The sequence below is a fragment of the Salvelinus fontinalis genome, chromosome 24 (assembly GCF_029448725.1).
Source record: "Salvelinus fontinalis isolate EN_2023a chromosome 24, ASM2944872v1, whole genome shotgun sequence".
NCBI lineage: Eukaryota > Metazoa > Chordata > Actinopteri > Salmoniformes > Salmonidae > Salvelinus > Salvelinus fontinalis.
Window position 1 is genome coordinate 24,924,785 of NC_074688.1, and position 144,179 is coordinate 25,068,963.

A 144,179-nucleotide genomic window follows, 5' to 3' on the forward strand; every position below is an offset into this window, starting at 1 on the left:
TAGCATGGATCATGATGCAGCTGTAGTAGGCTGGATCATGAGGCAGCTGTAGTAGGATGGATCATGAGGCAGCTGTAGTAGGATGGATCATGAGGCAGCTGTAGTAGGATGGATCATGAGGCAGCTGTAGTAGGATGGATTATGATGCAGCTGTAGTAGGATGGATCATGATGCAGCTGTAGTAGGATGGATCATGAGGCAGCTGTAGTAGGATGGATCATGAGGCAGCTGTAGTAGGATGGATCATGAGGCAGCTGTAGTAGGATGGATCATGATGCAGCTGTAGTAGGATGGATCATGATGCAGCTGTAGTAGCATGGATCATGATGCAGCTGTAGTAGGATGGATCTTGATGCAGCTGTAGTAGGATGGATCATGATGCAGCTGTAGCAGCATGGATCATGATGCAGCTGTAGTAGGATGTATCATGATGCAGCTGTAGTAGGATGGATCATGATGCAGCTGTAGTAGGATGGATCATGATGCAGCTGTAGTAGCATGGATCATGATGCAGCTGTAGTAGGATGGATCATGATGCAGCTGTAGTAGCATGGATCATGATGCAGCTGTAGTAGGATGGATCATGATGCAGCTGTAGAAGGATGGATCATGATGCAGCTGTAGTAGCATGGATCATGATGCAGCTGTAGTAGGATGGATAATGATGCAGCTGTAGTAGGATGGATCATGATGCAGCTGTAGTAGGATGGATCATGAGGCAGCTGTAGTAGGATGGATCATGATGCAGCTGTAGTAGGATGGATCATGAGGCAGCTGTAGTAGGATGGACCATAATGCAGCTGTAGTAGGATGGATCATGAGGCAGCTGTAGTAGGATGGATCATGAGGCAGCTGTAGTAGGATGGATCATGAGGCAGCTGTAGTAGGATGGATCATGAGGCAGCTGTAGTAGGATGGATTATGATGCAGCTGTAGTAGGATGGATCATGATGCAGCTGTAGTAGGATGGATCATGAGGCAGCTGTAGTAGGATGGATCATGAGGCAGCTGTAGTAGGATGGATCATGATGCAGCTGTAGTAGCATGGATCATGATGCAGCTGTAGTAGGATGGATCAAGATGCAGCTGTAGAAGGATGGATCATGATGCAGCTGTAGTAGCATGGATCATGATGCAGCTGTAGTAGGATGGATAATGATGCAGCTGTAGTAGGATGGATCATGATGCAGCTGTAGAAGGATGGATCATGATGCAGCTGTAGTAGCATGGATCATGATGCAGCTGTAGTAGGATGGATCATGATGCAGCTGTAGTAGGATGGATCATGATGCAGCTGTAGTAGGATGGATCATGAGGCAGCTGTAGTAGGATGGATCATGATGCAGCTGTAGTAGGATGGATCATGAGGCAGCTGTAGTAGGATGGATCATGAGGCAGCTGTAGTAGGATGGATCATGAGGCAGCTGTAGTAGGATTGATCATGAGGCAGCTGTAGTAGGATGGATCATGAGGCAGCTGTAGTAGGATGGATCATGAGGCAGCTGTAGTAGGATGGATTATGATGCAGCTGTAGTAGGATGGATCATGATGCAGCTGTAGTAGGATGGATCATGAGGCAGCTGTAGTAGGATGGATCATGAGGCAGCTGTAGTAGGATGGATCATGAGGCAGCTGTAGTAGGATGGATCATGAGGCAGCTGTAGTAGGATGGATCATGAGGCAGCTGTAGTAGGATGGATCATGATGCAGCTGTAGTAGCATGGATCATGATGCAGCTGTAGTAGGATGGATCATGATGCAGCTGTTGAAGGATGGATCATGATGCAGCTGTAGTAGCATGGATCATGATGCAGCTGTAGTAGGATGGATAATGATGCAGCTGTAGTAGGATGGATCATGATGCAGCTGTAGAAGGATGGATCATGATGCAGCTGTAGTAGCATGGATCATGATGCAGCTGTAGTAGGATGGATCATGATGCAGTTGTAGAAGGATGGATCATGATGCAGCTGTAGTAGCATGGATCATGATGCAGCTGTAGTAGGATGGATAATGATGCAGCTGTAGTAGGATGGATCATGATGCAGCTGTAGAAGGATGGATCATGATGCAGCTGTAGTAGCATGGATCATGATGCAGCTGTAGTAGGATGGATCATGATGCAGCTGTAGTAGGATGGATCATGATGCAGCTGTAGTAGTATGGATCATGAGGCAGCTGTAGTAGGATGGATCATGATGCAGCTGTAGTAGGATGGATCATGAGGCAGCTGTAGTAGGATGGATCATGATGCAGCTGTAGTAGGATGGATCATGAGGCAGCTGTAGTAGGATGGATCATGAGGCAGCTGTAGTAGGATGGATCATGAGGCAGCTGTAGTAGGATGGATCATGAGGCAGCTGTAGTAGGATGGATTATGATGCAGCTGTAGTAGGATGGATCATGATGCAGCTGTAGTAGGATGGATCATGAGGCAGCTGTAGTAGGATGGATCATGAGGCAGCTGTAGTAGGATGGATCATGAGGCAGCTGTAGTAGGATGGGTCATGAGGCAGCTGTAGTAGGATGGATCATGAGGCAGCTGTAGTGGGATGGATTATGATGCAGCTGTAGTAGCATGGATCTTGATGTATGCCAAGTTGTTGTTTTTCTGTTAGTTTTTTGTTGTGCAATTATTTTGTTCCCTCTCTCAAAGAGACTCTCTCACTTAAATATGCATATCCAAAAACATTATGGATTACATTGTTTAACCAACCAGGGCATTATGAGGATATGACATAGTTTCCAAATGTATTCCCAATCACATGCAGTATATATCTATCTACCCTGCTCTCTCCAGTCATGTCTATATCTAAACCTGATGGGCTGAATGGCTTCTTTCCAGTTAGACACCACACTGCTTGTTTGCATCTAAGCCGTTGGGGAATCCTCATAGAGGTGTTAGATACTGGTTAATCTGACCACCATACAGGAGACAGAAAGCAAGCACCTCTCACGGCCTTCAATCCACCGGACTGTCAGTGAGGCGTGGGAGGGAAGGCCTGAGCTGGATGTCCTTTATCCCTAATGTTTGCCATTGACCACCCAGTACCCGGAGCAGACTAGGAGCAGGTGACCTAGTTCCTGACCTCTGTACGTATGCGCTGCTTTTGTACAGAGGGCAAGTGAGAGGACAAAACTTTAGTAATCCGTTTTAGTGTTTCCAACTGGGGCAAGAACAGAGGTAAGTTCTAACATAAGTTTCAAGTTTTAACAGTTTTGTGTAAGGTCGGGAGGACAAGTAATATATGTGAGATGCTTACACATTGACTTCCACCCAGCCTTGCCCCGCACATTTTGCCCCTATGGCTGTTAATGCAGATATTTGCAAAGTACAAGGGGATTTAGAATGAGTCCAAAAAACATGTTCCACCCATGAATGAAGAGTATCATTCACCGCTTTATGCACATAAAAACACAAACAAATGCTTTTTAAAATCCTAATCACACACTGCACCCACTGCATGTGTATTTTCACAAATCCCTCATCTAATCTGTCATGCAGACCCAAACCTCAAAACACAATTTGCAGTGTATTGATTAAAATCAGGAGGGAGTGGGAGGTAGGGAGTGGGAGGCCTCAGATCTCTCCCCTCCCTCTCACAGCCTCCTCTCCCAGCCCCATCCCCAATGGGTAAAGAGGGTCAGTCATTGATCCAGGCAGGCATTGCTGAGAGGAGAGGCCGTCAGGGAGGCCCTGGGATGTGTCCCGAATGGCACCCTATTCCCTATTTAGTGCACTACTTTTGACAAAAGAATGCCATTTGGGATGCACACGTGGCCTCTGGTTCCAGGTCACTGCCTCTGATCCTGCTCGGGTGGATGTTGAGAGGTAGAAAATAGCAGGTCAACCACTCAATGGCTGGATGTATCGCAGTCTGCCTAGGGAGATCAATACATCAGAGGCAACAGGCTACCGTTCCCAACTCCCACGTTCGGACAGAGGGCTTTAAATGATTTACCATCTACAGGCAGACTCCCAGGGGGAAGAATCCCTGTCATGCCTTCTTCACAACTAAACGCGTGGACCATTTTAAGTCCTTACTGATTTGGACACAGAGGAACTTGAAGCTCTCGACCTGCTCCACTGCAGCCCCATCAATGTGGATGGGGGCGTGCTCGACACCCCCATTTCCTGTAGTCCATGATCAGCTCCTTGATCTTACTGACGTTGACAGAGAGGTTGTTGTTCCGGCACCTCCTCCCTGTAGATTGTCTTGTCGTTGCTGGTGATCAGCCCTACCACCATCGGGTCATAAGCAAACTTGATGATGATGCTGGAGTCATGCGTAGCCACACAGTGATGGGTGAACAGAGAGTACAGGAGGGGACTAAGCACACACCCCTGTGGGGCACCCGTGTTGAGGGCCAGCGTAGCAGTGGTGATGTTGCCTACCCTTACCACCTGGGGTCGGCCTGTCAGGAAGTCCAGGGTCCAGTTGCAGAGGGAGATGTTCAGACCCAGGTTCCTATGCTTGGTGACAAGCTTGAAGGGGACACTGGTGTTGTATGCTGAGCTGTAGTCATCGAACAGCATTCTCACATAAGTATTCCTCTTATCTAGGTGGGTGAGGGCAGTGTGGTGTGCAATTGAGATTGTGTCATCTATGGATCCGTTGGGGCGGTATGCAATTTGGAGTGGTTCAAGGGTGTCTGGGATGATGGAGTTGATGTGTGCCATGACCAGCCTTTCAAGCACTTCATGATTACAGATGTGACTGCTACAGGGGGGTAGTCATTGTGGGATGAAGCCTTAGAGTTCTTGGGAACAGGAATGATGGTGGTCATCTTAAAACATGTGGGGATTACAGAATGGGTCAAGGAGAGGTTGAAATTTACCGTGAATATGCCTGCCAGCTGTTCTACGCATGCTCTGAGGAATACTGTCAGGCCCTTCAGCCTTGCGAGTGACCTAATTAAAGACCTTAATCATATTTTCTTCAGAGAGCGAGATCACTCAGTCCTCTGGTCGGTGGGGGCCCTCACACCTGGCAAGGTGTTATTGTTGAAGCGTGCATAATATGAGAGGCATTGTTGGGCAGATCACGTTTGTAATCTGTAATGGACTGTAGCTCCTGACACGTGATGGGTGTCGGAACCTGTGTAATATGATTCTACCTTATTCCTATATTGTCCCTTTGCTCGTTTTATGACTCTGCAGAGGTCATAGCGGGACTTCTTGTATTTGTTCCTGTCTTCAGCCGTAGCCTTAGGGTTGTCTGCGATAGCTCTGTGTGCAGTAGCCCTCTCCTTTAGCTTAAAACCTCTTAAGGATGACACTCTTTTTTACAATTTTCACCTAAAATGACATACCCAAATCTAACTGCCTGTAGCTCGGGACCTGAAGCAAGCATATGCATAATCTTGATACCATTTGAAAGGAAACACTTTGACGTTTGTGGAAATGTGAAATTAATGTAGGAGAATATAACACATTAGATCAGGTAAAAGATAATACAAACAAAAAAACTATGCGGTTTTTATTTTTTTGTTTTGTTCCATCATCTTTGAAGTGCAGGAGAAAGGCCTTACATTAACATAGGATCCTAGGTAGAATTGAGATTTTATCCACAAGATGGCAGCAGTGCGTGTGCAAAGTTTCAGACTGATCCAGTGAAGACTTACCTCACTACATGATATTTTGCATCAAGTCTGCCAGGAGTTTGCCCAAATGTGCCGAATTGGTAAATGTATACATTTTCAAGTACATAACTATAGAGAACATACAAAATTGCTATGGTAATAAAAAATTATAGTTTCTACACTCCCAGGAATGTCATACATGATGGATCATTAGCTTCCCTACAGAAAATACACTAACCTCCACACATCTAGATGGTTGGGGGGGGGACCCAGCTCCTACATTTGAATATAAAAATAGATTTTATCAAACAAAGCTATGCTACATTTTATCTCTGGGACCCTCAGGATGACAAGTCAGAGCACGATTACTGAATGTAATATTATTTACCTTCAGAGGTGAATGTATCAAACCAGTTGGCATGATAAAAGTGTTTTGTTGTTGTGCACTATTCTCAAACAATAGCATGGTATTTTGTTTCTGCAATAGCTACTGTAAATTGGACACTGAAGTTAGATTAGCTTTCTGCCCATATAAGACATGTCTATGTCCCGGAAAGTTGGCTGTTGTATACAACGTTTTCTAGTCACATTATCGCATATTGAGCAACAAACCCTGCTGTAGCATAATCTCTGATTCTGATGACCATTTCTCAATGGCGCGAGTCACGGGTACTTCCTGCCACAAGAAAAGCAGCCTATGGATGTAAGGTTTGCTGCCTGTTTATAGCCTCATACAGTTCATTGAGTGCCAGCTTGTTATTTTTCTTGTCCTGAGGTGGAATGTATACAGCAGTCATGATAACAGCTGAAAACTCCCATTGGGAGGTAGAAGGGGCAGCATTTGAGCATCAGGTATTCCAAGAGGGGTGAACAATGGGTTGAGACTTCCACTGACCTGAGCCTAAGGCAGATGAGTCGAAGTTGAAGCCGGAATTGGGGTAACTGTTCTTGTCGGTTATAAGAAATGATAACGGGTACATTTTGTGAAAATAAAGTAAATACAAACGTCAGAAGAATCACAAAATGCCAAAGTTGAGTCAAAGCTTGCAAAAAGGTGGCCATCCAGTATGGCGGCATGAGGCATGACCATTGACCATGGTTGTTATCAGTTTGGTCAGTGTGGTTTGTGGCCCTTTACCATGTCTTTGGACACTGTGTTAACTAACCTCCAGACGAGCTTCAATGCCACACAACTCTCCTTCCGTGGCCTCTAACTGCTCTTAAATGCAAGTAAAACTAAATGCTTGCTCTTCAACCGATCGCTGCCCGCACCTGACCGCCCGTCCAGCATCACTACTCTGGACGGTTCTGACTTAGAATACGTGGACAACTACAAATACCTAGGGGTCTGGTTAGACTGTAAACTCTCCTTCCAGACTCACATTAAGCATCTCCAATCCAAAATTAAATCTAGAATTGGTTTCCTATTTCGCAACAAAGCATCCTTCACTCATGCTGCCAAACATACCCTCGTAAAACTGACTATCCTACCAATCCTTGACTTCGGCAATGCCATTTACAAAATAGCCTCCAACACTCTACTCAGAAATTGGATGCAGTCTATCACAGTGCCATCCGTTTTGTCACCAAAGCCCCATATACTACCCACCACTGTGTCCTGTATGCTCTCGTTGGCTGGCCCTCGCTTCCTATTCGTCGCCAAACCCACTGGCTCCAGGTCATCTATAAGTCTTTGCTAGGTAAAGCCCCGCCTTATCTCAGCTCACTGGTCACCATAGCAGCACCCACCCGTAAGCGTGCGCTCCAGCAGGTATATTTCACTGGTCACCCCCGATGCCAATTCCTCCTTTGGCCGCCTTTCCTTCCAGTTCTCTGCTGCCAATGACTGAAAGGAATTGCAAAAATCACTTAAGCTGGAGACTCATATCTCCCTCCCTAACTTTAAGCATCAGCTGTCAGCGCAGCTTTGAGATCATTGCACCTGTACATAGCCCAACTGTAAATTGCCCACCCAACTACCTCATCCCCATTTTCTTTTCTCCTTTGCACCCCAGTATCTCTACTTGCACATTCATCTTCTGCACATCTATCACTCCAGTGTTTAATTGCTAAATTGTAATTACTTCGCCACTACGGCCTATTTATAGCCTTACCTCCATAATCTTACTTCATTTGCACACACTATATACACTTTTCTATTGTGTTATTGACTGTCTGTTTGTTTATTCCATGTGTAACTCTGTGTTGTTGTTTGTGTCTCAATGCTTTGCTTTATCTTGGCCAGGTCGCAGTTGTAAATGAGAACTTGTTCTCAACAGGCCTACCTGGTTAAATAAAGGTGAAACAAAATTGTAAAAAATCCATTGTAGATAAACATCATGTCGTCTGGTTTGTTTGGGATCATGCGCAACGTTGAGTGAAAGCACCTGGATGGTTATCAATATCCCCATCTCTCATCGTAGTTTGACTATTTCACATTGAAGTAAGGAGAGCAGCAACAATTGTGGTTGTCTTGAAATAAATATATATATACGACTGAGCAACAACAGTAGAGCTGTATGAAACAAGAAGATATTGCAGTTTCAATTGAATAACTCCCTGAATCAAAGCAGTGTCTGTCCCGAGGTCTCTGGTCTTGGGAGCGCTGCTCAGCTACAGTATGAGAGTGAGAGGGCTGCTCTCTGTGCACCTGGGGCAGTTATCTGATCTACCTGAAAGCTGCAACTGAAAAAGAGCCAATGTGCTAATGAGGACAGTCAGCTACAACACTGAACATCACAGATTTGACATGTGGGACAGAGGAGGAAAGAATCAATTTAGGTCAAAGTGAATGAATTGCTGTATGCATATTTTCAGTTAAGTGGCATGATATCCACAATCAGATTGTTTTAAATGACCAGCACCAGCACTTGACATTGTGGGTATAGTACAGTACTGTATATAAAAACAGTTGAAAAACCTCTGTTGGATCAGCTAGGTCTTCAACCATATTGCCTGTAGCCAAGGAGCAAGGCATCTGTCAGACAGAGTTCTGAGGAGACCACTGTGGTGCTGGGCTGTTTCCTCAGCTTCTCAGTTAAGATGTTGATCAGTCAGGGGATGTGTTTTCTCACGGCTGAAGGACACAGCTGGGCCGAGCCACCCACCACTCCACTTAAACCTCTATCCTGCTCCACACCAGTCATTGTTTAACTTCAACATGAGGGAGACGACAGCATGGCATCGCTACACAAACCCACACCACAACTCTTTGATGTGTTTTATGGCAGAGGAAAGCCTTATGGGCTGTGCTGAGTCCTCCCTCTTTACTCAGCCTTTCAACCCAACCTGCTCTGACACTCCACTCATGTTCCTCACGTTGACGTTGACCAAAGACTGGGTGAGCTAACCTATAGGGAACAACACTGTAGTGTGAGAGCTTGGGTGTAGGCTACCCGAGGGCTCATTTACCAGGCGAAAAGTCACATGAGAGAGAGAAGCCAAAGGACAGTACTGTATAGTACATTGAGCAGTGGCTGCATAACACGTGACTACTCTGCTCCACTACTGTCGACATGGGAAACATGAAGCTAACATGTAATCAGCCTTTTCTATTTTAATGCTGCTGTACAGCCCCAGAGCAGCACGAGCTAGGCTGTTGTTTGAACTCCCAGCGCCAGGAAAGTTTGAGGCCGTCAGTATGGCTTTTGGTTATTATGCTTAACTTTGTATAAGGCAGCTCATAATGAAGCCATTCTCTCTGTGGAAAGCCATTAGTCTGGGGACAGACAGAGGGGATTGTCCTACCCAGAGAACCCCTTGTGGTGAAATTCATACCACTGAAAACATTGGCCACAGCAGGGAAACATATTTTGTCATGGGAACAATTTCCCCATAATGATAAATAAGTAGCCATTTAAAGAGAAATGTAAGTAGGACTATGCCCAAATATCCTGGATAATTGACAGTGTATGTGCCATTCCACATCACCCTTTGTGTACCTTCATAAATTTTACTTTGGAGAAAAGAGTTCCCCAAACTATTCTAAAACAAGTGAAGAAAGCGTTTCCTTCCTAAGGGATATTTGAGTTAATGGAGGTAAAAGCTCATTTTCCCCTTCCCTAAACTCCACATTCAACATCATTCAAGCTGAGAGCTACAACAAACTCCTGGCATCACATCAAAGCAGGGCAAGCGTCTGCCTCGCTTCCTCTCTCTCTGCCCCCTTTCCTCCGTTCCCTCCATCTCTGGATGTGTTGGACCAGAGAGGGAGGGAGGGAATCGACCAGGGGGAGGGCTTTATGTGTTGTAATCAGATGGGGCCTGATCCTCAGACAACACTACTGTGGAAATTCAATTCAGACTAGATGCTTGGAGTGGGTGCTCAGTATTGGACTAACTAAAACAAGTGAAACACAGTGGGACAAGAGATTTTATTGATAAACTTGAAGTGCTGAAAAAGGCAGGAATTTCAGACAGAAATTGCACCTTTTCATCAAGGAAGCAAGAGTTAAGGTAACATTTGCTGTAGTTTAAGACAAGTTGTCTGCCTACGAGACAGCTGAGCCAGGCACTGTATCTAGTGTGGTTTACTGTATGTGTTACAAGAGGAGCAGAATCAATGTGATCAGTAAAACATTTTCTGGTGGGGCAAGGCTCAGCTGAGAGGCCACACTGCCTGACAATATTCATGTAGATGAAAGCTGAGAAGTCAGTAGGTGATTCAAACACTCAGACATACTGTACAACGACATAAAGAGTAAATTAGCAGCATAGTGAAGCAAGATGTAATAGATAGTATTTTATTTTAAAAGAGAAATTGAGAAGCACTCAACATATTAAAACATTTTTGCCATCTAGTCAATCAAGCTTACGTGATGCTCCTTAAAATAATACATTTTAAAGACAAAGTAATACAGACAGAATATGAGATCCAAACCAAACAAAACAATTATTCAGATTCAGAAGATACTTAACTTTAAAAAAGTGTCCATAAAATTCCTAAGCTCAACCCCGACTCGCCAACAAAAAGTTGTATAAAACATTTAAGTACTTTGCAAAATACATAACCTTACAAAATGTTTTTTTTTTTTTAACTTCTTTAAAATCACTGTAAAATATTGGCTGGTATTATAGCAAGAAACCAGGAATATTAATGTAGAATAAAAACGACAGAATGGGCTTCTGCATTTTTTACATCAGTATTATTCACATATGTCATGAATGTTTGATCAAGTCCTCTACTGCAGGTGTTACTGGCTTGATGGAGCCTCTGACTGGTGTATTGCACATGGCTGCTCCTCTTCAACCTCTCTTCGTGACCAGCTTATGTGCTGAGGTGAAGATGCACACTGGTGGCCATGGTAACCAGCAGCGCCACACCATTGAGATGCAGTCTGTCCTGAGGCACCCACACGTCATTCTCAGGTGGAAACCAAGGCATAAACCATATTTTAAACAGCCCCCATTTCCACCTGGGCCGACTTAAAAACAATGCACTTCAGTTCACAGACCTCCGCTAAGCTAATTCACTCCAATGTCTTTCTGTCTATGACATAATATCAACAAATGTTGCTCACATTTTGCAAATATAAAAAGAATTTGGTTCCATTTAACAGGTCCTCCACTGCAAAAAAGCCCCCAGTATCGGGGGAGAAGATTTCAAGAATACAGGTTACAGTACAAAAATGTGATCCACGTTGACTCGCATTGAAACATGCATGTTCTTCTGTTGATGTCTTCGAGCTCATCTCTCCCCTACCTACCTGCCTACCTGCCTACCTGCCTGCCTACCTGCCTACCTACCTGCCTACCTGCCTGCCTACCTGCCTACCTACCTGCCTACCTACCTGCCTACCTGCCTACCTACCTGCCTACCTACCAACTAAGACCCAGCCCTCATGGCTTTCCCTTCACACTTAAGTACAAATGTACCATTTCACCTCTTGAAAAGACTGAGTGGATTCGATTCAGTTCTACACATTCAAAGACCGTCATACATTAGCACCTTTGACCAACAACGCACAGGAACCCATCTACTGTATCTATCTTCTCAGGACCCCACAGGAGATGTCTTTCAGAGGCCTATAAATCTGCCTGTTACAAATGATTGTTGTTTTTTGTCTAAAGATCATGATCCTCTCATTCTAAGCATTATAGAATGTCCAAATGACGAACTCTAGACAGTGAGTGATGGAACAATGACAAGAAGAAACAAACTTAATTCACAGCTGTAATATTGTTTGCTGACTATAAGCTTAACAGCAATCTCAAATTCGCTAACCAAGAGCTTTGCATTTGTTAAGGTATCAGTGGGAGATATTGTTAGAGCATGTAAACAGAAGGCAGTTGGGTTTGAGAGTGTGATGAGCTCCTTCCAATAGCCTGAGGTTTGCTCTATTCTTTAGACCGCTCGTGATCAGATACGATGGTTCAAACCAGAGCCGAACACACAAGGCTTAAGGACGCTTTCCACCTCCAGAACGTCGCTCTATCCATCCTTAATATTTACCTGTGCTACAGAAAAACAACAAAATACAACTTAAAATAAACTCTAGGCACTGTTGATTTCCAAGGCTTTTTGTTGCAGATAGAGAGGAAAAATGTTAGAAAACAAACACTTCAAAATAAGAATCAGAGAGTGATGGTTTCTGCAGACCAAACACTTAGAATTCTCCTCCATTTAAACATAGCGGGGTCCTCCAGTCCAGTCCTCCAACACAACCCAGCAGATTAGCAGCTCTAAGTCCTGCAGTGGAGCGGCTGTATGGATTTGGACAGTTAGTCAGTGTCTAAAGGATAAGTGTGGTGAAGTTCTCAAGGTAAGTGTCATATCAGTCTCAAGCCTGCCTTTCACCCTGCCTTCCCTTCCAATAAACCAAAACCAGCTCTCCCTCAGGCCATAATTTTCTGGGGGATCTCTATGGAAGCCTTGAGGAAAATGGAGTTGTCTCTGACATAGTTCCTCTTCTTGATCTCTTCGTGGGAGATGAACTTGGGGTAGCCAAAGCCCAGGGTGCTCTCGTCCAGCGAGTTGCGGGTGCTGCATGGTTTCTGGAAGTTCTTCCAGTTGGGGTCAGGGTTGAAGGTCTCTGTAATGTGTTGGGACTTGGACAGCGACGGGTCGCTCTGGTCCATGATGGAGAAGGTCACCTTGTAGGAGAAGGGCCACTCAAGCAGGTTGTCGTACTCCCCTGGCAGTACCCGGATGTAGATGGACAGGTGCGAGCCCTCCCCACTGCCATTACCATTGAGAAACGCAGAAACCTGCAACTTGTAGCCATAGCGATGGGTATAGAAGGGCGGGCTGAAGAACTCATGGTTGTTCCGGAGCTTGGCCTCCTGGAGTTTCCGGGAGTAGTCGCTGAGCTTCCAGATGAGCACTCCATCGTTGCTGACTGACAGCTCCTCCATCTCCCTCCGCAGCTCCAGGATCTCCTGCCGCTGGCGCCCCACCAGGCTGCACATCATGGTCAGGTGGGACTTGGTCGTGTCCTCCAGGTGACGACCGATCGCTAGTTTTGGGCACTGCAAGGAGAGAGGAGAGACTGGTTAGGGAGAGGTCATTGTGTGTAGCAAGGAGGGTGAAACTCTATATAGTACAAACTCTGTATAGAAATGTGTTGTGTTCAATCATGTGGGACAGTATGCACATCACACTAGATTGTTTTGTCTGGTTGAGTTTCACATTCAAGCCTCTTACTGTAAGTGAATGTTTTCTGTCTGCTGATCAGCTGCTCTTTTTGGAGCCCTGCCATACACATTTGTGTTTGGTGTACTGAACATTTGCACTCTTGGTTGTACTCTCTCGCCTGATGCCTTCGTGGTCAGGGAGAGAGTCATTTATGCATTTGTCAGACCATGTGCATTGCTTTGCACTGAGCTTTCCAAACTTGCTCCCATTTCAAACTGAAGGACAGAAGCTGACAACACAGCATGAAGCCTGTTTTCTCTGTCTCTGGGAGCTCTCCACATTTTCTCAGATTGACGTCAGTTTCAAAAATAGACTAAAATATGCTGTCAGAGCGGAGGAGAAGTGTGACTCATTAAAATAGAGCCTAGAGGCACGGACGGGCAGACAGTGATGTATGTTGGAGACAATCATCGCTTTGGACATAAGTTACTGGGTTTCAATGCCACCAGAGCATGAAGCATAATAATCCAAATATAATTTTGGAAACATGCACAAAAAACAACCCGAGAGTGGAAAAATGATGAAACCTGACGTCAAAGCAGTGGGCAGTAATGAAAAATCTAACTACGCCTCTTGCAAGAAGCTAGAATCAAAGTTCTTCTCTTTGAGGGTCTGAAGTAATAAAAAGCAGCTAGATCGCAGCAGGTCAGCCTTACCCTGTGTTTGCAGCCAGCATCTTTGAAGGGGCAGAGGATGAGGGCACTGCCACAGTTCTCCTTCACATGATTGGCCAAGTCCTCCCGGGCAATGTTAGGGGTCCCACACTGGTTTGGGCACGCAACTGGAAACCGAGGGCAGTGGTACTGATGGTTCTGTAGGGCAGAAAAAAAGATATATTTATTATTTAATTTATTACATTATGTACTTTACACAGCAGAATCACTGTGAGTGATTACAAATTGTTGTGTATCATATTGAACAAATGACTGTCTATTAAAATGTATGAATGGGATAAACAAGTTGATTATGGAGCTGATGTCTGCATCATAAAGCATGTCCTCTGAGAGGGAGACATGATGAATAAACTGTGGGTATGAGAGAAGAGGAGAGTGGGAGTGGCTGGCCGGCCGCTGGGCCTGAGGACAGGATGTGTGCAGAGACAGGTGCTGCCGGGGGTGGGCGCAGCCAGCACAAACAGCAGCGGCACACACTGCGGGCTGGCACAGAAGTGAGCACCATGAAAGCCAGTGTTCATGCAGCCATGGGCCCAGTGCCATCCTGCTCTACAGAGACTGAGAACCCTCCTTCATCCACGACAGACTGCACTGTTCTTTCATCACACACAGTCAAATAGGGGAAGGACTCATAACAACCCTCCAGAATATACCTTCAAAACACTTCATTCTCACAGGTCTGAGTTTGGGCACTAATTTAATTCTAGCCTTCCAATACAAATACTACATTAATGGGTACATTTGCTTTCCCATCAATCACGTGATGACAAATGTGATTGTAAAACAAGACACACAGGAGAATGTAGGGAAGGAAGAAGTCCTAGAGCTTGTTCGGTCAGAGGAGGTGTGTTGGTGTTGACTAACCTGGATGGTGTCGAAGACAAACTCCTTGCCACAGTACTTGCAGGGCTGCGTGCGTTTGGGACACTCAGCCAGACTGTGCTGGGACAGGAGCCGACGCATCATCCGCGCACCACACTTATTCTCACAGTACACACTCTCCTGGGGACAAATACCCTGGTGGTTCTGGGAGAAAAGACAGGACACACAAACAGGTCACAACACAGCAGTGACATCACAACCCGCAAAACTACCAGCAAAACTACCAAGCTTTCAGCGCAGTTCATCATAATTGTGACTCGTTTCAAGAAGCTAGGTGTATGTCGCACGTCCCTACTTCACAAGAGAGGCATTTTAATGTATTTTGAAACATTTTATGAAAATGTATTTTATTGGCAGAAATGCCTTCTGGAACATGTGAACTTTCATGTGCCTTAATAACAAACTTGTATGCCATCTGTAAATATTAAATTACGAGCCTAGTTGGTTTAGCCACAGAAAAAGTCATGAACCTTCCTGCTAGCCATGATTAGCTGAGATAATGGATGGGCTGGACATGCCGAGAGATTAGTTTGTATTGGTCTGCCATGTAGCATGCTTCTGTCTATAACATGAGCTGCTCAGTATGTGTAGATAATCCTTGATACTGTGGATTTTTTAAAAGATATCATGGAGAACTGCAAAAGTGTTGCTACTGCTCTCAATATTGCTTCCCTGAATTTAACAGGAGCTATCGACAAAGATCAGTGGGAAGAAGTTGTGATGGACTACTTTCTGGAGAACGATCATGCCATGCTGACTCTCTCTGATGATGAGGAAATCCCTGATTTTGGTAAAACATTTTTCATTAAACCAGACATTACAGAGTCTTCTGATGACAGTGATGGAGAAGAAACGGTGATCAACAGTGTTGTTGTCACGGAAGAAATTGACCGAGTTTTGAAATCAGTGTAATGCCCGATGGAAGCAGAGTACTGTAGGATTGCAAGCTAGCTAACATTGAACCTAGTTGGTTAGCTGTAGCTACCTGCAGATTCATACATGGTGGCCAGCTATGAGTGGGGCTAAGGCTTAAGAGGGTGTAAACGATGCTGAATGGGTGTAGACAAAAAAGAGCTCTCCAGTAGGTGTCCCAAAACATTCAAGGGCCATTTTCTATAAAAGTGGTGTTACAAGTTAATCAACTTTCAAAGCAGAATTACTTTCCTATTGTTCCTCAACTGCAGTGTATGATATACCATTTACTAGTTCGCAGTGTCTACTTTTATACAATGTAAAAAACTAAATTCAAATTTTGCTACATAAGACCGAATCGAGGTGGTGGGTCACAATTGGTCAGATAAAAAAAAGTAATTGGTATGCATCAATTTTATGATCCCATTGCCACTGAAAATTAACAAATAATTATCCTATAAAAAGCTTGAGCCATAGTGGAAAGGCCACATTGGGCCTGTATAAAACAGAAAGAACACATTGGGCCTGTATAAAACAGAAAGAACACATTGGGCCTGTATAAAACAGAAAGAACACATTGGGCCTGTATAAAACAGAAAGAACACATTGGGCCTGTATAAAACAGAAAGAACACATTGGGCCTGTATAAAACAGAAAGGCCACATTGGGCCTGTATAAAACAGAAAGAACACATTGGGCCTGTATAAAACAGAAAGAACACATTGGGCCTGTATAAAACAGAAAGGCCACATTGGGCCTGTATAAAACAGAAAGGCCACATTGGGCCTGTATAAAACAGAAAGGCCACATTGGGCCTGTAGAAAACAGAAAGAACACATTGGGCCTGTAGAAAACAGAAAGGCCACATTGGGCCTGTATAAAACAGAAAGAACACATTGGGCCTGTATAAAACAGAAAGAACACATTGGGCCTGTATAAACAGAGGAGGGTCAGCCTGTAAACAATAACAGAGGTGTTAGTTAGAGGGAGAGAGGCTAACTTTAACCCTGAGGCACTACCTCTCCTGGACTGAGAGAAAAACACACGGTATGAAATGTGCACAGTTCTACCTCTCTCCCCTCACGCCAACACACATTCTTTCTGAATACACTGCCACCTTCGAAAGCGAGCGTAATTTACATACTGGGCATTCTGGTGTAGACACTACAAAGATTGCTATTCACCAGGTTGTTTATTTGTAAGTGCTACCCTGTAAAAATATACATAAAAAAAAAAGTAAGTCTCTGCTTATTGTTGTTGTTTACCTCATAGGCCTCCCCGGTGAACTCGCTGCCGCAGAACTCGCACTTGACCTTGCGCTTGGGGCAGTCGTGCTGCAGGTGGTCGGGCAGGTCACGGCGCGTCAGCTTGATGGAGCAGCGGTTCGGGCAGGGGATCACATTGAAGGCGCAGGTGGAGAAGTGGCCCTGAGGGTGACGGAGGGAGGGGGGAGAGAGGAATGTGTCAGCAGCCAGACACGCTGCATTTAGCATTTAGCCAGGCTTCAGCTAGCAGATAACACAACACGACACACTGGAGGCAGGAGACACAGGGCTCTGGTCACAAAGGAGGTGGCTTAGACAGGAGGAGCAAGGGAGAGGATGAGATACTGTAGAGAGATAGAAAGGTAAAACAAACAAAAAAAAGGTTAGAAAGCCGAGCAGGCAGCTACTGACCTGGAGCTGCATCATCTGTCCGGTCCAGCGACAGCCCTCCTCACTGTGGATGCAGCGGATGGGCAGAGCCAGGATCTGCTGCTCTAGCTCTGGGTCAGGGTAGATCTGTAGCCATGACAAAAACCATGAGGACATGATCAGCAGTGGCTCACACTGGGATAGATACGTCTTGTCCAGCCTATCTCCTGTTTCTGTAGCATGAGGCAGGTTGATGTACAAGTACACCCCCTGGACAGGAAGCTAGTCTGTCGCTGGGCCCCAATACATCTCCTTAATGCTGATTGCAAATCAGAGGCATCTGGTCACACTGGGTTAACTGCAGTATAAACCCTGGATGGTGTGGTTATGCTATGGGGACAGAGTGGGGGAATAGTGGCCGCACCGATGGCAACACCCAAACTAATATAGTGTGGGACCGAGTAAGACAAAGGGTGTTTCCAGCAGTCTAGTAATGATTATCATGTTGATGCCCAACTAAGTGTATTACTAATACAATGAAGCCTTGACAAAGAGGGTCAGAGTGACCAGCAGCCAAACAGCAGAAGAGGATGTTCAAAGTACTAGTCATGAACATGTGACATGAATGACAAATGAATCAGTCCCACAGGAATATTAGGAATAACAATTAAACTTCTGTGAACACAAGAATTTATACTGCAATGTTTATGGAATTATAGTTCATGAAATGTTGAAAACATCAGAGAGAGAATTAGAGTGAGGGAGAGAGAGAGAACACCCCATAGTCACTGATCAAGAAGGATGAGGTCCTTCTCTATCCAATCAAGCCAAATCCGCTCCCTACAGGACAGTATCCTCTGGATTTACATATTTAGGCCACACACAACCCATGTGAGGCAGCACTGCATGCATCTCCGTCCCTATGGTGCCCAGGCTGCCTTTGTCACATGAGGAGAAAAGGAACTTCCTCAAAATGTCAAAGCTGTCCCTAAAACAAATAACAGCTCAACTGTACTCACACAAGAGGCGGTCTCTTTCTCTATAGGCTATGAATCAAAACATTGAGATACTATGGTTACCATAGCCTAAATGTGATTTATACATAAATAAGTACACTGTAAATGTTTATGGTCTTGGTACCCTATTAGAACTGTAAAAGTCAGAATTGTAAAAGGTAAATGTGCAGTGGAATTAAAAAGGGTCCAGTGAATAATACTATAACGACCCTGGGTTTATAAGCACGGAAATCGACTCTGCCACTTGAGCATGCTTTTGCGGCACAGTCGATAGCGCGCCGGACCTCGGGCTAGGGGGTCGAGGGTTCCAGACCTGCTCCCTGCCGTTTCATTACATTGGTGTCAGAAGTGATCGGGCCTTGCATCCACGACAGCGTGTGTGCTTGGCCGTTGAGCGCGTTCCTGTAAGACGTAGAGCCGCAAGCTAGCGCGAGGACGCGCTCTTTGAAAGGAGGGAGTAGTGTAACGACCCTGGGTTTATAAGCGCGGAAATCGACTCTACCGCACAAGCATGCTTTTGCGGCACAGTCGATAGCGCGCCGGACCTCGGGCTAGAAGGTCGAGGGTTCGAGACCTGCTCCCTGCTGTTTCATTACAATACATTAGAACCAAAAGTAGATCTGAGGTAAAACTTTTCACTCTGACTTGGCAGCCTTTATTGGTCCATTAACTTCCATTAACTGTTATGTCATCGCAAATAAAAGCTGTGTGCTACAGTAGTTTAACTAGTGAGGATGAACTATATATTACATTAACCATGCTGTAATGAACACTGCCTTCAAATCCCCAAAATACATAGCAGAGAAGAGTCTTGCCATCTGAAAAGAGCACATTACTATGGCAGATAATTGGTGTGTGTGTTGGTGTGTGAGCAGCCTGTGATGTGTGTGTTGTGTTTCAGGTTGGGTACTATGACAGCAACAAATAAATAATGGGCTATCTGTGCAAATGGACCAATAAAGCAACTATTGTGCTACAGAACAGCACTGTCTCTTACAAATCTACTGCAGCATGTACCGCAGCATAATAATGCATGGTGAGTGATTGAAGCAGATAACCACAATACTATTTCCTACTGGAAATCACATGTGCTGAGCCAAGATGACAAAGAAACCAAATCCTCTAAAGTAAACCTTAACGTTCCCTCATTGTTCCTGCCTGGGAGTCTGCGGGGGACTGCAATAAAGACCTTTTAATAACATAGGCCCTGGCGGATCAGGGAACTAAAGCTCTTTGGAGTGCTAACTTCGACTCTGTCTGTCTGCGTTTTGGAAGAGTCAGTCAGCTGCAGTCTCAGCAGAACCCATCCCTTTACATTACTGACATTCTGCTTCCTCTCTGACAACAGGGACATATTTGAATGAGATGTTGCACTGCCTGGGTGAAATGAGAGCATTATTATAATTGAGCTATGTTCAGGGGAGGGCAAGGACAGGGAAATAGCGTAATGAGCTGTACCCAGGGAGCTGGACTTTGTCCCAAATGGCACCCTATTCCCTATATACTGCACTAGTTTTGATCAGGGCTCACAGGGTTCTGGTCAACAGAAGTGCACTATATAGGGAGTAGGGTGCCAATTGGGATGTATCCCTAGTCACCTGCAGGGGGTAATTTACAGGTGACTGGAAGGCTATGAAGGCATCAGTAAATAACAGTGTCTGACAGATGTACAATGAGCACGTCCTCACCGTGGGGACCCATGTACTGCTTCTCTGTCGTGACTACAGTCTCCTTAAGTGCTTCACTAGCAGTCGCAGCTCCGCACCCACTGACCTCACACTCACCACCTCACTGGATTGCTGCCTCTGAACTCCTAACACACTTTAGCATGCTAATGTTCTAGTATTGAGCAGGATGGGCCTACTGTATGAGCAATTATTGTATTCATGGGAAAACTAGCCAGTGAGACTGTACAGTAACTGAGATGATGAATTAGTGACCAATGGTGTTTTTATTGCTTTGTTAAGTGTTAAGCTTGGGGTCATCTCATGCACAGAGCAGAATTAAGTCCTTATCCTTTCGCTACACACTGTGGCAAAATGGAGAAATCAAGTTGATAAGAGAGTGATTCTTTCATTATGAATAGAGACTGCCACCATCTTTTCCCCTCAGTACAATCTGATTAAATGCTTAAAAGAAAAGATGGAGTAAGAAGCCAAAAGTTGAATAAAAGAGATTTAGATGTGGTATTCTTTCAGTGGAACCCGGATGAAGAGGTTTAGGAGAGCTAATGTTTTAGTGATTTGAAGGTTTTTGCCTCCCTTTTCTAACAGATCAACCCAATACCCTGCTTTTCTCAAGCAATGCAATACTTAAAACATTTAAACACAACCTTTGACTTTGGCTGCTAGGCTGGAGAGTGTTTTTACCACTCCCCAGCCGCTCTCTGGTTGTGTAATAATGTCTGCTCATCTGTTTTTCATGGGTACTGTATTAAACTCTAATACTTCCATGTCGACAGTAGTGTGCGAGAGTTTTGTGCATTGAGAAACGGACCGCCATCAAACCTGACATTCCAAGGGGAATGAGTAGCCTGTGGTCCTTAATTAGCACAATTAGTGGGCCTATACTAGGATGACTAGCTAGCTGCCTGAGCCCTCTGTCTGTCTGTTGGTCTAAGGGTCTGGGGCAAGGGACATGGTGACTCACGTGTCCATGCGGTGTCTCAAATGGGACCCTATTCCCTATATAGTCCACTACTTTTGGTCTAAATAGTGCACTATATAGGGAATATAGTACCATTTGGGTCCCTTCAGATTCACATTTAAAATAAGGCCTCATCTCAGCCTGACCAGGACATTCATAATCAGTGTGTTGTATGGGTAAGTTACTGGGTAGCCCAGAGACATCAGAAAGTGAGGGTGAATTATGTTGATTGGGGCATGGTTGTAGGCTTAACTATGGTTGTAGGCTAAAGTATTGCTTAACTGGAACACAGATCGTATTCAAACTTGAATACGCATGTGAGAAAGTGGGTAAGAGGGTTTTAACCGTACCTTGGCATAGTCCAGGGGCAGCTGGTCCTCTGGGCACTTGAAGACCCCCTCACTGTAAGACACAAGAAGGAAAAGACACGTTAGTTGCCTTCAAAAGGATCACCACCCCCATCTCTGCTCTCACACACCCATCCCAACCACACTGCACTGTACAATAAAGGCAGATGAGTTTCTGAGCCACTGGCTTTTATGTAGTTGCCCTTTCATCTTCCCTCCCTCTAGGGATTTATTTCCACAAATTCAGTTGTATTACTGGAGAGGAAAAGAGAACACATTAGAACCTGAACTGTCTATCCATAATACATTAAGGGCTTCTCTCGCTCGCCCCCGCCCCTCTCATGTCAAAGGTGTTCATTTTTACCCCTATTTTTGAAGGCAGGGGGATGACAAACTGAGCATGTGTGAAGCGGCTGAAGAGGGCGGTAAAGCCTGGTCTTTGTACACTCACTGGTTTGCCAGTGAGGCTGGTGGCTTGTCTGGGCGACTAGCTGCTGCCTCTCTTTGTTCCTCCCTTCCTCCCTCCCTCCAGCGGCAATAAAACCCAAAATAAGATCTCTGGGTTTATCACACAGGCAGTGCCACAAAAAAACTCATTCCCTGCCCTGATTTAGAGGCCTTTTACCAAGGGGCCAGATGAGATGGGTGGCGGTGGCCCTCAGGTAACAACGCAGCACGTCCCCAGTCCTGATGTCACCATGAAATATTCACTCTGGTAAATAACGGAGATGACGTCACTGTAGTACTATAGGCAGTCAGGCAGGCAGTGGGCTCACTGCGTGCTGAGCCCATAGATCTACTGTACAGCAAAGCCAGTCAATCAGTGACACAAGAGCAACTTTAAAAAGGCCATCAGTGGCTGATCCTCTGAGATGCATTAGGGCTCGAACATACCAATAGCGTTTGCCTGCCGAGAGTACTCGCAAACTGACTGCAAACTAATTTTACATGTAGAATCGCATGACAATGTCGCCAGTCAGATGTCAACAGCGCGCTGAACGATCGATAGGCGAACGGGAAATCCACATTCGGTGCGATGTGTGCACCCTTTAAAGAGATGTGTCGGTAGTGTAGTGGTGGGCTGCTTGGCTGCAGGCCCCCTGCTGAGCCATAGGGGTGTCTGGGATCAAGAGGGTCAGTCAGTCAGTGACATGAGGATGTACATCCCTTTCCCTGTGGCCCAGTGCACATACATGAGATCGCAATGTCATTATCATAGGCCACAGCCAGACAGACATCTTGTTGCAACAATGGCCATATTGATAGAGGTACTGTAACACGAATGGTGAAATGCTCCTTTGCTTTGCATACATTTTCATTTCCCACAGGTGTGAGAGAGACTAAAATAACCTCAGTGTTTTGGGTTAAAGCAACAAGGCCCTGAAGCTCCATCTGTCCTACTACCATGTACGAGGTAAACAACAGAAAGACATCTTTTAATGAACAAACTTCTCCTGACCTCTCCATTCTCTAAAGTAAATTAATAGATTAATGGGAAAACAAACAGCCCGAAGGGGGCAGGGAGGGCAGTGGTCTCTGCTCCCAGGGTCCTACAATGGGTTCTTCCCAAATTGCACCCTATCCCCTATGTAGTGCACTACTTTTGCACTATTTAGGGAATAGGTTGCCATTTGGGATGCATACAATGTGCCTAATGACCAGGGCCCTTGTTACCCTGTAGTCTAGTTGGCCTCAATGTCACCTGACAGAGCCTGAGGCCAATGGGAGTGGACCAGAGACCCAGGGCCATGTGATGTTGGGACACATGATCAATGATCACCCTGCACTTTGCCCTGGCTGGAATGCCTGGCCTGTCTCCCCAGCTGCTGTGGAATCAGCTGCACACAGAACAACAGACCAGAGGGATGACGGGGAGATAGAGGTGAGTTTAATGCATTACGTGACAGCAGTAATTCCAGTCCATTAGGGTCACTCTGTCAGCAGGGAGCCGGAGAGCAATTAATAAACAACAATGCGGCTTAAAAAAAAACATTATTGATCACCAGGGGAGAGAGCCCAGTCAGCAGAACATCTCCTATGTACTGTGAAATCATTTACTCATCTCCGTCATTCGAGCCTCATCTATTTGATGTTGATAAGTTTTAGAGCCACAGGGTCAGACTGCATGACGCAGAGCTGTGGGCTACATCCCAAACAACACCCTACATACTGCACTATTTTTTACCAGGGCCCACAGAAGTAGTGCACTGTATAGGGAATAGGCGGCCATTTGGGACGTGGGGATGTGTAGTAACTGTTTCCCCGTAAAGAGGAAGGAAATAGGAACAGAGAGAAAGGTGCTCCTTGCTGGACTAGACAGGGGAGATGTAATCAGTGCAGGAAAGCAGGGTTTACAGCTAAAGGACCTACCCAGCCGCCTCCTCTGCTCTACCTGACACAGAGGCAGACAGGCGAAAAGAGCATCGTCACAGGCTGTCAGGATGATTCCCTCCCTGCTTCACAGAGAAAGACCTGCAGCCACACATTCATCTGCTTGGCCCGCTGTTCATAATGTTACCCGACTCTCCAGCCAGCTTGTTTGTGGAGCTCACTGCCGCTTTGTAAATGCACATTAGCAGAGAGAGGTGGGGGCATTGGAATAATAATAGCTTCTATACAAGTCTTCCCCTTCTCTTGACAAACCATTTCTATGACTACTTGAAGGCCTCCTTACAGTGGAGTAAGATTGCACTAATTACCGTTCAATGCCCTTGACTACTTCAATGCCCACCTCCAATCACTCAGCACTGTGTGGCTGTTAGAGGATTAACAATATTGTAACACTGAAAAAAGAGAAAAGTCCTTTGCATACATACAGTACAGCCCGGTCACCCGCAGGGTCCTTGCACCCTGTCCACTTGACTCACAAACCAACAACACTACTGATACCAACAGCTTCACTACAACTAGGACACAGTTTCATGGGTGAAAAATATTTTTCCTTACTAGGATACACAGGGCAGAGATAACAGTGCCTGTCTTGTACAAGTCAATGATTATACAGGGTGAGAGGCTGATTAACAACAAACTAACCAATCACTCATGTTGGGAAAGTACTGAAGACAGAAAAGCTCAGTAACCACATACATGGAACTCTATTCCACATCAAGTAACTCATGCAAGCAGTAAAATTAGAATTAAAAAAAATAGATACACACACACAATATAATACACCTCTTTAAACACTTGTACAGATGGATTTTGTGTTGTAGATACAGTGGGGCAAAAAAGTATTTAGTCAGCCACCAATTGTGCAAGTTCTCCCACTTAAAAAGATGAGGCCTGTAATTTTCATCATAGGTACACTTCAACTATGACAGACAAAATGAGAGAAAAAAATCCAGAAAATCACATTGTAGGATTTTTTATCAATTTATTTGCAAATTATGGTGGAAAATAAGTATTTGGTCAATAACAAAAGTTTATCTCAATACTTTGTTAAATAGCCTTTGTTGGCAATGACAGAGGTCAAACAATTTCTGTAAGTCTTCACAAGGTTTTCACACACTGTTGCTGGTATTTTGGCCCATTCCTCCATGCAGATATACTCTAGAGCAGTGATGTTTTGGGGCTGTTGCTGGGCAACACGGACTTTCAACTCCCTCCAAAGATTTTCTATGGGGTTGAGATCTGGAGACTGGCTAGGCCACTCCAGGACCTTGAAATGCTTGTTACGAAGCCACTCCTTGGTTGCCCGGGCGGTGTGTTTGGGATCATTGTCATGCTGAAAGACCCAGCCACATTTCATCTTCAATGCCCTTGCTGATGGAAGGAGATTTTCACTCAAAATCTCACGATACATGGCCACATTCATTCTTTCCTTTACACGGATCAGTCGTACTGGCCCCTTTGCAGAAAAACAGCCCCAAAGCATGATGTTTCCACCCCCAGGTCTGTCATAGTTGAAGTGTACCTATGATGAAAATTACAGGCCTCGCTCATCTTTTTAAGTGGGAGAACTTGCACAATTGGTGGCTGACTAAATACTTTTTTGCCCCACTGTATGTGGTAGTGGAGTAGGAGCCTGAGGGCACACACTTAGTGTTGTAATGCTTTTAGAATTGTATAACTGCCTTCATTTTGCTGGACCCCATAATAAATACAAATAGCGTGTTTAATATAATCAGCACATTAAAATGTCAATGGGTTCCCATCCTTCCCCTGTCTCTCATACTGTGAGAGTAGCCTAGGCTCCACAGCTGTTGTGCTGCAGCACAGGGAGGCCAACATCAGATCCAGCAGGCCCCTGGACCAAAACAGCAGAAGGCCAGATGAGTATGCCCCACAGCTAATTACATGTTCAAAATCACCCCACTTATCTGGTTAGACAACAGCCTTCTCCCCAGCTCTAATTAGGGGCATTTCCCAATTCCCGTCCATGTGTGAAAGTCCCCCCCCAGCATCACCCTAGTATTTCCCTGGACCATCCCCCACTCCTCAGACCCTAATTGCACCCCCTCTCTTGCCCTCAAAATCCCTTGTAGGCCCTGAGAGCAGATTAAACAGCCATCCATTGAGCCCAGTGATAGTGATGAGGACTGAAGGTCACCCTCCATATGCCTCCTGATAGGCAGACGGCCACTGAGAAAAACAAGACAAAGCCCCCAGGTTTGGTTGGCCTGCAGAAGACTGCAAACGGCCTGTCAGGGACAGTACAGTACAGCCATCACACACAGAGAAAGAGGAGATGGCTCCTGATGGCTGCTACCTCACCGACTGAGGCCTAAGAATGACCCTGAAGCCTGATCTCTTGACTACCAGGGAGACCCCTGACCCTATGTTTACAATAATAGAGGGCATGGCTGTGGAGAGCTAAACAAACGCCTCTCAGAGGAGTTTCTGAGAGTTCTGGAAAGCAGGACGTCTATGACACATTAACGTCCAAAAGAGTTTTACTATTACCATGAGAGGTTGTATGCATCCCAAATGGTACATTAGTAACTAAATAGTGCACTACTTTTGACCAGGACCCATAGGTCATTTGGGACTCAGAAGGTCTTTTCAAACTCAAAGATCTCATCAAGAAAATTTACTGGGTCTTCTGGCTAGTAACTGTATCAGGCCTGGCTTGCTGGTCTTCCCTGGAAGCTTACTCTGAGGTTTTATGTTCATCTTCATGCCAAATCATTTTCTTTTCAAGTAAAGAAGTAGATTAACTATGCTACACAAACAAGATCTTAAAATGCCATCAGTTCCCTTTATTCAGGCTTCCTGGTTTCCAGTCTCCCAGCTGATCCCAATTCCATGCTTCTGCTGCCAGAATGTTGGGAGAAAACAGGACTCTTTCATCTCAGCAGGAGTCCCCTAATCTCCCAAATCCAACAGTTGTTTGTATGTGTATATGAATGTGTATATGTGTGTTACAACTCACATCAAATTATCAGCCTGTAGTTTCCAACAGTAATGAGATTGTCATTATAACTGCCCTTTATAAGCCCGTTGACAGACTAGCCTCCTGTCTAGGTGTACTTGTACATCAAGCTGCCTCACGCTACAGAAACACAACCCTAAAGGCCATTCTGTCTTGGACAATATAATATATACACAATAAACCTATCCTATGCAATGCTGAAGGGGAGAACATTTTAACACTTGCCAGTTAAATGAAATGACCGGTCGTCAACTACATGTTCTGTTGTTTATACGATGCCCAGTAGTAGCATTTAGAGATAATTAAAGGACTCTCATGCAAAGAAAAAGAGCCTCCAACACATTTGACTAAATATAATATATTTTTATTTATAGAAGAGGCAAATGAGATTAGAGAAGTGATCCGAAGTACAGTCCATATCCACATGAGTGAAGAGGTTTGTAGGACAGTGGAGGGAGAGTCATTAGGCAGTGACCGGGTGAAGGAATGCCCCCTAGCCAAAGAAGAGTCAGAATGTGCTTCCCAAATGGCACCCTATTCCCTATAGTGCACTATTTTTGGCTAGTTATTCCCGTTAGTGTCCTATTTGTGGCTAGAGGCCTATAAACCCTGGTCAAAATAAAGTGCACGATATAGGGCAAAGGGTGCAATTTGTTTTGACGCAATCAGAGGGATCTCCTGGATGAGGAAGGAGGTGGGGGACACGGGGTGAAGCAGGTGTTTCTGTCTATGGAACCCGATACGATGGGAGGGTAATGTTCCCTGCTCCCGCTAAATGCTGACTCAGTTTACAGCCTGGACAAAGGCAGGGGTTGCATCCCAAATGGCTGCCTATTCCCTACATAGTGCACTACTTTTGACCTGGACCCATATGGGAATAGGGTGCCACTTGGGACACAGCGAGGCTCACATCAGCCTTCTTCTTTGTCCCTGGGAGGAGAAGGAACTACCTCCACTTTCTCTATGCATGAATGACATCACCGGTTAACTCCTCACTACCTGACTGGTTCAGAGAATTCCGGAGTTTAGTTTACTGTAGCATGACGACTTGTGGGAAATTTCACACTGCTGAAAATGAATCAGAGAGGAGTTAAACAGAGTTCAATTGGATTATGTTGTGCAGAAACCAATTTTTTTATTTATTTTTTATTTCACCTTTATTTAACCAGGTAGGCTAGTTGAGAACAAGTTCTCATTTGCAACTGCGACCTGGCCAAGATAAAGCATAGCAGTGTGAACAGACAACAACACAGAGTTACACATGGAGTAAACAATAAACAAGTCAATAACATGGTAGAAAAAAGAGAATCTATATACAATGTGTGCAAAAGGCATGAGGTAGGCAATAAATCGAGTAATTACAATTTAGCAGATTAACACTGGAGTGATAAATCATCAGATGATCATGTGCAAGAAGAGATACTGGTGTGCAAAAGAGCAGAAAAGTAAATAAATAAAAGCAGTATGGGGGGTGAGGTAGGTAAATTGGGTGGGTAGTTTACAGATGGACTATGTACAGCTGCAGCGATCGGTTAGCTGCTCGGATAGCAGATTTTTAAAGTTGTTGAGGGAGATAAAAGTCTCCAACTTCAGAGATTTTTGCAATTCGTTCCAGTCGCAGGCAGCAGAGAACTGGAAGGAAAGGCGTCCAAATGAGGTGTTGGCTTTAGGGATGATCAGTGAGATACACCTGCTGGAGCGCGTGCTACGGGTGGGTGTAGCCATCGTGACCAGTGAACTGAGATAAGGCGGCACTTTACCTAGCATAGCCTTGTAGATGACCTGGAGCCAGTGGGTCTGACGACGAACATGTAGCGAGGGCCAGCCGACTAGGGCATACAGGTCGCAGTGGTGGGTCGTATAAGGTGCTTTAGTAACAAAACGGATGGCACTGTGATAAACTGCATCCAGTTTGCTGAGTAGAGTATTGGAAGCTATTTTGTAGATGACATCGCCGAAGTCGAGGATCGGTAGGATAGTCAGTTTTACTAGGGTAAGTTTGGCGGCGTGAGTGAAGGAGGCTTTGTTGCGGAATAGAAAGCCGACTCTAGATATGATTTTGGATTGGAGATGTTTGATATGAGTCTGGAAGGAGAGTTTGCAGTCTAGCCAGACACCTAGGGACTTATAGATGTCCACATATTCTAGGTCGGAACCGTCCAGGGTGGTGATGCTAGTCGGGCGTGCGGGTGCAGGCAGCGAACGGTTGAAAAGCATGCATTTGGTTTTACTAGCGTTTAAGAGCAGTTGGAGGCCACGGAAGGAGTGTTGTATGGCATTGAAGCTCGTTTGGAGGTTAGATAGCACAGTGTCCAAGGAAGGGCCGGAAGTGTACAGAATGGTGTCGTCTGCATATAGGTGGATCAGGGAATCGCCCGCAGCAAGAGCAACATCATTGATGTATACAGAGAAAAGAGTCGGCCCGAGAATTGAACCCTGTGGTACCCCCATAGAGACTGCCAGAGGACCAGACAACATGCCCTCCGATTTGACACACTGAACTCTGTCTGCAAAGTAGTTGGTGAACCAGGCAAGGCAGTCATTAGAAAAACCGAGGCTACTGAGTCTGCCGATAAGAATAGGGTGATTGACAGAGTCGAAAGCCTTGGCCAGGTCGATGAAGACGGCTGCACAGTAATGTCTTTTGTCGATGGCGGTTATGACATCGTTTAGTACCTTGAGCGTGGCTGAGGTGCACCCGTGACCGGCTCGGAAACCGGATTGCACAGCGGAGAAGGTACGGTGGGATTCGAGATGGTCAGTGATCTGTTTGTTGACTTGGCTTTCGAAGACCTTAGATAGGCAGGGCAGGATGGATATAGGTCTGTAACAGTTTGGGTCCAGGGTGTCTCCCCCTTTGAAGAGGGGGATGACCGCGGCAGCTTTCCAATCCTTGGGGATCTCAGATGATACGAAGGAGAGGTTGAACAGGCTGGTAATAGGGGGTGCGACAATGGCGGCGGACAGTTTCAGAAATAGGGGGTCCAGATTGTCAAGCCCAGCTGATTTGTATGGGTCCAGGTTTTCCAGCTCTTTCAGAACATTTGCTATCTGGATATGGGTAAAGGAGAAGCTGGGGAGGCTTGGGCGAGTAGCAGCGGGGGGGTAGGGGCTGTTGGCCAAGGTTGGAGTCGCCAGGAGGAAGGCATGGCCAGCCATTGAGAAATGTTTGTTGAAGTTTTCGATTATCATGGACTTATCAGTGGTGACCGTGTTACCTAGCCTCAGTGAAGTGGGCAGCTGGGAGGAGGTGCTCTTGTTTTCCATGGACTTTACAGTATCCTAGAACTTTTTGGAGTTAGAGCTACAGGATGCAAATTTCTGCTTGAAAAAGCTGGCCTTTGCTTTCCTGACTGACTGCGTGTATTGGTTCCTGACTTCCCTGAACAGTTGCATATCGCGGGGGCTCTTCGATGCTATTGCAGTTCGCCACAGGATGTTTTTGTGCTGGTCGAGGGCAGTCAGGTCTGGAGTGAACCAAGGGCTATATCTGTTCTTGGTTCTGCATTTTTTGAACGGAGCATGCTTGTCTAATATGGTGAGGAAGTAACTTTTAAAGAATGACCAGGCATCCTCAACTGACGGGATGAGGTCAATATCCTTCCAGGGTACCCGGGCCAGGTCGATTAGAAAGGCCTGCTCGCAGAAGTGTTTTAGGGAGCGTTTGACAGTGATGAGGGGTGGTCGTTTGGCCGCGGACCCGTGGCGGATACAGGCAATGAGGCAGTGATCGCTGAGATCTTGATTGAAGACAGCAGAGGTGTATTTGGAGGGCAAGTTGGTCAGGATAATGTCTATTAGGGTGCCCATGTTTACGGATTTAGGGTTGTACCTGGTGGATTCCTTGATGATTTGTGTGAGATTGAGGGCATCAAGCTTAGATTGTAGGACTGCCGGGGTGTTAAGCATATCCCAGTTTAGGTCACCTAACAGAACAAACTCTGAAGCTAGATGGGGAGCGATCAATTCACAGATGGTGTCCAGGGCACAGCTGGGAGCTGAGGGGGGTCGGTAGCAGGCGGCAACAGTGAGAGACTTATTTCTGGAGAGATTAATTTTTAAAATTAGAAGTTCGAACTGTTTGGGCATAGACCTGGAAAGTATGACAGAACTTTGCAGGCTATCTCTGCAGTAGATTGCAACTCCTCCCCCTTTGGCAGTTCTATCTTGACGGAAAGTGTTATAGTTGGGTATGGAAATCTCAGAATTTTTGGTGGCCTTCCTAAGCCAGGATTCGGACACGGCGAGGACATCAGGGTTGGCAGAGTGTGCTAAAGCGGTGAGTAAGGCAAACTTAGGGAGGAGGCTTCTGATGTTGACATGCATGAGGCCAAGGCTTTTTCGATCACAGAAGTCAACAAATGAGGGTGACTGGGGACATGCAGGGCCTGGGTTTACCTCCACATCACCCGAGGAACAGAGGAGTAGCAGGATGAGGGTGCGGCTAAAGGCTATCAAAACTGGTCGCCTAGAGCGTTGGGGACAAGGAATAAAAGGAGCAGATTTATGGGCGTGGTAGAATAGATTCTGGGCATAATGTGCAGACCAGGGTATGGTGGGGCACGGGTACAGCGGAGGCAAGCCCAGGCACTGGGTGATGATAAGAGAGGTTGTATCTCTGGACATGCTGGTCTCAATGGGTGAGGTCACCGCATGTGTGGGGGGTGGGACAAAGGAGGTATCAGAGGTACGGAGAGTGGAACTACGGGGTCCATTGCAAACCAAAACAATGATAACTAGCCTGAACAACAGTATGCAAGGCATATTGATATTTGAGGGAGACATGCAGTAAGGCGTAAAGTGATTGCAGGTCTTGATTGGGAGAGCTAGCTAAAACAACAGGTGATATAACAGCAGCTAGTCAGAGCTAGCTAAAACAACAGGTGATATAACAGCAGCTAGTCAGCTAACACAGCAACAGTAGGTAAAAATGGCGACGGCTAGGCAGAGAGGGTCGGATTAACTACACACAGATCCTGAGTTAAAGCACAGAGCCGACAGATAAAACACAAATAAACGGAATGGAGTACCGTGAATTAATGGACAGTCAAGCAGGCATCAGCTATGTAGCCAAGTGATCATAGTGTCCAGGGGGCAGCCGTAGATGGGGCAGTGAGGCCTCCACTAAACTAGCCCGCGGCGTTTAAAGTTAGTAGCCTGGGGGGAGGTCTGCTCAGACGGAGGGGGTCTGCTCAGACGGAGGCCGGTTGAGGGCACAGCGGATGGGCTATTCGTCTGCAGACCAGACGTGGTCGTGTCGACAGAGAATCCAAGCCGGATGGCGATGGCGAAAGAGAGGTTGTCTGTTCAGATAGCTGTCTTGAGCATATCGGCTGCTAACGATTAGCGTGCCGCAGTTAGCATATGGGCGTTCAGGTTACGTCGCGATGGAGGGGCCAGTTGAATAACTCCCTCGGGCAGATAACGTCGGTATCCCAGTCGTGAAGGCCCGGTGGGGCTCCACATCGGCAGTAAACGGGTCCGGATAGGTGATTGTAGCCCAGGAGTGGCTGATGGAACTCTTCAGCTGGCTAGCTCCGGGATAATTGGTGTTTGCTCCGGAATTGATGTTAGCCAATAGTCACTCGGATAGCAGCTGGTTAGCTGCAAGATCCAGGTGTAAATGTCCAGAGCTTGCGGTAAAAATCCGGGGATATGGAGAGAAAAAAGGTCTGGTATGCTCTGGTCTGAGTCGCGTTGTACAAAACTGGCAATAGTTTTCCGAGCTAAAGGATAGCTGATGAGCGCTAGCTGTGGTTAGCTGAACTACCAACGTTAGCTTGTGAGCTGGCTAACTTCTGGTTAGCTTCTGTTGTTGATTTCGGATACGAGGTGAATAATACCTTTGAGGAAAAAAAACTGATCCGCACCACATTTGGCGAGGTGGGTTGCAGGAGAGTGTTTTGAAGTTGAGTTTTTAAGAAGAAAAAAATATATATAAAAAGAAATGCGAAGAAAAATCTATAAAATATATATACACGGGACAGGACGAGGACAAAGGACATCTGACTGCTACGCCATCTTGGATTGGATTCAATGACCTTTGATAGGCCAATCATATCCTTAGAGTTTTGGGGATAAATCCAAACACACAGTAGGCTACAGTACTTCACGTGCAGCAAGGAAGCATGTTTGAATCAACATGCTGCGAAGTTTATTTTGGTTTCATTTAGTTGAGTACATACATCTGGTTATGTTTGGACTTTCTTTAATCAGGGTTTGATTGACTGATGCATAGAGGACATGCTTGTACAGCAAATGTAATTTGTAAAATCATATCTGACTCACATCATTGGTGTTTGCAATGTCTATGTCCAGTCAGTGACAGCTTAATTTGAACTGACCATGTCTGTATATCTGAAGGTCACGGACATCAACAAGAGTTGGTTCAGCCTTATAGGTATTAGGCCTAGTTCCTCAAGATCCAGTTTGGATCCACACACTACGTTTTCTGTATCTACTCTAAAAACAGACAGACACTCTTAAGACATTTTCATGAGTCTTTCTACTGTTGTTCTTAGCAACAATAGCACAAATGATGCAAGTGGAGGAAAGCCAACTAGGCCTCATACTACAACGACAAATGTGTGGGTAGTTGTCTGGTAACGTTTCCATGGCTCTCTTGCTCCTCCTGCTCTCCCTTCAACATACTGTATGTGTCCCAAATGACACCCTATTCCCAACTGACACCCTATTCCCTATATAGTGCACAGAGCTCTATGGGCCCTGTGCACTATAAAGGAGATTGGTTGTGTCACAAACGGCACCCTCTCTCCTCACTAGGATGAAAGGCGTTGACTAAGGTAGAAGAAACCCATAGGGAAAACGACTGATTAAATAGCCAACAGACAGACATAGCATTCAGACAGTGAGCATCCCCACCCAAGAGATGAGCTAGGCCTATACCAAGGCAGTTCTTTATTCCACACAAGGTGGATGTGTCTCAGAAATATACAATACTTTGATTCATAAACAGTATTGGTAAGGATACAATGTTGTGTTTAATGAAAGCTTCCCATTTCAGACACAGCGAGGCTTACCTCAGCCCGCTTCTTTGTCCCTGGAAGAAGAAACTACCTCCACTTTCTCTATGCATGTGTGTCAGTGATGTCGGTGATGTTATTCATGCATAGAGAAAGTGGAGGTAGTTTCTTCTCCCAGGGACAAAGAAGCGGGCTGAGGTAAGCCTCGCTGTGTCTGAAATGGCACCCTATTCCCATATAGAGCGTTACAGGCCCTGGTCAAAAGTATACCACTATATATGGGAAATGGTGCCATTTCAGACGCAGGTATTGATCATGGGACAGCTCTGTAGAAAAATGCACAAAGATGGAAGTTGTTTAGATGCAAGTGACGGCACGAGTTCACACCGCTTACGTAACGACATTCATTTTTCTTTGCAGTTCTCCAAACACTCAGTGTGCTGACATTTGTGAGCACAAGTCATCTGTCAGCTAATTCACACAGTCCTGGCACGTTCAAAGGTTAGCAAAATATCAATTTGTTTTTCAAATGCCAACTTTGTTTAGCAGCACTAACGCAGGCAGTTGTTCAAGGGTAATACTGTGTTAAGGTATATTTTTCAAGGGTTTAAGAATTGTAATATTGTCATAATCAAGCTTTTGGATCCTGCTGTGAATTGCATGCATGGCAGCAGCTCTTTTCCCCGAGTAGAGCTTAGGGGAACAAGCTAGCACTTCAAAACTGAAAACAAAAATGGGCAAAGCTATGTTCGCTGACATCCTTGTAAGAAAAGGAACAGACGGCAGGTTCTTTGACTTTTATGACATCAGAAGTCTGTTCTGAGCCACAGGCAGTTCCCCGAGAATACATAATGGAATAGGATCTGCACACTGTTCAGAGGGGGATTTGAGGTGGCTGATCGGTTTGAATCCAGGAGCGTCTGCTCTACGCCGTTAGGATACACTGTGACTCATAGTGGCACAGCTCTGATGCAAGTCGACTGTGTTCCGGCGTAACAGAAAACACTGACTCCCAAAAGCATCCGGCCACCTGCCAGAGCACAGATCAGAGGGGGAACGGAAGGAGGGAGGGCGAGAGGGAGGGAGTGATGCAGCCATCTGCAAATTGGGCTCAAGTCTCTGAGACGCCATAATCCATGGTTAAGTCTGAGAGGAGGGGAGACGAAGTTTACACTCCCTCACAATCCCTGTTGCCATCTCCTTCCATCAATGTGACTGCGCTATAGACATGGGGTCTTCATCAGGGGAACCAGGGCCTCAGAATCTTCACGTAGCCACAACTGCCAACCCAGCACTTCTCAGCAGACCTCGCGATACGAAACCCTTTCTTGTCGACTTTGTATTTTTGTAATAATCAATCGTTTGAAAATACTGTCAACTGATTTGTTTGATGATTTCCTTGAACTGGCTAACCTTGACTCGGGATCTATAGCTCAGCTGGCAGGGTTATGTGCTTCATTGGGTTTGTAATGAATCGTCTTCCAATGGGAAGGACTGCATACTGCATGTAATGTATTCAGGGCTCTAAAAAAAAAAAAGTCATTGCTACCAACTTAACAATGTTAGGAGCACCACATGAAATTTAGGAGCAACAGAAAAACATCTATTTTTTTTTACATTGATTGAGATACAGGATATATTGGGCCTGTATGAATTCTAGCTACTTTTGAAGCACATGTTGTGCCCTAGAAACTAATATGTAACACTGCAAACACAGTTTATTATAAAAGCTAAAATGTTGATACAAATACCTGTCATTGAAATTACAAAGTCATTTGTGGAATATTAGATTTCTACATTGTGAAAAAGCACTATTTTCCCATTGAGATGCATTACATTGAAAATTGTACACTGTCTCTTTAAAAACGTCAGGTTTTTGATGATGACATGCAAGAGAACTGTCATTAATTTATTGCCATGATCAAAGATGATGGATATACTAATAAGATACATGTCTCTCCACCCTAACAATGGGAGTCGTTGTCCACAAAGCGGCATGGCGGTCTGTCTAGCTCCTGCCTATCCTTTCTTTTGATTGGTGGATCCATCTCATTATTGTAATAATTGTTTGAATATTCGATGAGGGTTTTTGACGTGAACCACCTGTATTCAATGGAGAGATGCTATGCTACTAGCCTTATGCCATGAATATGCATAGCCATCTCGTAGTACTGAGCGGTTAGTGCGTATTGAGGTCGGTTCAATTATTTAAAAAATAATCATGGTAACACAGAATAAAACAATGAATAAAAGTCCCCTGATGGTAGTGACTGCCCATTACTGCTTATCACTTAACATAACTTTAATAAAATATTTCAGTTGTGTATATTACATTTGTTTTATTTGATGACTTTATTATTTCATTTCAAGTCATCATCTCATCTCTGTAGAGCTGCTACCTATGCTCTGACAAAATCACTATTTTAGTAGTTCTTCAAAGTAAATATGGCATACTTTTATGACTGCTGAATACCAACTCCCTACTACATTGTACAGTTCAGGCTGGATCTGATATATCTCTAGAGATGAGCTCACAGAAAGAAAAAAAAACGAAATGAAATTCTAATAATTGAACCGACGTTGGTCAACAAAAAATTACCTAAATTAAATCGCTCAGCACTACCATCTTGAGACAACTCTGATATAAAGTGTTTTTTCTCAAAGATGCCGGGATGTTATGTGTCCTACCGTACTTATATCAGTACACTCGTAACAACTTAAGCATTACGAAACTTCTATTAGATCAAATAAACCTCACGTCGCAAAAGACTTGCTTGGTGTGCAAAACAATGAAAATAAACAGCACATGCTGGCGGTAGACCGATTTTTTGCCGAGTTGGGCCTCTTTCTTCCTCCACTTTTCTGCTATGATCATAGAGCTTGCCAGTTTGTAGTCGTAAAACCCGGAAATTAGTTACCTCTGGATCGTTCAGCCATCCCTATGGAAAAAATGGATAGGGAAAGAATAGGGTTTTGGAATAAATGTCAAAAATAAGGTCTGAGGTCAACACAGACTTAGGAGATATTATATGTTCTATGAGATAATATCAGTCAGGTAACATGACCTTTATGAATTATGAAGCCTTTGTGTTTTATATGGGTTTTTTTATTACATAAATTCTTCAAAATAAGTGACATTAGATGATGAAGATTATCTCATAGAACAAAACGTATAAGATCTCCCAAGCCTGTGTTTACCACAGACCTCATCTTCGGCGTCTATCCAAAAACTCCAGTCATTTTCCCCATAGGCTTTGTCCAACGAACCATGGCAGAGTTGGTGCCAACAAAAAGACGCCATTACTATTTCGCTCTATTGAATTCCTGAAGAAGCAATCCCTTTTCCTTTCTTTCTGGGGCCCCAAATGTTTGGATATAGTGGTAAAGTTACGAGATAGTTAGCCAGCCAATGCGGTAACATGACTGAACAAAGTGTAAACAAATGGTTAATGACACACAAGTAGTTGTAGGATGACCCACGACATGGTTAATGAATGTAAAGTTTTGTCCCAGCGATCCGCTATAGCAGGGTTTCCCAAACTCGGTCCTGGGGCCCTCCCCCTGGGTGCACATTTTGGTCACAGATAGAACATTGAGACAGATATTTCACTGGATGTATAAATGTGAAGCATCTGGTTGGCATGTCCACTCACTAGCAAATAATAGCCTACTAGCGGGCAGTGGGAGAAAATGGAACGAGATGGATTTTGGCAGACATTCTGCAAATTGTGTCATTGATTAAACAATTGATCTCAATACAGTTTTTGGTTCCCAAAACTAAAAATATGTTGTGAACAGAGTGGACTAAGTTTTGTAGACTTTACCCTTTGCAAAAGCTTTTTTTAAATAACGCTGTTTAGGAGCGCAATGGCGAATTTAGTTATTGCACATGCACACAACAGAGTAGTAGGCATTTCCTAACGGAAAAATGCAGATGTATACCAGAACGCGCCAATAGGATATTGCTAACGTGTGCTTGGCTCTTCCCACCTCCTTGCTTGTTCTGACCACTATGACTCATTTGTTCCCATTGGAAACGTCAAGCTGTGGTCTATCTTGGTTTATCTTTGTTTTGTTTTTGCCCTAGCACTACACACCTGATTCATAACCAACTCATCTCAATCAGCTATGTAAAAACATGCACCCAGGGGGGTCCCCAGGAACGAGTTTGGGAAACCCTGCACTATAGGAAGATAAACATTTTGTGCCGGTAATATGGGTCAGATCTTTTGACATGGTTGGGTTAGAAGCATGCTGTTTTCTCTGTAGTAAGAGTGCAACCATGACGTTAAAGAATCTGCACTCGCTTGTTTCTCTGGGGCACTCAAACAATGGTGCAGCAAAGCCTTATCATTAGGGGTCGACCGATTAAATCGGAATGGCCGATTTCAAGTTTTCATAACAATCGGAAATCGGTATTTTTGGGCGCCAATTTGCCGTTTTTTTTTTTTTTTTTTACACCTTTATTTAATCTTTATTTAACTAGGCAAGTCAGTTAAGAACACATTCTTATTTTCAATAACGGCCTAGGAACGTTCTGCCTTGTTCTGCAGAACGACAGATTTTTAACCTTGTCGGCTCGGGGGATCCAATCTTGCAACATTACAGTTAACTAGTCCAATGCTCTAACACCTGATTACAGTGCACTCCACGAGGAGCCTGCCTGTTACGCGAATGCAGAAAGCTAAAGTAAATTGCAAGCTAGCATTAAACTTATCTTCTAAAAAACAATCAATCAATGACTGTCATTGCTCCAATGTGTACTTAACCATAAACATCAATGCCTTTCTTAAAATCAATACACAAGTATATATTTTTTAACTTGCATATTTTGCTAAAAGAAATCCAGGTTAGCAGGCAATATTAACCAGGTGAAATTGTGTCATTTCTCTTGCGTTAATTGAACGCAGAGTCAGGGTATATGCAACAGTTTGGGCCGCCTGGCTCTTTGCGAACTAATTTGCCAGAATTTTACGTAATTATGACATAATATTGAAGGTTGTGCAATGTAACAGGAATATTTAGACCCATGGATGCCACCCGTTAGATAAAATACGGAACGGAATAAACGTTTTGTTTTCGAGGTGATAGTTTCCGGATTAGTCAAAGGTATATGGTTTAGAGAGAAATAGTCGACGCGTTATAATTCCTGTAATAACTTGCGGCTGAACTTGAAAGGGGTTCCTTCGTTATTTTACCGTTCATGTCTTCCATAGAGAATGTCTTGATCTACTTCAAATAAGGTCTGTGTTTCGTGCAGGCTTAAACCGCCTCGACGTTTTGATACCCGTGTAAATCTCACTAGGATAAGGTAACGTTTGTCAACATATTTTCATAAATCCACTCTACAATTTTTTTTATCTTCGCTTATATTTAGCCAATATTGATCAGAGTTAACTTGTCCTATGGATATCTACACAGTTATAAAATTGGCAAGGTGGTGTAAGCCTACACGAAACACAGACCTTATTTTAAGTGAATCTAAAATATCCTATGGAATAAATGAAGGAACCGCTTTTCAGATTGTGCTAGAAGGTGTCATGGGAATTATGACTCACACTTTGGTCGTCAATTCTTACCATGCCCATTATTAAAATAGGATTTCCTGCATATAGAAATGACAGTTTTTGTTTTCAACATTCATCACAGGTAACTTAAACTCTATTTTTATTCAAACAGTTGAGAGTATTTGTCTCCTAAGCAGACTCTTCAGTATCATTGTCACTTCAGAGCTGTGTGTGTGTGTGTGTGTGTATTTATGTATTATATTAAGTTAAAATAAGTGTTCATTGTTCATTCAGTATTGTTGCAATTTTCATTATTACAAAAATATGTGTGTGTGTGTGTGTGTGTGTGTATGACATATATATATATATATAAAATAAAAAAAATAAAAAAAATCGTCCGATTAACCTGTTTGGGCTGCAGGGGCAGTATTGAGTAGCCAGATAAAAGGTGCCCATTTCAAATGGCCTCGTACTCAATTCTTGCTCGTACAATATGCATATTATTATTACTATTGGATAGAAAACACTCTCTAGTTTCTAAAACCGTTTGAATTATATCTGTGAGTCAAACAGAACTCATTTGGCACAAACTTCCTGACCAGGAAGTGGAAAGTCTAAAATCGAGGCTCTGTTCTACTTCCTGCCTATAAATGGGGATGATACGTACTAGTATACATGCACTTCATAGACCTTCCCCTGGATGTCAAGAGGCGGAGAGAGAAGAAATTGAGTGTTTATCTTGGTCTGAAGTGGAATACAAGCTCTTTGTATGACGTGTCCCCCATTTCCTGTTTTCTGGAGAGCGCGAGGAGGTACCTGGATCTGCCTTCTGTTTAGCTGCCGTTATGGACGACTAATATCTCCGGCTTTGATTTTATTTGATACATGTGACCATATCATCGTAAAGTATGTTTTTTCAATATAGTTTAATCAGATTATTGAAATTATTTCGGGAGTTTTGTTCTCTGAGTTTGTTGACGATGGAGAGATTCGCGCCACTTGGCTAGTGTGCTTGCTAAATCGAGAGGGAAAATGGACGTTCTAAATCCAAACAACGATTGTTCTTGACAAAGGATCCCTTGTCCAACAGTCTGATGAAAGATCAGCAAAAGTAAGAAACATTTTATGATGCTATTTCATATATCTGTCGTACATGTGAACTAGTCGTCGGCGCCCAACTTTTGGGTACTCTAGCTATACCGAAGCTGGATGTCGTAATGAAGTTATTTTTTAGAATTCTAACACGGCGATTTCATTAAGAACTAATGGATCTATCATTTCCTATACAACATGTATTTTTTAGTTATGTTTATGAATAGCGATTTGGTCAGAATATGTGTGTCAGAAAAAGTGTCAGAAAAATATCCGGACATTGTGGAAAAAGTAGCTACGATAGCACAATGTATAACCACTGATTTCAGCTCTAAATATGCACCTTTTCGAACAAAACATAAGTGTATGTATAACCTGATGTTATAGGACTGTCATCTGATGAAGAATATCAAGGTTAGTCAAAAATTATATATCTTTTACTGGTTTGTTACGATCGCTAACCTTTTGCTACTGGGAAATGGCTTGTGTTTCTGGCTATTGTGGTAAGCTAATATAACGCTATATTGTGTTTTCGCTGTAAAACACTTAAGAAATCGGAAATATTGGCTGGAATCACAAGATGCCTGTCTTTCATTTGCTGTACCCTATGTATTTTTCAGAAATGTTTTATGATGAGTATTTAGGTAATTGACGTTGGTGTCTGTAATTATTATGGCTGCTTTCGGTGCAATTTCTGATTGTAGCTGCAATGTAAACTATGATTTATACCTGAAATATGCACATTTTCCGAACAAAACATAGATTTATTGTATAACATGTTATAAGACTGTCATCTGATGAAGTTGTTTGTTGGTTAGTTTGGTTGGTTCTTGGTTAGTTAGGTTGGCTTTGTGCATGCTACCTGTGCTGTGAAAAATGTCTGTCCTTTTTTGTATTTGGTGGTGAGCTAACATAAATATACGTGCTGTTTTCGCTGTAAAACATTTAAAAAAATCGGACATGTTGGCTGGATTCACAAGATGTGTACCTTTCATTTGCTGTATTGGACTTGTTAATGTGCGAAAGTTAAATATTTAAAAAAATATATATTTTGAATTTCGCGCCCTGCACTTGAGCTGGCTGTTGTCATATTGTGGGCGGCCTCGGGCTTGCAGCCAGAAGAAGTTAATCAGTATCAGCTTTTTTTGTCCTCCAATAAATCGGTATTGGCATCGGCGTTGAAAAATCATAAAATCGGTCAACCTCTACTTATCATTACAACAATTACTATCTGAGAAATGTTTTTCATAGTCTCACAGTTGTCCCAAAATATAACTCCTGGTCGCACAGGAAAATATTTGGTTGGATATGCGGCCAAATTGGTCAAACTTTAGAGCCTTGAATGCCTTCCCAGATCATTTCCCCACCCGAATTCTTCCCAGGATTATATGCTGCCTGCATGCAAGAGGTACAAGGAAATCAATTCAATTTCATTAACTCCTGCTGATCTGGGTCCAGGGTGGGGGTTGAGATGGAGAACGGTCCCATCAATCCTACTGAGAGCTAGCTGGGCTCTGGCTGCACACCACGCATGACTGCAGCCGCCCTCATACTCAACACACTCACAGCATAGACAAAGTATACACAGCCAAGAAACCCCTTAGAGACACACACTGTACACACACCACCATGCAGGACCAGCAGTATCACTGCTCTGAAGCAGTTCAGTTGAGTCAATGAGAACCCATCTAAGAATGGGGGCTTGATGAGGGCATACAAATTAGAGGCTTGTCTTTGATCTTGAGTTTGAGTTGCATCCCAAATGGCACCCTATTCCCAATATAGTACACTACATTTGACCAGAGCCCTATGGGCCCTATATAGGGAATAGGGTAACATTTGAGATGCACCCAGGGTGTAGAGGTAGTGGAGTGGGGTGGGCTGAGCTTCTCACAGGGCTTGGCTACCACCAGGGGCCAATGAAGGTCCTGGGTTTGGCATGGCACACATGTGAGAAGGAGCCACTAGCCTCTGAAGAAGTGCTAAGAGCTCCTATCAAGGTATTAGAGGTGTGAAACACCACACTCTAGTCAGTACTGTCTGTTCCTGCTCTCTTTACTACCCTCACAACTTTGGTAAACCAGGGCACTAGAAGAAAGAGTGGAATCTTCAGTTTACACATATTGGACTCAAATTAGGGTACACGCACAGTAAATTAATTTCCTCACACATGCAAATTTGAGCCGTTTTGATGACAGATTTAATTGTAGCTTTGCTTCAGGGGGCAGATGTCTGCTGTGGGGGTGATCTGCAATGAGCGAGGCCTGCTGTTGTGGTGCCGCCACAGTAATCCTGAAGAATGCTAACCAACGCTGGGCAGAGGGGCTCAGAGACTGGTTTATGACTAGCCCGGGTGCTGACTGGCTTATTAAAAGAGGCACTTCATCTTATCACACACACATAGCATAGGACTGAGAGACTGTCCTGCCATCACTCCTCAAACACTGAGGATGTGTCCCAATTGGCATTCTATTCCTTATGTAGTGCACTACTTTTGACCAGGGCCCAACCTGAGTCCACTACTGGAGCCTGAAAGTAAAGCAACACAGTAAATCTGAGAGGTAAAGGTGACACCCTTCCCCCCTCTCAAACTCACAGGAGGTATTCAGACTCCTCTTACAAACGCTTCACTAATCTCAGGTATTCACTGTCAGGATATCCGGCAAATGAGAAGAGTGCAGATTTGGTGTTAATCCTGAGGGATGAGAGAAACAGAAGACTACTATTCCATCCCTGGAGGATAAAGGACTGCTTCTTAAAGCACTGCCTGTGATTAGCTGGAGGTATCAGCTCCTTAAATGCAGAGGTGAAATGGTTCCTCGTTGGGAAATGAAGTATATTTGAGACCTCATGGGACAGCCTACTTTAGGGAAAAAGACTACAGCATCCCTGAGAGAGTAAGTCAATCCACTGCACATTCTAACAAAGGCAAAAAGCTGTAAGACTGCCCAAGATTAAAATGGAACTTTCCACTACTTACCACAAAAGTTGCCTTGATACTTATGACCAAAACTGAAGTATGATGTAATAAGCAGACACATACAGTATACCGTAGAGGTTTCCCCCAGAAGGCATCCCACCACCAAACAACACAGCAAGAGTACTGTGAGTAGAGCATCTATCAACCTCCAGAAATGAGTGTTTGGCAAAATACAAAGCCTTGAGTCCATAGCTATAAACCAGGCCCAGAGATAATACAGCAGGGACACAGAGTACTGAGAGTGATGAATAAGCCCATGGCTAGTTAGTTTCCTCCATCAGCATGTATCCCCAAAGAGTAGTCTTTCCCCTGAGCACTTGTGAACAGTTTTAAAACCACACTGAGATCGGTTACTCCCAAGCCGAGACAAAAGGTGCTCTCCATAAAGTATTACTGGCGGCTGTCCAACTACAGGTAAAATATCTATCACAAGCCACTTAGCGGTTTAGTTTCTAAATTAGGCATCCTTGAAAATGTTCCTAGTCCAAGGCTCTACACTACAGTCAGTGCCACTTGTGACAAGTGACGGTTCATCGACCCTCCAGCCCAGTTCATCTTGATTTACCTGCTCCCTGACATGACAGAGCACATTATACTGTCATTTAGTCATTCTGTTGGTTGAGCACACTCCTTAGTGACCATTATTCTATGCTCACTGACTCGCATAGGGCGAGTCAGGCAGTCAGGCAGGCAGAGCCCCTTTGATTGCCTGGACAGCCAAGCCATCTACTCCATGGTGTAGTAGAAACCAGTGCTTCGTCCATCACTGAAATAAAGCACTCGTAACAGTGACTGTTGTTCCTACTCCTCGCACAGAGCAAGGATGAGTCATAAACAAATGAAAAATAAAAATTGCACTTCTCTTTTTCTACTAGCACAGACTTTGCTGTTAGCTACTTTGAGGAAAACTTTACTTACACCGACTGTGATATGTGGTTGTCTCCCCTAGCTATCTTAAGATGAACACACTAACTGTAAGTCACTCTTGATAAGAGTGTCTGCTAAATGACTAAAATGTAAATGTAATGAGGTCCTACAGAAAGAGAGAGACTACAAAGAGGAAAGCAGACAACATAATCTGAAGTGTCCTGACCCTCTAATCCCGTGTCAACTGCTTTTGTCACACTGGTCCATTGAAAAGTTTAGGCAATGACAAAAAACGGACACAAATTATGGAGAACAACAATGGCCTGCCTACAGGATCACATGGTGGCAGGCCAACATTAGCATTGTGCTAATCCAGGGAGCTGGTGGCTAAAGGCGGATTACCTCACAAACTCCATACTGCTTCTACCCAGCACACTGCCCCAGGGACAGCAGGTGGGCTGGACACATAATCCCTCCCTGCTGCCAATAATATCTTATGGACTACAGATCTTTTGATTAGTCTGCATCTGCTCTCAAGCCTGCACAGAGACATGCAACATGTAGCAATATGCTAGCGTTGGCTAAAGATGGCACTGGTGAGACTTATTTTTGTATAATAACCTTTCATCACCACTCAGTGCCTTCAAAACATTCACTGTGTGAGATATCAGCAGAATGCAGTAAAATGCTTTAAAAATGTTTTACCTTTATTTAACTAGGCAAGTCAGCTAAGAACAAATTCTTGTTTACAATGACGGCCTACGTGGGTTAACTGCCTTGTTCAGGGGCATAACGACAGATTTTTACCTTAACAGCTTGGGGATTCAATCTAGCAACCTTTCGGTTACTGGCCCAATTCTCTAACAACTGGGCTACCTGCTGCCCCTTCGGTGACAAGGCATGCAGTGAATTAATTAACATCAAGCTATTTATACCTTGCTTCTATGGCACATCAATAGATGAGGAGTAAGTTAGACAAATAAGATAAAATTGAGGACTGATGAAAGCAAACATTTTTCTGTGTCTAACCTATCTGACCTGTGATTCACCACTGTGCTCTTGTTTCATACTCAATGCCCACAACAAACATAAAGCCATTCGTTGGTTGTTAAGACCAGAGTGGTTCATTGCAGGCTGTATTTGTGTCTGGAGAGAACAATGGAGAAAAGGAATGTCCTTCTTGTCACCTTTTAGGAGCTGCTGATACAAAAAGGAACAGCACCAATTTCAAGTTCCAAGTTGCTCTCCTTTCTTCACCTTGATAGGGTTGACATAGAATATAGGTGAACTACTGTGCTTAGTGCTTTATCCATAGAGATTGGTCTATTATTTATGGATTTACCAACAGTGAGATCAGAGGGTTTGTTCTCTGTCCCTTGATCTCACTTTCTGAATGTACAGTAAGCCTATGTGGGTGAGTGAGATACCAGGATGTGTGTGTACACTACTTTCATCTGTGCCGTGTGGTGTCTCGGAGCTTAATTTAGCTCAATCCCAACGGAACATCTGTGGAAAAATTCTGCCACGCCTTTAGTGTTGTTGAACCCATTCATTAGCAGGTTGGGTAAGAGAAGGAGAGACGTTTCAAATCAGGAAAACAACAAAGATTCCCCATGAGAAATAAATAAACAAAACTATAAACACCAATTGCTGAACCTTAAGTCCTAACGTGCCTTCAAGGTATAACTTGTAGATAAGTAAACACCATGTTATCAGTTCTGTTCAACTCCTCCACAGAAGTAAAGCTGTGAGGAACTTGTGTGAGGGCGTGGTCATCTGAGGAGGAGTGCAAGGTGGAGAAGTTAATGATTGTGGATTCACCCTGTGCCTGCCTGCCTGGCAGTGTGACCTGCCTCTGCATGAGTAATAGTCTGAGTCCCAAATGGCACCTTATTCCCTACATAGCGCACTACTTTTGACCAGAGCCCATAGGCCCCTGTCAAAAGTAGTGGCCTATGAAGGGCATGAGGTGCCATTTGGGATATACAAAGTCATCATTGCGGCGGATGGCAGAGAACTCAACCACGCGTCTTCTCTTCCCTCGTCTGTCATGAGTCACTCATCACAGGCTTCCTCCTCGCTCACAGCCACAAAACTGGCCAAACTTTCTTCCTCGCCTTCTTCAAACTCCCTCACTAAATGCTGCTTGCTTTCAAAAGGTGATCAAAAGCACGCCTTACCCTGGCACTTTTCTATGGTGACACTTCAGAGCAAAAACAGCCTTACATAATAATAATTTATATCTGCTCTACCTGCATTTCCATTTATCTGACATTTAGGAAAAAGCTATTTTTCTTGTTTTGTCAGTAAGCCAATTCATTTCAAGTCAGTGTGTCTGAGCTGTGCACCTCACTGCTGGTGACAGTTTGAGAGGGCCCTGTGCTGGCTGTGGCCATGGTAACAGTGAGGGAAGGTGAGGCTCTTTGTGTGAGAGAGAGCTCAGTAAGCAGACAGGGGGCTGCTGTCTGTGGTCTAGCCGGCTACACACACACACACACACGATAAGGCCAGAAAGCTTGTCTCCGGACATGCTGTGGCTCCTGTTTCCCTTATCAGCCTGAATCTGAAGCCCACAAACATTCAGACAGAGACAAAAACAACCTGCCAGATAAATCTCTTTCACTCTGTTCCCTTTTCCTTGAGCCATACATGTTTGAAACCAGCATTCAGCTGCAGCTCAAGCTGCTGTCCACTCCTCTTTTCGAGGATGTATTTTCTTTGTTTAGCCAGGCGAGGCAGTGACGTCAAAAATACTCCTTTGTGTCGAAACGCCTAGAAAGCAGTGCTTCTGTTGTATGCATTCTTTAAGCTGCTCCTGTTGCCAGGAATGACAACATTGAGGCATTTTCTTTTGGAATCAGAGACAGAGTGCGACGAGGGAGAACAATTAGCCATGTGAATTTGACTAAACATAAACAAAGCACAATGGCCCAGTTTAGTGTTACACTATTTGTGTACATAAGTCTGTCCCTGCTTTCTATGACTGTAGAGAGGGAGAGAGAGATAAAGGTAGCAAGAGAGAGTGCTAAAGGTAGCGAGAGAGAGAGAGAAATTTCAGCAGGTTTCTCTTGTTCAACGGTATTGATTTACAGGTCCGGATGATGACTGAAAGGAGCGACACTGAACAAAAGCCAAAATGAAATGGGAAATTAATTGAGAAATGAACGAGACGAGAGGCTGCAATGAGACAAATGCTCTCTCATCCCAAACAGAGCGGTAGTGAATGATGCATCTGGCCACGAACGTGAGCTGGTCACTTACTCCGCTCGGCTCTTTCATAGGATCAATAGCCCATCTGTGCAGGGGGAGGAGAAGGGAGGATTGGAGGAGGCTGTGCATTGTGCCTTGTTGACATATCTGAAATTAGCTGTGAGAGAGAAGGGAGGATGCCACACAGACAGAGAGTGGTGGTGGTGGATGGTCATTGGGGTTTTAGTTAGTTGTCCAACACAGTAAGTACAGCTAGCTGATGTTAAGGTAGGGCAGGAAGGAAGGAAGGGAGCCATCATCACAACGGCCCTTTTACTGGCCAGGGGGAGGGGGCTGAACGGAAGGGCTTAGGGTTGAATGGCAATGACCTTAACATTGAAGGGGCCTCTCCCGAATAAATGACTATAATTCAGGATGTGTGTGTATGCTTTTAGTGAAAAGCTTAACTGCTATGCCAACACCTGTTCTGGTCTACAGTGGACCCTTTCACTGAGACAGGTGCCTTCCCCACGTTCCAGTCCCACTGGCCAGCTGCTCTCCTTTCAGAGCCCAGACACAGATTCCTCACATGCCTGGGCGTCCACTCAGCAACCAGAACCAATGGTCAGTCAGTCAGTCAGTCAGCTGCCTGCCTGCCGCTAATGAGCCTCTCACAACATCACCTACCCCTCACAGACATGCTTCCAATAGCTCTCAGGACTACTGGGTTTAATAGAAAGTAGTCAGAAGCCTCTCTTGGGGAAGAAATTGTATACATTAATTAATGCATTATACTAGCTTAATATATGTGGGTGTCTGAGCATGTGTGTCCATGTGTTCATTTGCAGAGGGGCTGGCAGCTTTACAGCCAGTGCAGCAACTTCTGCACAACACAGATAGATTGGGGGAAGTCAATTAGCTCAACAGGGAGCAGTGCGGTGATGTAGCCAAGGAGTGGAATGGGGTTCGAACAGCTAAGCACAAGCTGTGCCATGGCCAAGCAGACCCTCCCGTGTCCGCTGTGTAACCTTGAATTGGTCATTAGGGTAATCTACCTATCCATCCACCTCCTAACAGCCCTCATCACTTCCCAGTTCCCACAATCTTAACTCAGACTCTCTCCGCTGTACATTGTCCATTAATCCTGATGTAGTCTGAAGTGAGCGCTAGTATGTTTCACAATAAACACCTTATATTAGCCCTTTCACATTACATGCACATGTAGGCACTGGCCATGCTGGGAGGGCTGCCAACTGCTCAGGCTCCAGTGACAGGGCTGGGACTGGCAGCTTGGCCCCAGCATGCTCTCTATGTGAGGGGCAAGGTGCTCCGCTGCATAACTGGAATGCCTACCACCTTTGTTTGGCCTGAAGAGCTGCCAAATTCCGAGCTGTTGGAATAAGACCTCCTATAGCCATGGACAAGTCTCAGCAAGTCCCAAACCTGCTCTAGGGATGCTTCGTGCACACTTTGTATAAGACCAACAATGTTGATAAAGAGAACTGGGAAGATAAGAGCATTGATGCAGGAATGTTGTCAGCACATTTGGAGAGGCTAGACAAGAATTTTGAGTACTTTCCCTCTTTGAGAGGTGTGAAATTTTGTCCTGAAAAAAGTACATAAACTTACTCACATTTTCATAGCTTAGACCAACAATTAGCATCACCAAGCCCTTACGCCAGTGACCAATTACTATTTTCTATGCCCAGTTCCCACTAAGGGAGTTTGACAATAGCAACTGGGCCATCCAGTCCATGTGGAGAGAGTATGTGTGAAGGAACTCTGCAGCTGTGCGAAACAGACCGATAACATTCTCTCAGCGATGTCATCCTCACAGCTGGAAGTCTAAAGCCCCTCAGCTTCCTCCCATGAGACCCCATACAATGACATCATCCTGCAATGTCCTGGCTCACATCCATATCACTCCTCTCATGGTATAGGGGTCTTATGGGAAAACACTTGGAGAACAGTAAGGCTTATGTTCTGCCAAGGAGCTGAATGAGAAAAGATGGTGCCCTAAAGTTAAATGGATGGGTGACTTCAGGTTTCAGCATGCACTGTATATCACGCCATGTGAGTGACACACAAAATGTTCAGTGAGTATACAATACTCTCTTAATCACGCCCAGCCACACTCACACGTAAACACAAGCAAACATCATCACCTTTGCAAGTGTAGACGTTGTTTTACAGTCACACCCACAACAGAAACCTCTTATCAGGGCAATAGAAATATCCTGGTGGTGTAAGTTCCATACAGGTTGACAAAATACAACCTTGTTGGTTTGTTGTTTTAGTGAGATCATCCATTACAAACAACAAAGGATTAACGCATTCCCCAGGTTACCTGAGTTAACCTAATTCTGAAAAACCTAATGGAATACAGACCAAGTATTTTTTTATTGACCATATCTGTGTAGGCCATCAAATCAGTGTGTCCATGTACAGTAACAACTACTGTACCAGTTGATTTGGGTGAATGAGCACCATATAGGTCATGGAGTCATTCTGAAGGGCATAGCTATAATTCATACTGTATGTGTAACTGACATGTTAAACTTGAAAAGATCAGTGGACTTTCACACAATGGATCACTTCAAAGTCCATGCACGTGTGAGGAAGTACTGGTTTAGTTTCTCTCAATAGGGATAGCTTACATTGGGAAATTTCCATGTCAGGGTGTGTCCACCCTGCCTCTCCTTTACTGTATATCAGGAACTGCCTCTATGTACTAGCTCTGGGGTAGTTTCTCTAGTTTCCCCTAGGCACAGATCTAATAAATCAGCTTCCCCTCCATCAATCCTAACCTGAACCATTAGTGGGAGGAAAATACAAAACTGACCCAAGATCAGTGTCTAGGAGCCACTCCTTTGTATGGGCTACTACTGCCTCAGTGTTTCTAGCCGGATTCTAGACTCCATCATTCCCAGTTCATCAGCTGGAACAGAAATATTCAGCTTTGAGAGGTCTTCACCACCCACCCAGAGAACAGAGTAGAGCAGAGTAGACCAGAGCAGAGGCCTGGGGGATTTCCCTCCGCTAACTAAACCCCCTTCAGTTAAGCACAGTGAACTACGTTGTGTACGTTGTGCTCAGCAATAGACGAAGCACTCCCTTCTGTATCCTCGTGTTCCATACATACATAAAATGTCTTTGGACAACTGTGAGGGTCTATGAAGGCCTCTGTGAAGCGACTAGAGGATGCGTGTGGGGCTGGGGACTGGACATCCTCATTCACTGAGCCATTCATTACTAGTCCGGCTGAACCCACACACAAACAAACACACACACTTTTTCAAAGGCCCAGCTGCCAGAGCAGGCCTGGCTCACACACAGAGCTGGGCACCAGTACTCCCCGACCCCATTTAGTCCTTTAAGAGACACTAGATAACTCCCTGGCCAAAAGTGCCTCTATTCTGCGTTCCCATATCAATCTGCACACACAATGGACAGAAGTCAATTCATCTGGCTTTAATGGAGACCAATGTTGCTCACCCAGATTCCCTCCCTCTCTCCACTGTCTCAGACCACATCAATCATCCCCTTTTTTCCCCTCAACTCTTTCCTCGCTGCAATAAGCTTTTTGTTTCCTTGCTGCAAACTCTCTTTCCCAGACTGCGGAAGGGATGGAAGGAAGAAGCGGGATGTGAGGAAGGAGAGGGGAAGTAGGAGGTAGCGGAGGCACTGATAATGCTGGTGATTAGGGATGTCCCAGACTAAAAAAAAAAAAGAGTCATCCTGTTCTTTTGACCAATAAGTTGATTGAAATGTTTAGACAGACATACCATATGTGTTTGAATAAAATCAACTACATATGCACAGAGCTTGTCTGATACTTTAAGCACACTGTTTGATTAAATCATTTAGACACAAATGACTCAAGAAAGAGTCCGATGGTCACACAGTTAAAAGAAATTACGGTGAGTGCCTGTGTGATTTGCGCACGTCGTTTCGCTCTCCTCCCTACTGCAGCGAAAAGGCACCACAGTAAGTGTTTATTGCGCTGTCCATGCTGAAGATGCTACATCATTTCAGCCATTTAGTTTCTTACTTGTTTCTGACTGAAAAGTTCTGTCACCGAAATCCACAATTTGTTTACGAAAAACATCCCATATTCCCTCAACCCTTGCTCTCTTTACGGGAAACATGTAAGTGTCGCATGCATGTGACCAATAGGGCCTGACCTATAGCCCATCAATCACATCAATAAATTGGTTAGAACAAACTCCCAACACAGTAATGTCGACAGCTAAATGGATGCGGAGGACGTGAAAAATAAATTAGAAACAGGCAAATGTTTCCTGGTTGCTCAGGGGGGGATAGGGGAAGTGAGATCTGTGGAAGACATTTGACTACTGGATATCAAGAAAAAGGAGGGTATAGGAGCAAGTGTTGCCTGAGTATTGTGTGTGACAAAGAGTAGCAGTTAGATTACAATATTATATTTTTTTCTGTCCATTTGGAACAGTGTAAACACTCAATAGGTGTACCAAAGAGTGTTCTAACAAAAAAATAAGATAAAGCCTTTATTACAGCTGTAACGGTCCTGACCAGTTTTATGTTGTTTTTGTATGTGTAATTGGTCAGGGCGTTAGTTTTGGGTGGGCAGTCTATGTTATCTGTTTCTATGTTGGTTTTGGTTGCCTGGTATGGCTCTTAATTAGAGGCAGGTGTTTTGCATTCTCCTCTAATTAAGAGTCATATTTAGGTAGGGTGTTCTCACTGTTTGTTTGTGGGTGATTGTCTTCCGTGTCTGTATGTTATTTCGTACCACACGGGACTGTTTCGGTTTATGTAGTCTGTTTCCATTTCGTGCGTTCTTCGTGTCAATGTAAGTTCTCATGTTTAGGTCAGTCTACGTCGTTTGTTATTTTGTATCATTTCAAGTGTAGTTCGTGTTCGTTTTTTCGTCTTGTTTAATAAATATGTATTCAAACTTCGCTGCGCCTTGGTTCCCTCAATACTCCTCCTTTTCCGAAGATGGAGAGGAGGAGGAACGCCGTTACAGAATCACCCACCATACCAGAGCCAAGCAGCGGAGTCAACGGAGAAAGGGACAGGAAAAGAAGGAGCAATGGACATGGGACGATGTATTGGACGGAAAGGGTTGCTACACTTGGGAGGAGATCCTGGCTGGTAGGGATCGCCTCCCATGGGAACAGCTGGAGGCACTGAGGAGAGCAGAGGCTACCGGAGAGAGGAACCGGAGCTATGAGGGAACGCGTCTGGCACGGAAGCCCAAAAAGCCCGTAAGTAATTCCCAAAAATTTCTTGGGGGGGGGGGCTAGGAGGTAGTGGGCCTAGGGCAGGTAGGAGACCTGCGCCCACTTCCCAGGCTTACCGTGGAGAGCGGGAGTACGGGCAGGCGCCGTGTTACGCAGTAGAGCGCACGGTGTCTCCTGTACGAGTGCATAGCCCAGTGCGGGTTATTCCACCTCCCCGCACTGGTAGGGCTAGATTGAGTATTGAGCCAGGTGTCATGAGGCCGGCTCAACGCGTCTGGTCTCCAGTGCGTCTCCTCGGGCCGGCATACATGGCACCGGCCTTACGCATGGTTTCCCTGGTTCGCCTACATAGGCCGGTGCGGGTTATTCCACCTCCCCGCACTGGTCGGGCGACCGGGAGCATTCAACCAGGTAAGGTTGGGCGGGTTCAATGCTCAAGAGTGCCAGTACGCCTCAACGGTCCGGTATTTCCGGCGCCACCTCCCCGCCCCAGCCTAGTACCTACAGTGCCTACACTACGCACTAGGCTATCAGTGCGTCTCCTGAGCCCAGTTCCTCCTCCACGCACTCTCTCTGTAGTGCGTGTATCTAGCCCGGTGCCTCCAGTTCCGGCACCACGCACAAAGCCTCCTGTGCGTCTCCAGAGCCCTGAACACACTGTATATTCTCCCACTACTAATCCTGATGTGCTTGTCCTCAGCCCGGTGTCACCAGTGCCGGTACCTCGCATCAGGTATAGAGTGGGCTTTGAGAATACAGTGTGCCCTGTCCCTGCTCCCCGCACTAGTAGGAAGGTGCTTATCCTTAGCACGGTGCCTCCAGTTCCGGCACCACGCACCAGGTCTACAGTGCGCCGTATCCGGCCAGAGCCATCCGTCTCCCCAGCGCCATCTGAGCCATCCGTCTCCCCAGCGCCGTCTGAGCCATCCGTCTCCCCAGCGCCGTCTGAGCCGTCCGTCTCCCCAGCGCCGTCTGAGCCGCCCGTCTGCCATGAGCCTGCAAAGCCGCCCGTCTGCCATGAGCCTGCAGAGCCGCCCGTCTGCCATGAGCCTGCAGAGCCGCCCGTCTGCCATGAGCCTGCAGAGCCGCCCGTCTGCCATGAGCCTGCAGAGCCGCCCGTCTGCCATGAGCCTGCAGAGCCGCCCGTCTGCCATGAGCCTGCAGAGCCGCCCGCCAGACAGGAGCCGCCAGAGCCGCCCGCCAGACAGGAGCCGCCAGAGCCGCCCGCCAGACAGGAGCCGCCAGAGCCGTCCGCCAGACAGGATCCGCCAGAGCCGCCAGCCAGACAGGATCCGCCAGAGCCGCCAGCCAGACAGGATCCGCCAGAGCCGCCAACCAGACAGGATCCGCCAGAGCCGCCAACCAGACTGGATCCGCCAGAGCCGCCAACCAGACTGGATCCGCCAGAGCCGCCAACCAGACAGGATCCGCCAGAGCCGCCAACCAGACAGGATCCGCCAGAGCCGTCAGCCCGCCATGAGCGTCGAGAGCCGTCAGCCCGCCATGAGCGTCGAGAGCCGTCAGCCCGCCATGAGCGTCGAGAGCCGTCAGCCCGCCATGAGCGTCGAGAGCCGTCAGCCCGCCATGAGCGTCGAGAGCCGTCAGCCCGCCATGAGCGTCGAGAGCCGTCAGCCCGCCATGAGCGTCGAGAGCCGTCAGCCCGCCATGAGCGTCGAGAGCCGTCAGCCCGCCATGAGCGTCGAGAGCCGTCAGCCCGCCATGAGCGTCGAGAGCCGTCAGCCCGCCATGAGCGTCGAGAGCCGTCAGCCCGCCATGAGCGTCGAGAGCCGTCAGCCCGCCATGAGCGTCGAGAGCCGTCAGCCCGCCATGAGCGTCGAGAGCCGTCAGCCCGCCATGAGCGTCGAGAGCCGTCAGCCCGCCATGAGCGTCGAGAGCCGTCAGCCCGCCATGAGCGTCGAGAGCCGTCAGCCCGCCATGAGCGTCGAGAGCCGTCAGCCCGCCATGAGCGTCGAGAGCCGTCAGCCCGCCATGAGCGTCGAGAGCCGTCAGCCCGCCATGAGCGTCGAGAGCCGTCAGCCCGCCATGAGCGTCGAGAGCCGTCAGCCCGCCATGAGCGTCGAGAGCCGTCAGCCTGCATAGACCTGCCAGAGTCCCTCAGCCAGGATCTGCCAGAGTTTATCAGCCGGGACCTGCCCCTTGTCCCGGTGCTGCCCCTTGTCCCGGTGCTGCCCCTTGTCCCGGTGCTGCCCCTTGTCCCGGTGCTGCCCCTTGTCCCGGTGCTGCCCTTTGTCCCGGTGCTGCCCTTTGTCCCGGTGCTGCCCCTTCTCCTGGTGCTGGCTGTTTATTTAGGGGATGTGAGTTTTAGGGTGGGCATTGGGAGGGGAAGACAAAAACGGGGAGTGACTATGGTGGTGTGGGGACAGCGTCCAGAGCCGGAGCCACCACCGTGGTCAACTGCCCACCCAGACCCTCCCCTGGACTTTGTGCTGGTGCGCCCGGAGTTCGCACCTTGAGGGGGGGGTTATGTAACGGTCCTGACCAGTTTTATGTTGTTTTTGTATGTGTAATTGGTCAGGGCGTTAGTTTTGGGTGGGCAGTCTATGTTATCTGTTTCTATGTTGGTTTTGGTTGCCTGGTATGGCTCTTAATTAGAGGCAGGTGTTTTGCGTTCTCCTCTAATTAAGAGTCATATTTAGGTAGGGTGTTCTCACTGTTTGTTTGTGGGTGATTGTCTTCCGTGTCTGTATGTTATTTCGTACTACACGGGACTGTTTCGGTTTATGTAGTCTGTTTCCATTTCGTGCGTTCTTCGTGTCAATGTAAGTTCTCATGTTTAGGTCAGTCTACGTCGTTTGTTATTTTGTATCATTTCAAGTGTAGTTCGGGTTCGTTTTTTCGTCTTGTTTAATAAATATGTATTCAAACTTCGCTGCGCCTTGGTTCCCTCAATACTCCTCCTTTTCCGAAGATGGAGAGGAGGAGGAACGCCGTTACAACAGCAACTAAAAACAGTTGCAAACATTTGTGAATTGCGGTTTATTTATTGTTTAGGCTAATTATTCAAAGCGCCCTTTGTTATTTAATTTAAAAACTAAAATGCTTGATTTCATTTCAAAGCATGAATGTCTCGTATGCTGTGTAATGGCATGAATGAATGAATGATCTATTGATTGATACAGTAGCCTATATATTGAAAGTAAGTTACGGTATAAAGAGTAAACAGGACTCTTAGGCCTGGTGGTTATACAAGGCTAGTATACAAAGACCACTAATGATAACAACGTCACTGATTATTATAATGATGATCTTAATAATAATTGTAAAAATAAAAATAAGGAGATCAAGAAAAAGGGGGGCATAGGAGTGAGAGCTGCATGCATTTTATGTGCAATTTTTCTGCCTGTTTAAAACAGTGTAAACAGCACTAAATCAACTTTAAGCAATAGCAGACTGTTCTAACGAGAGAAAAAAATCACGCCTTTATTACAGCAAAGCAAAGATTAAAAACAGCCGAATCTGTGAAATTGCTTTATCCGACATTTTGCCTTTGCATGAGGCTTGGTGCTCACGGAATCAGCAGGCTAACAAACAAAACTGAAACAGGAAAAAAAGCAAGATCTCTTCTTTCTGTAGATATGGATAATTTATAAAGCCAGGCACATTTAACAGTTCGGCTATTGATTATAAACCAAATTAAATGTTCTGTGTCCTCGTCTCTGCTGCATCTGCCTCCCCCGCATTGTTTTCAATCGCAATATGCTGGTTAACTTTGCTATTATGCACATAGCAACATAGGGAAAGGTGCCAATTCTACAGCGCACTGAAGATTATGTTTCAGAAACGTGGACAGTGACCGTATACAATGCGGGAGAAAGCGCATTATATAAAATAATTTGATTTATTAGTGTTGCACCATTATTTTTACATACTATAACCATATACAATTTTAGTATCACAGCATGTCTTAGAATGATGGACTGTGCCATCCCCATGGCCTCCGCAATGGATGAGCCCACAGAGACTGGCGCGAATCAGAAAGGTGTCTTGTGCACCATGAACAATTTTGTTTTGCGACTGCTCGACTTAAGAAATCTTAGTCGACCAACAGCTTATTGACCAAACAATCGACCAGTCGACTAAATGGGGTCAGCCCTACTGGTGATGCTGCATCAAAGGGACTTCAGTGTTATTACATGTGTGGGAGATTGGAAAGCCATAAAGAAAAGTCAGGGAGCAGAGAAAAAGAGATGAGTAGGCCTATAGCCTGCATCAGCAAAACAGCACAAAGCAATCACCACGTCCCAAATTGCACCCTCTTCCCTACATAGTATGCTACTGTTGATGAGACAAACCAATAACTGCCACTGTCAAGACCCGGCCGGAGCACTGTATCATTCCCACAGAGACGACACAGTAGCGTGCGTGTGACACTGCCTTGGTTCACACACATTAACGCAAAATAAATGACTCCATGTATGGGATTGGTTAGGCACGTAAGGCTGCTCTTGCCCTATATCATGGGGATAATAGTTTTTTTTGTATCGTTTGAGTGTTTATTCTCCTTTGCTCATGAGGTATTGAGCTAATTGCAAAGGCCTATGATAAGGATTTTGCCTTCGCCTAACAAGGCCGCGTCCCAAATGGCACCCTATTCTAGAGGTCGACCGATTATGATTTTTCAATGCCGATACCGATTATTGGAGGACCAAAAAAAGCCGATTAAATCGGACGATTTTTTTAAATGTATTTGTAATAATGACAATTACAACAATACTGAATGAACACTTATTTTAACTTAATATAATACATCAATAAAAATAAATTTTGCCTCAAATAAATAATGAAACATGTTCAATTTGATTTAAATAATGCAAAAACAAAGTGTTGATGTAAAAGTGCAATATGTGCCATGTAAAAAAGCTAACGTTTAAGTTCCTTGCTCAGAACATGAGAACATATGAAAGTTGGTGGTTCCGTTAAACATGACACTTCAATATTCCAAGGTAAAAGGTTTTAGGTTGTAGTTAATATAGTATTTATAGGACTATTTCTCTCTATACCATTTGTATTTCATATACCTTTGACTATTGGATGTTCTTATAGGCACTATAGTATTGCCAGTGTAACAGTATAGCTTCCGTCCCTCTCCTCGCCCCTACCTGGGCTCGAACCAGGAACACCTCAACAATAGCCACACTCGAAGCAGCGTTACCCATCGCTCCACAAAAGCCGCGGCCCTTGCAGAGCAAGGGGAATAACTACTCCAAGTCTCAGAGCGAGTGACGTTTGAAACGCACGAAAGTGCTGTTTGAATGAATGCTTACGAGCCTGCTGCTGCCTACCATCGCTCAGTCAGACTGCTCTATCAAATCATAGACTTAGTTATAACATAATAACACACAGAAATACGAGCCTTTGGTCATTAATATGGTCAAATCCGGAAACTATAATTTCGAAAACAAAACATTTATTATTTCAGTGAAATACGGAACCGTTCGGTATTTTATCTAACGGGTGGCATCCCTAAATCTAAATATTCTTCTTACATTGCACAACCTTCAATGTTATGTCATAATTACGTAAAATTCTGGCAAATTAGTTCGCAATGAGCCAGGTGGCCCAAACTGTTGCATATACCCTGACTGCGTGCAATGAACGCAAGAGAAGTGACCGAAGTATTTAAAAAAAAAATATTTTTTTTTTAAATCGTCGCCCAAAATTACCGATTGTTATGAAAACTTGAAATCGGCCCTAATTAAATCGGCCATTCCGATTAATCGGTCGACCTCTACCTTATTCCCTATACAATAAACTACTTTTCACCAGAGCCTTATGGGCCCTGACCTAAAGTAGGGAATAGGGTGCCATTTGGTACACAGATCAAGACCAGCATACACGGTGGTACAGGCATGTGATTCACAGTTGATTGCAGAAGTGATCAGCCTCAGGTCTGTGCTTGCTCTACTACCCCATGACTCTACATCAGAGCTGGGCCAGGCAGCCTCCAGGGCTTCTGCCTGTTGTATTTAAACATTCCTCCCTCCCGCTCTCTCCCTGGGTGGAAACACAGCCCATTAGCATCACATGCTGACAGACTGACAGGCAAGTGAAACCTTTTCATCACAAAGACATGATTCAGCAAATAAAGCTATTATTGTATTAGTCAAAAGTAGTGGGACGGTCAGAGAAAAGGGAAATGTTATTGTACGATAGCATATGAAAAGTGTCAAACCTGAAGCAAGGGTGTGGAGGCCACTTATTTCAAAGGATCCCATGAGGAAAAGTTTAAGATGAAACTTGGCTAGAGGGGAAGGAGAGAGGTGTAGCCATAGATTATTTACACTTATAAGTGGAAGTGTCAATTTGGTGATTCACGCTCTAAAGTAATAAGCTCTTTTTAAAAGCTCATGTTCTATAATAGTTATACATCGTGTTTTCAGTCATATGTATTATCTATCCAGATGTAATGTGTATCAAAATAACTTTATTCTTGCTATGCAACTACTGTGGAAAAAAAAAAGTGCCATGTATGTAAAATGTACATGTAACAACAAAAGAAAAAGCTGTAAAACAACGTTTATTTTTGTCCTTGAAGGTGGGTGGTGGTTGGGCAAAACATTTTAAATAATTATAATAAAAAATACATTTAAAAACAAAACTGTTTTTATGGCCTGTTGCGAAAGAGTGGTGAATCCAGGTGGGTCCCAGGGACGCTGGCAGAACTATCAGTGTCAAAGTGAAAGCAGGCTGGCAAGCCTGGACTGATCTCATACTGTACACTAAAGCTGGGACTCACTGGGAGGGGGATCTACTCTGTACAGAATGTATAAAAATGACCTCAGAGAGCTTTGGTATACTGGTGCTTCCTCCAAAATTATCTCACCTGTACCTTGTGCAATCCCTTCGTGTGCAATGGTCCGTGTCCTCGGTTTTCACAGTGTGCTAACTAAGCCAATGGAAACACACTCAGTGAACTCCGCTATGTGTGGATTTTTACTGGGTTAATCAATTGACTAGATCAAAGTGTGTGAGATCGATGGAGAGGTGAAGTGGCTGTCAAATAGCCTAAACCCCCTGTCAGCTGGACCAATAGGATCCTGACAGATGAAGAAAGAAGTAAAGTAGGAGTGGACAGACCTCATGAGGCATCAAAATGTTTTACAGGATAAAATACCAGTCAGAATAAGTGTGCTGTTTTCTAGGCTGAGAAAACAATGTGTTATGAAAACAGAGGCCCCGATCTCTTGGCTATGTTTGGCACTACAGTTTAACAAGCTTACCAAGTCAATAATGTCACTCACATTGTAAGTCACTGACATTGCATGCGTCCCAAATGCCACCCTATTCCCTATACATTGCATTCGTAAAGTATTCAGACCACTTACATTTTGTTCCATTACAGCTTTATTATAAAATTGATTAAATTGCCCTTTTCCATCAATCTACACACAATACCCCATAATGCCAAAGCAAAAACAGGTTTTTAGAATTTTTTGCAAAAAATAAATAAATAAATAAATCTGAAATATATATGTCACATGCGCCTAATAAGCAGGTGTATAAAAGCCCGTAACCAACAATACAGTTCAAGAAATAGTTAATAAAGTATTTACTGAATAAACAAAAGTTGATTTTAAAAAACACTAACAAGGCTGTATACAGGGGGTACCGAGCCAATGTGTGGAGGTACAGGTTAGTCGAGGTAATTTGTACATCTACAGTTAAAGTCGGAAGTTTACATACACTTAGGTTGGAGTCATTAAAACTTGTTTTTCAACCACTCCACAAATCTCTTGTTAACAAACTATAGTTTTGGCAAGTCGGTTAGGACATCTACTTTGTGCATGACACAAGTAATTTTTCCAACAATTGTTTACAGACAGATTATTTCACTTAATCACAATTCCAGTGGGTCAGAAGTTTACATACACTTAGTTGACTGTGCCTTTAAACAGCTTGGAAAATTCCAGAAAATGATGTCATGGCTTTAGAAGCTTCTGATAGGCTAATTGACATCATTTGAGTCAATTGGAGGTGTACCTGTGGATGTATTTCAAGGCCTACCTTCAAACTCAGTGCCTCTTTGCTTGACATCATGGGGAGATCAAAGGAAATCAGCCAAGACCTCAGAAAAAGAATTGTAGACCTCCACAAGTCTGGTTCATCTATGGGAGCAATTCCCAAACGCCTGAAGGTACCACGTTCGTCTGCACACACAATAGTGTGCAAGTATAAACACCATGTGACCACGGAGCCATCATACAGCTGACGAAGGAGACGTGTTCTGTCTCTTAGATATGAACGTGCTTTGGTGCGAAAAGTGCAAATCAATGCTAGAACAACAGCAAAGGACCTTGTGAAGATGCTGGAGGAAACAGGTACAAAAGTATATATATACACAGTAAAACAAGTCCTATATTGACATAACCTGAAAGGCCGCTCAGCAAGGAAGAAGCCACTGCTCCAAAACCGCCATAAAAAAAGCCAGACTACGGTTTGCAACTTCACATGGGGATAAAGATTGTACTTTTTGGAGAAACGTCCTCTAGTCTGATGAAACAAAAAAAGAACTGGCCATAATGACCAACGTTATGTTTGGAGGAAAAAGGGGGAAGCTTGCAAGCCGAAGAACACCATCCCAACCATGAAGCACAGGGGTGGCAGCATCATGTTGTGAGGGTGCTTTGCTGCAGGAGGGTCTGGTGCACGTCACAAAATAGATGGCATCATGAGGAACAACAATTATGTGGATATATTGAAGCAACATCTCAAGACATCTGTGAGGAAGTTAAAGCTTGGTTGCAAATGGATCCTCCAAATGGACAATGACCCCAAGCATACTTCCAAAGTTGTGGCAAATTGGCTTAAGGACAACAAAGTCAAGGTATTGGAGTGGCCATCACAAAGCCCTGATCTCAATCCTATAGAACATTTGTGGGCAGAACTGAAAAAGTGTGTGCGAGCAAGGAGGCCTACAAACCTGACTCAGTTACATCAGCTGTCAGGAGGAATGGGACAAAATTCACCCAATTTATTGTGGGAAGCGTGTGGAAGGCTACTCGAAACATTTGACACAAGTTAAACATTTTAAAGGCAATGCTACCAAATACTAATTGAGTGTATGTAAACTTCTGACCCACTGGGAATGTGATGAAATAAATAAAACTGAAATAAATCTCTACTATTATTCTGAAATTTCACATCCTTAAAATAAAGTGGTGATCCTAACTGACCTAAGACAGGGCTTTTTTTACTAAGATCAAATGTCAGGAATTTTGAAAAACTGAGTTTAAATGTATTTGGCTAAGGTGTATGTAAACTTCCGACTTCAACTCTCAGTATTCAGACTCTTGGCTAGGCAACTCGAAATTGAGTTCAGGTGCATCCTGTTTCCATTAATCATCTTTGATATTTTTCTACAACTTTATTTGAGTCCACCTGTAGTAAATGCAACTGATTGGACATGAATTGGAAAGGCACACACCTATCTAAACTCAGCAAAAAATGAAACGTCCCTTTTCAAGGACCCTGTCTTTCAAAGATAATTCGTAAAAATCAAAATAACTTCACAGATCTTCATTGTAAAGGGTTTAAACACTTTTCATACTTGTTCGATGAACCATAAACAATTAATGAACATGCACCTGTGGAACAGTCATTAAGAGACTAACAGCTTACAGACGGTAAGCAATTATGGTCACAGTTATGAAAACTTAAGACACTAAAGACGCCTTTCTACCGACTCTGAAAAACACCAAAAGAAAGATGCTCAGGGTCCCTGCTCATCTGCGTGAACGTGCCTTAGGCATGTTGCAAGGAGGCATAAGAACTGCAGATGTGGCCAGGGCAATAAATCGCAATGTCCGTACTGTGAGACGCCTAAGACAGCGCTACAGGGAGACAGGATGGACAGCTGATCGTCCTCGCAGTGGCAGACCATGTGTAACAACACCTGCACAGGATTGGTACATCTGAACATCACACCTGCGGGACAGGTACAGGATGGCAACAACAACTGCCCGAGTTACACCAGGAACGCACACTCCCTCCATCAGTGCTCAGACTGTCCGCAATAGGCTGAGAGAGGCTGGACTGAGGGCTTGTAGGCCTGTTGTAAGGCAGGTCCTCACCAGACATCACCGGCAACAACGTCGCCTATGGGCACAAACCCACCGTCGCTGGACCAGACAGGACTGGCAAAAAGTGTTCTTCACTGACGAGTCGCGGTTGTCTCACCAGGGGTGATGGTCGGATTCATGTTTATCGTCGAAGGAATGAGCGTTACACCGAGGCCTGTACTCTGGAGCGGAATCGATTTGGAGGTGGAGGGTCCGTCAAGGTCTGGGGAGGTGTGTCACAGAATCATCGGACTTAGCTTGTTGTCATTAAAGGTAATCTCAACGCTGTGTGTTACAGGGAAGACATCCTCCTCCCTCAAGTGGTACCCTTCCTGAAGGCGCATCCTGACATGACCCTCCAGTATGACAATGCCACCAGCCAAACTGCTCCTTCTGTGCGTGATTTCCTGCAAGACAGGAATGTCAGTGTTCTGCCATGGCCAGCGAAGAGCCCGGATCTTAATCCCATTGAGCACGTCTGGGACCTGTTGGATCAGAGGGTGAGGGCTGGGGGCATTCCCCCCAGAAATTTCAAGGAACTTGTAGGTGCCTTGGTGGAAGAGTGGGGTCTCATCTCACAGCAAGAACTGGCCAATCTGGTGCAGTCCATGAGGAGGAGATACACTGAAGTACTTAATGTAGTTGGTGGCCACACCAGATACTGACTGTTACTTTAGATTTTTACCACCCCCTTTGTTCAGGGACACATTATTCAATTTCTGTTAGTCACATGTATGAACATAACAAGATTCAACAACACAGACAACTATTTACACATGTTAAGTTTGCTGAAAATAAACGCAGTTGACAGTGAGAGGATGTTTCTTTTTTTGCTGAGTTTATTTGGTCCAAAAATGTACTCCTTCAAGACTGTTGAAAAGCATTCCAGGTGAAGCTGGTTGAGAGAATGCCAAGAGTGTGCAAAGCTGTCATCAAGGGTGGCCACTTTGAAGAAATCAAATATATTTTGATTTGTTTAACACTTTTGTGGGTTACTACATGATTCCATATGTGTAATTGCATAGTTGTGATGTCTTCCCTATTATTCTACAATGTAGAACATTTTAAAAATAAATAAAAACCCTTGAATGAGTAGGTGTCCAAAATGTTGACTGGTACTGTACATAAAGTAAGACCCCCAAGTATTTCAGTCATCTTTCAATGAGGGGTGGGGTGATGTGGTAGTGGTGAAGGGGTATGAGGAACTCAAGTGGCTCAAAACTAAATCTTAATTTTGGCAGCTATTTTACACTGTATGTGACCATGACATCCCCTATATACTGAAGTGCACTACTTCTGACCAGAGCCATATTGGCCCTTGTCAAAAGTAGTACACTATATAGGGGATAGAGTGCCATTTGGGACATAACCTCTCTCGGGCTCAGACATGGCTCATTGTATATTTATTCCTTGTGTGATTATTTCTCTATTTTTCTCTCTGCATTGTTGGTAAGGGCCTATAAGCATGTCACTGTCAGTCTATACCGGCTGTTTACGAACCATGTGACAAATAAAATGATTCTAAAGTGATTTGGATTTGATGACCTCCGAGTGAATGCGCCGCCAGTCTCTCACCACACTTGTGCCCTTAATCCAATAAAGGAATCTGTCTAATCCCCCCCTCATCCAAGGCAGCGCCACTGCTGACTTCCCCAGCACCCCTACCACCCTGCCCCCTCCCCCTGACCCAAAACCCAGCCAGGCAGGCGCATAGCCTCAGGGCAAAAAGACAGACAGACAGGATGGGAGGATAGGCCAGAGTCCCCTATGCCTGCCCGGATGAAAACACACACACATTAACAAACAGGCACACACACACAGCTATATTTCCATGCAGGCTCACACACACAAACAGACAACCTCAAACGTGCCTCTCCCCTCTCTCTGTCTGTCCCTGATCCTGAGGTCTTAACATTAGATAATTGTTTACATGTGTCATGGTAGGCGACTACAGCTAGAATGGCAGCAAAGTCTGCAAAACCAACAACTACTGAAACATTTCGTCCTCATCACAGCATTGAATCTTTGACTGTTCATTATTATCTGAAACCTATATGCACAATAATACAATTGCATTGTGCCAAATGATGATGCAAGCAAGCAATTGTTTTCTCTTCTGTTTTATGACCTTTTAGAGCTTGAGTTCTCATTGGTAGCTGCCAGACTTCTGCCAGTTGGGCCAATTTGAATTCAGTTATGGGAAATAAAGCAACTGAATTCACGAAAGATTTGCATGTATAAACACCCCCAATGGCTGTTGTGTCATCATACTGTATCATAATATACCACACATATCTACCCGGAGGATATTACATTCAGAAATATACAATCATATTTGGATCAAAATAAATACATTTGGCTAATCTAGAGGAATAAAGTTGACATGAGTGAAATATGTTATAAACATTTTCAATACCATAGGCTGGGTAGGTGAGGCAGTGGTATTCAACCTTTTTCAGCAGGGGACCAAATTTCTACTCCATTTTTTGGGGGAAATAATATATTGTGACCCCACCCTACCCTACCCCAAATATGACAACCTTAAAACCGGTACATATCGATTTTTACATCAACAAATAACATTCAATTCATGTTTTTAATTTCTTAACAAAATGAAAAGGAACCAATTAATACAATCAAAAATATTTAAATGATCTTTATCAAAAACGTTTGTATATTGTCCCATATAATAATATGTCCTATTCATTTTTTGTTAAGGATTTAAGTCACCACCACTTCCTTTACCTATAATTTTGCTTCACCTGTTTATTCTTTTTTTTGAATTTTACTAGGCAAGTCAGTTAAGACCCAATTCTTATTTTCACTGACGGCCTAGGAACAGTGGGTTAACTGCCTGTTCAGGGGCAGAACGACAGATTTGTACCTTGTCAGCTCGGGGATTTGAACCTTTCGATTACTAGTCCAACGCTCTAACCACCAGGCTACCCTGCCGCACCTGTGAGTACAAAGGCCTTACAAAGGAAGGACACGCCTACAGAGTCTGTTTACATATATACTTTCCAACTGAAACTTGTTATTTCTGGTTAGTTCCTATAGTGTGACCCATAGACAAGACACATGCAACCCACACACACACACACACACAGAGCGAGAGCGATACTGGGAGAAGTTTGAAAACAAGTTTTTTCAGTGTTCTTTTAGCCTGTGTATACAGAACACATTAAAATGCGAATTCATTATTACAATCCAATAGGCTAATAGCGTTTGATCTGGAACACACACACAGCTTACCTTAAGAATTCTTGTAGACAGGTGTCACAAAATCGGTGGCCACACGTAGAAACTTGAACAGGCTCGCGCATGGCTTTACTGCATAATGGACATTGAAAACGTCTCTTCGGTTTCTCCAGAAACTTGTAATCAAACCCCGGCATTGCTGCAGGATTAGTAGAAATACACTACAAAATAATGTCTCTCCCTTCGCCTCTGTGTCCGGTCCTCCTGCGTAATTTGGGGTATGATGTCACCAGTGTCTCTCTTTTGATGGCCGTCAACAGAGAAATTCACCGATATTCATGTCCCCTTCGCCAGCCAGTGACAAATCGGTTTACGAGACGAGTATAGACCGATTCAGTTCCGCCGTCTCTCCAGCAACAGGGTGACCGAGTGCATGGAAACAAAGGGAATCCTCGACAGTACAAACGTTTTTGCATAAAAACCTGACGATGTCTTCCTCTGACAATCTTCCTCTGCGTCTAGAAATGCAGGAAAATCTTCGGCATATGTCTCTCAGCAGAGGTAACATTGACAGATTGAAGACAATGCTCTCATCCCATCTGTTTAGGTACAAAGCCCCGCCTACTATTTTTCTTGCGGGAGGAGTTGAACGTGAAATCAACATAGCCTATTTGCTTTTCTATGGTCTGGGTCAATGATATCTCCTCGGATTTGTTTTATTTGTCAGCTATTTAATTCAAGTCTCTTTTTATTAGTTGAATGATATCAATCTAAAATTAATGGAAATAAGGTAGGGTTTCACCTGCAAATTAATTGGCTTGAAATAAGTCGTTTGAAAGGAGTATGTTCTATTTTTTTTTTTAAAGGTACATATGTCTAATGTTCAATAAAAAGTTAAATTGTTTTGCATATCCTAAAGCCTGCTCAAAAAACAAGATGTATTGATGAATTGACCCTAAGTAGACACATGAATTACTAATTAGGAAGAGCTGCCCTCTGGTGGTGAAACTGACAAAGAAGAGCCTGATATTCATGGTGTTGCAGATAAATATGATAATCGATATGAAACATTAACTTCGATAATTGTCGGAAGTGGTTTAAAATGTCTGGACAATAACTTGTCTTAAAAATCTTTAGAATTGTGTCCATTTACAATTATTCAATAGCTATAGGTTGTCATCACCAACCTTGTTGCTTCAGGATTACATCATTACACAGGCAGTCGTGTGCGCTTTCTTCAAATAAATGGCAAAAACCCGCCACAGCATTGTGGTATTACTAAATCATAGACCCTGTCATCAATAGAGTACCACAGTATGAATCATAATACCCATAAAACCTACAAGTCAAAGAGGGAAATGGTTCCAATCGTTTTTCCACCATAAATTTTTTCCATAGGGGATTTTAGAAACACTTCAAATAAGGGCTGTATTTTGTGTAGGCTTACATTTGAATAACCTGTAAATCTTTCTAGGACAAAGTTACTTTTTTTTGTATTTTACCCCCTTTTCCGATCTTGTCTCAATGCTGCAACTCCCCAATGGGCTCAGGAGGCGAAGGTCGAGTCATGCATCCTCCGGAACATGACCCACCAAACCACACTTCTTAACACCCGCTGCTTAACCCGGAAGCCAGCCTCACCAATGTGTCAGAGAAAACACTGTTCAACTGACAACCGAGTTCAGCCTGCAGGCACCCAGCCCGCCACAAGGAGTCGCTAGAGCGCAATGAGCCAAGTAAAGCCCCCCCAGCCAAACCCTCCCCTAACCCTGACGATGCTGGGCCAATTGTGCGCCACCCTATGGGACTCATCGAACCCGGGTCTGTAGTGACGCCTCTAGCACTGCGATGCAGTGCCTTAGACCGCTGCGCCACTCTGGGAGGCCCTAGGACAAGGTGACTTTTATCAATAATTTGCCTGTATTTACCCCCCCAAAATGAAATGCTAATTAGCTGCTAATGTGGATATCATAAAGAACTACAAATGTCATGATGATCTGGACAAGACTGCCTACTCGAGGCAAAGGTAAGAATCTCTGAATTAACTACCCAATGTCAGCTAAATTAAGAAATTAATAAATTTGCTACATGGCACACCTGTATTTTGGGAGTTCCTCCCATTCTTCTCTGCAGATCCTCTCAAGCTCTGTCAGGTTGGATGGGGAGTGTCGCTGCACAGCTATTTTCTTGGCCCTCAAGAGATGTTCAATCGGGTTCAAGTCCGGTCTCTGGCTGGGCCACTCAAGGACATTTAGAGAAGACACTCATGCGTTGTGTTGGCTGTGTGCTTAGGGTCGTTGTCCTGTTGGAAGGTGAACCTTCTACCCAGTCTGATGTTCTGAGCGCTCTGGAGCAGGTTTTCATCAAGGATCTCTCTGTACTTTACTCCGTTCATCTTTCCCCTCGATCCTGACCAGTCTCCCAGTCCCAGAAAAACATACCCACAGCATGATGCTGCCACAGCCATGCTTCACCGTAGGGATGGTACCAGGTTTCTTCCAGGCCTGATGCTTGGCATTCAGGCCAAAGAGTTCAATATGGGTTTCATCAGACCAGAGACTTGTTTCTCATGGTCTGAGAGTCTTTAGGTGCCTTTTGCCAACTCCAAGCAGGCTGTCATGTGCCTTTTACTTTAGAGTGTCTTCCGTCTAGCCACTCTGCCATAAAGGCCTGATTGGTGGAGTGGTGCAGAGATGGTCGTCCTTCTTGAAGGTTCGCCCATCTCCAAAGAGGAACTCTAGAGCTCTGTCCGAGTGAGAATCGGGTTCTTGGTCACCTCCCTGACCAAGGCCCTTCTCCCCCATTTGCTCAGTTTGGCCAGGCGTCCAGCTCTAGGAAGAGTCTTGGTTGTTCCAAACATGTGTGCAGGTGTGTGCCTTTCCAAATTATGTCCAATCAATTGAATTTACCACAGGTGGACTCCAATCAAGTTGTAGAAACATCTCAAGGATGATCAATGGAAACTAGATGCACCTGAATTCAACTTCAAGTCTCATACCAAAGGGTCTGAATACTTATGTAAATAACAACCTGTTTTCGCTTTGTCATTATTGGGGTATTGGGTGTAGATTGATGAGGACTTTTTTATTTATTTAATCCATTTTAGAAAAAGGCTATAACATAACAAAATGTGGAAAAAGTCAAGGGATCTGAATACTTTCTGAAGGCACTGCGTATATATATATAAAACACACACACCCACCACACACACACAGTAGAGCTATAGATATCATGAACAAACCAATACATGTTTTCAACTTTTTCTAACTCCTGATTTATTGCTACCTCATTTCTCCATAGTGTTTTCACAATCATTACAAATTATTTAACTCAGTTTTGACTAAAGTAATCTGACATGAAATAGCGACCCAAACAAAGAACATCGATTTCAAATTTCTTGTCCCTTATTAATTTCTAATTTGGTTGATATTAAAAAAGTGGACATTGTATTACATACAATAGGCATACTATACAGTGTTTATCAATTATCTGGTACATTATGTACAATACAAGAAAAGACCATTCCTTCTTATTTGACCGAATTTATAAAATGGCATATTCATATACCAACAAAGGCAGTAACTATGTAATAACAGCACAAATATAAATTGTTATTTGTTACATAATGATTGGGAAATAAGATCGTTTTTTTTCTCACAAAAAAATGTGTGTCAGTGGTACCACACAAGGTAAATGAAGAGGATTGTTCTGACAAATTGGCAACACTGCAGGCAAAGCACTAACATGAATCATGTTCACATTTCTTCCAAAAATGGAAAACAAAAAAATCTGCTTCGAAATCATCTTGGATACCAGACAGTGATTCACCATTTTTTGCACTACAGTTTACCCACATTTTGGTGGAAAATGCATTGAAAGTATATGGAGCGTTACCTTTTTCACTGTGACCGGTGATCAGTTTAACCACCTATTTTTTACCACTACATCACTGATACTAGAGTGGGTGACAGAGAGTTAGTAAGGAGCAGGCCAATAACATTGATTTCCTCTGTCTGGAGCACTTACCATCCCAGCCTGTTTGGAGGCTTTCCAGAGTAGGATCAAACTAGTGAATGCGTCCCAAATAGCACCCTTTTCCCTATATAGTGCACTATTTTTGATCAGGGCCCATAAGTAGTGCACTATGTAGAGAATATGGTGCCATTTGGGATGCATCAAGGGTTCTAATTAAGCACATCATATCAAACTGGCTCATGCCTACGACACACACACAGCTGAAGAGCCAATATTGACTCTTAATGTGTCTCTCACACCTGTACCATGCTGTTAGTGGCACTTATACATACAAAATCTTAAACAATCTTTGAACTCGAGGGTTGAAAGGTCTATGTGACTTGAAATGCATTTACAATAGTCAACTGTCTTAAAGAAAATGTCACTGTTCATGTGTTGTCTAAAAGTACCTTACTATGATACTAAACACACAATCTGTTATTGTGAATGAAAAACTTTCTAAACCAATTGATAAGGACTAATCCTAAAAGCACACAGATAACGTGCTCAAGATTTGAAGTGCCGTACTCGCTTGCTTCATTTGACTGACAAGTCAGTTAGTAGGCTCACACGGTAGTGGCAGTCCTAAACGAGCAGCCTTCCTTCTTTACACACATTGTTTTATCTACCTCAATACGGGGTAAATAAAGCTACCAAACCAGTTAGACATCCTCGAACTGTGTGTTTTATTATGCTAACCTCACTGTTGAGAGAGGACAAAACTTTACAGCAGGACAGCTCCCCAATTCCTGCAATCTCACTCCAATACTTTTGGTAAAGCATTCTATTAGCTACATAAGCTCAGGAAGCTAAATAGGATTGTTTTGCATTTGTTCCATAAATTGTGCCATTAATAAAGCCCCACCATTTACACCTTGTGCCACTGTTTCTCTCCTGACAGCTACTGAAGGGGTGGACGGTGGTGGGATGGTTTTCAGAGCTGTATCATCTGGGGACTGGCTCCTCAAGCAAAGCTGAGAAAGAGTAATCAGAAGCCATCAACATATCACTTACATTAGCACTAAAGACAGGCAAGAATATACCATCTTACACAATGCATGCATGTGTACAGTTACATACTATAAGGGGCCTGAGTCTTGTAAAAGGTTTCAGGACAGGTATTGAATTATTTCACTCTTGTATTTTAGATATCGATACACCCACATTTTCATCTTGATTACTTCACTTAGACACAATGCAGTAGGTGTGGTGACACAATAATGTTTCTAATGCCCACACACAGCCATTGTCTACCATGCATTTAGTCATACTGTATCTGGATTAATGTACTACTCATACATTGATAAAATAACAAAACCAAAGGAAGTCAAATGTGGGTGAAATGACCTGTGGGAGGGCACTCTGGCTGCTGTGTTTGCATTTCAGGTCACTACCACATAGCCAGGTCAGAGTTACACTGCAACAGGACTTGGGTCTCTTCCAAAGATTAGAGACGTCTCTCTTACTTACTGACGAGATTTTTAAGTGCAATTTAATCTTTCCTAAATCTGCATCTATTTGTAATGGGATGGTTGCTTTAGTTTATTCCATGCGTCATTTTAATAGATATTGGTTATGTCACAATTGGCACCCTATTCCCAACATAGTGCAGTACTTTTGATCAAAGCCCATTAGGTTCTGGTCAATAGTAGTGCACTACAAAGGGAATAGGGTGCCATTTGGGAAACCATCATTGTTTTAAAGCAGAGGAATTGCTGGCTTGTCCTCTATTCCTGATGAGGGACCATTCATCACAGGCTGGATAATACATTATCTTATTGAGGTTGGGGAACTATTTACATTACATGAAGATCCATAAACTGCATGCAACAACCTGAAATCAATAATTATGAATGTACAGTGTAAGGTAATAGTGAAATGTGATTAAATTATTACTGGTGTAAATAGAGACATACAACCTAATCAACCCTCTGCCTGGTTTAGTGGACATGGCACAGAGGATGCCTATTATCAGATACACTGGTTTGTTACATTCAGGTTTATAGAAAGAGCTAACCCCAGCTCATCTCCCCAATGACTAACAAGCTAAGCATGACAGGGAGGCAGGCCCCTGTTGTTCATTTTATTGCTTGTGGAGAGCAAGGCACAACTGATTGCCTCAACCACCTTTAATGAGCCTCTGTTACTACAGACACTGAGGAGATGGAGACACAAAAAGCCAAACATGGGGCTTGGTGTTCACTTCTGATTTGACTGACTGGGAGAAAGCCACGGGAAAATCTGCATTGTGGGGTTAGCTAATTACCAAGCTATTAACAAATAGGCTCTTTCAGACCTTCTGTTCTACAAGGAAAAAACATGGATCTCTGTCAGCCACATCTAAAGAAGCTTGTTTCAAGTTTTACCTTACTTTCATCCCAGTGATTGCTGTTTGACTTCACCACATACAGTATGTGCTACTGGCAATTTCATATAATTTTCTTTAAAAAAAAAGGTAGTAGGTAAAATATTACGTTTCACTGCCAGCAGAGTGTTGCCATGACAACATGCCACTGACGTCACCGTGAACGGGTGAATCTCGTCGAGCTGCACTGCCTTCGGTATCCCAGAATCCTCCTCTTTTCTTCCGAGGCGGCCACGGGCCCCCTTTCCCCAGGTATACACCTCCCCTTCTACACCAAGATAGAGAGAACAGAATAGTTACATTCTTCAGCACACCCCAGGATTCATGAATCTGCACGATCCTTAACAGACAGCCCTCTCTTCTCCTCCCATCTATCCCATCCCTCTCCTCTCCTCTCCTCTCCTCTCCTCTCCTCTCCTCTCCTCTCCTGACTGCACAATGGCTCTATCTATCCCTGGGAGAGCAGATCTGATCAAAGACAGCCCTGAACAATGGAGGTGACTGTGCGTGCCAACTCCCTATGGGACGTCGAGTTGATCATTGACACATTCTGACATGTATTGTGTCATTCTCCACAACTCTACCCTTTGGAAAATGTCTAACAGACCTCTGTTACAACATATTAAGGACCTTAAAGCAGTCGCTGAAAGCACAATTACAAAAGACATTACAGAAACAGATTGGTACAGTGTTCAATTAGCTCTTCTAATAAAGTGCGTTATCTAAGTTTACTGAGGACATCACGTTTCTCCAATATTTTATATAAACTGAAAATGTCTGCTTAAAGCATCTTCCCTGATTGCCAATGCCTCTTACTCACCTGATCCAATTGCCAGAGTGAATGCATCCCCACAGGCTGCCATGGTGATGCCCTGAAGGCCCGGCACCGGGTATGGCACACGACTGGTCCGGCGGGAGCTACAGCCCAGCTGACCATGCTGGTTACTGCCAAATGTGAAACACTGACCCTTCTCTGGACACATGGAACAGGGGGATTAAATGTGTGAAGATTGTTATTGTGTATTGTCACAGAACACATAGAAGCACATTCATCCTATAGTAGATAATGGTATTACAATACAGTTACATGTTTTACTGTGTAAGCATGACACAGGGATGTCACGTCCTTGCAGCTTATAGGAACTTTGGGTTTCTAGTTACGATGGGTTCAGGAACTGCATGGTGACATGTCAGGCATACGAGGTGAAGACAAAATATAATTTCACCTGTGACAGCAACAGAGTGGGCTGTTCCAATGTCAATGTAAACAACCTTGTCCACATTCAGAGGTGCTGATTGGACAGGACTGAATAAGTAGACTTCTTCAATCTGGTCACAGGGGGCTGGCTCCTCTGCAGCATTAATCTTATCCAACCCCAGCTTGTTGAACCTAACCAAGCACATTTATAGGAATCACAATTGTTTTCATGGCAGCACATGTATAGGCTTAAATGTAATTGATAAAGGTGCTGCATTTACACAGGCAGCCTAATTCTGATCTTTTGCCCAATTATTGGCATGCAAAAGATCTGATTGGTCCAAACCCAATTATTGGAAAACTATCAAAAGTGGGCTGCCTGTGTAAACACAGCCATATAAGAAAATGCCAATCTCCTACTCTGGCCATTTAATTAAAGGAAGTTTGAATCGTATCAAAAGGGAAACATTGATAACTTAAAAGTAAAGTAGATCCAGTTGACCTTATCAGCTAAAGTGTGTTTTATACAATATCACACTACAAAATTGTAAGGAGAAAAGTTAAGAAATGCTGTGTCATGTTCTGTAAGAATTAATTGAAGGGGAGTTTCTTGTTCTGTGTTCAAGGCAGATAAATATTCTGTATGGAGTGAGTAAGAGAGAGAGAGAGGGCAGGAAGTAGCTAAACCACATGTGTCTGGGCAATGCGATCTCTTATTGTGTATAAGAGATCATACAATAAGTTTTGTAGTGATTCCTATGTTGTTGATGTGAAGAATATTTCTTGGTCTGTGGTGTGTAATGGCGAGCAACCAGACGCAGCACTTGACACATTCATGAAATTGCTTATCCCAGTTATTAATAAGGATGCACCAATTAAGAAAATTAATGTAAAAACTGTTAAATCCCCATGGATTGATGAGGAATTGAACAATTGTATGGTTGAGAGGGATGAGAGGGATGAGGCAAAAGAGATGGCAAATAGGTCTGGCTGTACAACCGATTGGCAAACGTACTGCAAATTGAGGAATCATGTGACTAAACTCAATAAAAAGAAGGAAACTACACTATGAAACAAAGATAAATGACAAAGAATGATAGTAAAAAAGTAGCGAAGCATTTTATATTAAATGGGAAAAAGGCAAACTCCACATCATTCATTGAATCAGATGGCTCATTCATCACAAAACCCGCTGATATTGCCCACTACTTGATTTTTTTCATTGGCAAGATTAGCAAACTTAGGCATGACATGCCAGCAACAAACGCTGACACTACACATCCAAGTATGTGACCAAATTATGAAAGACAAGCATTGTAATTTTGAATTCCGTAAAGTAAGTATGGAAGAGGTGAAAAAAATGGTCGATCAACAGTGATAGACAACTTAGGTCTGACAACTTGGGTCTGACAACTTGGATGGAAAATTACAGAGGATAATAGTGGACGATACTGCCACTCCTATTTGGCATATCTTCAACTTAAGCCTACTAGAAAGTGTATGCCCTTGGGTCTGGAGGGAAGCAAAAGCTATTCCCCTACCTAAGAATAGTAAAGCCCCCTTTACTGGCTCAAATAGCCAACCAATCAGCCTGTTACCAACCAAAAAATGGTGTTTGACCAGATACAATGCTATTTTACAATAAACACATTGACAGACTTTCAGCACACTGATAGAAATGACTGGCTGAGGGAAATGGATGATAAAAATATTGTGTGGCTTGTTTTGTTAGACTTCAGTGCGGCTTTTGACATTATCGATCATAGTCTGTTGCTGGAAAAACGTATGTGTTATGGCTTTACACCCCGTACTATATTGTGGATAAAAAATTACCTGTCTAACAGAAGACAGAGGGTGTTATTTAATGGAAGCCTCGCCAATAAAATCCAGGTAGAATCAGGAATTCCCCAGGGCAGATGTCTAGGCCCCTTACTTTTTTTTTTTTTTTACTAACGACTTACTTTGAGTAAAGCCAGTGTGTCTATGTAGTCGGATGACTCAACACTATACACGTCAGCTACCACAGTGACTGAAATTACTTCAACACTTAACAAAGAGCTGCAGTTAGTTTCAGAATGGGTGGCAAGGAATAAGTTAGTCCTAAACATTTCAAAAACTAAAAGCATTGTATTTGGGACAAATCATTCAAATCATGTAATGAATCAAGTTGAGGAGACTAAACTGCTTGGAGTAACCCTGGATTGTAAACAGTCATGGTCAAAACATATTGATACAACAGTAGCTAGGATGGGGAGAAGTCTGTCTATAATAAAGCGCTGCTCTGCATTCTTAATTACAGCACTATCAACAAGGCAGGTCCTACATGCCCTAGTTTTGTTGCACCTGGACTAGTGTTCAGTCGTGTGGTCAAGTGCCACAAAGAGGGACTTAGGAAAATTGCAATTGGCTTAGAACAAGGCAGCACGGCTGGCCCTTGGATGTACAAAGAGAGCTAACATTAATAATATGCATGTCAATCTGTCCTGGCTCAAAGTGGAGGAGAGATTAACTTCATCACAACTTGTGTTTGTCAGAGGTATTGACATGTTGAATGCACAAGCTGTCTGAACAATCTGCAAGGCGCCGACAGAGATGGCCGCCTCGCTTCGTGTTCCTAGGAAACTATGCAGTATTTAGTTTTTTTATGTATTATTTCTTACATTGTTACCCCAGGAACTCTTAAGTTTCATTACATACAGCCGGGAGGAACTATTAGATATAACAGCATCGTCAACTCACCAACATTACGACCAGGAATACGACTTTCCCGAAGTGGATCCTCTGTTTGGTCCACAACCCAGGACAATGGATCGGATCCCAGCCGGCGACCCAAAACAACGGTGCCGCAGAAGGGGCAGACGGAGCGGTCTGGTCAGGCTCCGTAGACGGGCACATCGCGCACCGCTCCCGAGTATACTACTCGCCAATGTCCAGTCTCTTGACAACAAGGTAGACGAAATCTGAGCAAAGGTTGCCTTCCAGAGAGACATTAGAGATTGTAACGATCTTTGTTTCACGGAAACATGGTTCACTCGGGATACTTTATCAGAGTCGGTATAGCCACCTGGTTTCTTCACGCATCGCGCCGACAGAAACAAACATCTCTATGGTAAGAAGAAGGGCGGGGGTGTATGCCTTATGACTAACGAGACGTGGTGATCATAACAACATACAGGAACTCAAGTTCTTTTGTTCACCTGAACTAGAATTCCTTACAATCAAATGCCGACCGCATTATCTACCAAGAGAATTCCCTTCGATTATAATCACATTAAACCCCAAGCAGACACGTCGACGGCCCTGAAAGAACTTCATTGGACTCTATGTAAACTGGAAACCACATATCCTTAGGCTGCATTTATTATAGCTGGGGGCTAATCTGAAAACAAGGTTCCCTAAATGTTATCGGCATATCGAATGCGCGACCCGGGCTGGCAAAACCCTGGATCATTGTTCTTCTAACTTCCGCGACCCATACAAAGCCCTCCCCTGCCCTACTTTCGGAAAATCTGACCACGACTCCATTTTGTTTCTCCCAGCCTATAGACAGAAACTAAAACAGGAAACGCCCATGCTCAGGTCTGTTCAACGCTGGTCCGACCAATCGGATTCCACGCTTCAAGATTGCTTCGATCACGTGGACTGAGATATGTTCCGCATAGCGTCGGACAATAACATCGATGAATACGCTGATTTGGTGAGCGAGTTTATTAGCAAGTGCATCGGTGATGTTGCACCCACAGCGACTATTAAAACCTTCCCCAACCAGAAACCTTGGAATGATGGCAGCATTCGCGCAAAACTGAAGGCGCGAACTACAGTCTTAATCAGGGCAAGGCGACCGAAAACATGACCAAATACAAACAGTGTAGCTATTCCCTCCGCAAGGCAATCAAACAAGCTAAGCGTCAGTATAGAGACAAAGTAGAGTCACAATTCAATGGCTCAGACACAAGAGGTACAGTGAGGCAAAAAAGTATTTAGTCAGCCACCAATTGTGCAAGTTCTCCCACTTAAAAAGATGAGAGAGGCCTGTAATTTTCATCATATTTCAACTATGACAGACAAAATGAGAAAAAAAAATCCAGAAAATCACATTGATTTTTTATGAATTTATTTGCAAATTATGGTGGTAAATAAGTATTTGGTCACCTACAAACAAGCAAGATTTCTGGCTCTCACAGACCTGTAACTTCTTCTTTAAGAGGCTCCTCTGTCCTCCACTCGTTACCTGTATTAACGGCACCTGTTTGAACTTGTTATCAGTATAAAACTGCAGGGTCTACAGTCAATCACAGACTACAAAAAGAAAACTAGCCCCATCGCGGATCACGATGTTTTGCTCCCAGACAAACTAAACAACTTCTTTGCTCGCTTTGAGGACAAAACAGTGCCACTGACACGGCCCGCTACCAAAACCTGCGGGCCCTCCTTAACTGTAGCCAATGTGAATAAAACATTTAAACATGCCGGCCCAGACGGCATCACCAGCCACATCCTCAGAGCATGCGCAGACCAGTTTGCTGGTGTGTTTACGGACATATTCAATCAACCCTTATCCCAGTCTGCTGTTCCCACATGCTTCAAGAGGGCCACCATTGTTCCTGTTCCCAAGAAAGCTAAGGTAACTGAGCTAAATGACTATCGCCCTGTAGCACTCACTTCCGTCATCATGAAGTGCTTTGAGAGACTAGTCAAGGACCATATCACCTCCACCCTACCTGATACCCTAGACCCACTCAAATTTGCTTACCGCCCCAATAGGTCCACAGACCACGCAATCACACTGCCCTAACCCATCTGGACAAGAGGAATACCTATGTAAGAATGCTATTCATCGACTACAGCTCAGCATTTAACACCATAGTACCCTCTAAACTCGTCAATAAGCTCGAGACCCTGGGTCTCGACCCCGCCTGTGCAACTGGGTCCTGGACTTCCTGACGGACCGCCCCCTGGTGGTGAGGGTTGGAAACAACATCTCCACCCCGCTGATCCTCAACACTGGGGCCCCACAAGGGTGCGTTCTCAGCCCTCTCCTGTACTCCCTGTTCACCCATGACTGTGTGTCCATGCAGGCCTCCAACTCAATCATCAAGTTTGCAGACAACACTAGTGGTAGGCTTGATTACCAACAACGACGAGATGGTCTACAGAGAGGTGAGGGCCCTCGGAGTGTAGTGTCAGGAAAATAACCTCACACTCAATGTCAACAAAACAAAGGAGATGATCGTGGACTTCAGGAAACAGCAGAGGGAGCAGCCCCCTATCCACATCGATGGGACAGTAATGGAGAAGGTGGAAAGTTAAGTTCCTCGGCATACACATCACGAACAAACTGAAATGGTTCACCCACACAGACAGCGTGGTGAAGAAGGCGCAGGAGGCTGAAGAAATTCAGCTTGTCACCAAAAACACTCAAACTTTTACAGATGCACAATCGAGAGCATCCTGTCGGGCTGTATCACCACTTGGTATGGCAACTGCTCTGCCCACAACCGTAAGGCTCTCCAGAGGGTAGTGAGGTCTGCACAATGCATCACCGGGGGCAAACTACCTGCCCTCCAGGAGACCAGCACCACCCGATGTCAAAGGAAGGACAAAAAGATCATCAAGGACAACCACCCGAGCCACTGCCTGTTCACCCCGTTATCATCCAGAAGGCGAGGTCATCTCTAGCCACTTTAATAATTAAAAATTGGATGTAATAAATGTATCACTAGCCACTTTAAATAATGTTTACATACCCTAGATTAGTCATCTCATATGTACACTGTATATACTGTACTCGATACCATCTACTGCATCTTGCCTATGGTGTTCGGCCATCGCTCATCCATATATTTTTATGTACATATTCCTTTACACTTGTGTGTATAAGGTAATTGTTATGAAATTGTTAGATATTACTGAATGAAGCACAAGCATTTCGCTACACTCGCATTGTCACGATCGTCGTAGTGAGGAGACCAAGGCGCAGCGTGATGATAATAAATCTTATTTTTAATAACGAAGAAGACTGAACAAACTATACAAAATAACAAAACGAACATGAACGCTAAATGACACGAGTGCAGACATGCAACATCACATAGACAATAACCCACAAACCAAACTGGAAAATGGCAACCTAAATAGGATCCCCAATCAAAGACAACGATAAACAGCTGCCTCTGATTGGGAACCAATCTAGGCCACCATAGACCTACATATGCCTAGACTACACACACACACACACACCTAGACAATACAAAACAATCATACCCACCCTCGTCACACCCTGACCAAAATAATACAGAAAACATAGAATACTAAGGTCAGGGCGTGACACGCATTGACATCTGCTAACCATGTGTATGTGACATTTTTTTTTTTTATTGATCTGAACTAATAGCCCCCAGCTCGGACACCCATGCATACCCCACAAACCATGTCAGAGGTCTCTTCACAGTTCCCAAGTCCAGAACAGACTATGGGAGGCGCACAGTACTACATAAAGCCAAGACTACATGGAACTCTATTCCACATCAAGTAACTTGTGCCAGTAGTAAAATTCGATTTTTAAAAAACAGATTAAATACACCTTATGGAACAGTGGGGACTGTGAAGCAACACAAACACATGCATACAAAACACACGATAACATACGCATTATACACACAGATTTTGTGTTGTAGATATGTGTTAGTAGAGTAGAGGCTTGAGGTAACTCACTTAATATGTTGTGAGATCTGTTATGAATATATGTGTAATGAATACTCTGAGAAAAAGGTGTGGATTCAGGCAAAGAAGATGTTTATTAAGCCTTTGCAGAAGGCAGGAATCGTGGTCGCAGGCAATGGTCAAACACAGGTAGGCAGTCAAAAAACAAACAATACCTCACAACCATACAAACAGAAAGAACTGAAGAAAATAGGGAGCTGATGAGACCAGGTGAGAAACGAACACCGGTGAAAACAATGAAAGACAGGGCTACGTTCCAGAACACAAAGAAAAAACACAAGGTTGACTAAGAAAAGAAAAGCAGAACCTTACCTGGTAAGGGCAGTGATGGGAGCGGCCGTAGAACTGAAGTTCCGAATGAACCGGCGATAGAAGTTGGAGAACCCAATGAAACGTTGGAGTTCCTTAACGGTGGTGGGTTTGGGCCAGTTATTGACGGCGGTGACCTTGTTCTCATCCATGCTGACCCTTCCAGGTGTCAGTACAAAGCCGAGGATGTTTACAGGGGTTACATGGAAGGCACTCTTGTCTTCACATAAAGGTTATGTTCAAGGAGCCTTTTGCACATGCTGTATGTGTTCCTTCAGGTAGTAAATCAGGATGTCATCAATGTAGACGATGAGAAAGCGGTTGATCGTATCCTGGAAAACCTTGTTCATAAAGGATTGGAAGATGGCGGGGGCATTCGTAAGGCCGTAGAGCACGACCAGGTATTCGTAGTGCCCTCTAGCGGTGATAAAGGTCGTCTTCCAGTCGTCGCCTTCACGTATACGGACAAGGTTATATGCACTTCGCAGGTCGACTTTTCAAGGGTCGCTGGGATCAGAGGAAGAGGGAAACGGTTCTTGACCGTGCGTCATTCAGGGAACGATAATCAATACACGGATGGAGACCACCGTCCTTTTTTCCAACGAAGAAGAAGCTGGATGCAGCCGGGGAAGAAGGACGAATGAAACCGTTTGAGTGATTCATCAATGTAGTTCTCCGTTGCCTCATCAGATAGGGGGTAAACACGGCCCTTCGGTGGGGACACTCCAGGGAGTAAGTCAATAGCACAGTCTCCTGGGCGATATGGTGGCAGAGTGGAGGCCTTGATTTTGCTGAAGACATTGCTGTACTGGCCGTATTCAGATGGTATGGTGGGTGGCACTGCCAAGGCAGAGTCCTCAATGGTGATGGCTCTGCAGGGTAGGCGGAGACAACTGGAGAAGCAGGTAAAAGACCAGGACAGTAGTTCACCTTATTGCCACGAGATGGCAGGGTCGTGACGACAAAGCCAGGGGTGTCCGAGAATGAGTGGATGTTTGGGGGATGAGAGTGCCATGAGTTGAATGGTTTCGGTGTGGAGGGTGACGCTCTGTGTCAGGTGCGTGATGAAGCCTGTGCCCAATGGCTCCCCGTCCAGGGTGTTAATCCTTAAGGGAGGGGTGACAGGTGTTAGATCAATGTCAAGCTCTTGTACTAGCTGGTGATCGATAAAATTACCTGCTGCTCCCGAATCTATCAAGCCTTCTACATACTTGGTAACCCACTTCACGGTTATCAATACTGGGACGGAGAATTGCTTCTGGGAGATATTTAGAAATAAGGACATGCCTACCTGCATGGCAGCGGGGGGACCCGGATCTCTCCGTGGGGGGGCGAACAGGTCAATGGCTGAGTAGATGATCTTTCCCTCCACAGTATAGGCAGAGCCCTTCTTGGATCCGCTTTTGACGTTTGATACACGGGAGAGGAGCATGGCCCAACTGCATGGGCTCTGGAAAACTCGGACGGGATGACGGAATCATGGAAAGAGAAGATTTCGGGTTTCTGGGTGGTAGAGTTCTTCGGCGGTCGGCGATGAGGTGGTCGATAGATACGAATATATTGATTTAAATCCTGAAGGTCACCTCTACAGGCCAGCTCCACCTGATGTTACCTGTTGAGCCCTCTTCGGTAGACAGTAAGTAAAGCAGCCTCATTACATCCACTCGTTGCAGCCATGGTGCGGAACTCGAGGACATACTCGGAAGCTGAATTGCGTCCTTGTTGAAGTTCTATGAGGAGGTCTCCTATAGGACGACCGGAGGGAGAGTGATTGAATACCTCTTTGAAGGTGTGGAAATGGGTCTCGGATCCGAGTTCTGTGCTGTTGGCAGTCCATATGGCGGTGGCCCAATCCAAGGCTTTGCCTGTGAGTAGAGACAACAAAATCCACCCTGCTCTTGTCATTGGCGAAGTTAGTGGGGTTGTGCTCAATGTATTTTCTGCATTGCATCAGAAATCCCTGACATTTCCCAGGTGAACCGTCATATTTTCCAGGCATGGGTATGAACGAAGGAGGGCTATGGGTTACGATACCTGGCGTCGGCGGTGTAGGGATAGGCTGGAAGAGAAGATGGAACATTTCCTCCATAAGCTCCTCTTGCTGGGTTAGGCGCCGCTGTAGCTCCGCTGAATCCATTCCATATTTAGGTGAGAATACTCAGGGAGAAAAAGGTGCAGATTCACGCACAGAAGATGTTTATTAAGCCTTCGCAGTTGGCAGGAATCGTGGTCGCAGGCAATGGTCAAACACAGGTAGGCAGTCAAAAACAAACAATACCTCACAACCATACAAACAGAAATAACTTAAGTAAATAGGGAGTTGAGACCAGGTGAGAAACGAACACAGTTGAAAACAATGAACAAAAATGAAAGACAGGGCTACGTTCCAAAACACAAAGAAACAGGGCTATGTTCAAGAACACAAAGAAAAAGAACACAAGGTTGATTAAGAAAGGAAAAGCAGAACCTTACAGTATGTCATGTTTTTAAAATGTATAACTGCCTTAATTTTGCTGGACCCCAGGAAGAGTAGCTGATGTGGATCCATAATAAATACACTTCCCTGCTATAGCACTCAGACCTGGATTCAAATACTATTTGAAATCTTTCAAATACTATGAGCGTTCGCTTTATCCTGTCTGTAGTGGCAGATAGGCAAGGTTTTCAGTTTTGAGAATATTATATTGCTCCATTAAACCAGGCAAACTCAATCAAGCACAGATCAAGTATTTTAAATAGTATTTGAAACCAGGTCTGATAGCACTGTGCTCATTCTCCTTACCCTTGCTGTAATAGAACCCTGCTTCCTGCCCACAAGGATTTTTGGTGGATGGGTTAACTATCAGAGAGTGTTTGTCACTGTAAGATAATGCTGCCTCACTGGATATTGGCCCAGAAGATAATGTCATACACCACCTATATACATCCATGCATTAGTTTAACACAACAAAGCATGTACATGAAGAGCTACAGTATGTCAGTGCTTAAGCGAGCAGGGTGTTGGTGCAGTGGAAATCAAGGGCATATTTCACCTTTAATGTGAGCTCTGCTTTTTAGTGAGTTGTTAATGAAAAGGATCACTCACATTAATAGTAACCTTTGTGGAATGCCTGTGCAATTTCACAGCACTTTCATGCAAATGACTGATCATGTTAATTATGTTGTTAGTAGTCTATAAAAGAAGGTAACTTTACCTGTTGCTGCCACAGGCCAGAATGCTGTTCTGGGTGCTGATAACCATGGAGCAATCCACTCCACACAGCACCCTGTGGGCCTCAAACTTCCCTGGCACACACACCTGCTGGGGAGAGTTGTGGGAGTCCTGGGTGCCCAGCCCCAGGCGACCTGCCAGAGGGGGAAGAAAGCAGAACATTCTGTTAGAATGCCAAGCTCTCCCACAGACACTGCTGACATAAACCAAGAAACACAGAGAGACTGATGACCCCAAAAATAAACTTGCTCATTTACCATTGTCTCCTCTTCCCCAGGAGAATACTTCTCTGTCATTGGTCACAGCAAGCACATGGGAAGCACCACATGACACCTGGACCAGCTCGTATCCGAGTAAGGCCTCTACAATCTTGGGCTGGGCATTAATACATACAGAGAAATAATATAACGTTTTTTCACCGGAACGACTGACCACAATAATGTTTATAACAAACCTCAAAATCATTGACATTTACCTGTGTTACGTCATTAAAATTTCCATGTCCGAGACAGCCATTGCTTCCACTTCCAAATGTCATAATAATACCTCGGTCTGCAAATTGAAAATAAATAGAGGAGATTATAGGTACGATGAGTTGATGGGTGTGGTTATATCACAGTGTTGGCCAACCATGTGAGTTTTAATCCCTAACAAGGGAATGCTAACTTGCTCCACCACGGTGATAAATGGTGACGAGGGAGCAGGAAATAGAGCTTGGGCTCAGAGGTTCTTTAATCCTGTGTCATCTGCTTTTGATATTAGACTAATGACAGCTCCCTCAAGACTATGACTAATGGTGTATCCCGGTTGGAGAAAGTGTACCTCCTAAACGCCAAGCCAGCAGTGTGGTGATTGCATTCTGTAGGGGAGAACAAACACTGATGAATGTTCTCTTGTCAGAAGTGCAGTGAAAGAGGTGATTACATCCACACGTTCAAATGCAGCTTCCATTCCTATGCTGCTCCAGTGCTTTATTATCATACTGCAGTGTGTGTGTGTGTGTGTGTGTGTGTCAGAGTGTGTGCTTAGCAGCAAAAACACACAGTGAATAAATATTGATTTCCTATAGTGAAGATCCCCTACTGAGGCTGACCTGACACGGATGCTGTTGTCCCCAGCAGGAAACACAATGAGAGATGGTCTGCATCACAAATGGCACCATATTCTCCATTTATAAACTGGGTGGTTAGAGCCCTGACTGCTGATTGGCTGACAGGCGTGTTATATACCACGGGTATGACAAAACATTTATTTTTACTGCTCTAAATACGTTGATAACCAGTTTATAAGAGCAATAAGGCACCTCTGGGGTTTGTGGTATATGGCCAATATATAGCTAAGGGCTCCACGATGCATTGTGCCTAAGAACAGCCCTTAGCCGTGGTATATTGGTCGTATACCACACCCCCTTGTGCCTTATTGCTTAAATAGTGCACTACTTTTGACCAGAGCCTTCCAAATTTGGGCACTATATATGGAATAGGGTGCCATTTGAGACATTATTATGGCCTGTACCTGTCATACAGGTGGTGAAGAGATCCCCACAGGACACAGACTTGATGGTGACTCCAGACTGGCCCTCCAGGAAGCGAGAGATGAACTGTGGCTGCATCTGTTCTACTGCACCAGGCAGAGTGGGCTCACCAGATCCTACTGACGGAGCCTGGCACAGCACCATTAGGACGTGGTTAGGAAATGTGTGAATACTGGTGATATTAAAGACTATACAGATAAGACTCTCATATTGTTTTGAAAACAAATCCTTTATCTTATCATCCTTTAACCATTATAATGCATAATCTGAAGATATTAAAGAGGCAGCTAGTAGCTTGTTGGTTAAGGTAAATATTGATATATGAAGCCATAACTGAGGTTGGCAAGCCTCATTCAGACAGAGAAGGGATAAGGGGATCAAGAAACCCAATCTGACCTCCCAGGTGATGAGTCGGCCTGACTTGGTGACGCCCATCTTCTGTGTACGTCCCAAGGCCACCTGCAGCACCTCTGTGTTGAGCATGGGTAGGCGCAGAGGCACAGAGATTCCACTGCCCCATGTGTACACTGATGACAGGGGGAAGGAGTGCAACTTTCCTGTTCCCATCCGTCCATCTAGTACAGGACAGAACATTATACGAAAGGTGTTAATTATTACAGAACTGGTTCAATCATGGATGTGGGTGGAATGTCACTGACCTCTGAAGGACCTTGTGCCGGTCATTCGCCCTCCTTGTCTACCATGACCCCCTGACTGTACGGTGGACAGTGGTTTCTCAATTCTGGACCAGAAATCAAAATGTCTTTTGAATATTGTATACATACATTTCCATCAATGGTAATGTACATGTACAGTTGAAGCCGGAAGTTTACATACACTTAGGTTGGAGTCATTAAAACTCGTTTTTCAACCACTCCACAAATTTCTTGTTAACAAACTATAGTTTTGGCAAGTCAGTAAGGACATCTACTTTGTGCATGACACAAGTAATTTTTCCAACAATTGTTTACAGACAGATTATTTCACTGTATCACAATTCCAGTGGGTCAGAAGTTTACATACACTAAGTTGACTGTGCCTTTAAACAGCTTGGAAAATTCCAGAAAATGATGTCATGGCTTTAGAAGCTTCTGATAGGCTAATTGACATCATTTGAGTCAATTGGAGGTGTACCTGTGGATGTATTTCAAGGTCTACCTTCAAACTCAGTGCCTCTTTGCTTGACATCATGGGAAAATCAAAAGAAATCAGCCAAGATCTCAGGAAAAAAATTGTAGACCTCCACAAGTCTGGTTCATCTTTGGGAGCAATTTCCAAATGCCTGAAGGTACCACGTTCGTCTGCACAAACAATAGTGCGCAAGTATAAACACCATGGGACCACACAGCCGTCATACCGCTTAGGAAGGAGATGCGTTCTGTCTCCTAGAGATGAACATACTTTGGTGCGAAAAGTGCAAATCAATCCCAGAACAGCAGCAAAGGACCTTGTGAAGATGCTGGAGGAAACAGGTACAAAAGTATCTATATCCACAGTAAAACGAGTCCTATATTGACATAGCCTGAAAGGCCGCTCAGCAAGGAAGAAGCCACTGCTCCAAAACAGCCATAAAAAAGCCAGACTATGGTTTGCAACTGCACATGGGGAAAAATATCATACATTTTGGAGAAATGTCCTCTGGTCTGATGAAACAAAAATAGAACTGTTTGGCCATAATGACCATCCTTCTGTTTGGAGGAAAAAGGGGGAGGCTTGCAAGACCAAGAACGCCATCCCAACCGTGAAGCACAGGGGTGGCAGCATCATGTTGTGAGGGTGCTTTGCTGCAGGAGGGTCTGGTGCACTTCACAAAATTGATGGCATCATGAGGGAGGAAACATCAAGACATCAGTCAGGAAGTTAAAGCTTGGTCGCAAATGGGTCTTCCAAATGGACAATGACCACAGGAATACTTCCAAAGTTGTGGAAAAATGGCTTAAGTACAACAAAGTCAAGGTATTGGAGTGGCCATCACAAAGCCCTGACCTCAATCCTATAGAAAACTTGTGGGCAGATCTGAAAAAGCGTGTGCGAGCAAGGAGGCCTACGAATCTGACTCAGTTACACCAGCTCTGTCAGGAGGAATGGGCCAAAATTCACCCAATTTATTGTGGGAAGCTTGTGGAAGGCTACTCAAAACATTTGACCCAAGTTAAACAATTTAAAGGCAATGCTACCAAATACTAATTGAGTGTATGTAAACTTCTGACCCACTGGGAATGTGATGAAAGAAATAAAAGCTGAAATAAATCATTCTCTCTACTATTATTCTGACATTTCACATTCTTAAAATTAAGTAGTGATCCTAACTGACCTAAAATAGGGAATTTTACTGGGATTAAATGTCAGGAGTTGTGGAACACTGAGTTTAAATGTATTTGGCTAAGGTGTATGTAAACTTCTGACTTCAACTGTATGTATACATTAGATAAATGTTGTTTTCTTATGACGAGTCTGGTGACTAGAAGCTTCAGGCTTTGGTTGTGTCCAATGGCACCCTATTCCCTATATAGTGAAATGTATAGGGAATAGTGTTCCATTTGGGATACAGATTTTGTGGCATTCATTACCTGCGCATTTTGACGTTGCCTATATCAGTGTAGAGGTTTAGCAGGGGTCTGATGCAAACAGGGTGGGCCATGATCTCATTGAGCTGTGGGCGTTTGGACGGGTCCAGATTGAGCATGTTCATGATGAGCTGCCTGAGTTCTGTACTGTACCGGTCTGAGATTGGGGCAAAGGTACCACTCATGATCTTCAACACTAGGGCAGGTAGGTTCTGTAAAAGAATGAAGAGTGAGTAAACCCAAGAAGAGGAGTTACATTTTCAAACTATGCTAATGTGTTGATTTTTTATGGGTTTACTTTTAGACCAGTAAACTTTAGGCATCATCCCACAAATTCAAATACATTTTGCATGGAGATAGAAAGATAAAAGCTTCAAAGTAATGTGAGATATGATTAACTTGCAATGCTATTTCTGGATCTATTGACACATAATTCCAAAGTGCAAAAACAGGTTATGAAATTGGAATGACAATGTATGAAGTGTATTTGAAAAGAATGTGTACAGCAGCCTCGAAAGCTCTCTTGAGGCTGGCTAGCTCATATAGAACACAGCCCAGGGCCCAGATATCACTCTTCTGGTTGTAGGGCTTCCCCTCACACAGCTCCGGAGAGATGTAGCATGGGGTCCCCACCACCTGAATGGAAATAAAACAATAACAAAAGATAAACTCTACTGCCAGTGCTGCCTATGACTATGCATTTCATCAGAGTACGCATTTGGCCATTACTATGTAGTCAGGTGACCAATGCTACGTCATGTCCACTCACAGTGTAGGCTTTGCTCTTGCTGACTAGGATTTTGGAGATTCCAAAGTCGCCTATTTTGACAATCATTTGATGCTTGTCAAGCAGAATGTTCTGGGTCTTCAGGTCACGGTGTAGGATGAGCTTATTGTGCACGTGGTACAGGGCCAGCAGAATTTGGACAAAGAAGTGTAGGATGGTGTCCTCATCCAGCAGGGAGTTACAGCGCTTCTGAATGTAGTCGGCTAGGGTTCCACCTACAGTAAGAAAGCAGGAAAATAATACAGCTACAGTAGAATCATGCTCACAGGCCACCCAGAGTTTTGTAACATAATGCAGTGCCCTTTATCATATATCTCCTGAAGCGCTACAACAGGGACTGACATCTGATGAGACTGAATAAGATCTCATGGGGAACGTCTGCAAAGCAAAACATATTTGACACCCTATGTTACAGTGTCAGACTTTCTATGTACCTGTTACGGATACAGGTATCCTGTGTGTGTATCCTGTGTGTTTCTTTTCTCTCATTCTCCCCTCACAGGTGGCAATCATCATTCCCCAATCAGTCACCAATCAGAAGACACACCTCCTCCTGTTTCCATTACCCAATCACATCCCCTTTCCCTTGGTTTAAAAACCCATTCAGTTGTTTCCTCAGAGCTCAATCTCTCTGTCATGCAATCTCTCTGTAGAGCTCTTGTGTTTGCAACTACATGTCACTTTGTCCATTACCCTGTGAGTTTTGGTTATGGCGTTTGTTTGATGGTGGGAAAGGGGGTACCAAGAAAAGTTGCCCATGGGCATACACTACCCGTAGGTAAACTTTGTCTAAATACACTAGTTAGAACTGGGCGGACCACCCTCTGTATTTTTGGTTAGTTAGCTGTTGTTGAAGCAGGTAGACTAGCTTAGGGGTGTTTTTGAAGGCTTATTATTTCTTTCCTTGGGTCCAGCTCAGGCCCTTTTCCCGCTCCCCATTACCGTGTGTTTACAAATAAACCATGAGTGTTTGACGGTAGATTTTAAGTTGTCTGTGGTTATTTGTTCTCGCTGTTACTTTTTCACTGTTATAATTTGCATGAGTTATGTTACGGGTCTTGTTGCCATCCCCCCTAGACTGTAGAGCCAAAGGGATTTGTAACAGTACCTTATGTGATATGGGGGGGTAATGTGATAGTACCTGGTGCATATTCCATAGCAATCATCAGAGCCTTGTCCTCCAGGAAGTTCTCATAGTACTCTATGATGTTGGGGTGGTTGAGCAGCTTCAGCACCTGGCACTCGTTCTGGGCAGCAAGGCGTTCATCACGGGACATCTGCTCTACTGGGATCTCCTTCAGGATCACAAAAGCCCCATCACTGCGCCGACGACACAGGTGCACTATCCTGTCACACATGACATGGGAAAGTGGAGAATGAGTAGTGTGGGGAAGAGTTGGAAAAGTGCATTCTGGTGTAGGCTATCCCCTTACAGTGGGCATCTTTGCTTGTACACTTTTGAACATTATTGCCACTGATATTGGTGCTATGTAACGCATGTGGGCATTAGAAAAACATCTTAAAACTAGAGTTTTACCATTTATATAATGGGCAAATAACATAACACATTACATTTATGACTAAAAATTCAACACAGTAGCTTTGCACTCATCATGTACTAGTATTATACTATTTTGATTAGGGCGACCATAGAAGTAGAATGAGCGCTTAATTCTAATTGTATGAAGGCGGGCCTTTTAATAACAGATGCGCGCGCCGTTCCGGTACTCGACTGAACCAATTTACATGCGTTCTGTATTTTGGCAAATAGACAAGCTGCGAAGTTTTTAACTTTAACTTAAGTTTGACCGTAAGATAAATAAAACGTCACAAAAAAGTATAAATAAGGCTACCGTGCCTTAGCGATGTAGTTTCATCAAGAAGTTCAAAGTTAATAACTTTTGGTTTACCCAAAAGCTCCTCTTCCGACCACTTTGATTTTCTCATACTTCTCCATCTCCTCTGCTCAAGGCTGTAAAAAAAAAATCGAAAGTCGTCTCCAGGCAACACTTCCCCTGCTCCTACAGGGAAGAACTTGGGACAAAAAGCACGCGGATCTGAAAGCAAGCTTCTTCTGTTTTTCTTGGGCAATTTAATGGTTACTCAAAGGGTTTTTTGTTGTAGGGTATTATTGAATGCTCATTCATATCATTTTACTAAATTAGATTTTGTCGTCAGTAATACTGTGTGTGTGTGTAAATGAGAGGGTTAATCTCCACACTATCTCTCCTGTTCTAGGTACGACTGCAGGTAACAGTGTCTAGACGGCATGTAATTTTGGTCGCCTCTCCTTCCAGTTCTCTGCTGCCAATGACTGGAACGAACTACAAAAATCTCTGAAACTGGAAACACTTATCTCCCTCACTAGCTTTAAGCACCAGCTGTCAGAGCAGCTCATAGATTACTACACCTGTACATAGCCCATCTATAATTTAGCCCAAACAACTACCTCTTTACCTACTGTATTTATTTATTCTGCTCCTTTGCACCCCATTATTTCTATCTCTACTTTGCACCTTCTTCCACTGCAAACCAACCATTCCAGTTTTTTTTTACTTGCTATATTGTATTTACTTCGCCACCATGGCCTTTTTTATATTTTTATTTATTAATATATTTTATTTGCCTTCACCTCCCTTATCTCACCTCACTTGCTCACATTGTATATAGACTTATTTTTCACTGTATTATTGACTGTATGTTTGTTATACTCCATGTGTAACTATGTGTTGTTGTATGTGTCGAACTGCTTTGCTTTATCTTGGCCAGGTCGCAATTGTAAATGAGAACGTGTTCTCAATTTGCCTACCTGGTTAAATAAAGGTGAAATAAAAATAAATAAAATAAAATTATGGAGTGCCTTCCCCTCGGCTGAGATAAGCAGGCAGCTGCCAAGCTTGGCTCCTGTTCTTTCTGCTTCCATCTCTGCTCTAATGCGGGCAATAACAAACGCCTTGTCAGGTCTGTAATACATTGGCAAAACATCACAGCCTTCATCATTTGAAGCAGCCCATTTTCTGCTTATTCTCAGATACATCTTCCAACACCACATGCTGATCTAGACTATACATTACTGTAGACTATACATTACTGTATTTGAGACACTTGCAAAAAGTGCCAGGAATCAATGGGTGGAAGCCAGAGTCACATCACATCAAAAATATGTTACTAGATGTGGAAACTAGAGAGGGGTTAAGTTCTAAATGGTACCCTATTCCCTATATAGTGTTCTACTTTTGACCAGGGGCCATAGCTCTGGACAAAAGCAGTGCAGTATGTAGGGTATAGGGTGCCATTTAGGACTCAGTCTGTGCCGGCCTCGTTAGTGGTTCAGTTCTATAATGAGGTTGACTTGCTGACCCAGACAATGTGTGATTTATCTATTTTATCTACAGCTTTGTCTACATGATAGAGGTGCAGGGCTCTTATCTGCCGTGTTCATGGTGGTGTAACTATTCACAGCAGTGAAGTGAGGGCTCTATTGAGTTGGTTTAGCGCTTAGACAAGCAAAAATAAGCCTGTTTCAGTGGAGGATGGGGAAGATATGTCCGCATACACAATGTTTTTCTGGAACACGTTAGGTCCTTTGATACCATTTGAGCAATGTATCCATGCCCCAAATATTTCAGGCTGTTATGGAGGCAAAGGGGGATCCAACCCAGCACTTGATGGGTGTACCTAATAAATTGGGTGTACTGAGTGTACATGGAAACATTTCATAAAAAATGGCATCTCTTTTAACACACTCTTTCTCCCTCATAGGCACGTGCACGTGTACACACAGACCTGATGCACACACAGAGTAAGACTTTGATGTTAGTAAATGTGTTCCTCCAGGACTGGCCTATCACAGAGGATGCTAATGTTCTTCCTCCTATCTTGTGCTCCAGTGACATGAAGATGTTGAACATTTGAGAAGAATCAGCATTTTATTCACCTCAGCAGGCTTGTACACTGAGCATACAAATCATTAAGAATACCTGCTCTTTCCATGACATAGACAGACCAGGTGAATCCAGGTGAAAGCTATGATCCCTTATCAGTGATGTAAAGTACTTAAGTAAAAATACTTTCAAGTACTACTTAAGTCGTTTTTTGGGCTATTTGTACTTTACTATTAATAATTTTGACGTTTACTTTCTTAAAGAAAATTATGCACTTTTTACTCCATACATTTTCCCTGACACCCAAAATTACTAGTTACATTTTGAATGCTTAGCAAGACAGGACAATTGTCTAATTCCCACACATGTCTAGAGAACATTCCTGGTCATCCCTACTGCCTCTGATCTGGCAGACTCACTAAACACATGCTTCATTTGTAAATGATGCAGAGTTGGAGCGTGCCCCTTGCTATCCGTAAATAAATAAATAAATGAACTAGAAAATGTTGTCAGCTGCTTTGCTCAATATAAAGAATTGTTTATAATTTATACTTTTACTTTTGATACTTAAGTACAGAGCCTGGCTGCAGCACTTGAGACCAAGAGGAGTGCAACCAATTCATTACCTCCAAAAACAAGCAATCCCGTCAAAACAACAACATTCATCCGGGAGGGACAGAAAAGGCCCAAGCATCCTCCTACAAAGCCAGAAACTGGACACCTAGGCATGGCCCGGGACTGGAAGATGCTTGTCGATATTGGCCAGCAACTCATTTTTCCACCTGAGGTTGCTTCTACCAACCTTAGGCCAGACATGGTACTCTGGTCCCCTTCACGAAAGGCTGTGTACATCATAGAGCTCACAGTCCCGTGGGAAAACTCTGTTGAAGAGGCCTACGAGCGTAAGAAACTGCGTTACACAGAGTTGGCAGCAGACGCAACTCAGCGTGGCTGGAATGCAAAAGTCTGGCCAGTTGAAGTGGGATGCAGAGGATTCGTGGCTTCTTCCACCATCAGGTTGCTGAAAGAACTTGGAATCCATGGACAGGCTCTGCGGCAGACCGTCAGAGCAGTTTCTCAAGCAGCTGAAAGAGGCAGCCAGTGGATCTGGATCAAACGGAAGGACCCTTGCTGGGCTATAATTTCATGACCCACCCCCCCACCTGAGAACCCAATTCAGATCCATCCAACTTGAGGAGGGCATATGAGGTATGCGGTCAGCTGTAGGGCTGGCTCAGGGAAGAGGACGCCCCTGCCTTGCATAATCCCGTGGGAAATCTTAATTGGGCATGGGACACAAGCTAAGGCTTGATCACCCTTTAGCTGGTCACCTTTGATGAGGGTGTTTAGTGATTAAAGGCCGAAACACCCACTGATTCGAAGGCACACTACTGAGGATGTGTCCCAAAATTGACATCTTAACCCAGTCTAAGAAATAAACCTCCCATGCCACTCTGTCAACATCACGGCAAATTTCATGTGAGTGCATACCATCTACTGGCACAATGGACAGTTTCAACATCTCGTCCCGTGTTTTACGATTCTTCACTTGCGCAATTACATTTACTTTTGACCAAATATTTTTTTACTTTACCTCAAGTAGTATTTTACTGGGTGACTTTCACTTTTACTTGAGTAATTTTCTATTAAGGTATCTTTACTTTTACTCAAGTATGACAATTGGGTACTTTTTCCACCACAGCCCCTTATTGATGTCACTTGTTAAATCCACAAATCTGCAATCAGTGTAGATGAAGGGGGGGGAGACAGGTAAAGAAGGATTTTTAAACCTTGAGACATGGGTTGTGTAATGTGTATGCTTGCCATTCGGAAGGTGAATGGGCAAGACAAAAGATTAAAGTGACTTTGAACGGGGTACGGTGCCAGGCGCACCAGTTTGTGTCTAGAACTACAACACTGCTGGGTTTTTCACGCTCAACAGTTTCCTGTGTGTATCAACAAGTGTTCACCACCCAAAGGACATCCATCAATATTGGGAAAGTGTGTGCTGTGCAGTTAGGATAGTCTACATCAGGTTTTCCCGAACTGGGGTATGCGTACCCCCAGGGGTACACGCAATGCATTCGGGGGTACGCCAAATAAAAATGTGATTCACATAAAAAAATTATAAATAAACGCTTTAAAAATATAAAAAATCTTCACATTTTCAAACAGTCCATTTATATTTTCCAACAGGGCTATACATTTGGGTGAGGTTTTTTTCTCGCCTGAGTAGCCTCGTTTCACTGTCAAAAATAAAATGAAACCATCTAGTGTTCAGTGAAATAACAACACAATGTCAAATACAGGTAGCCTAGTCAAATAATTAACATCCAATCACATTAACCGCTACTCTCTCGCAGGAATTCCACTAACGGACCCTATGTAGCCAAACATAGCTGCTGCTCATTCCGTTTGCGCGAAAATTGATAAATGGTCAAAAAAAGTAAGGTCCGTGTCCATGGAGACACATACCAGCTCTACTGGTAGTACTGCTACTACCAGCAGTACTACACCTGCACCTGTCGATGACACAAGTTGTTCTGCTTCCACGAGCACGTCCAATGGTAGGATCAGTAATTCTACATTTGCTGTTAGCCCAGCTAGCATGGATACTGACAGTTGTGAATCTGATGCAGCCGAAGAGCTACTGCCCCCTTACCTGGGAAAGCACTGAACAACAGACAGGGACGTTGGACCATCGAAGAGGACAACGAAATATGATGAGAACTACATTGATTTGGGGTTCACTTATATTGGGAGTAGTGCCTTTCCTCAGCCACGGTGTGTTATATGTGCAAAAGTACTATCTCACAAGTCGATGAAACATTCACTCTTGCGCAGACATTTAGAAACAAAACATACAATTAGAAAAATAAGCCACAGGAGTTTTTTGAGCAAGAATTAAGACGACTTTCGAGTAGTAATGTCACGCCCTGACCTTAGAGAGCCTTTTTATGTCTCTAGTTGGTTTGGTCATGGTGTGATTTGGGGTGGACGTTTTGTTTTCTATGTTTCTTTATTTCTATGTTTTGGCCGGGTATGGTTCTCAATCAGGGACAGCTGTCTATCGTTGTCTCTGATTGGGAATCATACTTTGGTAGCCATTTTTCCCTCCTTTCAGTGTGGGTAGTTAACTTTGTTTGTGGCACAATAGCCCTGTAAGCTTCACGGTTGTTTCTTTCGTTTGATGTTTTGTTGGCGACATTTTAAATAAAAGTGAAAATGTACGCTCACCACGCTGCACTTTGGTCCACTTCTTTTGACGGCCGTGACAGAACTACCCACCACCAAGGGACCAAGCAGCGTGGCCGGGAGGAGCAGCGCTATCTGGAGGAATGGACATGGGAGGAGATATTGGAAGGCAAGGGACCCTGGGCACAGGCTGGTGAATATCGCCGTCCTAAAGAGGAACTGGAGGCAGCTAAAGCAGAGCGGCGACGCTAAGAGGAATTGGCACAGCGGAGTAAGCACGAGAGGCAGCCCCCAATTTTTTTTGCGGGGGGCACACGGGGAGAGTGGCTGAGTCAGGGTATAGACCTGAGCCAACTCCCCGTGCTTATCGGAAGGAGCGTGGTACTGGTCGGGCACCGTGTTATGCGGTAAAGCGCACAGTGTCTCCAGTTCGCTCTCATAGCCCGGCGCTACATCCCAGCTCCCCGCATCTGCCGGGCTAGGGTGAGCATCCAGCCAGGACGGATGGTACCGGCTCAGCACGCCTGATCTCCAGTGCTTCTCTTCGGCCCAGGATATCCTGCGCCGGCTCTGCGCACTGTGTCTCCGGTGCGTCTGCACAGCTCAGTGCGTCCTGTGCCAGTGCCCCGCATTTGCAGGGTGAAGATAACCATCCAGCCAGGACGGGTTGTTCAAGCTCTACGCTCGAGACCTCCAGTGCGCCTCCACGGCCCAATGTATCCGGTGCCTCCGCCAAGAACCAAGCCTCCAGTATGTCTCCCCAGCCTGGTGAGTCCTGTGCCTGCTGCCAGAACCAGGCCTCCTGTATGTCTCCCCAGCCTGGTGATCCCTGTGGCAGCTCCACGTACCAGACTGCCCATACGTCTCCTCACTCCAGTGATGATACATGGCACAAAGCCTCCAGTGATGATCCATGACAAGAAGCCTCCAGTGATGATCCATGGCAAGAACCTCCAGTGATGATCCATGGCACGAAGCCTCCAGTGATGACTGAACTATTTGTTCAGCACATTTGAAATGAACAGCGACGGAATTCAGAACATGAGCCGTTCTTACAGTATTTTCCACATTTTGTTACGTTACAGCCTTATTCTAAAATTGATTACATTGTTTTTTTCTTCATCCATCTACACACAATACCCCATAACAAGAAAGCAAAAATAGGTTTTTTGAAATGTTTGCAAATGTATTAAAAATAAAACTGAAATATCACATTTACATAAGTATTCAGACCCTTTGCTCAATACTTTGTTGAAGCACCTTTGGCAGCGATTACAGCCTGAAGTTTTTTCTTTGATATGACGCTGCAAGCTTGGCACACCTGTATTTGGGGAGTATCTCCCATTCTTCTCTGCAGATCCTCTCAAGCTCTGTCAGGTTGGATGGGGAGCATCACTGCACAGCTTTTTTCAGGTCTCTCCAGAGATGTTCAATCAGGTTCAAGGCGGACTCTGGCTGGGCCACTCAAGGACATTCAGAGATCTGTCCCAAAGCCACTCATGAGTTGTCTTGGCTGTGTGCTTTGGGTCGTTGTGCTGTTGGAAGGTGAACCTTCGCCCCAGTCTGAGGTCCTGAGCGCTCTGGAGCAGGTTTTCATAAAGGACCTCTCTGTACTTTGCTCCTTTCATCTTTCCCTCGATCCTGACTAGTCTCTCAGTCCCTGCCATTGAAAACATCCCCACAGCATGATGCTGCCACCACCATGCTTCACCGTAGGGATGGTGCCAGGTTTCCTTCAGATGTGAAACTTGGCATTCAGGCTAAAGAGTTCAATCTTGGTTTCATCAGACCAGAGAATCTTGTTTCTCATGATCTGAGAGCCTTTAGGTTCCTTTTGGCAAACTCCAAGCTGGCTGTCATGTGCCTTTTACTGAGGAGTGGCTTCTGGCCTGATTGGTGGATTGCTGCAGAGATGTTTGTCCTTCTGGAAGGTTCTCCCATCTCCACAGAGGAACTCTGGAGCTCTGTCAGAGTTACCATCAGGTTTTTGGTCACCTCCCTGACCAAGGTCCTTCTCCCCAATTGCTCAGTTTGGCCGGGCAGCTAGCTCTAGGAAGAGTCTTGGTGGTTCCAAACTTCTTCAATTTAAGAATGGTGGAGGCCACTGTGTTCTTGGGGATCTTCAATGCTACAGACATTTTTTGGTACCCTTCCACAGATCTGTGCCTCGATACAATCCTGTCTCGGCGCTCTACAAAACAATTCCTTCGACCTCATGGCTTGGTTTTTGCTCTGAAAAACACTGTCAACTGTGGGACCTTATATAGACAGGTGTGTGCCTTTCCAAATCATGTCCAATCAATTTCATTTACCACAGGTGGACTCCAATCAAGTTGTAGAAACATCTTAAGGATGATCAATGGAAACGGGATGCACCTGAGCTCAATTTCGAGTCTCATAGCACAGGGTCTGAATACTTACGTAAATAAGGTATTTCTAAAAACCTGTTTTCACTTTGTCATTATGGGGTATTGTGTGTAGATTGATGAGGATTTGTATTTATTTAATCCATTTTAGAATAATGCTGTAACGTCACATAATGTGGAAAAAGTCAAGGGGCTGAATACTTTCCGAATGCACTGTATCTACTTTCCAAATGCACTGTATATAATTTATGCAGCAGCATACAAGACATTTTTGGACTCACCTTGTTGTGCTGTGCTCACTTGAACAGGAAGGTGGCGCCTCAGTCCTTCGTCGGCAAATTTTGTCATCTACAGTGGGACAAAAAAGTATTTAGTCAGCCACCAATTGTGCAAGTTCTCCCACTTAAGAAGATGAGAGAGGCCTGTAATTTTCATCATAGGTACACTTCAACTATGACAGACAAAATGAGAAAAAAAATACAGAAAATCACATTGTAGGATTTTTAATTAATTTATTTGCAAATTATGGTGGAAAATAAGTATTTGGTCACCTACAAACAAGCAAGATTTCTGGCTCTCACAGACCTGTAACTTCTTCTTTAAGATGCTCTTCTGTCCTCCACTCGTTACCTGTATTAATGGCACCTGTTTGAACTTGTTATCAGTATAAAAGACACCTGTCCACAACCTCAAACAGTCACACTCCAAACTCCACTATGGCCAAGACCAACGAGCTGTCAAAGGACACCAGAAACAAAATTGTAGACCTGCACCAGGCTGGGAAGACTGAATCTGCAATAGGTAAGCAGCTTGGTTTGAAGAAATCAACTGTGGGAGCAATTATTAGGAAATGGAAGACAAACAAGACCACTGATAATCTCCCTCGATCTGGGGCTCCACGCAAGATCTCACCCCGTGGGGTCAAAATGATCACAAGAACGGTGAGCAAAAATCCTAGAACCACACAGGGGGACCTAGTGAATGACTTGCAGAGAGCTGGGACCAAAGTAACAAAGCCTACCATCAGTAACACACTACGCCGCCAGGGACTCGAGAGAAAAAAACAATGTTGAATCATGACGTCAGTGATCTTCAGGTAGGAGCTCTAAAGAGGCCCGAGTTCCCGACTTGGAATTCTGAGTTTGATGACTGTTCAAAACGTATTTTCCCAGTCGTAGCTCTTTTTTTCCTGAGTTCCCAGTTGTCTTGAACACGACAGAAGTCATGCTGGATTGACAACATGGCCAATGTATTCAACCTTTTCTGGCCCATCGTGTTGAATGTTTATCCTTTTAAGCTTGGAAAAGAGACCCTTAAACCCAGACTTGGACCACACACCCATTCCACTGAATAGCAGGTTAATGATTGCTTTGCAACGCTTGCAGTTAGACGCTGATTCCTTCCAAACCACTCATAGTTGAATTTGCGATTTCCAACTTCTTGTGTAATGTTTATGTCCAATGGCCGATGAGCACCGATACGTTTTTATTTAATTTCTCTTCATATTGAAAAGGCTTGAAAAGGATTTGCAAGTAGATTGTCAACTTGATTCATGATGATGACTGCTAGCTTGCTAGCTAAGATTTTGAAAGTATGATGTTGGCATGATCAGTCCAATCAAAGCTACGGTAGATATAACGGGATTTGACGTCATTTTATCTGTGGCCAATGACCTTGAGCCTTCTTGGATGGGCACTTCTAATGTAACTATATGGCAGCCCCCAAGGGGCTTGGATTTTCAAGCTTTACCCATAGATTTTGCAGTGACTTAGTGTCCTCATGAGTGACAGAACACTGACCCAATCACGGCACAACTAGAGAACATTACCAACCGCTACACTCCGTATTTTTTGCTGGCTGCCCCACCACCACAGAAAGCGCTGAGCTAGGCTGAAACACCTGCATTTTGGAGCTGCCTTACTCAAGAAAGTAAAAAGAAACCATGATTGTATGCAGCTTTTTTAACTCATTTTCTTTTTAAATTCATTGTTTGCAAACTGATATGTGGCAGATTTATTTCTGTCAATATTCAACCCTAGTTTCAAACCTTGTTTAAGGGACTCATTGTCACATTTTCTCCACTCAACCCTAGACTTAGTTTTCATGTGTCCATGTTGAACTTTGAATCTCTGGGAATGAGCAACATACCAAAATAACATGGAGACTAGACACAACCACATTTTGGCTTAATTAGGGTGCCAGTGTACTAAGGTCTTGAATTCCAAGATTGTAAGGGCTAATGATAACATAATGGGTCTAAGAGAATGGCACTGGCTGCTTTAACTACAATAGCATTATCAATACAAGTGAAATTGCACACACCCTGTCAACAGCAGGTGTGTGCAATTGTATTTAAGGTTGGGGCTTCCATGTAGGCCTGCCTTGTGTATACAATTTTGGCATTTTATACCATTCAGGAATTTCCCCTTCACCTTGTGAAGGTTATTGTATGAAAGGAGGACGAGAGTGGGGGTGTTGTGCTTTAGTTCAAGTTCTGTGGATCAAGATCTGTAAGTATGTTTCAGGTTTGAGTGCCCATACCCTTGAACTATTTATCTATCAAATCCCCACATTACACAGGGTCTGCAACAGCATCATACTTTATATCCTACATATGCATCTTCATAACTTTTATGCATTCCTCCAAATCCCTAATTACATATAGTCTTCATAAAATGACAGGGAAAGCCACTGTTGTTTTGAAGGCATGTTGAGACATTGAACTAATGAATTCAACCACTTAGTATTTGCTTTGTACTGTATGTGGGGGCTTGTAATTGACACATGTGTGACATGTACACACAGGGCTGAATGTAAAAGGCATGTGTTCACTAGGAACCAAATAGGCCAAAAGAAGGGACTAACCTGAACTTGTCCAATAACAAATGCAGATCCCCCCCCCCCCTTAAATGTTTTGCTACGGTTTTCCCTAATGAATACACCCCATGTAGTGGTGTGTTGGTTGAGTGTGCAGGCCCTGGTATGTTGCCACTTCTCCCCCCTCCTCACTTCCCCAACTGGGCCAGAGACCAGCTGTGGGGAGTGTGTGCTCTGTTTATGGAAAAAGTGTAAGGGGGAGCAAGGTAGAGGGGGAGAACAAGACAGTGGTTTATGGAGCAGCACAGTTTCTCACTGAGTGAGGGAGTGTTAGTTGGCTGTTAGGCTAAACAAATTAGTTGATAGATTTGCTCTTCAATTTTAGTTTGATTCAGAGCTGTGCTCTCTGTGGCTACCACCAAACTCAGTCGAAGTTGACAAATGTCTGTGTATCAAACCTCAAATTCACATTTTATACAGCCTGCTCTGTGACGGTGACTATTTCTCCAGAGAAACAACAAAGAACATTGTTTCATAGTAACGATTTAAGTGACAATGTTACACTCTATACCCTGATGTTTTTAGCCCTGTCATATAGTTCAACTTTCTTGTTTGTTTTAAGTAAGATGTGGCCCCTCCTTGATTCTCTGTTTTTTTGGAAGCAGGCCACCCACACCACTCCCTCTCCACCACTCCCCCTTCTCTCTAGTCATAGGCAGACACAAGCAGACTGGTTGAGTGGCAACACACGACGAGAGGGGGGAAAAGATCTGTAGAATTGAATGAGCTGTTTTAAGGGAGCCCTAGCTAGTCTCCCCCTCTGAGCCCGGGAAGTAGTGGAAAATGTGAGAAACGCTGTGCCTATTCTCCGAGTAGTTCTGAAAGGAGCACGAGGGGTAAAGACCACATCTATAAAAACGACTCCCTTCAAACCCCTGGAACTGTGATTGTCCTGAGGAGAACACTCCCCTCACGCATATTCACCAACGGACCGTGGAGGTGTGAGAAGAGCCGTGGAGAGGAGCAGCTGACGCGAAACAGACGAAGCCCAACGAGGAAGAGAGTAAAAAGGAGAGGGGGAGGAGAAGATGGAGGCCTTGCTTCCTGTGTTGCAGCGACACCCTGGACTGTCTGTGTTGGTGTGGGCTCTGATGTTCCGGGTGGCCCACCGACTACTACAGAATCTGCCTGTGCCCAAAGCGGTGGCGGTGGATGACTTCCGCTCCTGGAAGTGGAGGAACCTCTCGGTCTCTATGGTCCACTCCCTCCTGACAGGGACTTGGGCTGTGACCTGGTGAGTCACTCTCTGCACTGGGACACCATTGTTCATTCATAGTGGATCCACATGATGTTGTGTTACGTAGGGTTGTGTGGAGCTGTAACAGTCACTGACAGGGGAGAGGAGGAGAGGGATGAGCATGTTCAGATGGGAAGATGTGAGGGAAATGCCACAGTACAGCCTACCCAATGGCCTTCTCAGGAAACAAATACTTACTGAGCTCTGCGACACTACATAGGCAGCGAGATGTGTTCATTTTATGCTTGTAGTTTAGAGTAGCTGATTAGGGCAGTAAATGTTCCCCTTTGTAGTTAATAACTATCTGTGTCAGGTTATTGCAAATTAGGCAGATATTGAGTCTGCAAATACGGAGCCTTAATCAGATTGTGGAAGTTTAGAGAGCACATCTGTTTTGACATAAGAAAAGTAAAAAATTCTTGAGAATCCACTCAAGTCAATTAGCATAACTAAATTAGTGTCATGCCAAAGACAAAAAAAAAATCCACTCATGAGAATGGTGATGTAGCCCATTTTCAAAGAGAGTAAACTGGAAAAACCTGCTGGCTAGATGACTGTTGTAAAAGCTGTTATGTGAGGTGGGGACTTCTGAAGGACTACAAATCCATCCTCTATTTAGGGCCAGATCGGAGCCATAACATTATGTTACACACACTGTTTTTGTATTACAAGTAGATATACAGTACCAGTCAAAAGTTAGGACACACCTACTCATTCAAGGGTTCTTCTTAATGTTGACTATTTTCTACATTGTAGAATAATAGTGAAGACATCAAAACTATGAAATAACATATGGAATTATGTAGTAAAAAAAAGTGGTGAACAAATCCAAATATATTTTACATTTGTGATTCTTCAAAGTAGCCACCCTTTGCTGAGAGAACTCACTGAACAACATTCATTGGCACCTCCTTCGCGGGGCTGTAATTTAAATGTAGTCATTGCGAACTATTTCAGTCAGAAATGCATCGGCGACATTTAGCTAGCTAGTAAGTTAATGATAAAAACAATAGCAGAACTCGCTCCGGAAGTCATCAACTCGATCAGAAGTAAATTAGAACGTTGGAGGCGGTATAATGCATAGAGCCTATTAACTTATCCTCTGCAGCAGATGTAACTCTGTCTTCGTTTCCTGTGGTGGTCCTCATGAGTGCCAGTTTCATCATAGCGACTGAAATTGAACAAACGTTCAAAGTTCTTGATTTTCAGTATTGACTGACCTTCATGTCTTAAAGTAATGATGCATTGTTGTTTCTCTTTGCTTATTTGAGCTGTTCTTGCCATAATATTGACTTGGTCTTTTACAAAATATCTTCTGTGTACCACCCCTACCTTGGCACAATAGAACTGATTGGCTCAAATACATTGAGAAGGAAAGAAATTCCACAAATTAACTTTTAAGAAGGCACACCTGTTATTTGAAATGCATTCCAGGTGACTACCTCATGAAGCTGGTTGAGCAAATGCCAAGAGTGTGCAAAGCTGTCATCAAGGCAAAGGGTGGCCGCTTTGAAAAATCTCAAATATATATTGATTTAAACTTTTATGGCTGCATCCCTTGTTCTCAATTTCCGCCTGAAGACATACCCTAATCTACCTGCCTATAGCTCAGCCCCAGAGGCAAGGATATGCATATTCTTGGTATCATTTGAATGGAAACATTCTGAAGTTTGTGGAAATGTTAATTGAATGTAGAAGAATATAACACAGTAGATCTGGTGGAAGAAAAGAGAAAGAAAGAACATACGTTTTCTGTTTTTTTATTGTTGTAGCATCATCTTTCACATGTACTAGATTAGCCACACAGTCAGATAGGATGCTGGAGTTTCAGACTGATAATTTCAGGAATGGGTGAGCTACATGACATTTAGCATGAAGTCACCCAGGTGTCCCACACAAGTTGCCCAAATGTACCCAAGTGGTCGAATTGGTGAAATGACCTATAACTATATACAACAGTGCAAATAACTATATACAACATATCAAAAAGCAATTCTAACACACAAAAAAAATTATAAAAACCTTCAGATGTGAATGTGTCAAAACTGTTATGGCGGAAAATGTTTGTTGTTGTTGATCGCTCTTCTCAAACAAAAGCATGGCATTTGTTCTCTGTAATAGCTATTTTAAATCGGAAAACGTAGTTTGATTACCAAGATTCTAATCTTTGAAGGATGTAAGACACTTGCATTTTCAAGAATGTTTAATGTTACGACGTTGTATTTTTATTTAGTCACTCTGAAATTTCCCTGGATGTTGATCCCTGCACGGGGATCGCAGCCAGAAGAGGTTGATTTAACTTTTTTTTGGTTACTACATGATTCCATATGTTATTTTATAGTTTTGATGTCTTCACTATTATTCTACAATGTAGAAAATAGTAAAGATAAAGAACCCTTGAATGAGTAGGTGTCCAGACTTTTGACTGGTAGTTTGTGTGTGTGTGTATATATATATTACACAGTACCTACACTACTTGCATAGCTGACAACACATGCGTACATAGGCAGGCTATACAATTTAGGCTAGTAATAGATGTTTTATAAAGTGAAAGCAGTTATATTCAACAAGCTGCTGTTCATGTAGTTCACTGATTATTGCCATGCACGTGTTCACCCTGACCTGCTAGACATCATCAGGTCATGCATTAACAAGGGAATGTACTGTCTCACCATAGACTTTGCTATAGACCTTGTGAAGGCACCAATCATCTTGTAAAGAAGCAGGAGAATTGCTGTTACCAGATCATGATACTAAGTCTGTGCTTAGTCAGGCTATTCTCTACAGCAGGGTTTACCAAACTTGCTCCTGGGGCCTCCCCTGGTTGCACGTTTTTGTTTTTTGCCCTAGCACTACACAGCTGATTTCAAATAATCAAAGCTTGATGATGAGTTGGTCATTTGAATCAGCTGTGTAGTGCTAGGGCAAAAAACAAAAACGTGCAACCAGGGGAGGCCCCAGGAGCAAGTTTGGTAAACCCTGCTCCACAGTGAGCCCTGTGTCTGAATGAGAGGAACTCAGACTTAACTGTCCATAACCATGTATCCCTGTCCTCTCCAGTGTGATCATTTCGCCTGAGTTGGCAACCAACATTCACTCCTTCTACACGGCCCCGGCCTACATGCTCATCTGCATCTCATCAGGTCAGTCACTACCCCTTTAAGATGGCTGCTAAAATACCTGTATGTGAAAGGGTTAAATAAAGGTAAGCTGGGAAGCCATTAACATTGACCACTAATGGTTTGGGAGAGTGGGGTTCATCGTGGGGAGTCTGTAAACACTTCAACATTTTGTAATAATGGCTTCAGTCTGGCTTGATCAATTTTTATTTTTTTAAGTTAAAAGGCATGGAGTGAATCCTGAGCTTGACCGCTACTTTTGTTCCTAATAATAGCTGGGATATCCTGGAAAAAGAAATACTCTCTGCCCATCTCACCGGGCTCAAATAGGGGATGGGCCACACCTTCGGATTGCTATGGGCACCAAAACGAATCCCCTAAAGACCCAGCAGTCTAAAACCCTGCTGAAAGATGTGATGACGAGATGTGACTAGTGTTGGGTGTTATTATTCCGCGTGTCTCGCATGCATGTGTGCAGGTCTGAGGAGAGCCAGCCTGACAACCGCAAACCTTCCATTCCATTGAGACAGATTGCCATTTATAGAGGTTCACACAACACTCATTTTTGAAATCCAGTCTAAAGCGGTATTCCTGTGTTTTCCTTTCAAGTGTAACACAAATGTCCATGGTGCTGATAATTAGGATGGACTATGCCAGTACGGTCCAATATATTTCTCTCCGCTGATATATGTAGGACAGGGAAGTCCTGGCCATTTTGTTTATGGTACTACTGTTATCAACAATTTAGATGGCCTCATCCGTTGTTTGCACCTTGATAAGTAATCCATAGAAATAGAATCTCAGGCTCTGTTCCAATATCCACACTAGCATAGAATTTGAATGAAGCAATGTATTGGGCATGCATTCAAAGGGGTATGCTGGAATGCACATTGGAACGTGGCCTAAGATTAGATAGCTCTTAGATCAACTTTGTACTAGTATCCCGTGCATATAGCCAAGTTATCGTTACTCGTTGTGTATTTATTATTACGCGTTTTACTTTTCAAATCACATTTTATTGGTCACATACCCACATTTAGCAGATGTTTGTGGGTGTAGTGAAATGCTTGTGTTCCTAGCTCCAACAGTGCAGTACTATCTAACAATACACACATCTAAAAGTAAAACAATGGCATTTTTTTTCTTGGCATTGTTGGGAAGGGCCCATAAGTATGCATTTCACTAAGTCTACTCCTGTTTGTGATGAATACAATTTTATTTAGAATGCTCAAAAGGCCTCAACTGAGGCATTGCTCTTTACTCTCCTTTGACAGGATACTTTGTACAAGATGCAGGTGACATCATTCTAACTAGACATGCAAGAGGATCCTGGGAGTTCTTAATTCATCATGTTCTGGTAAGATAATTTACCTTTTTATTGTTTCAGTTTGTATCTGGTAAGAATTTAAATATGGCCTCTTTTTTAAATATATATATATTTATTTTATTTATTGTTACAGCAGCTACTGCTAGATTGTGTCTGAAGGTTAGATACAGTATTTTAATTCACTGGTTTTGTTTTATGACCTTGTGAAACCAGAATGATTGCTGCGCTCACACTTTGTTTCACTTCAAGTGAAGTGAATTGAAACAATGTGAGCTGTGAAGAAATTTTGCAGATGACATCTTAATATTGAATGGTGCTAAGAGGAATCATACTCCTCCTAGGGGGATTTTACTGTGTCAATAGTGACATTTTAAAGGTGCCACAGTGAGGGCCTATTCTGTAATCTAAATAAATGCTCCTGTATGCCTATCCCTGATTGCAGGCGAACAACACCCACCCTTGTGTGTGGTGGGATGTGTGTTGTGTTGAACACAGGGCATCTTGCAACTGATCTGAGGCACACATTGAGCTGAGCTTCCCTGTGTCTCTGATCAGTCAGTGTACACTATATATACAAAAGTATATGGACACCCCTTCAAAATAGTGGATTCTGCTATTTAAGCCACACATGGCTGACAGGTGTATAAAATCGAGCACACAGCCATGCACTCTCCATAAACAAACATTGGCAGTAGAATAGTCTTACTGAAGAGCTCAGCGATTTTCAACGTGGCACCGTCATAGGATGCCACCTTTCCATCAAGTCAGTTCGTCAAATGTCTGCCCTGCTAGAGCTGCCCCAGTCAACTGTAAGTACTGTTACTGTGAAGTGGAAACGTCTAGGAGCAACAACCACTCACAGAACGGGACCGCCAAGTGATGAAGCTCGTAGCGCGTAAAAATCGTCTGTCCTCGGTTGCAACACTCACTACTGAGTTCCAAACTACCTCTGGAAGCAACGTCAGCACACAAACTGTTCATCGGGAGCTTCATTAAATGGGTTTTCATGGCCTAAGATCACCATGCGCAATGCCATGCGTTGGCTGGAGTGGTGTAAAGCTCGCCACCATTGGACTCTGGAGCAGTGGAAGCACGTTCTCTGGAGTGATGAATCACGCTTCATCATCTGGCAATCCGACGGACAAATCTGGGTTTGCTGGATGCCAGGAGAAGGCTACCTGCCCAAATGCGTAGTGCCAACTGTAAAGTTTGGTGGAGGAGGAATAATGGCCTGGGTGTTTTTTCATGGTTCGGGCTTGCCCCTGATTTCCAGTGAAGGGAAACCTTAATGCTACAGCATACAATGACATTCAGGGCTGGGCAACTCCAGTCCTCAGGGGCCTGATTGTCACACTTTTTCTCCATCCCTAGCAAACAGCTGATTTAATCAAATTGCATTCTAAACTGAAGATCATGATTAGGTGAATTTTGGAGTCAGGTGTATTAGCTGGGGAAAAACTGTGACCCCAATCAGGCCCCCGAGGACTGGGATTGCCCACCCCTGCCAGATGATTCTGTGCTTCAAACTTGTGGCAACAGTTTGGGGAAGGCCCTTTCCTGTTTCAGCATGACAATGCTCCCGTGCACAATGCGAGGTCCATACAGAATGGTTTGTCGATCGGTGTGGAATAACTTGACTGGCCTGCAGTGCCCTGACCTCAACCAGGGTTGAGCAAAGTCCCCGCAGCAAGTCCCCGCAGCAATGTTCCAACATCTAGTGGAAAGCTTTCTCAGAATAGTGGAGGCTGTTGTAGGCGCAAAGGGATCAACTCCATATTAATGCCCATGATTTTGGAATGAGATGTTCGACAAGCAGATGTCCACATACTTTTGGTCATGTAGTATTTGTCCCAATATTCTGACCACTAGTTGGTTGATTAGTGTTTTTTTGGTGATCCATTAATCATACAGTATATTAAATATAAATTGTACATTTTTCCCCAGTTTTACTATTGCAAAGATTACTGTATCCCAATTGCCTTACAGCTGTAAGGCGGCAGAGTGCCGTTGGTATATATTAAATACTTTCTCTCTGTCCTTCCCTTCCTCAGGTGCTCTGGTGCTTCCTGTATTCTCTGTACTCGCACCTCTACGTGGCCGGTGCTGTGGTGGCTCTCTTTGTGGAGGTTAACAGTGTCACCCTGCATTTGAGGCTAATGCTGAAGCTAGCATCACAGCAGTCGTCCCCTCTGTACCAAATCAATAAGTTCCTCAACCTCTTCACCTACATCGTCTTCCGCCTCAGCGCACAGTTCTACCTCACATATTACATCGTCCAGAACTACTCCTGGATGGACAAAGGAGGCTACTTCCTGGTTACCATGACCCTCATGAACACCATGATCCTGATCTACTTTTATCGTCTTCTCCGCGCCGACTTCTTCCCCCGGAGCAGGGCTCACATGGAGCAAAATGGCACCCACAACAACGTCAAAAAGTTCCTCACTGAATGACACCGATAGTGACATGACCATATACCAGATATTGTGTTTGGTGTGTTTGTTCGGTTACACATCTCATCGCATTGTGTCAAGCTGTGACTTCATTATTATTATTATAACAACAAAAAAGCTCTCTCTCAATGGCTCGCGTTGTAGTGAGAGGCGGCCAGGAAAGGATGTGGACAGTGGTACGTGCCCTATAGTGATGATTATGCCCACTGTGGCTGAAGATCTCACACTAACAGGGCAGCATACAGTGAGAGACTGGTCTGTTAACACTGACAGGGATAATCCTACTAAATTACTTCCAGGATACTGTGCCACTTTTGCTTCTGATCATAGCTAATACAATTGTTTAAAATATAGGAATGTACATGATTCATGTGGAATGCTCTTTAACAGAATAACTGCTAACAATCATACATGCATGCATACAGTAGAGAAACAAACTGCCAAGGATAACAGGCACCACCTTGGTTGCTGTACGTTCCACCCCACAAATTCTGTCAGGTGTCACTTAGCAACATAGTTTTATTGAAATTTCCACTAATAGGATTTTGTAAACATACTATAGTACAATCAATATCTTACACTAACAAACTGTCAGACAATACATCTGTTTTACTTTCATTCTTCACTGTTTTGTCTCAAAAGGTCAACACCAATACATGGGTGACAAGCATTCTTACAACAGCGACCATTCATTCCATAAATCTAACGTAGTGAAATGCATGTATCCCCTGGAAAGTAGCTGAATGTACAGCCAGGTCAATTTGTATTTATTTATTAAGGTTACAAGAATTGCTTCTCTTCAAATTATTTATCAAAGTGAATCAAACCGAAACGGATGGGTTAGCCTTGAGTCTTGGTAAGCCATAATAGTGCCTCTAGCGCAGTTCCTTCTCAACAATCTTCCCTGGATAGCCCCCACAGTATGTCTATAGATGGTGTTGGGGAAGCTACTTTGAAAATAAACGCAGCAAAAAAAGAAGCGTCTTCTCACTGTCGACTGCGTTTATTTTCAGCAAACTTAACATGTGTAAATATTTGTATGAACATAACAAGATTCAACAACTGAGACATAAACTGAACAGGTTCCACAGACATGTGACAAACAGAAATGGAATAATGTGTCCCTGAACAAAGGGGGGGGGGTGGTCAAAAGTAACAGTCAGTATCTGGTGTCGCCACCAGCTGCATTAAGTATTGAAGTGCATCTCCTCATGGACTGCACCAGATTTGCCAGATCTTGCTGTTTTTAAAAATAATATATTTCACCTTTATTTAACCATGAAGGCCAGTTAAGAACAAGTTCTCATTTACAACTTCGACCTGGCCAAGATAAAGCAAAGCAGTGCGACCAAAAACAACACAGTTACACATGGGATAAAGAAATGTACAGTCAATAACACAATAGAAAAATATATGTACAGTGTGTGCAAATGTAGTAAGATTAGGGACGTAAGGCAATAAATAGGCCATAGTGGTGAAATAATTACAATTTAGCATTAACACTGGAGTGAGAGATGTACAAGTAGAAATACTGGAGTGCAAAAGAGCTAAAAAACAATATGGGGATGAGGTAGTTGGGTGTGCTATTTACAGATGAGCTGTGTACAGTGATTGGTAAGCTGCTCTGGCAGCTGATGCTTAAGGTTAGAGAGGGAGATAAGGCTTCAGTGATTTTTTTGTTGTTGTTGCAATTCGTTCCAGTCATTGGCAGCAGAGAACTGGAAGGAAAGAAGGCCAAATTAGGTGCTGGCTTTGGGGATGACCAGTGAAATATACCTGCTGGAGCGTGTGCTATGGGTGGGTGTTGCTATGGTGACCAGTGAGCTAAGGCGGGGCTTTACCTAGCAAAGACCTATAGATGACCTGGAGCCAGTGGGTTTGGCAACGAATATGAAGCGAGGGCCAGCCAAAGAGAGCATACAGGTCGCAGTGGTGGGTAGTATATGTGGCTTTGGTGACAAAACGAAAGGCACTGTGATAGACTGCATCCAATTTGCTGAGTAGAGTGTTGGAGGCTATTTTGTAAATGACATCGCCGAAGTCCAGGATCGGTAGGATAGTCAGTTTTACGAGGGTATGTTTGGCAGCATGAGTGAAGGATGCTTTGTTGCGAAATAGGAAGCCAATTCTAGATTTAATTTTGGATTGGAGATGCTTAATGTGAGTCGAAGGAGAGTTTACAGTCTAACCAGACACATAGAATATGTGGACAACTACAAATACCTAAGTCAGAAGCGTCCAGAGTACTGATGCTGGACGGGCGGGCAGGTGTGGGCAGCAATCGGTTGAAGAATATGCATTTAGTTTTACTTTCATTTAAAAGCAGTTGGAGGCCACGGAAGGAGTGTTGTATGGCATTGAAGCTCGTCTGGAGGTTAGTTAACAGTGTCCAAAGAAGGGCCAGAAGTATACAGAATGGTGTCGTCTACGTAGAGGTGGATGAGAGAATCATCAGCAGCAAGAGCGACATCATTGATGTATACAGAGAAGAGAGTCGGCCCGAGAACTGAACCCTGTGGCACCCCCATAGAGACTGCCAGAGGTCCGGACAACAGGCCCTCCGATTTGACACACTGAACTCTATCTGAGAAGTAGTTGGTGAACCAGGCGAGGCAGTCATTTGAGAAACCAAGGCTGTTGAGTCTGCTGATAAGAATGTGGTGATTGACAGAGTCGAAAGCCTTGGCCAGGTCGATGAATACAGCTGCACAGTATTGTCTCTTATCGATGGCAGTTATGATATCGTTTAGGACCTTGAGCGTGGCTGAGGTGCACCCATGATCAGCTCAGAAACCAGATTGCATAGCGGAGAAGTTACGGTGGGATTCGAAATGGTCGGTGATCTGTTTGTTAACTTGGCTTCCGAAGACCTTAGAAAGGCAGGGTAGGATAGATATAGGTCTGTAGCAGTTTGGGTCTAGTGTCTCCCCCTTTGAAGAGGGGGATGACCGCAGCAGCTTTCCAATCTTTGGGGATCTCAGACGATACGAGAGGTTGAACAGGCTAGTAATAGGGGTTGCAACAATTTCAGCGGATACTTTTAGAAAGAGAGGGTCCAGATTGTCTAGCCCTGCTGATTTGTAGGGGTCCAGATTTTGCAGCTCTTTCAGAACATTAGCAATTTAGGTGAAGGAGAAATGGGGGAGGCTTGGGAAAGTTGCTGTGGGGGTGCAGGGCTGTTGACCAGGGTAGGGGTAGCCAGGTGGAAAGCATGGCCAGCAGTAGAGAGATGCTTATTGAAATTCTCAATTATCGTGGATTTATCGGTGGTGACAGTGTTTCCTAACCTCAGTGTAGCGGGCAGCTGGGAGGAGGTGTTCTTATTCTCCATGGACTTTACAGTGTACCAGAACTTTTGGAGTTTGTGCTACAGGAGGCAAATTTCTGCTTGAAAAAGCTAGCCTTTGCTTTCCTAACTGCCTGTGTATATTGGTTCCTAACTTCCCAGAAAAGTTGCATATCGCGGGAGCTGTTCGATGCTAATGCAGTAAGCCACAGGATGTTTTTGTGCTGGTCAAGGCCAGTCAGGTCTGCAGTGAACCAAGGGCTATATCTATTCCTGGTTAAATTTTTGGGGGAATGGCGCATGCTTATTTAAGATGGTGAGGAAAGCACTTTTAAAGAATAACCAGGCATCCTCTACTGACGGAATGAGATCAAAATCCTTCCAGGATACCCGGGCCAGGTATCCTTCGACGATAAATGCGAATCCGACCATCACCCCTGGTGAGACAAATCACGACTCGTCAGTGAAGAGCACTTTTTGCCAGTTCTGTCTGATCCAGAAACGGTGGGTTTGTGCCCATAGGCGACGTTGTTGCTGATGATGTCTGGTGAGGACCTGCCTTACAACAGGCCTACAAGCCCTCAGTCCAGCCTCTCTCAGCCTATTGTGGACAGTCTGAGCACTGATTCTGCGTTCCTAGTGTAACTCGGGGAGTTGTTGTTGCCATCCTGTACCTGTCCCGCAGGTGTGATGCATTGTCCTGTGCAGGTGTTGTTACACGTAGTCTGCCACTGCGAGGATGATCAGCTGTCCGTCCTGTAGCGCTGTCTTATGCATCTCACAGTACAGACATTGCAATTGATTGCCCTGGCCACATCTGCAGTCCTCATGCGTCCTTGCAGCATGCCTAAGGCACGTTCACGCAGATGAGCAGGAACCCTGGGCATCTTTCTTTTGGTGTTGTTCAGAATCCGTAGAAAGGCCTCTAGTGTCCTAAGTTTTCATAACTGTGACCTTAATTGCCTACCGTCTGTAAGCTGTTAGTGTCTTAACGACCGTTCCACAGGTGCATGTTCATTAAATGTTTATGGTTCATTGAACAAGCATGGGAAACAGTGTTTAAACCTTTTACAATGAAGATGTGTGAAGTTATTTGGATTTTTACGAATTATCTTTGAAAGACAGGGTCCAGAAAAAGGGGCATTTTCCATTTTTGCTGAGTTTAGTTTACCAAGCTACCAATTTCTTCACACGGGAAGAAGTTAAGGTGCAATAAAGCCACCCTTAAGAAAAATATAGTTTACGTAATTAAAGTTACTTTAGCAAATAAATTATAAACTACTTTTTCAAGGTTAACACAACTTTAATCTAAACTACTTTGTAGAAACATTGTAAATCTGATATGACGTAGACTACAAATTGCAAGAACCGATCACTTTGGGGTCATATGGAAACAATGTGTAATTTAGCTTATTAAACACGTTTCAAGTGTGAATGGCCGTGCTACTGCTCCAGTTTCAACTGTTTTGCCTGCGGCTATGGAACCCTGACCTGTTCACCGGACGTACTACCTGTCCCAGACCTGCTGTTTTCAACTCTCTAGAGACAGCAGGAGCGTTAGAGGTGCTGACCTGTTGCACCCTCGACAACTACTGTGATTATTATTATTATTTGACCATGCTGGTCATTTATGAACATTTGAACATCTTGGCCATGTTCTGTTATAATTTCCACCCGGCACAGCCAGAAGAGGACTGGCCACCCCTCATAGCCTGGTTCCTCTCTAGGTTACTTCCTAGGTTTTGGACTTTCTAGGGAGTTTTTCCTAGCCACCGTGCTTCTACACCTGCATTGCTTGCTGTTTGGGGTTTTAGGCTGGGTTCTGTACAGCACTTTGAGATATCAGCTGATCTAAGAAGGGCTATATAAATACATTTGATTTGATTTGAATGAGGCAGGTCTGATGCCAAAAAAAGACAGGAAATGATTGCCTACTTCACCCATCTTTTATTTTTTCAAATAAAAGTGGTGTGCAGTTCCAGGAGTTAGCTACACCACTACATGGCAAAAAAAGTAACAAACTACTGAAAACACTACAAAGATTTGACTTTAGTTCAACTACCACCAAGCTACTGCAAAATATAATAAAATTACTAGTTGAACTACATAGATAGTTCACTACTCCCCAACACTGTATATATGTGACGCTGGACTGAATGATGTGGACAGAAATCTCTGTAAAACAACTGTATACAATAAACGGTCGGTGCCTTGTTTTGAAGAGCTATACGGGCTCTTGCCAAATATACTTTACATTTTGCATGAATTTTTTTGTTAAGTTTTGGTTCCATAAGCTGAAATAAGAGATCCCTGAAATATGCACAAAAAGCTTACTTCTCTCCAATTTTGTGTGCACATTTGTTTACATTCCTGTTAGTTGGCATTTATCCTTTTGCCAAAATATGCCACACCTGTCAGGTGGATGGATTATCAAGAAATAGATTAAACCGCATGATCTTTACAAAGGTGCACCTTGTGCTGGCAATAAAAGACAACTCTAAAATGTGCAGTTTTGTATCACAGTACTGCCACAGATGTCTCAAGTTTTGATGGAGTGTGCAATTGGCATGCTGACTGCAGGAATGTCCCCCAGAGCTATTGCCAGAGGATTGGATGTTAATTTCGCCTCCAACATCGTTTTGGAGAATTTGGCAGTACGTCCAACTGGCTTCACAACCACAGACCATGTGTAACCACGCCAGCCCAGGACCTTCACATCCAGCTTCTTCACCTGCTGGATCGTCTGAGACCAGCCGGACAGCTGATGAAACAGGAGTATTTTTGTCTGTAATAAAGCCCTTTTGTGGGGAAAAACTCATTCTGATTGGCTGGACCTGGCTCCAGCCGAGGGCAGGCCCACCCATGGCTGTGCCCCTGCCCAGTCATGTGAAATCCATAGATTAGGGCCAAATTAATTTATTTCAATTGACTGATTTCCTTATTAACTGTAACTCAGTAAAATCATTGAAATTGTTGCATGTTGTGTTTTATATTTTTATTCTGTATAGTAAAAAAAAAAATACATATTACTGTAAAAAGTAAAATATACCTTAACATATAATAAATTATAAAGCAATTGCTTGACTCGAAGATGACATCTCTGATTTTAACAATTTGATTTGATGTGCCTTATTAAAGCTCTTTAAAAGCCTTTTGTTTGTTGAACGCAACTTCATGATCTGTTGAACAAATAAAGACCATTAGTTAAGGAAGGAAAACATTGTTTAACTGTTTTGAATTATAGTCCAATTGCGTAAAGATAAAACATTTAATGGATCTATGCCGCCCTCTAGAGCTGTTTTGTGTAAACTAAAGAGATTATTGATGCTGGTGCATATGCAAGACGAATATACCACCTCCAGAAAAGAAGCAACAAAACATACTGTATTTTGCAAGATGTGGAGTTAAAACCCTGCCTAATTGTAATTTTCCGTTGGCTACTACTGGTAAGACACCCGACACTATGTATCCACGAGACAGGAAGTGTCGATGAGCAAATAAATAGAAAAAGTGGCAAAGCAACATGGGCCTGTAGTAAATATCAAAGGACAGAGAACCCAGCGTTCTATCACAGGAATATGACGCCAATGGCTATAATGTTGCATTGTAGCCTACAAGATTTTGTATAATGAACAATGTTGCCACAAATTAGAAAATAAATGCGTGTTTGGGCTACATTGTGTCCAATGATATCTGCCGCCAGGGGGAGTCGACTCTCAAGGACTTTATTTCCCAAATTCCAATGAGAACCTGGAGCTAAATCAGAGGTCCGACTAAAAACCTAAATAATTTGCAGACTACGTTATTTCCCACTCACTTCCGTAGGTCTGGTTTATTTGGTGTGAACGAATACGGTGGGCTTTTTGGAAAGATTCGGATTAATTTATGTAAAACCTCAAATCTTGAAACCAAACTAAAAGTCAAAGCTTTTCTTTATTGACTGAAAGGTTACGCTGCGTGACGAAAAAACTCCATCCTGTCCCGTTCCAAGGTATGTAGCTCCAGTGACATCCCAGCATTGACTCCGTTTGTTAGCAGCTTTTATTTTTCCTTTGTAGACAACTTCGGTTTTTATTAAGCCATTTTGGGAGATCATGTTTCAATGTGTCCACATGTTTTGGTTCTTGAAGAGGCTAGTGTTGCTTCTTATCATGTGAATTATGATTAAGCATGATTACAATTATAAAGAGCAACAATACTTTTTTACAATCTATTAACGGTTCAATATGAATTAGCTATATTATTGTAAACAGTTTACAGGCATTAATTTTCTTTGTGAACAGAACAATAGGATTAAAATAGATTAGTGGATAATCTCCAGAACAGACGAGTTACTGGCCACTGACTCAGGCTAATCAAATCAAAGTGTATTTGTCACGTGCGCCGGTGTAGACACTTTACAGTGAAATGCTTACTTACAGGCTCTAACAAATAGTGCAAAAAAGGTATTAGGTGAACAATAGGTAAGTAAAAAGACAGTGAAAAATAACAGTAGCGAGGCTACATACAAGACACCGGTTAGTCAGGCTGATTGAGGTAGTATGTACATGTAGATATGGTTAAAGTGGCTATGCATATATGATGAACAGAGAGTAGCATTAGCGTAAAATTGTAATCAGTCAATTGTAATCGTGTAGTGGTGCGTCATCCCACACGTTGCATAGGCTACTCTTGCTCATAATTGTCATGTTACAAAACCCAGTGCTTAATTTGAGCCGAATCCTGCCGGAACATGATCCGGAACCTCTCAGTTTTGGACTGTTTCGTTCCGGAACCTATTTGCCACGATCCGGTAATCTCGCGGCATGAAACATCATTTTCACTGTTTGCAATGTTTAAATTCGAATAAAAGCGATCAGAGTTAATTCGTGTTGCCGCCTCTGTAATTATCATTCATCATTTATTTCCTTGTAGAAACATAGCTATGGGAAGGGTGCTTCATCATTTATTTCCTCGTAGAAACATAGCTATGGGAAGGGTGCTTCATCATTTATTTCCTTGTAGAAACATAGCTATGGGAAGGGTGCTTCATCATTTATTTCCTTGTAGAAACATAGCTATGGGAAGGGTGCTTCATCATTTATTTCCTTGTAGAAACATAGCTATGGGAAGGGTGCTTCATCATTTATTTCCTTATAGAAACATCGCTATGGGAAGGGCGCTTCATCATTTATTTCCTTATAGAAACATCGCTATGGGAAGGGTGCTTCATCATTTATTTCCTTGTAGAAACATAGCTATGGGAAGGGTGCTTCATCATTTATTTCCTTATAGAAACATAGCTATGGGAAGGGTGCTTCATCATTTATTTCCTTGTAGAAACATAGCTATGGGAAGGGTGCTTCATCATTTATTTCCATATAGAAACATCGCTATGGGAAGGGTGCTTCATCATTTATTTCCTTATAGAAACATAGCTATGGGAAGGGTGCTTCATCATTTATTTCCTTGTAGAAACATAGCTATGGGAAGGGTGCTTCATCATTTATTTCCATATAGAAACATAGCTATGGGAAGGGTGCTTCATCATTTATTTCCTTGTAGAAACATAGCTATGGGAAGGGTGCTTCATCATTTATTTCCATATAGAAACATAGCTATGGGAAGGGTGCTTCATCATTTATTTCCTTGTAGAAACATAGCTATGGGAAGGGTGCTTCATCATTTATTTCCTTGTAGAAACATAGCTATGGGAAGGGTGCTTCATCATTTATTTCCATATAGAAACATAGCTATGGGAAGGGTGCTTCATCATTTATTTCCTTGTAGAAACATAGCTATGGGAAGGGTGCTTCATCATTTATTTCCTTATAGAAACATCGCTATGGGAAGGGTGCTTCATCATTTATTTCCATATAGAAACATAGCTATGGGAAGGGTGCTTCATCATTTATTTCCTTGTAGAAACATAGCTATGGGAAGGGTGCTTCATCATTTATTTCCATATAGAAACATCGCTATGGGAAGGGTGCTTCATCATTTATTTCCTTGTAGAAACATAGCTATGGGAAGGGTGCTTCATCATTTATTTCCTTATAGAAACATAGCTATGGGAAGGGTGCTTCATCATTTATTTCCATATAGAAACATAGCTATGGGAAGGGTGCTTCATCATTTATTTCCTTGTAGAAACATAGCTATGGGAAGGGTGCTTCATCATTTATTTCCTTATAGAAACATAGCTATGGGAAGGGTGCTTCATCATTTATTTCCTTGTAGAAACATAGCTATGGGAAGGGTGCTTCATCATTTATTTCCTTATAGAAACATCGCTATGGGAAGGGTGCTTCATCATTTATTTCCTTGTAGAAACATAGCTATGGGAAGGGTGCTTCATCATTTATTTCCATATAGAAACATCGCTATGGGAAGGGTGCTTCATCATTTATTTCCTTATAGAAACATAGCTATGGGAAGGGTGCTTCATCATTTATTTCCATATAGAAACATAGCTATGGGAAGGGTGCTTCATCATTTATTTCCATATAGAAACATAGCTATGGGAAGGGTGCTTCATCATTTATTTCCATATAGAAACATAGCTATGGGAAGGGTGCTTCATCATTTATTTCCATATAGAAACATAGCTATGGGAAGGGTGCTTCATCATTTATTTCCATATAGAAACATAGCTATGGGAAGGGTGCTTCATCATTTATTTCCATATAGAAACATAGCTATGGGAAGGGTGCTTCATCATTTATTTCCATATAGAAACATAGCTATGGGAAGGGTGCTTCATCATTTATTTCCATATAGAAACATAGCTATGGGAAGGGTGCTTCATCATTTATTTCCATATAGAAACATAGCTATGGGAAGGGTGCTTCATCATTTATTTCCATATAGAAACATAGCTATGGGAAGGGTGCTTCATCATTTATTTCCATATAGAAACATAGCTATGGGAAGGGTGCTTCATCATTTATTTCCTTATAGAAACATAGCTATGGGAAGGGTGCTTCATCATTTATTTCCATATAGAAACATAGCTATGGGAAGGGTGCTTCATCATTTATTTCCATATAGAAACATAGCTATGGGAAGGGTGCTTCATCATTTATTTCCATATAGAAACATAGCTATGGGAAGGGTGCTTCATCATTTATTTCCATATAGAAACATAGCTATGGGAAGGGTGCTTCATCATTTATTTCCATATAGAAACATAGCTATGGGAAGGGTGCTTCATCATTTATTTCCATATAGAAACATAGCTATGGGAAGGGTGCTTCATCATTTATTTCCATATAGAAACATAGCTATGGGAAGGGTGCTTCATCATTTATTTCCATATAGAAACATAGCTATGGGAAGGGTGCTTCATCATTTATTTCCTTATAGAAACATAGCTATGGGAAGGGTGCTTCATCATTTATTTCCATATAGAAACATAGCTATGGGAAGGGTGCTTCATCATTTATTTCCATATAGAAACATAGCTATGGGAAGGAAGGGCGCTGGTGGTGCTGCAGCACATCAGATAAATTGAAATACATTTGCCAACATTATAGAAATACATTTGCCAACATTATAGAATTACTGCCGTATGTTGAGAAATAAATTAAATAATTCAGAATACTACACCAGGAGTAGGCCTATAATTTAGCCAAGGGGATCAATAGCTTCTTTTTTTATAGCCTAGCTGTGGATTGTGTGTAGTCCAATCACAAGGCATTGCCTACAGTCGGGAATGCGTGGCAAATCTGTCAGTGAACAGCATGCATTTGCAATATTTCAAATACTGAGCAAAAATATAAACGCAACATGTAAGGTGTTGGTCCCATGTTTCATGAGCTGAAATAAAAGATCACAGACATTTTCGATATGAATATGATTTATCTCAAAATTTGTTTACATCCCTGTTAGTGAGCATTTCTCCTTTGCCAAGATAATCCAGCCACCTGACATATGTGGCATATCAAGAAGCGGATTAAACAGCATGATCATTACCCAGGTGCACCTTGTGCTGGGGACAATAAAAGGCCACTCTAAAATGTGCAGTTTTGTCATACAGCACAATGCCACAGAAGTCTCAAGTTTTGAGGGAGCGTGCAATTGTCCTGCTAACAGCAGGAATATCCACCAGAGCTGTTACCAGAGAATTGAATGTTAACTTCTGTACCATAATGTCGTTACAGAGAATTTGGCAGTACATCCAACTGGCCTCACAACCGCAGACCACGTATACACGGGGCTCCCGAGTGGCGCAGCGGTCTAAGGCACTGCATCTCAGTGCTAGAGGTGTCACTACAGACCCTGGTTCAATTCCAGGATTTATCACAACCGGCCGTGATTGGGAGTCCCATAGGGCGGCGCACAATTGGCTCAGTGTCTTCTGGGTTAGGGTTTGACCGGGATAGGCCATCATTGTAAATAAGAATTTGTTCTTAACTGATTTTCCTTGTTAAATAAAGGTAAAATAAAAATAACCACGCCAGTCCAGGACCTCCACATCCGGCTTCTTCACCTGTCTGAGACCAGCCACCCAGACAGCTGATGAAACGGAGGAGTATTTCTGTCTGTAATAAATCCTGTTTGTGGGGGAAAACTAATTCTGATAGACTGGGCCTGGCTCCCAAGTGGATGGACCTATGTCCACCCATGGCTACGCCCCTGCCCAGTCATATAAAATCCATAGATTAGGGCCTAATGAATATATTAAAATTTACTAATTTCCTTATATGAAATGTAATTCAGTAAAATCGGTGAAATTGTTGCATTTATATTTCTGTTCAGTATAGAATTGTGGGATAGCACAGGTTGGAAAGCAAATGGCTCCTGCTGAAACAAAATTACTTATCTGTAGGCTAAGAAAATATTTGATCAACTTCTAAATAGGCCTAACAGCAAACAGCATTGTTTTTCCAAACTAAAACGAGAGAGAGAGAGGGTTTTGGCATGAGCGCATCGGCCATCGCCGGTGAGTGAGCTGCGTATTGATGGGTGAGTCAGTGAAGCTGGAAAGCTTTTTTAGGACTATAATTTCCCCCTCATTGTACAATATGTGTGTCACCTCCACACCTAGGCCTAGTCTATTGATGGATTCAAGACAAGGTCATTTTTAAGGATCTTACATTCTCAGTTTGTCAGTGTCAAAGTAGTGTGAAATTTTAATCATTTGTGCGGTATTAAAAAAGATTCAACTTAAGTCTCCTGTCACATAAAATGACATAAATTTGCATGAAATGTGTTTATATAAGGCCACATTTTTCCCGGACACTAGACTACAAAAAATAAATCTACTGCTCTAGGCTAGACCACTATGCAAATGCGATGATATGCAGGCAATGCTTTATTATAAAGGTGATTTTCTGGTACTTCAGAGCTCCCGAAGTCACCCCGCTCTCACTTTCACTTTCTGTTCCGGCACCTCCCGATTGACAAATTAAGCACTGACAAAACCTAAGTCTCTCTCTCCCCCCTCCACTTATTCATTCTGTACCCTGTAGGTCCCTCTGATGACTGTTATCTTGGCCTAATGTCTGTCCGAGTGCCATCCATGAGTGTGCTGCCTCCTGTTCGAAGGGACCGCGTCATTGCCCAGCTTCCTCAGGTAAGCATCATACAGTACATGCTAGCAGTCAAACAGTCATTTGAATGTGTTACCCTATCTGGGCTTGCAAACCTAGTTCCTTTGCCCTGTAGGCTGCTTAGGCCACCAATCTCATAAAGCTGTGTTTATTATGTTCTAATCTAGTGTTACAGTAAGAAGGCTGCTGTGCAAACTAAAGAAGAGTTCAACTTCAAAGTGAAGACTGCCTGCCAGGAGCAACGCACTGGCACAGTAGGGTGGGTAGCCAACAAAACCTTTTCATGTTCAATATATACAGATAGTTCCCATATGGCATTATGGGGATGAGTGTGGTATGTTGTCTCATTGTGATCTTTGATTGTCTCTCTGTCTGTGGCACCTCCGATTTTAAACCAGTAGGTTTAAAATCGCTAAGGTCATAGTGGTTGGTGACCTGGCCGTGGGAAAAACCTGTCTGATTAATAGGTAAGCAAAATGTGGATATTCCTGGTGCGTAGTACTTGATTGCAGTATCAGTCAACTGGGTCGTTTTGGTGAATTAATAACCAGATGGAATGCAGTGCATACACCAAACTGGAATACTGTCGGTTGTGGGTTTTTTTATAGGTTGTTTGCAAGTAGATTTATCGGATTTTTCTAATCATTTACGCTTTTTAGGTTTTGCAAGGATGCATTTGACAAGAACTACAAGGCGACCATTGGTGTTGACTTTGAGGTGGAGCGGTTTGAAGTGTTGGGGGTGCCTTTCAGCTTACAGTTGTGAGTCTCACTCTACTGGTGTGTTCTACAGTATTAATCACCAGAGCTAATCTGTGTCCCTTCACTCACCAATATCTCTCTCCTCTACAGATGGGACACTGCAGGGCAGGAGAGGTTCAAGTGTATTGCCTCCACATACTACAGGGGAGCTCAGAGTAAGGAAATTTTCTCTTTGAACAGTTTTTGTTTCCATATAATTCATTACAACCTAAAACGTGTTGCCATGTTCTTAGGGACAGATTTGATGATGTTTGAGTTTACTAATGAAGTTAATTCTGTTTTCCAGCGATTATTATTGTGTTTGATGTAAATGATGTGGCATCTTTGGGCCATGCAAGGTAAAATACATTAGATTCAACTGACATGAGTATGAATATACATTTCAGCTGCACGTGTGCTCTGTAAATTCCACTTAACATATTTGAATGTCGCTATGTTTATCCACAGGCAGTGGCTTGAAGATGCCTTGAAGGAGAATGATCCTACCAATGTCCAGCTTTTCCTGGTGGGCACAAAGAAAGACCTGAGTGTATGTATTCACTCTTTTTATATACAATCTGCAGAAGCACAATTGATCCGTTTTCTCCGCTCATGTCAACTTCCAGAAGTCGAAGTTCAGACTATATACTGGATACTAAAAATTCATGGAATACTGTATATTATTATTATAATAATAATAATATGTTTTGTATATCTATTGTTTTTCCCCTCTTCTCTCTGTTATTTTCTCAGTCTCCTGCTCAGTACTCTCAAATTGAACAGGATGCCATCAAACTGGCTGAGGAAATCAAAGCAGAGTATTGGGCCTTGTCATCATTGACTGGTTGGTGGGCTAATATATCAGATCAATGTTGAGACTGGTAGCAATAAGACAGGATGCAGCTTACTTGTTTGTAAGATGGTATTATAATTTGTGTTAACTAATTGTCTAAACATCTGAAGAAGAAATGTGACTTAATGTTTTTTCCCCTCCTGTTCTTGTTGTAGGGGAAAATGTGAGGGAGTTTTTCTTCCGTGTTGCATCGTTGGCATTTGAGGTCAATGTTCTGGCAGAGATAGAGAAGAGTGGATCAAGACACATTGGGGACGTTATCAGTGAGTGCACAGCTGTGCACTGTTAAAATATGGCACCATGCATTATGTAATCAGAATAACATCAGTTCTCTTGCCACGTTAACCCTAACTAGGTTACTTGTATGAGTAACATAAGAAACACATAAGAGCCTTTTTTCATGCGAGTTTCTTGTTTGTTTCAGAAATTAACAGTAATTCAAACAATCTGTATGCAACATCAAAGAAGAAACAGTCAAACTGTTGTCAATGAAGACAAAACACATGACTACTACAGTAAAAAGGTACCAAAGCAAAAAGCATAATTTCTTCAGAAGAGAAACTGAGAACCCATGACCACTCCCAGAGACATGGAATTTGCAGTGAGGCAGGACAGAGACTTTTGCCTTCACAGACATTTGATTTTAATTTCTGCTGGCCCGGAAAGAACAGCTTTGTGGTTGGATGTGGATTCCTGTGGTGCTTGGCTTATTTTTGACTATCCAGAGTTTCGGATAGAATTTCCTCTGTGTCATTGTACTCCATACTGTACAATTCCAGTTTTTGAGTCCTGACAGATTGTGATGGAGGTACTGCTTTAATAGCTATGGAGTATGGACAATCATGCATGTCTTCAAATAGCCAATATGGATATTTTTAAGACACTCCACCATTAGATTGTTTACAGCGTTGTTTTGTTTAGTGTTGTTTCCATGCGACATGTTTTTTGCACAATTTGTAACTATTGCATAGATTAAAACTCATGACTCCTTCCTGGGATGTTATATTATGCTAGCTAAGGAGTATGATTACATAGTCCTATTTTTAACAGCACAACTGCATTCATACAGTATGAGAGATGTGTATTAGTCAGATGTACCTCGCCTACGCTAGATAGATACAATAATATAACTGAGAATTATTGATTTATAATGATGTGCGATATTTGAATGACTGATCTTATATTATCCCTCTAGTTGAATACCATAATCAGAGTGAAAAGTGCATACATATGTCTAGTTTTCCTTTTAGACAAAGATTATTTAAGTAATTTTTCTAATGTTTAATTGCAGGTGCAAGTTTTAGCTCTATAAAGATACTGTATATCAAAAATGACTAAACTTAGCTCAAAATATAGATGTAAGCTTTACAATCACTGCTCTGTATCAAATCAAACAACTGTTTACTGGTAATAAGACTTTATAATTATAAAACAAATCATTCTAGGTTATTATTGAAAGTTCTATATAGGATGAATCACTAATCTGTTATTAAATTATGCTTAATAACTGTTTGTCATATTAGCCTGGGCCTCTTAATATAAAACAATTATACATACAGTTGATAGTGAAAGTCTACACACCCCTTGTACAGTCTTCAAATTTTGCTGCCTTAAAATTAAATAAATATGTAATGGAATACATTTTTTTTTCTTACAATATCTATCTACACAACCTACTCCACATTTTCAAAGTGAATATATATATATAAGTATATATATTCACTTTGAATATATATATATATATATATATTAAATGACTAAGAAATAAAAAATGAGGATGCATTGATTGTCTACTGTATGTCTTCACACCCCAGAGTTAATACTTGATGGAAGCATCTTTGGCAGCTATTGCAGCTGTGAATAATTTTAAATAAGATTCTATCAACCTTGCACAACTCTTAGGGCAACATATTGCTCAAGCTCAGTAAATGTGGTTGGGAATCATTGATGGACAGCAATATTTGAACATTGTCTTGTTTTTTTTAAAGCAGATTTAAGTCAGGATGGAGACTGGACTATTTAGGAACACTCAACACCTGGAAAGCCATTCTGGTGCATCTTTGGCATTACAATTTGGGTAATTGTTGTTGAATTTTAAAAAATATATATCCCAGGGTTATGTTTTCAGAAGACTGAGGTGGGATTTCCTATAACTTTTTACTTGGACTATGCTCCATAACTTTTTATTTTCATCCTGTCCCCAGTCCCTGCTGGTGACAAGCATACCCATAATATGATGCTGCCACCACAAACCTGTAGTTTCTTCTTCGACCTCTCATCAACAAGCTGTTTCCGCCCACAGGACTGTCGCTACCGACTGGAGTTTTTTAAATAAAGGTTTTCGTACCATTCTCGGTAAAGTCTAGACACTGTTGTGCACGAAAAGCCCAAGAGGCCGGTCGTTTCTGAGATACTGAAACCGGCCCGCCTGCCACTGGCAATCATACTACGCTCAGTCGCTTAGGTCACTCGTTGTGCCCATTCTAACTTTCAATATAACAGTAACTGAATGCTTGTCTGCCTGCTTTATATAGCAAGCCATGCCCACGTGACTCACTATCTGTAGAACCACATCATTTTTGTGAACAGGGTGGTGTACCTAATAAACTGGCGTGTATGTTGCCCTAAGAGTTGTACAAAGTTGGTAGAATATTATTCAAAATTATTCACAGCTGTAATTTCTTTCACTTTGAATATGTGGATCTGTAGGGGGAAAAAATCTAATCCATTTTTATATTGAATTTGTTTACACTTTCACTAGGTACTATATATACAATATGCTTGTATATAAGCCAAAATAATTGAATGTATTCATCACTCCAAGGCAATACATGATCTTAGTGACTTCTTGGACAAAGCACCATACTAGAGTAACATAGAATCCTTGTCAGCACAGTTAGAGATTGCCTACCCTGCTCGGAACTGCATGACATTGAGTTTGAGCATTTAACTGGCGAAGCTCTTGGAAGGAGGTAAGATATTGTTTGTCAATTTGAATCTGTAGTTCCTCTGGGATGCAGTGAGAGTGTTTGTATTTCTCCTTGATCCTTCCCTCCCTCGCTGTTCTCAATGGCCACAGCAGCAACACCTGCAAATATGCATTACTTTTACTTGATAATAATTCAGATAGAAAACTTTACAGTATACAGTTGTGATTCAAGTATATATTTTTAGCACTTTTCAGTGATACAACAGATTATTTCAAATCTAGCCTACCTACAATGAGACTTTGTCTGGCACTGTGATTACACACTGACTTACAACAGTAGCTCCCTGCCGCTCCACCAGTTTGATAGCAGCCTTCATGGTTCCTCCGGTCTCTATCCACTGGTCCACTATCAGCACCTGGAGCCCTGCAGCACAGAGAGAGACCAACTAGTGGTTCTGTCCCAAATGGTACCCTATTCCCTACATAGTGCATTACTTGCTCTATGGGCACTGGTCAAAATAATGGAATAGGGTGCTATTTGGGATGTCCACTGTATTTCTATTCAAGCTCTTAACTCACAGTATGCACACCGGCAGTCCTACTGAGTTAGAGGACAAAACACATTCAGAGAATCTCCTTGAAGGGGAAATGTTTACTTAAATACAAAGGTGTTCAGTGGCTATACAAACTCTTTGCTACAGACTAGGGCCCTTGGTTCCTGCACCAACACTAGATTGTCACAGGAAATGAGGCCATGCTTGCATTCATTGAAACAAATACAAACAGTCAGAGCCAAAACAGGCCATACTGCCTCTTAGCTTGTGGGTTCATTGAGCTTGTCTATCACACTGTATGTTGTCTTGCTACATTCATGTTAATGAGTCTCTCTCTTTATCATGCACATTTGTGGCCTGCTGGAGGTCATTTTGCAGGGCTCTGGCAGTGCTCCTCCTTGCACAAAGGCGGAGGTAGCGGTCCTGCTGCTGGGTTGTTGCCCTCCTACGGCCTCCTCCACGTCTCCTGATGTACTGGCCTGTCTCCTGGTAGCGCCTCCATGCTCTGGACACTACGCTGACAGACACAGCAAACCTTCTTGCCACAGCTCGCATTGATGTGCCATCCTGGATGAGCTGCACTACCTGAGCCACTTGTGTGGGTTGTAGACTCCGTCTCATGCTACCACTAGAGTGAGAGCACCGCCAGCATTCAAAAGTGACCAAAACATCAGCCAGGAAGCATAGGAACTGAGAAGTGGTCTGTGGTCACCACCTGCAGAATCACTCCTTTATTGGGGGTGTCTTGCTAATTGCCTATAATTTCCACCTTTTATCTATTCCATTTGCACAACAGCATGTGAAATTTATTGTCAATCAGTGTTGCTTCCTAAGTGGACAGTTTGATTTCACAGAAGTGTGATTGACTTGGAGTTACATTGTTTTGTTTAAGTGTTCCCTTTATTTTTTTGAGCAGTGTAGTATGATTGATTTTGCAAGGCTTTTTATTTTGTGTTGCATTGTGTGATATTTTACTCTTAAAGCGTGTCATTGTGGCAATTCCCCAAGCAGGACCTAAATGTGTACTACCCCTAAATTAAGTATAATTCAGAGTGGTTAGGTTTCTTGCCCTTTCAGTCGAGCTTGCTGGATGTGAAATAATTTTAGTATGCAGTAAATCGCATGCAGCCACAATTCAGCAACAACACATGAGCATATTGGTTGAGATTGTATGTTTTCCTGAAACATTATTGACTAGTTGTTTACCGAGGATGAATCTCATTGCATCTATACCCGCGACCAAGTCAATGGCCTCATTCTGGAATGGACAGAGGTCCTTCACACAATCTGACAGTGCCTGGATTAGATCCAGAATGACCACCCGGACTGCTATTGGTTTCCTTACAGTATCTTTACAGTATATGCACTGGGAAAAATACACATTTTACACACTGCACGGGAAATTAGTTATAGTTAGTATTCACCGCCCTTGTATTTCTTCACATTTTGTTTTTGTTAGAAAGTGGCATTGAAATATATTTAATTGTGATTTGTCATTGATCTACACAAAATACTTGATCTTGATCTTTACAAATGAATAATAAAGAAACTAAAATACACTCACTGGTTAGTTTATTAGGTACACCATCCCATTCACGAAAATGAATCGCTCCTATGGACAGTTTATGTGGCTTGCTATATAAAGCAGGCATCGAGGCATTCCATTACTGTTAGATTGAATAATCAAAACGAGTGACCTAATAGGCTGACCACCCCGCACAATAAATTTAGAAATCTATGTTATTCAATTATTGCACCCACACTGCTCGCGCGCGTCTGCGTTGCCAAGGGCTAAAATAGAACTCCTTTCTATTTCTGACGTAGATCGCGCTGCAAGTTCTGCGTCTCCCATCTCCTCATTGGTTTATAGAAGCAGGTACCCACGTGCCATCTCATTGGTTATATCCATGTGGGTGATTGAAAGATGAACTGTGTTGCAGGTCGGTGTAGTAATACTATGAAAGTTTAGATGCCAATCACCATATAAGTTCAAAGATGAAAAAGCCTGGAAGGAGGAGAGATGACTAGAAACGATTCGGTTGACCGTTTTATGTGTGGATTAATTGTCGGAGTAGAGGACCTTGTGCATTTCAGGTAAAATAACAACTCAATGTTTATATCCCAGGACAAATTAGCTAGCAACAGCAAGCTAGCTAAATAGGACAAATTAGCTAGCAAGTGCAAGCTAACTAGCTAAATTGCCATAAATGTTTAATGCTTTTCAACCTGTTCCCAAATTAATGTAATTGGTTCAGAGTTTGTTTTGATATTTTAACCTGCGTGTCGTGATCGTGTTTGGTGTAGGGGACAAAATACATTTATGCACGATGGCACACGCGCGCAGCCAGTTTGGGTTCCGTGTAAGTGACTTTGAGCGTGGGTGCCAGGCATGCCGGATCCAGTATCTCAGAAATGGTCGCCCTTCTGGCCTTTTCACGCAATTAAGCAACAAACGTTTCTGACACCTTATAGAATCCATGAATTCAGGCTGTTTTGGAGGCAAAGGGGGGTCCGACCCTGTACTATATGGGTGTACCTAATGAACTGGCCAGTGAGTGTATAGTTGTTGCATAAGTGTTTACCCCCCTTTTTTTTAAGGCAAGCCTAAATTAGTTCAGGATCAACATTTGGCTTAACAAATCACATAAGTTACATGGATTCACTCTGTGTGAAATAATAGGAGTTGACATGATTTGTTTAATGACTACCCTTTCCTTTGTCCCCCCATACATCTATCTGTAAGGTCCCTCAGTGAAGTGTTGAATTTCAAGTACAGATTCAACTACAAAAACCAGGGAGCTTTTCGAAAGCCTAATAAAGAAGGTCAGTGCTTGGTAGACGGGTAACAATAATAAATCAGACATTGAATATCTCTTTAAGCATGGTGAAGTTAATAAATATGCTTTGGATTATGTATTAAACCACCCCGACACATCAAAGATACAGTCGTCCTTCTGAACTGAGCTGCAGGACAGGAAGGAAAAATGCTCAGGGATGTCACCATTGGTGATTTAAAAACAATTATAGAGTTCAATGGCTGTGATGGGAGAAAAATGAGGATAGATAAACAACATTGTAGTGACTCCACAATAAAGATACAGATACAATATACAGAATAAAACATACATCCTGTGCATATGCAATAAGGCACTAAAGTAATATTGAAGGGAAAAAAACATGGCAAAGGAATACACTTTTTGGCCTAAATGCAAAACCTATGTTTGTGGCAAACAAAACACATCACTGAGTAACTGCCTCCTTATTTGCAAGCATGGTGGTGGCTGCATCATGGTATGGGTATGCTTGAAATGAACAAAGATTGATCAGGATAAAAATAAACAGAATGGTAACTAAAGGTGTATCACTAGTTCCTAGGAATTACAGTAAATTACAGTCTTGATGGGTCCAACCAGGCAAACTTTGGTCCTTTTGTGTTTGGTGCCATTAGGGAAAGGTACTAGCCTTTCCCCCTGTCTGTTGGAACAGCCAAAGTGTTCATCCTGCTAGACCCTGAAATTGTGATTGCAATATTTCAAATAATTTTAGTAATGTCAAGAAACATGTCAAGAAACATCACATGTAAATTTAATACACAATTGGAGCAAAAGTTAATAACATTGGTTAAAATTAAAATCGAATCGCTATTGCAATAATATGAAGTGTAATCCGTTCAAATAGCACAGAAGATGACTCTAAATAGGGCCAAAATATTTGAAAGTTTGCTGTTTTAAATTATAAAACAAAATCTAAATTATGCAATGTTGTATTTCATCGATTTTCAGTTGACTTTCTGATAAATGATGATCTAATGCTATGTTTTTAAAAGTTAACAATGACAACAAAAAGCTTTAACAATTACAAATTAAATAGATTTACAATGCTGTGGTGTGGTGGAGTATGTGAAGATGTACTGCACACAAACAACTGGTGAATCCCAAATGTAGAGAATGATAGAGTCCTCTAGTGGCCAAAAGTCAGTTTTGGCATGGGCAGCACCATTGAGGGCTTCCACCATGCTTCCGCCATTTTAAAGTAATCAAAGTAGTCAACTGGGTGGGGATTTCTATGGGTTTTAGACGCAATGGCGCTACCGATGCGGTCACAGACACTATAATGGCACAGATATAAAGATGAGTCCTCTATCTATCGCTATGATCCCAAACCAGACCCTCTCCTTTACCAACTCGCTTGGAGGGCCCTACGTTGTCAAGTGTTGCTGTCGAAACTCCGAGGGTGATGCCTCGATCAGACCGACCGCGTCATTGTGTTTTGGTACACCTAAAGTACATTAATTTCCAATGGAACGCTGTGTTTGCTTTGCACACAGATTATCCATTATATTGACCATATACTCATGTGGCCGCTCTAACAATGGAAATAAATGTCTTAAAAAATCGAAGGCAGTCGGGAGGAGTCAAAATCAGCTGAAACCATTCTAGCCAATGAGAGGGCAGATACAGCGGCTTGCGAAAGTATTCGCCCCCTTGGCATTTTTCCTATTTTGTTGGCTTTACAACCTGGAATTAAAATTCATTTTTGGGGGGTTTGTATCATTTGATTTACACAACATGTCTACCACTTTGAAGATGCAAAATATTTCTTATTGTTAAACAAACAAGAAATAAGACAAAAAATTTAACTTGAGTGTGCATAACTATTTACCCCCCAAGGTCAATACTTTGTAGAGCCACCTTTTGCAGCAATTACAGCTGCAAGTCTCTTGGGATATGTCTCTATAAACTTGGCACATCTAGCCACTGGGATTTTTGCCCATTATTCAAGGCAAAACTGCTCCAGCTCCTTCAAGTTGGATGGGTTCTGCTGGTGTAACGCAATCTTTAAGTCATACCGCAGATTCTCAATTTGGATTGAGGTCTGTGCTTTGACTAGGCCATTCCAAGACATTTTAAATGAGTGTGTGGCTTGAGCAGTATGCTTAGGGTCATTGTCCTGCTGGAAGGTCAACCTCCGTCCCAGTCTCAAATCTCTGGAAAACTGAAACAGGTTTCCCTCATGAATTTCCCTGTACTTAGCGCCATCCATCATTCCTTCAATTCTGACCAGTTTCCCAGGCCCTGCCGATGAAAAACATCCCCACAGCATGATGCTGCCACCACCATGCTTCACTGTGGGGATGGTGTTCTCGGGGTAATGAGAGGTGTTGGGTTTGTGCCAGACATAGTGTTTTCCTTGATGGCCATAAAGCTACATTTTAGTCTTATCTGACCAGAGTACCTTTTCCATGTGTTTGGGGAGTCTCCCACATGCCTTTTGGCGAACACCAAACGTGTTTGCTTATTTTCTTCTTTAAGCAATGTCTTTTTTCTGGCCACTCTTCCGTAAAGCCCAGCTCTGTGGAGTGTATGGCTTAAAGTGGTCCTATGGACAGATACTCCAATCTCCGCTGTGGAGATTTTCAGCTCCTTCAGGGTTATCTTTGGTCACTTTGTTGCCTCTCTGATTAATGCACTCCTTGCCTGGTCCATGAGTTTTGGTGGGCGGCCCTCTTATGGCAGGTTTGTTGTGGTGCAATAGTCTTTCCATTTTTGGATTTAATGGTGCTCCGTGGGATGTTCAAAGTTTCTGATATTTTTTTATAACCCAACCCTGATCTGTACTTCTCCACAACTTTGTCCCTGACCTGTTTGGAGAGCTCCTTGGTCTTCATGGTGCCGCATGCTTGGTGGTGCCCCTTGCATAGTGGTGTTGCAGACTCTGGGGCCTTTCAAAACAGGAGTATATATACTGAGATCATGTGACATTTAGATTGCACACAGGTAGACTTTATTTAATTAATTATGTGACTTTTGAAGGTAATTGGTTGCACCAGAGCTTATTTAGGGGCTTCATAGCAAAGCGGGTGAATACATGTGCACGCACCACTTTTCCTTTTTAATTTTTTTTGAAACAAGTTATTTTTTCATCTCACTTCACCAATTTGGACTATTTTGTATATGTCCATTACATGAAATCCAAATAAGAATCTATTTAAAGTACAGGTTGTAATGCAGCAAAATAGGAAAAATGCCAAGGAGGGTGAATACTTTTGCAAGGCACTGTATGCATGTGAACAACAGGCACATATCCGATATAAAATGTTTTTCTCAAAGTTGCCGGGATGTCACGTGTCCTACTTATATCAGTACACTTGTAACAACTTAAGCATTACTAAATCTCTATTCTATCAAATAAGCCACACCTTGCAAATAAGCCATTTCATTTTTTGTTAACCAAATTCGACACTAATTGAGCAAAGAAACATCAGGCCACTAACGCGGCCCCCGGCGCTTACGAGCACTCGTTCTCCGTGGCCGACGTGAGTAAGTAATTTATGCGCGTTAACCCTCACCAGATGGCATCCCAAGCCGCATCCTCAAACCATGTGCAGACCAGCTGGTTGGAGTATTTACGGACACATAGTTGAAGTTGGAGGTTTACATACACCTTAGCCAAATACATTTAAACTCAGTTTTTCACAAAATTCCCTGTTTTAGGTCAGTTAGGATCACCACTTTATTTTAAGAATCTGAAATGTCAGAATAATAGTAGAGAAAATGATTTATTTCAGCTTTTGAGCATTGCCTTTAAAAAGCATTGCCTTTAAATTGTTTAACTTGGGTCAAACGTTTCGGGTAGCCTTCCACAAGCTTCCCACAATAAGTTGGGTGAATTTTGGCCCATTCCTCCTGACAGAGCTGGTGTAACTGAGTCAGATTTGTAGGCCTCCTTGCTCGCACACGCTTTTTCAGGTCTGCCCACACATTTTCTATAGGATTGAGGTCAGGGCTTTGTGATGGCCACTCCAATACCTTGACTTTGTTGTACTTAAGCCATTTTTCCCACAACTTTGGAAGTATTCTTGGGGTCATTGTCCATTTGGAAGACCCATTTGCGACCAAGCTTTAACTTCCTGACTGAAGTCTTGAGATGTGGCTTCAATATATCCACATAATTTTCCTGCCTCATGATGCCATCAATTTTGTGAAGTGCACCAGACCCTCCTGCAGCAAAGCACCCCCACAACATGATGCTGCCTCCCCCGTGCTTCATGGTTGGGATGGTGTTCTTTGGCTTGCAAGCCTCCCCCTTTTTCCTCCAAACATAACGATGGTCATTATGGCCAAACAGTTATATTTTTGTTTCATCAGACCAGAGGACATTTCTCAAAAAAGTACGATCTTTGTCCCCATGTGCAGTTCCAAACCATAGTCTGGCTTTTTTTATGGCGGTTTTGGAGCAGTGACTTCTTCCTTTCTGAGCGGCCTTTCAGGTTATGTCGCTATAGGACTTGTTTTACTGTGGATATAGATACTTTTGTACCTGTTTCCTCCAGCATCTTCACAATGTCCTTTGCTGTTGTTCTGGGATTGATTTTAACTTTTTGCACCAAAGCACGTTCATCTCTAGGAGACAGAACGCATCTCCTTCCTGAGCGGTATGACGGCTGCGTGGTCCCATGGTGTTTATACTTGCGTACTATTGTTTGTACAGATGAACGTGGTACCTTCAGGCATTTGGAAATTGCTCCCAAGGATGAACCAGACTTGTGAAGGTCTACAATTTTTTCTTGGTCTTGGCTGATTTCTTTTGATTTTCCCATGATGTCAAGTAAAAAGTTTCAGGTTTTGGCCTTGACTGTTCAGGTTTTGGTCACTAGATGTCCCCATTGCACCTTTTTTGTACCTTTTGTTTTTCCTTGCTCTAATTATTGTTTGCACCTGTGTGTCGTTCCCTTGTTAGTATTTAAACCCTGTGTGTTCCTCAGTTCCTTGCTCAGTGTTTGTATGTTAGCACCCAGCCCCAGCCCAAGCCTTGTTCTGAACATATGATTCTCTTATTGGATTTTCCAGAGGTTCTCTGGTTTAGTTATTGTGTATTTTTGAGTAGTCTTTTGAGGTTTGTTTTTCCCTGCTGTTTTTACCACTTTGGAGTTTCTTTGTATTTTGGAGGATATCCATTTTGTGCTTCTTGGCTTTATGTTTGGACATTGTGGATTTAGATTCTTTGCCTGAAGATTTTGTTCTTTAATTAAACCACCATCTCTAGTACTGCTGTGTCTGCCTCATCTTCTGGGTTCTGACGATTATTAGTGACTGTTTCTCGCACCGGGTCCTGACAGAAACACTGAGCCATTATAATGAACCCAGAGGCAGCCAGTACCCAAGATTTTTGTTCCATCCTGTCCCACCACGAGGGGACTGTCCAACGCCACAAAGCTGCTCTGGTTCAGCAAGAGGCCTTAACTTCTTGCGACTATAGGGGGTGCTGTTTTCTCATTAGCATAATTTGCATTACAGATTAAACGGCTTCCTACTCAATTCTTGCTCGTACAATATGCATATTATTACTATTATTGGATAGAAAACACTCTCTAGTTTCTATAGCCGTTGGAATTTTGTCTCTGAGTGAAACAGAACTCAATCTACAGCACTTTTCATGATAGGGAGTCAGATTTCAAACATTTTGGCCACTGATCTGGAGTCAGTTTAAAGCTCACTGTAAATGCTACGGAGAAACAGACACTGCTTACGTCTTCCCCTGGATGTCAGTGCGTGATGACGCTTTGAATGGTGTCGATTGCGCAATCAGTTTCTCTATAAGACACCAAATAGCGGAAGTAGCTTCCCTTTGCTGCCTGCGCCTTGCGCGCGAAGGACATCGGACTCGCCTCCTTCCAAGCGTTAGTTTAGCCAGTAATATTTCTCCGGTCATGTTTTTACCCGTTATAGGTGTTAACAGCATCATAAGGTAGTTAATTTGAACCGTTGTATAGCAATTTATTTCCTTTTAGTGCGATTTTGAGGCATTGCTTTGTTGTGCACTTTGACGCGCTGGGCACATTTCGGGGTCCCGGTCGTACGTTAGTGGGCATTTCGACGGACAAGTGGACATCTTTCGACCAAAAGAAGATTAGACCCAAGAAAGGATTCGTTGCCCAAGATTCTGATGGAAGAACAGCTCACAGTAAGAACAATTTATGATGATAAATCGTGTTTCTGTCGAAAAATGTTAAACGCTTACGCCGCCATTTTGTTTTGTATAGCTTCGCTTGGCGCAACCTGTATTGAAAAGTAAGGATAATTTAAAAAATGTAAATCAGCGATTGCATTAAGAACTAATTTGTCTTTCGATTCCTGTCAACCCTGTATTTTTTAGTCAAGTATATGATTAGCTATTGATTAAACTAGATCACTCAAAGATGGCGACCGACATTTCCAGGCTTGTTTTGCTACTATTTTCATTGTATAACCACGTTTTTTTATGGCTAAATATGCACATTTTCGAACAAACTCTATATGTATGTTGTAATATGATGTTACAGGAGTGTCATCTGAAGAATTCTGAGAAGGTTAGTGAAAAAATTAATATATTTTGGCGATGATACGATATCGCTCTCTTTGGCTAGAATCAGTGCTCAGGTAACGTTTGCATATGTGGTATGCTAATATAACGATTTATTGTGTTTTCGCCGTAAAACACTTAGAAAATCTGAAATGTTGTCTGAATTCAAAAGATCTGTGTCTTTCCATTGCTATGTGCTGTGTATTTTTAAGAAATGTTTTATGATGAGTAAATTGGTAATACAAGTTGCTCTCTGTAGTAATTCTAGTCGCTTTGGTGAGATTTGTGATGGTGGCTGCAATGGCAAACTATGATTTATACCTGAAATATGCACATTTTTCTAACAAAACCTATCCTATACCATAAATATGTTATCAGACTGTCATCTGATGAGGTTTTTTCTTGGTTAGTGGCTATCAATATCTTAGTTTAGCCGAATTGGTGATAGCTACTGGTGTTGAGAAAAAATGGTGGACAAAGAAAAATAGTGTCTTTTGCTAACGTGTTTAGCTAATAGATTTACATATTGTGTCTTCCCTGTAAAACATTTTAAAAATCTGAAATGGTGGCTTTATTCACAAGATCTGTATCTTTCATTAGGTGTCTTGGACTTGTGATTTAATGATATTTAGATGCTACTATTTAATTGTGACGCTATGCTAGCGATGCTAATCAGTGTGGGGGGGGGGGGGGGGGGGGCTCCCGGATCCGGGGTTGAGGCTCGTTAGAGGTTAATGGCTAGACATTCTCAACTTCTGTCAGAGATGCTGACTTCCATAAAGCAGATTTCTGATCGACTTTCCCCGGCAACCGCTTCTGCTCCAGTTCATCAGATTCAAGTGCCCCTGGCAGTTAACTCCCTGGCTGAACCTCGTCTGCCGCCTCCCCAACGGTTCTCAGGTGATCCGAGTGTTTGTAAGGGGTTTTTCACCCAATGTTCTCTCTCCTTTGAGCTGCAACCATCGTCGTTTCCCACCGACCGGTCCAAGATAGCATATATCATCACCCTGCTGTCGGAAAAAGCCCTAGCCTGGGCTACTGCTGTGTGGGATGCTCAAAGTCCCTGCTGTGCCAGCTACTCTACCTTTGCTGAAGAATTCAAGCGAGTGTTTCAAGGTCCTACCAACGGCCCTGACTCAGCCAAACAGCTCCTGACACTCCGCCAAGGTCGGCGCAGCGTGACGGACTATGCCATCCAGTTCCGCACTGTGGCGGCAGCAAGTGGCTGGAACGACGAGGCGCTCACAGTGTGTTTTTTGAAGGGTCTTTCTGACACCATCCAAGATGAACTGGCCACTCGGGAACCACCGGACAACCTCGAGTCCCTTATCAAGTTGGCTTCGCGCATAGACCAGCGTCTGAGAGAGAGAGAACTCAACCGTAGACCTCTCACCCTAGCTCCTATCGGTTCCAGCTCCGAGTCTCCACCTTTATCCTCGCTGGCTCCACCAGAACCCATGCAGGTTGGACGCATCTCCCAGGCTGAGAGAGACCGCCGGATGAGGGAGCGATGCTGTCTATATTGCGGCAAACCGGGCCATTTCCGCTCCACGTGTCCCGGGCTCCAGGGAAACGCACTCTCCCGTGCAGGCCTGGGAGGACTGTAACGGGAAACATAACCTCCTCCCATCCATCCAACTCCCGCCTGCTCATTCCAGTTACCCTTTCCTGGGACGACCACGAGTTTCCTCTTCAAGCCTTGGTAGACTCTGGAGCCGCAGGTAACTTCATGGATGGGGTCTGGGCGAAGGAGAATGGCGTTCCTTCTGAACCTCTAAGTGACCCCATAAGGGTTACTACGTTGGATAGAAGCCCTTTGGGATCTGGACTTGTCACTCGTGCCACTACCCCCTTGCGACTTTCAGTTTCCCAACACCAGGAAGTGATGAACTTTCATCTGATCTCCTGTTCCGAGTTCCCTCTCGTCCTTGGTTACCCCTGGCTTCACAGCCATAACCCTCACATTGACTGGTCTGTGGGCACTATCAAGCAGTGGGGTCCTACGTGCCAAGCCACTTGTATCTTCCCGAGTTCCCCGTGTTCCCCTCCCGAGTCTCTAGAATCCATTGACCTGTCCCGAGTTCCCGAGTGTTACCATGACCTCAAACCGGTATTTAGCAAACAGAGGGCCACCAAACTACCACCCCATAGACCTTACGATTGCACCATCGACCTGTTTCCAGGGACCTGCCCTCCCAGGGGTCGGATCTTTTCCCTTTCTCCTCCCGAACGAGCTGCTATGGATACCTACATCAAGGACGCTCTGGCAGCAGGCCTCATGCGTCCATCTACCTCGCCGGCGGGAGCAGGGTTTTTCTTTGTGGCCAAGAAAGACGGTGGATTACGACCTTGCATCGACTACCGGGGACTCAATGCCATAACCGTCCGTAACCGCTACCCGCTACCCCTTATGGCCACAGCCTTTGAGCTGCTCCAGGAAGCAGTTGTCTTCACTAAGCTTGACCTGCGGAACGCATACCATCTTGTGCGGATCAAACCCGGGGACGAGTGGAAGACCGCTTTCAACACGCCTACTGGTCACTACGAATACTCGGTGATGCCCTTCGGCCTGACCAACGCCCCGGCTGTGTTCCAAGCGCTCATAAACGATGTGCTTAGGGATATGCTTAACATCTTCGTGTTTGTTTACTTGGATGACATCCTCATCTTTTCGAGCTCCCTTCAAGAACACACTAAGCATGTCAGACAAGTGCTCAAACGCCTCCTAGACAGCCATTTGTACGTTAAGCCGGAAAAGTGTGAATTCCATTCCTCTCGAGTACAATTCCTGGGATTTATAGTAGAACCCGGTCGAGTCCAGATGGACCCCAAGAAGGTAGGGGCGGTAGCGGATTGGCCCACCCCCAAGTCCGTTAAGGAAGTTCAGCGTTTCCTGGGCTTCACCAACTTTTACCGCAAGTTCATCAAGAACTTCAGCTCGCTGGCAGCCCCTCTCTCAGCTGTAACCAAGGGTGGCAACACAAGGTTTCTGTGGGGAAGAGAAGCTGAGATGGCCTTCCAAGGACTCAAGCAGCGCATCCTCTCTGCTCCCATCCTGACACTACCAACGGCGGATGAACCTTTTGTGGTGGAGGTAGACGCATCAGAGGTTGGTGTTGGAGCTGTCCTGTCTCAGAGGGGTGAAGACAAGAAGCTTCATCCTTGCGCCTTCTTCTCTCACCGGCTTACCCCGGCCGAGAGGAATTACGATGTGGGGGATCGTGAACTCCTAGCGGTTAAGATGGCATTGAAGGAATGGAGACACTGGCTCGAGGGGGCTTCTCAACCGTTTCAAGTGCTTACGGACCACAAAAATCTGGAGTATATCCAGCAGGCGAAGCGGTTGAACTCCAGACAAGCTCGATGGTCTCTTTTCTTCAGCCGATTTCAGTTTATCCTCACCTATAGACCCGGGTCGAAGAATCTCAAACCGGACGCCTTGTCACGAATCTACTCTCCTGCCATTCGAGAAGATACTGACATGACTGTCCTTCCTGCCGCTAAGATCGTGGCTCCGATCTCGTGGCAAGTGGAGGATACCGTGAAACAAGCTCAAGCCATCGAACCGGGCCCTGGAGGAGGTCCTGCCAATCGGTTGTTTGTTCCCAAGGCAGCAAGGTCCCAAGTCCTTCTGTGGGGGCACTCCTCTCGCCTCACCTGTCACCCGGGCGTAGGTCGCACCTTGGAGTTCATCCAGCGTAAGTTCTGGTGGCCCACCATAAAAGAAGACGTTGCCACTTTCGTCAAGGCCTGTTCCGTGTGCTGCCAGGGCAAATCTTCTCACCTCCGCCCTCAAGGACTCCTTCACCCTTTATCTATTCCCCACAGACCCTGGTCCCATATCTCGTTGGACTTTATTACTGGCCTTCCTCCGTCCCATGGTAATACTACGATCCTAGTCATCATCGACAGGTTTTCTAAGGCGGCCAGGTTTGTTCCCTTGACCAAATTACCTTCTGCCAAGGAAACGGCTGAGTTGGTGATTAACCATGTGTTCCGAGTCTTTGGCATTCCGCAAGATATGGTTTCCGACAGAGGTCCCCAGTTCGCCTCAAGGTTTTGGAAGGCCTTCTGCCAACTCATAGGGGCCACGGCAAGTTTATCTTCAGGGTACCATCCAGAGTCCAACGGCCAAACTGAGAGGATGAATCAGGAGCTGGAAACCACCCTCAGATGTATTATGGTTTCCAACAACCCGTCCACATGGTCATCCTTCATTGTTTGGGCCGAGTACGCGCACAACACCTTGTGCTCCTCCTCCACTGGTATATCCCCGCATGAGTGTCAGTTTGACTATGCTCCTCTATTGTTCCCGGACCAGGAGGCAGAAGTCAGAGTGCCTTCAGCCTCGAAGTTCATCAGACGCTGTCGGCTAACGTGGAAGAAGGCACGTCTTAATCTTCTGCGTTCCTCACAGCAGTACCAACGACAAGCCAACAGACGTCGCCGTCCCGGTCCTACCCTGTACCCCGGCCAGAGAGTATGGCTCTCAACAAAGAACTTACCGCTACGGGTGGAGTCTCGCAAGCTGTCCCAGAGATTCATCGGTCCCTTTAAGATTGCCAGGAGAGTCAATCCCGTTACTTTTCGCCTGCACTTACCCAGATCCCTTAAGATCAATCCAACATTTCACATTTCTTTATTAAAACCTGTTGTTTTTTCTCCCCTTATCCCGGCAGGCAGACCTCCCCCTCCGCCCCGTGTCATCGGTGGCCAGTCGGCTTATACCGTCCACCGGATACTGGATTCCCGCCGGGTGCAGCGGTCCTGGCAGTATCTGGTGGACTGGGAAGGCTACGGTCCCGAGGAGCGCTCCTGGGTTCCTGCCAAGGACATACTGGACCCTGACCTCATTCGTCAGTTCAGGACCCTCCACCCTGAGAAGGCTGGTAGGAACGTCAGGAGCCGTTCCTAGGAGGGGGATTCTGTCAGGTTTTGGCCAGACAAGCTGTCTTCATCAGGGTATAATGATGTAGTTAGTCATTATACCCTGATGAAGACAGCTTGTCTGTCGAAACGTTGGTTATTAGGTTATTAAATGATTGCATCTGAGCTACTAGAGTGTGCACTCTCCTTTAATTTTTCAAATCTTCTATGCCTAAATTGGTGTGTTTCTTTCACCTCTATATAAAACCCATGTAAACTCTATTTATTTAAAATATTTTAGGGTGACAATAATGCTATTACACAATTTCTGATCTATCACACGGCTTAACAAATTTAACAAAATAGGCTACGTCCCAAAATGAATGTTTAACTGTTACTGAGGTTTATATGTTGTAAAATGACAAGGGGGATTTGTTAATTCGAATTTTGTTTTATTATTTAAATGAATTACCGAAATTGATGGTCTTATTGATTACTGTTCTCCTGGCAGCAGGATCACAGATTCGTCACTACACTGTGGGGCCCCCTTGTTGAGGATCAGCGGGGCAGAGGTGTTGTTGCCTACCTTCACCACTTGGGGTCGGCCCGTCGAAGTTCAGGACCCAGTTAGACAGGGAGGGGTCTAGACCCAGGGCCCTGAGCTTAGTGATGAACTTGGAGGGCTCTAAGGTGTGGAAGGCTGAGCTATAGTCGATGAACAGCATTCTTACATAGGTATTTCTGTTGTCCAGGTGGAATAGGGCAGTGTCACCACTGCAGGGTGACTAGTTTATATTGTATCAGAGGACACACACAGGTGTCTAATCATGGCCAGGTGTGGCCTGATATCGTTGGTTAATTCTCAGATATAAAAATAACATACCAAAAACATGAATGGATAGCAAACGATCATAGATACAATTAGGCTACAAAGGCCTACAAACATTTACAAAAGCAAAATCCCAATAATCACAAGAATGACTTCAGCTCAAAGTCTACGTTGAGACCAAAGGGAGTAAGAGTCTTTAAATTTAAGATCCAGGCAGCCTCTCGTTTTTACAATAAATTGTAGAGGTCACCCCCTCTCCTAGGGAGGGTGACATGTTCGATGCCGATATAATTTAGGGACGAAATCGAGTGGTTTGCTTCCAAAAAGTGGGCCGCTACTGGTAAATCGAGTTTTTGCACCTAATGGTGCTACGATGCTCCGAGATTCGTACTTTTAATTTGCGCTTTGTTTTACCCGCATCATTTTTACCACAAGGATAAGTTATAAGATAAACAACTGACTTAGTGGAGCACATGTTAACACCTTTGATTGGATATGTTTCCCTGTTCGGGGGTGTTTAACCTGTCTAGGATGAGGGTGCCGCTAGCGGCACTCCCCCCCCCACCCCCACTGAAAAGGCAGAGCCGCGAAATTCAAAAGAAAAATATTTTTTAAATATTTAACTTTCACACATTAAAGTCCAATACAGCTAATGAAAGACACAGATCTTGTGAATCCAGCCAACATGTCCGATCTTTTAAATGTTTTACAGGGAAGACACAATATGTAAAGATGTACATCTATTACCTAAAAACACATTAGCATAATCCACCATCTTTTATTTGTCCACCAACACCAGTAGCTATCACCAATTCGGCTAAACTAAGATATTTATAGCCCCTAACCAACAAAAAAACTCATTAGATGACAGTCTGATAACATATTTATGGTATGGGATAGGTTTTGTTAGAAAAATGTGCATATTTCAGGTAGATGGCATAGGTTACAATTGCACCCACCGTCACAAATGGACTAGAATAACTACATAGAGCAACGTGTTTACCTACTTACTAATCATCAAACATTTCGTAAAAATACACAGCATACACTAATCGAAAGACACAGATCCTGTGAATACAGACAATATTTCAGATTTTCTAAGTGTCTTACAGCGAAAACACAATAAATCGTTATATTAGCATAGCACATAGCACATAGCAGCCCAGCATTGATTCTAGCCAAAGTGAGCGATAACGTCAACATCGCCAAAATATATTATTTTTTTCACTAACCTTCTCAGAATTCTTCAGATGACACCCCTGTAACATCACATTACAACATGCATATACAGTTTGTTCGAAAATGTGCATATTTAGCCACCAAAATCATGGTTAGACAATGTGAAATGTAGCCCAGCTGGTGAGAAAATGTCCGTGCGCCATATTAGACAGTGATCTACTCTTATACATAAATACTCATAAACGTGACTAAAAAATATAGGGTGGACAGGGATTGATAGACAATTTAATTCTTAATACAATCGCGGAATTACATTTTTTTAATTATCCTTACTTTTCAATACAGTTTGCGCCAAGCGAAGCTACGTCAAAAAACATGGCGTCCTAAGCCACTAACATTTTTCGACAGAAACACGATTTATCATAATAAATTGTTCCTACTTTGAGCTGTTCTTCCATCAGTATCTTGGGCAAAGGATCCTTTCTTGGGTCTAATCGTCTTTTGGTGGAAAGCTGTCCTCTTGCCATGTGGAAATGCCAACTGCGTTCGGGATGAACTGGAAGCGTGCCCAGCTATTCACAGCGTTTCAGAAATAAATGTCCCAAAATCGCACTAAACGGATATAAATTGCTATAAAACGCTTTAAATTAACTACCTTATGATGTTTTTAACTCCTATAACGAGTCTTAACATGACCGGAGAAAGATTACTCCCAACACTAATGCTTGGAACAGGTGCGGGTCGGTGTCCTCCACGCGCATGACGCACCAAGAAAAGACTTGCTAGCTACAGGTTTTTTTTATTTATAGTGCCTGTGAACGCGCAATCGACCCCATTCAAATCGTCATCACGTAAAGGCATCCAGGGGAAGACGTAAGCAGTGTCCGTATACTCATAGCAATAACAGTGCCCTTTTAACTGACTCCAGATCAGGGGCCAACATTTCTGAAATCTGACTCCATGTCAGGGAAATTGCTGTAGAATGGGTTCTGTTCCACTTAGAGACAAAATTTCAACTCCTATAGAAACTATAGACTGTTTTCTATCCAATAATAATAATAATAATATGCATATTGTACGATCA

At 43.5% G+C, this 144,179-nt stretch overlaps 4 protein-coding genes across 6 annotated transcripts; 2 read left to right on the forward strand and 2 right to left on the reverse strand.

Moving 5' to 3' along the window:
- Positions 1–10,309: 10,309 nt before the first annotated feature.
- Positions 10,310–66,436, reverse strand: LOC129822212 (TNF receptor-associated factor 4-like). The gene is made up of 7 exons (XM_055880298.1): positions 65,873–66,436; positions 21,331–21,382; positions 17,361–17,465; positions 16,950–17,111; positions 14,755–14,916; positions 13,873–14,028; positions 10,310–13,050 (listed from the first exon to the last, which is right to left on the reverse strand). Exons 1-7 carry the CDS (start codon positions 66,013–66,015, stop codon positions 12,418–12,420), a joined length of 1,413 nt encoding a protein of 470 aa, XP_055736273.1. The 5' UTR covers positions 66,016–66,436; the 3' UTR covers positions 10,310–12,417.
- A 2,632-nt stretch (positions 66,437–69,068) lies between these two features.
- On the reverse strand, positions 69,069–90,522 carry nek8 (NIMA-related kinase 8). The gene is made up of 15 exons (XM_055880299.1): positions 90,437–90,522; positions 89,668–89,873; positions 88,509–88,741; positions 88,244–88,375; positions 87,743–87,951; positions 85,832–85,914; positions 85,569–85,747; positions 85,154–85,301; positions 84,114–84,190; positions 83,896–84,013; positions 83,622–83,772; positions 73,424–73,587; positions 73,018–73,170; positions 72,307–72,465; positions 69,069–70,806 (listed from the first exon to the last, which is right to left on the reverse strand). The coding sequence occupies exons 1-15, from the start codon at positions 90,481–90,483 to the stop codon at positions 70,778–70,780; spliced, it is 2,088 nt and encodes a 695-aa protein (XP_055736274.1). The 5' UTR covers positions 90,484–90,522; the 3' UTR covers positions 69,069–70,777.
- A 9,887-nt stretch (positions 90,523–100,409) lies between these two features.
- LOC129822214 (TLC domain-containing protein 1-like) lies at positions 100,410–109,968 on the forward strand. The gene is made up of 5 exons (XM_055880300.1): positions 100,410–100,481; positions 101,454–102,082; positions 105,146–105,228; positions 106,479–106,561; positions 108,583–109,968. The coding sequence occupies exons 2-5, from the start codon at positions 101,877–101,879 to the stop codon at positions 108,982–108,984; spliced, it is 774 nt and encodes a 257-aa protein (XP_055736275.1). The 5' UTR covers positions 100,410–100,481; positions 101,454–101,876; the 3' UTR covers positions 108,985–109,968.
- Positions 109,969–115,777: 5,809 nt separating this feature from the next.
- Positions 115,778–125,033, forward strand: LOC129822216 (ras-related protein Rab-34-like). Of its 3 annotated transcripts, none has more exons than XM_055880302.1 (11): positions 115,778–116,261; positions 121,723–121,826; positions 121,971–122,062; positions 122,205–122,270; positions 122,463–122,564; positions 122,655–122,719; positions 122,851–122,902; positions 123,012–123,093; positions 123,297–123,387; positions 123,552–123,659; positions 123,821–125,033. In XM_055880302.1, the coding sequence occupies exons 2-11, from the start codon at positions 121,752–121,754 to the stop codon at positions 123,886–123,888; spliced, it is 801 nt and encodes a 266-aa protein (XP_055736277.1). In that variant the 5' UTR covers positions 115,778–116,261; positions 121,723–121,751; the 3' UTR covers positions 123,889–125,033. The 3 variants fall into 3 exon arrangements, with proteins under 3 accessions (XP_055736277.1, XP_055736278.1, XP_055736276.1); XM_055880303.1 differs by lacking the exon at positions 115,778–116,261 and adding an exon at positions 116,643–116,733; XM_055880301.1 differs by lacking the exon at positions 115,778–116,261 and adding an exon at positions 116,790–117,062.
- The last annotated feature ends 19,146 nt before the right edge of the window (positions 125,034–144,179 follow it).

Bases quoted from the DNA above. Each gene is read 5' to 3' on its own strand.
- LOC129822212 (XM_055880298.1), bottom strand. From the start codon at position 66,015: ATGCCGGGGTTTGATTACAAGTTTCTGGAGAAACCGAAGAGACGTTTT. The intron at 21,383-65,872 runs GTAAGCTGTGTG...TGTGTCTTACAG, and splicing joins TGTCTACAAGAATTCTTAAG to TGAGGGGGTCTTCAAGTGCC. The intron at 17,112-17,360 runs GTCAGTAGCTGC...CGTCACCCTCAG, and splicing joins GACAGATGATGCAGCTCCAG to GGCCACTTCTCCACCTGCGC.
- nek8 (XM_055880299.1), bottom strand. From the start codon at position 90,483: ATGGAGAAGTATGAGAAAATCAAAGTGGTCGGAAGAGGAGCTTTTGG. The intron at 89,874-90,436 runs GTAAACCAAAAG...CATGTGTGACAG, and splicing joins GTCGGAAGAGGAGCTTTTGG to GATAGTGCACCTGTGTCGTC. The intron at 73,588-83,621 runs GTAAAGTTACCT...GTGCTTGGTTAG, and splicing joins CTGGCCTGTGGCAGCAACAG to GTTCAACAAGCTGGGGTTGG.
- LOC129822214 (XM_055880300.1), top strand. From the start codon at position 101,877: ATGGAGGCCTTGCTTCCTGTGTTGCAGCGACACCCTGGACTGTCTGTG. The intron at 105,229-106,478 runs GTCAGTCACTAC...CTCCTTTGACAG, and splicing joins GCTCATCTGCATCTCATCAG to GATACTTTGTACAAGATGCA. The intron at 106,562-108,582 runs GTAAGATAATTT...TCCCTTCCTCAG, and splicing joins TCTTAATTCATCATGTTCTG to GTGCTCTGGTGCTTCCTGTA.
- LOC129822216 (XM_055880301.1), top strand. From the start codon at position 116,957: ATGTTACAAAACCCAGTGCTTAATTTGAGCCGAATCCTGCCGGAACAT. The intron at 121,827-121,970 runs GTAAGCATCATA...GTTCTAATCTAG, and splicing joins TCATTGCCCAGCTTCCTCAG to TGTTACAGTAAGAAGGCTGC. The intron at 123,660-123,820 runs GTGAGTGCACAG...TGTTTGTTTCAG, and splicing joins ACACATTGGGGACGTTATCA to AAATTAACAGTAATTCAAAC.